This window comes from Colossoma macropomum, unplaced genomic scaffold, assembly GCF_904425465.1.
Source record: "Colossoma macropomum unplaced genomic scaffold, Colossoma_macropomum, whole genome shotgun sequence".
Lineage (NCBI taxonomy): Eukaryota > Metazoa > Chordata > Actinopteri > Characiformes > Serrasalmidae > Colossoma > Colossoma macropomum.
Window position 1 is genome coordinate 15,923,905 of NW_023494788.1, and position 118,877 is coordinate 16,042,781.

The 118,877-nt window shown below is 37.9% G+C and overlaps 3 protein-coding genes across 4 annotated transcripts; 2 read left to right on the forward strand and 1 right to left on the reverse strand.

The window, feature by feature from the left end:
- Positions 1 to 52,266: 52,266 nt before the first annotated feature.
- Positions 52,267 to 60,856, forward strand: guf1 (GUF1 homolog, GTPase). The gene is made up of 17 exons (XM_036567832.1): positions 52,267 to 52,680; positions 53,172 to 53,283; positions 53,386 to 53,534; positions 54,331 to 54,411; positions 54,836 to 54,913; positions 55,008 to 55,091; positions 55,294 to 55,358; positions 55,454 to 55,657; positions 56,148 to 56,287; positions 56,954 to 57,077; positions 57,193 to 57,325; positions 58,226 to 58,369; positions 58,770 to 58,903; positions 59,016 to 59,117; positions 59,234 to 59,353; positions 59,454 to 59,490; positions 60,568 to 60,856. The coding sequence occupies exons 1-17, from the start codon at positions 52,489 to 52,491 to the stop codon at positions 60,694 to 60,696; spliced, it is 2,028 nt and encodes a 675-aa protein (XP_036423725.1). The 5' UTR covers positions 52,267 to 52,488; the 3' UTR covers positions 60,697 to 60,856.
- Positions 60,857 to 62,160: 1,304 nt separating this feature from the next.
- gnpda2 (glucosamine-6-phosphate deaminase 2) lies at positions 62,161 to 71,319 on the reverse strand. Of its 2 annotated transcripts, none has more exons than XM_036568626.1 (7): positions 71,224 to 71,319; positions 68,422 to 68,551; positions 68,012 to 68,113; positions 66,693 to 66,875; positions 65,158 to 65,342; positions 64,629 to 64,803; positions 62,161 to 64,068 (listed from the first exon to the last, which is right to left on the reverse strand). In XM_036568626.1, the coding sequence occupies exons 2-7, from the start codon at positions 68,543 to 68,545 to the stop codon at positions 64,004 to 64,006; spliced, it is 834 nt and encodes a 277-aa protein (XP_036424519.1). In that variant the 5' UTR covers positions 68,546 to 68,551; positions 71,224 to 71,319; the 3' UTR covers positions 62,161 to 64,003. The 2 variants fall into 2 exon arrangements, with proteins under 2 accessions (XP_036424519.1, XP_036424520.1); XM_036568627.1 differs by lacking the exon at positions 71,224 to 71,319 and adding an exon at positions 70,956 to 71,079.
- A 601-nt stretch (positions 71,320 to 71,920) lies between these two features.
- frmpd1b (FERM and PDZ domain containing 1b) lies at positions 71,921 to 117,330 on the forward strand. Its single transcript, XM_036568628.1, has 17 exons — positions 71,921 to 72,103; positions 83,588 to 83,728; positions 91,610 to 91,717; positions 94,712 to 94,875; positions 101,288 to 101,390; positions 103,271 to 103,316; positions 103,521 to 103,625; positions 104,808 to 104,903; positions 105,074 to 105,199; positions 105,649 to 105,768; positions 106,229 to 106,365; positions 106,504 to 106,630; positions 107,870 to 107,962; positions 109,178 to 109,360; positions 109,596 to 109,740; positions 110,517 to 111,539; positions 112,054 to 117,330. Exons 3-17 carry the CDS (start codon positions 91,614 to 91,616, stop codon positions 114,441 to 114,443), a joined length of 4,962 nt encoding a protein of 1,653 aa, XP_036424521.1. The 5' UTR covers positions 71,921 to 72,103; positions 83,588 to 83,728; positions 91,610 to 91,613; the 3' UTR covers positions 114,444 to 117,330.
- The last annotated feature ends 1,547 nt before the right edge of the window (positions 117,331 to 118,877 follow it).

Below are 118,877 nucleotides of genomic sequence, written 5' to 3' on the forward strand. Positions count from 1 at the left end.
TTGTTTTATTTAACTTATAAGTTATTTTTAAGGAAGTATTTATATAATCAGAGCATGCAGTGCTGTCTTGGCTGTGAGAAGAAATGGCACATCTCTCTGAAGTGGCACACATTTAGCATTCTGCACGTGATCTGTTCATTTAAACATTCATTTAATGACACAAACTGATTGGTATTTGTTTATTTTAAAATGTAGTCAAAAACATATTTATTTATTTATTTATTTATTTATTTATCTTCCTATCTATGTCTGGCTTTCTGTCTGCTTACTTATCTGTCTGTCTGTCTTAAATGGTAAGATCTCCTTTTTCCATTTTGCCTAAACCTGGATCACAGTCCAGTTCTCGTATATAAAGCACTGCTTTAAGTTTGGTAGATCAATTTTGACGGTGTACAAGGATCATGCTTTATGGTTATGCAGAAACATGTCTGAGCAATAAAAAGTGACAGAGTGAGGTTGAACTTTGCATTGCTGGTTGCAGCTGCATATGTATGGAATGTAATAATGCTTTCTAAAAGGCTCATTCAGCAGTTTCATTTTCCTGTAGATAGACTTGTAAAATCTGTTCCAATAGAGAAAGCATTCATTTACTTATTTACTAATGTGGACTGGTGTTCTCAAAAAAATGAGAGATGATGGAAGTGTTTTTTTTTTTCTCTCTGGGTTCTTTTTTTGTGCTGAAACTAAGTTTCTGTTCTACTTATCTTTCAGTATTATTATTATCAGTATTATTAAGATATTTTCTTTTGAGGGCTTAAAGGTGCAACAGTTAATTGTACGTTCCTTCAAACACAGACTCGTCAGATCCAGCACAGCTCTTTCTGGTGCCAGTATTCATATCTAATGAATTTGGACAGGTGACTAATTTCAACTCTTCCTTCTTTGCTGCTGGGTTTTACAGTATGTTCTAAATAGTGATATTTACTCTATCATTCCTGTTCCTCTTTCAACAGCTTCTTGCTAAATAAAAGAACAGAATATACTTTGTTACTTGTCTGAATTATTTTGTGTGTATCATGTGTCGAATTAGCACTTTAACAAGTTCTAATGGCTAAAGATGCTACTATAATACTACTACTATGAATAATAATAATAATAATAATAATAATATGTGCAATCAACAAATCAAAATACAGTTCACATTTGGGTGCACTTAATGGTCATGTACTAGTGCTGGTGGCTGTATTCTCACCTGGAACACTAAATATTAGCTATAAAAGGCTGCTTATACAGCAAGATGAAAAATTCCAACCGAAGTCAGACACAGCTTAAGCTTAAACACAAATATTCAAATTTCCCCCCTTATTAGGTTATTGTAATACCATTGATGTGTTTCAGTGAATGAATTCGTATAAACTTCTTAGTGTCTGTCGTAAGATCCTTCTAAGCCTTTTTTTACTAAGTTCCTTAGCTTTCAGAAAGCTGGCCCCTGCTGCAATTTTTTTGCAAAACTCTACACACACTTCTCAGTGCACTGCCACAGTTCTCACTGGGAATTGGGAATTAGTCTCTCATTAGGAATTAGCCTCTCATTAGGAATTAGCCTCTCATTAGTCTTATTTTCATGAACACTGGAGTCAACGAGGTGTGAAATACAGGGGGTTCCTGAGGGGTTCAGGACCTCCCTAATTATCCTCTTGGACCCCATAGATGTCTCAAAATCAAAATTCTGGGTGGTCCCTGAAAATACATTTACTGTAATGTTATGATGTCCGTTACGGAGTAACATACGCTCAAATACAAATACAGGGAAAGGTCATTGTGTCATTGTTTAGCTGCTTCACCCATGAATTGGCAACCTTCTGTCTTTGGTATTCTTACCTAACTAGAGCTGCAGTACTGGTCTGACTCAGGGTGGCACTGTTGCAAATTGGTTTATCTCGTTGGTCCTTCATAGCCTAGTAAAAGTAACTCTGCCTGTGATACTGCTGAAAAACTTTATGCCAGAGCATATTTGTAAATCTGAAAACTTGCCCAATTTCCCAAAAGACTGATGGAAAGAGTGAACTGTTACTCATTTCTCAAACCAAATATAAAAGAGATGTGCAATTAATGTATTAATTACACATCCCAGTTAAGCATTACCAAACTAGAAATGAGCATTTCCAGAAGAAGAATTGTTAAACTAAACATCTTGCTGCCATTGAAGCTAGTACTGGTGAGTTAACAGCCAGTCAGCGCTAGAGTAGCCAGCCAACATGGGACCCCCTGAATACCAGGGGGTAATTTGCACACTGGGAGTCACCGATTAAACCTCAGCATGCTAATGAATTTAACTACATCTCTGAAACAAACACTGAAACAGGAGCAGAAGAGCAGAGAGGGGAAGAGGCAGAGGTCAAGACAAAGAAATATTTCTGATGAAGTAAAAGCCTCCACTGTGTACATGCTTTCAGTTGCTTTGAGTTTTTTTGTGTACACTTCATTGTATCGTTGCATGTTTTTCCGGTTTTTTTTTGTTTTTTTTTACAATATTGCACATTGTACGCACTACAGTAAACAGTATTTGATAAAATGGTGCTTTTTTGAGTAATTCAAATGTATGTAAGATCAAACTTTGTAAAGTAAAATGTAAAATTGCTATTTTTCTGTATTGTATTTGGATAAAGAGTGTCATGTTTTGCAGCAGTTTCTATTTTCATCATTGTTGTGTGTCTATATCTACACAAAAAAAATAATATCTTGTCAAGTGAAATTATCTTAATTATAGTCAAAATATCTAATATTTCTTATTTTGGGATGGTTGTGCACTTAATATAAGATTATTTAGCTTATTTCTAGAAATTTCTACCTGTTGTAAGTAATTTAAGTAAATTACCTAAAATAAATATTGGGTATATTGACTAGATTTAAGATCATTTTACTTGGCAAGATACTATTTTTTGCAGCATATATCTGCTGTGTGTGATTGTGTGGTGTAAGGTGTTAACAGTAGTGTGTATGATGTGTATGACTTTGTTTTAGTTTTGGTAAATGTGTGTAATTTTCTGAGAAATATGTACATTCAATTGCTGCTTGTCCTGGGCGATGCTAGCACACCTACATTTCACCAATGCACATCAGTCAGTTAAAAGACAAATGTAATGAGTTTGTGAATGGAATGTCTTTGGATCTAGCTGTCATGATTCCAAAATAGGACACGTTGTGATCAAATCTGTGTGCATGTGTAAAAACAGTGCAGCAGCGTGGCTACATTCACAGTCTAACATATCAAACGCTCCACCCACAACTTTCAGTATTGTTTCAGCTCTCTCATTAAACATGGTATTTTTAGCCATCCGTACGTATGTTTAAATGCAGACTTTCAAACGAGAACAATGCAAAGCCATTTGCTGCTTGTGAGCTACACAATTCTACCACTACTCCTGGCTGTGATTTCAACCTATATCTTTCTTGCATGTGTAGCTGAGGTGTAGTCATTTTGATGAGGGTGTCTACATCAAGTTTATGAGTTTGCAACACATCTTTGATTGCTCTGTGCAGTGGGTCTTGTCAGCCACTGTAAAAACGTGCATAACTGTTGATACCTTCCCTATACTTTAAAATGCCTTAAGCATTCTCACCGTGATTGCAGAATGTTTTATAAAGCATCAAATATTGCATAGCCTGTACATACTTCACTCAGGCACCATGCTAGCTTGATTTAAAAATGTACATATTGCATGGAGAATTGAGATCTGATCAAGAGTCAAAGGCCAAATGTAAACAGGGCCTGAGACAAACTCTCTGTGGTAGGTCTGCTGGGTGGTTGAGCAGTAATGCTTTATTAAAGCTTTTTTTACAAAGCACTTTTCATACAAGTAGCAGCTCAAAGAGCTTTTATGCTACTGTTAAAAATAAAAGCAATAATTAAAAATTGAAATCCAAAAAAATTAAACATAAATAGAATGATTTATGGTAGATTTCCAATAAAACCTAAAGCTAAAAAATAAAAGCTAAATTGCAAAGATACATTTGCAAATGTTTAAAAGTCTGCCTAACTGAAAAAAGGTATTGAGCTCCTAAACTAATAAAAAGCGGCCACTGTGCTTTCTTTGTAATTTTACAGGGTATTGCAGAAGGCCAGTAACAGTAGATCTCAGATCACAGCATTTATAATGAAACAGTATAACATAAATCACAAAATGCACTTAGAGGGCCAGAAAAATACAAAGACAGACAGGAAACAAAAAATCATTCTCAGAAATAATAAAGCCTTCAGAAACTTCTCTTCAGGTCAAAGAAGTGCAGATTGTTCACCAGTTTCACAATGATCATTTCTAGGTAGTGGTCTTCATAACTATGAGTTCATGATATTTATTTATTTATTCATTCATTCATAAGGATTACTAAGGAGACATGTTTACTCTGTCACTCTTTGCCTCTCATCAAGAAGATCTCAACTGCAGGGAAGTGATGAGTCAAATATGTCAGAGAGATGTGTTCGCTGCTATTTCGCCCACTGATACTTAAACCATATCCTCCCTAATGTAATAATATCATTGACCTCAATTTCCCAAAGTGCACTCTTTTGGCAAAGCGTCAGGTATTTTTGACAACCTGTATGATTTGTTGACAAATGCTCAACATAAACAAATTATGCTGTGACATGCCTTAAGCATGCCAAAGCAACGCAGGACAACACTCTTACAAAAGATGGTTCTTTAAGGGCTCTTTAGTAAAGAAAATGATTCTATATAGAACCATGAACAGTCAAAGAATCCTTAGCATGATGAAAGGGTTCTTTGCACATTCTTTCTGTGGAATGTGCTGTAGATGGTTCTACATAGAAGCTTTTGAAAAGGGTTCTACATAGCACCCAAAAGGGTTCTTCTATCGTTATGATTTCAAGCTTGTTACAATAGAAGAACCCTTTTCAAAATGGTTCTATATAGAACCATCTACAGCACATTCTCCATCAATCTGAAGAACTCTTTCATGATGCAAAGAACACTTTAATCATGCAAAAGGTATATAGAGAACCAGTTTCTTTACTAAAGAACTCTTGAAGAGCCAGTGCAGAATATTAAACCATGTACAGGTAGTTATGCAATAAAAGCAGCAGCCTCTATGAACTTGATGCAGTAATTCCAGTCATGAAGGCTATTTTATTTATCACAGACAGAATCAGAATCGTGTTGTTTGCTGAGTATAAGCAGTTCAAGGACTTTGACCTGTTTGATTTATTTCTGTCAAAATCTCAGGAACTGGAAGTGCTTGTTAAGTTTCAAAATGGATGACTCGGTTCTGAATAAAGCCTTTACTCACTGGTGACTCAGGCTCGATTTTGAGCACAAATCTGGACATGGACCTCTGTCATGCTGCAGTTCTTTGCAAATGTTTGGGCACTAATTGAGTCCTTGCAATGAAAAACAGAATATGTGACATTTTGTGTAAAAATCATATAAGCATGGTATGGCATTGTTTGATGCCCTGTATTTAAAATAAAGAAGTCATTAAAATGTTAAGAATGCATAGTTTGGCTTTTAGATGTAAAATATTGTACAAAATAAAATAGAAAAAAAACTGGCAATCCAAAAAATGTGGAATGTTTAATAAATGGCTTTGCGTTGGAGGGGCTCAAATCACAAATTTCCTATTTTATTAATTTTTAAAACATGACCTCAGCAACAAAACATTTTTAAGTATAATATGCAAATGAGAATGCACAATTAATCAATTTATATTTAATATAAAAAAAATTGTATTGGTAGCATGTGCAAAGGTTTGGACACCCTTTTCAGTTGTAAAATCAAGAATGTGAAAGGATGTGAAAACGCACTTCTGGATCGCAATTGCCATTCACAGAAATGTCATTATAAATGGCACTTAATTGGAGCTATGGAAGTCAATGCAACATCTGGAAGAACTGATCAGAAAGGAACGTCTAGCTGACAAAGGAGTGGTGTGCAGCTTTGCTTGCACAAACATGATCTGCATGGGAAAGTCATGGGAAAGTCATGAGAAGGAAATTTATGTGCTACCTCATCATACATATATAAACACCTGAAGACTGTAAAACAACAATCAGATAAGCAAGAGGCATTTAGGAAACAAGTGCTGTAAACTGATGAAGTGAAAATGGAACTCTTTCACCAAAATCACTAAAGAGATGTTTGGAGAATAAAACGAGCAGCATTTGATGAAAAGAACTACTTGTCAACTGTTAAGCATGGGGGTGGATATGCTATGCATTGGGGTTGTGTAGCAGCTGGTGGCACATGAAACGTTGCACAGGTAAATGGAAGAGTGGATTCCTCTAAATATCAGCAAATTCTGAAAGCAAATGTGACTCAGTCAGTCACGAAAGTGAAGCTGAAAGAGGCTGGTATCTACAACAGGGCAATGATCAAAAACATACCTCAAAAATACATGTGCCAAACATGGTTCTTTGGAGTGATACCACAGGAAAAAAGCACTTTGTCTCCCATTTTTTTCCTGGACATCATTTATCTAAGCCAAGAAACATTCAAGAACCTTCATTTTTGAGAGTGTAGTCTGTTACTACTCAACACTGTTTGAGACTCAAAGTCACGTCTGCTGTTTCTCTCTGCATTGCTTGTCAAGCTCACATGAACTTACTTGCACGTTTTTCTCCAAGACTGGGACAAACTGATTTTATGAGGTCCCGCCCTGCTGTAGTGTTTAGATGGAGGGCAGAGAGGTCCGGATGAGCTCCTGACTATGTTGAGCTGGCTCTTTTGTTGGGCCGGTCCTAGTGAGACTGACACATCTTTGATGGAGTGGTCTGATTAAAGTGGAACCCCAAAAATGGAGTTCTAAAAACGGCAGGGGTGGAAGAGGTCATTATCTGGAGCAAAGTCCACTTCATCATTCAGTGGTGGCAGAAGCAGATGACAGAATATGTGTCCACTTCAGATCCAGTACACACTGTCTCATCTCACTTGGAGGAGACAAAGAGATTGGAGAGGGCATTGGGTTATAGTCATATATCAATATGTGAATATATGATCAATCAGACAAGTGAGCTGATTCATACTAAAATATGAACATGATAACTTTCTGTTCATAAATAAATGGCCATTGACTGATTAAAATATGTTGTTCTAATCATTAAAACAAATGACACAATGGCATGACAATTTAGGCATCCGCTAATTGATTAATTAATTAATTAATTAATTAATTTGTTTGTTTGTTTGTTTTTCTTCCTCATATTGCATATAAAGGGTATACTATTTTAGTTTAGTATTGAAAAATAGAAAAAAAGGAAATAAAAATTAACATTAAACAGTGCACTGAAATCTAAAACTATACTGCCATTACACCCAAGGTGCAAAATACAGGGGGTCCTGGAAACCCCTAATAAACTTCCTGAATGTCTCAAAATCTAAATTCTGGGAGGTCCCTGAAAATAAACTTAGTGTGATGCTGTTTGTTAGAGACAAATAGATGCTCAAACACAAATTCATGGAAAGCTCATTGTTTAGCTGCTTCACCCACTGTTGGTGAGCTTCTGTACTTGGTATTCTTAACTAACGAGAAATACAGCACTAGTCTGCCTCAGGGTGGTGCTGTAGCAAATTGGTTCACCAAGTTGGAGATGAGCATGTATATTAAGTATATTAATTAATAAACACAAAAGTGTCTGAATACTTGTTTCCCATCACTATGTAAAGGATCCACTATAGAATTCTTTACACTTTTAAAATTTTATTTTTTTCATATGTATTGTTGCTGTGCTAATAAAAAAAATACCAAAGTATCTCCAATTAATGTTAAGTGTCCTTGTTGCATTGTTGCCATAAGCTTAAAAAATGTACCCTCAGTTTCTAGGTGAAAACATTGAGGAAACACACCAAGGCTGTATAAACAGCTAGTATTTTGAGAATGATGTCAAGTAAATCCATGAATCCATAATTGTGCTAACAAGTGCTGTTGTCTCTACATAACTTTAGAGACAACAGCACTTGTTAAAACAATGCTCAATAGCATCCAGGCTATGCAGGCCCTCTGTAGTAAATGAGCAGTGGAAAGCTAACAGGAAAAGTTGGAGTATTGTCTCCTGAGCTTATAGAAGCTGGTGAGTGTCATTCTTCAGGGTCATCTAGGTCACTGAAAGCAATTATGCTGCTGAACTGGTGCTACAGATGACCTGCGCTCCAGAGACCGCACAGGAACCTCTGAAGGAACTGTTAGCCTTCAATCAGCTCTGGAATGACTGTAGTTTCCAGTATAGAGATAAATGATACTTGTTGCCTTTCTTGGATGACATTTTTGAAAATGTCAGCGTACTTTGCTATAAGAAATGGTTTCAACCACGTTGTTTACTGAAGTGACATATGCTCTTAAACAGCAGATAATGAACATAGCACTCGGATAATAATTGGACGGAAATGTCTTTGTGCTGTTCGAGAGTGACATTAACGGAGTTGCAATTAGGTTCTTTTGGATAATAAGCATTTTATATAAGCAGATATTGTGCAAGAAGCTATGATTCATCTGTTAAGGGTTGCGTAGGCCTAAGACATCATAAAATAGCATGCTTATCTCCAATGTTAGATTTAATAAATATTGCAAAGGATGAACATGTGGCTTACAGTTACAGAGGAGATCAATTTTTAATCAGGCATCCAATTACCAGGATATTATCATATGCATCAGACTGAGTGGGGTTAGTTGGGCCTATTAGCATGCTAAGTGGACTGTCCTTTCTCGGTGTACACGTAGGGGACACACAGATGGCTGCTTCAGGTGGACTATTTTTAACACTTTTCATCCAGTCTGTGACAAAGCGAGGGCTGCGTTCTCACATTACTGCAAACTCTCCTTCATTACAGCAATGAGTAGGCACAGCAGAGGCTCAGCGTAGGCCTAGCGTTGGTCCGCTCAGGGCTGCAATAAACAGATTGTTGTTTGGAGCATCAGCTGCTGCCTGGAAATGGGGGAGTTTATTTCCATGCGTTTGATGGATGCCAAGCTCTTAAGATGTCAGCAGTATAACAGATTCCCCCGTCTGGCTTCAAAAGCAACTCAAACTTTGCTGCCAGCCAGTTGTCTCTATCTACTGGTTCAAAGGCAATTGTTTGGCATTTGTAGCAGAGATGCATACGCCAAGTAAATGGTTGTTTATGGTTGTTTTTGTTTTTTTGTTTTGTTTTCTATCAGTTTAGATTTGTCACCAAGTGTTTTTGCGCAAAACTATTTTCGGAGTAGGATGAAAATCATCCATGTTTGTTCCTCCGTAATGTTTCTAGCACTTCAATATCCATGTTTTAACCTATTATGCTAGTGCATGTGTACTACCAAGAGCATGCTGCACATTAAAATCCCATTCTACAAGTTAATACATAAGATTACTGCCATTCTACCTACCACACAGCCATGTATCCATTTTAATTTGTTGGTTTAATGGAAAGCTAAGTGAAATGGAAAGTGCGGTACTCCTGCTACTGGCCGCTGCTCTATCGAGCATGATAATTAAATGTAGCTAGATTAATGTGTCACAGTTTACTTGGCTTAAACTCCATGAGAATGAAAGTATGATTAGAGCTGGGCTTTTCTCGGCGGCTCCGCTAAGCTGACAAGCTTCGGCGGCTGATGTTAATTGCTCCAGTCAGTTGATTATTTATTTTTTGCAAGCTTTAGGAAATCTGATGAAAGAAATATGATCATCAAACAAGCAAAAGGATGTTCAGTACCAACCAAGCCATTCATGCCTGAAGGTCAAAGTTTATGTCATTCTGTTTCCTATGATAAGGTCAGTTGAAAATTAGGATTAATGCATCTGCCTATATTAAAAGGCTGTTTCCCTTAATGTTAAGTGAACATCCATCAATGTCAAGTCGTGCCAGACAGACATGTTAATGACTGTCGACAGGCTTGGATCAACTCAGGCTTAGGCAACTGTCAAACTAATTAGCAGAATAGATATTCAAATGCAATTAAAAAAAGTTTTGTTTACAGTCTGTGTGCTTGGAATCAGCAGGTTGCCATCACCAAATTAGATCCACTCTCTGTCTCATGCAAACCTTCTGGGGCAAAATTCTGACTTCACTGTCTTCACTTTAATTAAATTCAGCTGTGTTTCAGCTTCATAACAAATATGCCTTTATATAACTGTACAGAATATCAGACAGCTTATCTGAGCAGCAGGTGGACTAGACAAAAGACAAATATAACAACAAAACCAGACATAGCACATATATACAGTGCTGTGCATGTGCTATATGTGCAAGTTATTTTTTTTCAGGGAATATTTCTAATATAGAAAATACACTTGCGTAATGAATGTTAAAGCGAAAAGAAAAAGGTGAAAAACAGGTGTTTCCAAACCTGAAGTTTTGAAAAATTCCTAACCGACATCAAGAAAATGAGTCTCCTCTCAACCATGCAAGACATGTTGAACTGTCACCATGAGATAAACAGTACTTAAAGCTATCATCTTTGAGAGAGAGGAGAAAATCAAGTTCCGCTGCTGATTAAGATATAAATAATCCACAAGTGTTTCTGTCCATCCTTCCACTTTGAGAAGACAACTCAGCACTATGGATCTGAAAGGATGTGTAGCTGTCTAGAAGCCTTTATCAAGAAAAGGAAATGGATAAAAAAGAAGAAAATTTGCAAATCAAACAAAGAATCAATCTGCTTATTAATATGCAGTTTATGCAACTACTAAACACTAGTTGTTGTTGTTCTGGTTGTTTACTGGTTTTCTAAAATTAGTGTTATGATATATGCAGTAGTTTAGTGTTCTTAAAGTGCTGATGATGACATACAATGAACAACAAACATTGTTATTTTGTCCAACCTTGCTTCTAAATCAAATTTAGCACTGAACAATTTAATAATGTTCTTAATGTGGCATTGATTGCAAATGCATCCAATAAAACTACAAATAATTACAACATTTGATATTCTACTTTTGTTTGAAGTTTGAAATGTGCTACCATTTGGAGCAATATTCTTGCCATTTCACAGTTAACCAACAATTTAAATATTTCTTATTATATCAAAAAGTGTTTCTAACTGCTTTATTGTGTTGTGCTATTTGCTTATTGTATTCTGTTTCTTTTAGTATCTTAACGCTGCAACAACAGCAGCATCCAAATAATAGTCACACTACAATGTACACTGTGTTTGATTACTGTGCTCTCTGCTAAACTCACAGTTAGTCTGGCGGAAGCTGTGGTACACTTGACAATTTCCAATTTAATCGATTATTTGACCTGACCTCCTTAGACTAATTCCATTCAGATAGACAGAACAGGAGGCATTTACATGATTACAGTCTGAGTACATTACGTTTACCAACTTTTGATTTAATATACAGAATGGTGGATGTGGCAACAATTACATTAGCAACGACAGAGCCGCATATAATACCAACTTAAATGTTCAAAATTAGGAACTTGTTTAACTTACTCATCGAAACATGAGAGGTTTGGATCAGAGGGTTTTGATTATAGCAGGAGGAATAATTACTGTATACATTAATCTTTCGCCCCCCCCACCACCACCTTCAATCTCAACACACACACAAATTGATGCATGAGATACAATTTTCCACTCTGGCAGAATCGTTATTCTTGTTTCGGCTCTCCAAATTATTTTCCCCATATTGAGATTTTAATAAAGGCTTGCCATTTCACAGGCAAGAAATAAATATCCAAAATGACAGATAATTTGCATGTAGATTGTCCAAATGAGTCACTTCAAATCTGGTTCGTGATTCAGGGAGGGGAAAAAAGTTGCAGAACGTAATCACGCAGTTCATGAAAAGCGAAACTCGGCCTGCTCCTCATTCGTGATTAGCCGAGAAGAGAAGCGCAGTACTGGGACATCTGCAACACAGGAAGACACTTCACAGAAGCGTAAATCTGTTATACATCAGCCATCAGCCACTGATGCATTTTTCTGTGCGAACAAGCATCTTTCAGAATGCTTCTAATGTTAACAACTTTTAATTGGTTTGCTTTATGATGAAGAGCTGCTGTGAATTATATCTCAGAAACCCAAGCAATGATTTTGTTGTTGTATTTTTATTTTCCCCTTTAAGCTGTTTTTAGGAAGGCCTGGGTAGTTACCTGGTGAGCTGGATCAGGTGTGTTGAGGAGGAGAATAGCTGAAAATGTGTGCGGCAGGGGGTCTGCTGAGCTAGAGTTTGATACCTTATCCTATGCAATTGTTTGCAAAAGTTTGAACATCCCCTGGCAAATGATGTTTTGTTGATTTTCAGAATAATTACACATCCTCTACACAGAACACACTTAAATATAGCATTTTTCTGTTAATGTTAATGCACAGTTGTAACATAACATGTTGGTAAAAAAAATAAAATAATACAATACAAAGTGTGCTATAACTTTGCACAGGCTACATTTAGTATTTCACTATGTAGTTCAGCAAATAAACAATAATTGTGCATTAACATGTCGAGAAGTGTGTTCGGTGTATAACAGGACTTCTCAAACTGGGGGCTATGCAGATTGGGCACTAAGAGTTCCCAGCTGTATCTCAATTTACTACATTGAAGTTTTGTCAGTTTATTAAATCTGCTTAGGCCATTTCTAAAAATGTAGCAATTATTTAAAAATGGTAGATGTATTGAACATTATTAAAATGAAATACACGCCAACCAATCACAAGTCATGTACCACTTACTGTCCACAAAGGAGGCCTTAGACTAAAAAAGTGGGAGTTTTGCTGCTGTTGTAGAGGGTGTGTTAACTTCTTTTCTCCTAGTAAATCAACAAAATATGTAATGTGTCCAGGGCACCCAAACGTTTGCATACAACAGGAATAAAGTAAAATGGGTCGTTACATGAAAATGCTAATAAGTGATGAAAGTCAAGCCTTATGATTACATTTGTAATTGCCATGAGGAATGATGAGTTGGACTGTAAGGATGTGTAGTTTTAGCACAATTTAGTTAGAGGTAAGAAAAAATAGAGTATTTACAGTTTTGCCACAGAGTTTCTGAGGGTTAAGGCTGATTCTGTAAAACGTCAAGGACTGTATAACTAAGTAAGACAGCAGGGATGTATGTACAGGTAGAATATACACCTAAAAGCCTAAGCAAACAAATCCAAGATAGGCAGAATTCCTGAACAAACAGAGAATACAAACATTGGATAACAGGAAGATTCAGTAACGTACACATAGATATGGCAAAGATTTAGAACGTGATGGTAGCATGAATTTATAAAGGTTTATGTTGTAAAGTTGATGCAGACAACTGCTTTGGGTTTATTTGTCTATTTGAAAATTCCTGCAAGCCCTGAACACTGCCTCAGAAAAAAATCTACCAGCTGTCTTTTGAGGAGAGCTACTTGGAATGAACAGTTTCATTAAGTGAAATGGAATTTTTCTTGTGGCCCCAAATTCAAGGAGCGAAAATGTACAGCCAGATTAGACAAGCTAGCTCAACATGTGAGTCATACAAGATCCAGCCCTAAATCATTTCAGCAAACACTTAGTATGAAGGAAATCAATCTTTAAAGTGCTCTTTATGGGGTTGTGGAGACTGACATGCATCTACTTCAACAAATAAACTTTGCCTTTTGAATGGTTCTTTAGGTTCTATTACAGGAAAACTGAACCATTAGAAAAATTTCTATCATGGAAACTTTATAGGAAAACCTTCAGTCTGGGCAGAATGAACTGCTACACACTGTAAATGCAGTTTTTTTTAAAAAAAGAGACCAAACAACTTGAAACAGTTAGTCAGTAGTTTGTATTGCATGTATGCTAGCTACTGGAATAGCTAATCCAGGTAAGCTTTACAGGAATGTGATCTGTAACATAAATCTAAAACTTTAGCTAGACTAGCTGAAAACTTCAGCTATAATTGCATTTGCATTAGCTAGCATTAGCTAGCATAGCTACTACCCAGCCACCATTTCAAATAGTCATGCATCTTGCCTTTAAATACTGCATTTACTGCATGTGACACTCCATTGTGTTTGTCAGAATTAAGGTTTTTCTGTAATGAAAGGCTTTTTCATCCACATTGAACTTGGCACTACTGCGAGCTGTGGGAGAATGGCATTGCAGTAACAACTGCAACTAACTAGCAAGAAGGTTGGAAATCACAGGTTCTTGCTTTAAGATTGGTAGCCCTAATTAAATCAATTTTGATAATGCTTTTGCCATAATTCTCGAGTCCAAGCCAAGTTGCGAGTCATTTAAGGACAAATCTGAATCAGGTCACAAGTCAACATGCGACTTGAGTGTGACAAGAGTTTGAGTCACTGACTCAAGTCCCCATCTCTGAATGAGATTCAATGCATTAAGATGGCCAGTCCGGTCCTAATTAGATCAGTTTTCTTTGTGGTTTGTGTCACGAGTCGAGCCGCGATTAATTTAAGAGCAAGTCTGATACCAATCGCAAGTTAGTCAACATGTGACTTGGGTGCGAATCACGAGTCAGTCTACATGCAAACGTGCAAAAATTGTATCGCATGAGTGAAAATAAATCCCAAGTAGTTTTGGACCATTTCTATTGGTCCGTTTTTCATGAATTGTCCTAATCCAAAGGGCAGCTGGCATTTTCAAATGGCGTAAAAATAAAATTGAGTTATGAGCTTATAATAGTGACATTTTAAATTATTCAAATCCATTACCACAAGCTGTCCCACCATTTTTACACCAAAAAATAATCCAAAACTCTAATATTTCCAACCAGAGACTTTGATATGATGGCATTTGTCCCTAAGTGTCACTGCACCTTTAAGTGAGGCATGCTTGCACCTTAAATAAAGCATATGAAAGTTTACTTTTGTTAAGGGGGTAGGGAACCTTTCAGCACCACACATTTAGTCCCATACATTAATGTTCTTTTACTGACCCTCTGTGAAAGAGTTCCCTCACAGAGACCAGCGGGGATAATGGTTCCACCTGGAGTTATTTTCCTGTTAATAGTTTATAGACAGCGTGACTCCATCACCCTTTTTTCCTATGTTAGAAGCATCCATCTGACCCTGTCTTACACCTTATAGAAGGTTAATGGGCACATTACTCTATTCTGCTGGCAGTAAGTGATATAATCGCTTGGAATCGTGCACTGTGTATAATTCTTCAGCACTGGTATGCGGTGTGCAGTTACAAGGCCGTGCTATGCTATAGAGACTGACACCTCCGCATGTGTGCAGATTGGCTTGCTGTGTTTACCCGGGCAGTATAATGAAAAGAGATCGTGACAGCGAGCGAGAGGTCCGAAATTGGATTGAAATCGCCAGCCACGGTGAGCTGATGGCTCTCAAGTGTAGCCCCATCTAAATTCAGCATCGTTCAAGACTGAATCTGTCCACGGAGCTGTCAACCGGGACAACTCCCCGAGGATGTTTACCACTCAGTCCTGGCCCACAGACCGCCTCGAGAGAATATACACTAGGCAAGTAAACGCAGCCAGACAGGTAAAGGATAAGAGGGCAAAAAACATTTCACATCCCTCTCATTCCTGCATTTCTTCTCACTTATTTTCATAAGAGACACCACATGCCCACACAGTGGCCAGGACAGCAGGAGAACGAGATTATGGCTGCTTCTCTTCGATCGAGACCATCTCCTTAAGAACATGACGTAAGATTTCTGCCAGGACGGCTAATGCTAAAGCATCCCCACTACCATAATTGTATCAAAATAGCTTTTATTCATGCTCCACAAGATGAATTACACACTCACAGAGAAGGATAATCCCTCACTTTGACTGCCGAGCAAAGGCCTCAAAGTCTATTGTTTGGCTTTGAGAGAAACGAGATTTGTTTTTAGTGATTCACAAGGAAACTGTGGCAGCGTGTCTGGAAGAGAAATGCCGGCTGGCTGAGCTTTGATTTGGTCAGTGTGATGGTGCGATAGAAGTCGTCCCATTCTCACAATTTGCCTACAGTGTTAGTGATGTCTTGCAGAGGAGAAGGTGTCAGAGACTATTTGACAGCCTCTCAGGCGTGTAATCCATCAGATTCTGCACTGAAGAGATCCTTCTCTCAGCCCGGCTCTGACAGGAAATTGACTTTTTTTTGCCGTCGACCTCTTTCTCCTCCTTTGTTTCTTTATCTCTTTGAATGCCTTAGTTTGCTCTAGTTTCTCTCTCTCTCTGTCTCTCTCTCTCTCTCTCTCTCTCTCTCTCTCTCTGTCTCTCTCTCATCATTCTCTACCTCTCTCTCTTCATTCTCTGCATCTCTCTCTCTGTCTTTCTCTTTATCGCTCTCTGTCCCATAATTCTCTACTTCTCTCTCTTCATTCTCTGCATTTCTCTCTGCCTCTCTCCTCTCACTCTTTCTCGCTCTGCCTCTCTATCTTCTCATTCTCTACCCATCTCTTTCTCTCCCTCACTCTCTCTTCTTATTCCCTCTCTCCTTCCTCTCTGGCTCTTTATCTCCCTCTCTGTCTTTCTCTTATCATTTTTTACTTCTCTCTCTTCATTCTGTGAATCTATTTTTGATTCTATTTGTGATTCTCTTTTTGCCTCCATAAAAAGTTAAAAAGTTAAAAGTTTTTTTCTTACTCTCCCTCTCTCTCCTGCTCTTCTCAGTCCTCATTTTCTCTTTCTTCCCATTCTCTTTCCCTCCCTCTCTCTCTCTCAATCTTTACCTCTCTTCTCATTCTCTACCACTATCTCTCTCTCCTTCACTCTGTCACTCCTTCCTTTCTTTCTTTCTTTATCTTTTTTCTCCCTCTCTCTCCTTATTGTTTTCATTTTTGTATCTCTCTTTCATATCATTCAGTATTTTATACCTCTCTCTTTATGCCTCTCTCTTCTCTCCTCTCTCTTCTCTTCTCTCTTTCACTCCCCCTCTGAGGAGTCCTCTTCTCAGTCCTCATTTTCTATCTCTTTCTTCTCATTCTCTCTCTCTCTTTCTCTCTCTCTTTGCCTCTCTTCTCATTCTCTACCTCTATCTCTCTCTCCTTCACTCTGTGTTCCATTATACACCTCTTTCTTTCTTTCTTTCTTTCTTTCTTTCTTTCTTTCTTTCTTTCTCTTCCTCTCTTTTCACAGTCTTTATTCTGAATCTCGCTCTCTGCCTCTGTCTTATTTTCTCTCCTATTTTCTTTCTCTCTTTCACTCCTCCTCTTCTCAGTCCTCATTTTCTATCTTTCTTCTCACTCTCTCTCTCTCTCTCTCTCTCTATCTCTCCTTCACTCTGTGTTCCATTATTCACCTCTTTCTTTCTTTCTTTCTCTTCCTCTTTTCAGTCTTTATTCTGAATCTCGCTCTCTGCCTCTTTCTCTCTCCCTCTCTCTTTCTTCTCTGCAATAATGTACACATTAAATGTGTACATTATTTCCACATGAATAAAATATATTACATCAACATAATTATTGCCTAAAACACAAAATTATGATGTTGATGTATATGTTTCATTCATATGGAAAAGATGTATACACTTGAATCAAGTCCATTCAGCGCTTCGCTTTTTCAGTATGTGCAAGCTTGTCTGTGCGTGTATGAGCAAATAACACTGCTAACCACTCTAGGCTTTCACTGGGGCTCCTAAAAGCACCTGGAAATGTCTCCTCGGTGGTATTATTATTTTAATATATTTTTAGTAGTGCAAAATAAATTGCCCCCATCACTCACCCTACTAATTCAGAGCACATCTGTGTGGCGATAATCCATCCTGCACTTGCTCCCCGCTGTGCTATGGGGTGGCTGCAGGACTCTGGTGCACCTATATTACAATCACACAGCTAATTGCACGATTTAGCGTCCCCAAGTACAAATGTGAGTGCAGTAGTCGAGAATGATACGCTGCGTCTGTGTGAGACCTATGGATAGTGGGAGCATTAAAGCTGTAAATAGATCTATTAGTGTTTTCCATTAAAGGCTATACACCCACTACTACCAGTATACTCTTAGAGGCACTAAACGGACTCCATTTATTAGACTCTTTTCATTTGGCAGCTTTGGTATTTCCTTTAGTGCTTCAGTGTGAAAATGAACTCTTTGGGCTAAAAGACAGCTTCAAATAGGATTCCAGAGTGTGACTCAGCACAGTGTTACTGTATTAGCAGTGGAATGCGAATACCTGAGTGACAACTCAACACTGTTATCCTCAATAGACACAGACACAAATGCATTGTTATTTTTTTGTGTATTGTACATGTTCATTAGGTATTTTCCTGTCAGCTCATGCAACATCCAGCTGTGGAAGAGGGAACAAATAGGGAGGTGCCGAATGAGGAACATTGTTGCCTGGAGGTAAGATGGTGTGAGGGCGATTTTCGCTAAAGCTTCACAAAATCCTGCGAAAAGCTGTTACACCACACATCTCTTTATCAGATCGATCCAGCACTACACACTAAGCCTTAAGGCTTCTCAGGGTGGCCTGGGCTTTAGTCTACTGGGCTGTGCAAGCCTGTTTCTCTGTCAGAATGCACACATTATACTTGTTGCTTATTCTGCTTTTTTCTGGTCTCTGTGCATGTACAGTCTAAGACAACCCAAATGTTAAGAAGAGCCATTTTATCCTTTCAACAAAAATCAAACCTCCTTGGGAACCACAACACTTTATGTCCATTTTACCATCTTAGCTGTAAATATGTCTCAGTATATGCTAATGTACTAGTAAGGGCTAAAAAATATAACCTCTGCTTTAAGCTTTAGCTCAGCTATAGCCGCTTTTCTCGCATCTCCGGCAGGAAACTTTTCCGCCAAAGTGGAATAGTTTCTTGTTAAATGTCTCTCAACATTCAATTTTTTACAAGGCTGAAGTCAGCCTCTCATTTACCAGCTTCTTGATTGAATTTTCCCGTTCTACCTTAAATGGCACCTGAGATGCCAGAATGTAACTGCTGTGCCATTTAAGGTGGAACGGGACAATTTGATGGAGAAGCTGTCAGACGAAAAGCTGACTTCAGCGTCACAACTTTTTAGTGTTTGACAGTTTCTCGTTGCAGATTAAACATGTCTGGAAACCAGCTGGAGTGAATATAAATGCAAATAAGTCCATTCCTCTCCAGATTTTCAATATTCATCTTAAAATTTTCTCTAGGCGAGACTGTTGCCATTGCTATAGTGACCAGCAGTCTTTGTGCCAACCTTCAGGGTTAAAGGGTGAATTAGCAGTTATAGCCTATATAAACTCCAGCGTTTAAGACCATTTATTGTTAAAACGGTGTTAGAACGATCAGCAGAGATTTATTTTACCGCAGAGAAGGATTATTTTATTTTTACCTAAAAATTCTAATTCTGCTGTGAAGTCGCAGGGCAGAAAAAGATTTGCATGCGGCTCTGGAGTTGCATGTTGCAGACCCCTGGTCTAAGATAACAATATCAGTAGTCCTGAAGCTGGTACAGTTCATTGACTGTGCTCCTCTAGCTAACACATTAAAAATAAACTACATCAATCTGCTAACATTTCTGCATAGGGTAACATTTTATTAGGATAGTCCACATTAGATGCTTTGTCGACACCTAAGATCAATCACTGAGTAGTAAAAAGTCATTCAGAGTGGTTTGATATGAAATGGTGCATTATAGAGGAACTTACTAATTCAAATTGCTTTACAGTGGTGGTAATAGGAACCAGGGATCACAATGTCTACAACACAAATATAGCCATTTTATTTGTCCAGTGAACCAACACTTCTCTTCTTGGAGATGTTTTTATATGCAGTGTTAATAAAGGTAAAACAGTGATAAATCTACAGATGCAGAAAAGAAGTACATGGGCATAATGTACTAATGAAAGTGTAAAAATCAGAGGTGTGGACTCGAGTTATGAATTTGATGACTTGAGACTCAACAAAAAAACAAAAATCAAAAAACAATTAAAAAGACTTGCAACTCGACTTTGACTTGAACACCAATAACTCAGAATTGAGCTATATAATGCGTAGACTTGAGACCCAAAGTGGAGGAAACATGGGGAGGAGTCTGACTGCAAATAAGACTCTACACAGCTGTTTACTTTTCATGTGAATGGATTCATTTCCTGCACAGCAACGTCATGAAATGTCTGATACTGTGCTTATGCTCGGCTTATTTTATGTTGAAAGACAAGTGAAGCATTGGAGTTAAAGTTCACCTCCATAAACTAGAAACAAGTGAAGCATCGATAAGCCCTCGCTCAGAGCTAGACTCTTAAAGGAGAAACTTACCAGGCAAACTCATCATTTTCCTCATGGTAGCAAAACAAAAGAAACAGAGCTCTCTCTATTTGACTGATGTTAACAGCTTCTGCATTTAAAACAAGCACAACATTCACCATGAAGCTGACTTTTTATTCACCAGCTTCATATTTGAATTTGCTGTTCAACCTTAAATGGGGCAGCAGTTCGGCGCCAGAATGTAACTGCTGCACCATTTAAGGTTGAACAAAAAAATTCTTTTTTTATTAACTTTAACAGTACATTGAAATTTCTTTTCATGTGTAGTTCTGCTGTTCTTTGTGTATACCAGTATGTCTGTCATGGTTATCTGTGTACTTTGAGTTTTGTATGTTACTTAGAAGGGTGAAAAAAAAAATAATAATAATATATAGCCACACTACTAACATGCTGTCATTAAAAGGCTGTATTACTGTTACCACCATTTTTACCACCAATGTTGAAATGGCCTTAACTTAGCTGTACAATACATACTGACTTGTTTAGGACTCCAGACTTGGGACTTGACTCAGGACTCAAATGTCAAGACTTGAGACTTACTTGTTACTTTCAGCTTAGTGACTTGTTCCCACCTCTGGTAAAAATTCACAGCAATGAAAAAAGTGCTCAGTAATAAAGAGTATGAAGTAGAATTCTCTAGAGCATTTTAGAGTATTTTCATTGCAGCCATTGCATTTAAATTAAATTTAACCCCTTAAATGGCCAAGGCACTGCTATAACCTAAGAATAGTTCAGACAGTTTGCATTGGAGTCCCTGTAGTTACTAAATAATAAGTTTTAATGTGTAATAAGGCTGGGGTTTTCACTGACCATAGGTAGATATTGTGATTGTTTTTGTAACAGAACCTTGTATATTACAATGGTAACTTTGTTAACAAGTTGCAAAGCTGAATGAATGTAAACAATTTTAGTTTCTTGTAATTGTGGTTCATTTCAGTTAGTTCATTCAACATTAAATATTTTAACATTGACTTTGTAAAGGCCAGCTGGTGAAATGAAAATATTTTCATTGCTGTGACTATTAGTTGGGTAATAATTGTAACGGTCTACGTTTAAATTGAATTGTGTTAATTACTCAACAGGGAATGAGAGAGGTAAATATATTTAGTGCTGGGGATTGAATCGAATTATTTTTGCTTATATATTTTTAATACTTCCACTATGTAGCAGCCATTGTGCCAGACAATGAGAGCTGCAACTGTGCAAGTCTGAATTGAATTGATTCTCAGCAGAGACTGAGCTGATGATAACTGGGTGGTCATGTGTGTTTGGTGTCTCACATGGCCCGAGAGTGTGAGCAAGTGTGTAATCTCAGACGGATTCCAGTTAAATGCATTGAGCTGCCAGAGACTGATTTCGAATTCATGCTGCCATTTGGAGCCCCCCCCACCTCCATCTGCCCGCATGTGTTTTCCTCTACGCATCACAGAAAGACCCAAAGAGCAGGTGTAAAGCTTTTCCAGTTCATGAGCTTTAGGTCCTCATCCCATCATTGTTCCAGTGCTTTTTCAGCTCAGTCGAACCTAATCAGCTCTGTTTTCACTGGACATCTATGAACTCTCCTGCATCACATTCACCCCCTGCCTTCTGCAGCCTTTGTTAAGTGTGTAATGTTATTTGCAAAGTAGAGCAGCACACCACACCACACACTCCAGATGCTGATGTGTGGTCACCGTATCAATTGTGGCAGGTCAGGTCAATGCAGACGTATGTGCCCTGCAGTGACCACTGTGATTATACTCTAAACCAGACAGGCATTGTTTAGCCCTTCGAAGCTCAGACTTCTCACCTTCTTTTTGCCAAAGTATTCAAACATAATTATTAGAAGTGTAACAATGTAATATATTGTATAATGTCATATTGAACCATAGCATGTTATACTGAATCATGTTGTAATATTGTATCATAGTTAGCTGGTTGGTTTGTGATTAAGATATTAGCTCAGGGCTAAGGCTGGCTTTACATGGGGAAACGTTAATGCAATTTTGGTTGCTTGAAACCTACATTAAACTAAATTGAACTCTCGACTTCATGGAACAAGTTTTTTTTAAAACAGCCAATGAAAACACTGACAACACATCAGGTGATAAGTCGAACGACCCGATTTCAAAAGATTGATTACGCCACTATGCTAAAAGATGGATTTCAAACAGCGTTAGCTCGATGAACGCTTGGAGATATTCCTCTCTAAACTCTTTTCTCTCTTTTTAGTAGCAAGTCTTTCACCTACACACTCAGTTAGCCCTTTTAGTTCATTTTTCTTTGTCAAGTATATTTACAAGCACTACTGCCGTGATAGCTTTCCTGCTTTCTGTTTCAGACATTTTAAACTACAATGACAGCTTGAAAAATTATGCAAACACAATAAAAATGCCAGTAAATATTCAGGTGTAGATAGATTACAGATCACAGATGAGTTTGTAGTGAGAATGGCACAATAGGTCAAACATTACAAGTTGATTTATTTGCTGCATACCAACAGAGTAAGTGAAAACGTCACTGTTTTTCAATTACTTCATGTAACTGTCAAACGTGGCAGGCAATTTATAACATGCAACTAGTTGCATGAACGTTTCACCATGTAAAGCCTTATTAGCTTGTGACTAGCAATTTAGATTTAGCTTTTGTTTTGTTGTTGTTTAGTGTTTCTGTGCTGTAAAGGAAAGACACTGAATGGATCGTGCCAAACTCCACTGTGCCATGAACACTTAAATATTGTACTTTTATAATGTTGAATGCTGTAATAATGGAAAATGGAAATGTTAACATAATTAATGATGGACCTAATGAAAGCGAAAGTTGGTACACACTCATCCAAAAACCGTAACCGAAACCAAAAACTGAAAACATCACATAAATTAAACATAATGAGTTTCATGTGCCATAAAATCCACTGTCTTTGACAACAGAGAACGATTGGTCATCCAAGGCAATAAATTCCATCATTTTTAGTTACACTGTGTTTTTACACAGTCATTTGTGATTTTTTTTCATTAATTTAATAAACTGAGGCATTGGTGTGCTAGCAAGGACTTTCCTTCCTGCATCTGTTCTTTTGCTGTATTCTGTGTTTCCCTCTTGATATTTAGCATGAACAGTGAATATAATTCTCTTGCCTAATGTTCCTTGTAGAAACTGTGAAATAGTTCCGTGAGGCTGACATTTTCACTCTGTTGCTGTTCATGTTGTATGAAAATGTCTGTGCTGACCAGTGCAGGACAATGAAAGGAACAACAGCATTTTAATCTAGTTTTTATTTTATTACCATTAAAATTTGTAAAGTCTTAGATTTTGACACTTTAGCGTAGAATTATTCATTATCATTATTTTCTGTCAAAAATTTTTTGGCCATTCTTTTCTTTTAGCCAAAAAGCCAAGTTTCATTTTCAGTGGCCAAAATTTCAGCACATCCCTAACATTACCATGTTCACAATTTCAGGCACTTCTTAGTTTTGCTGTTTGAAAATGTATTCAACTGAGACACCACCATAGCATATTGAGCCTGAATTATGAATTTTGTGAATCATTAGACTCATAGTAATGACGTATTACATAATTAATAACATAGTTATATGATGGCAAGGTTGAGTGCACAATTCCATCTTTTTTCAATTAAGAAACATAAAGCATGTTTTTTGTTCTGCAAAACAAGACTGCCAAAAAAATTCCTCTTGTACTGATGATCACAAAGACTGCATTGATTGAAATTTTAGAGTCCATAGTTTCTCCACGTTTCAATGAGCTATGAGTGAGAAATAATTCTTATCAAATTACACCATGCTTTTGTCATTGCTGCAGATATCTATGATGTTAAGGGTTAGATGTTTGGAGGCTGTTGAAGCGATGGTGCAGAGCAGCAGATGTCAGGTGTGTTATATGGGGCCCTGTAGGGGATTGTGGCAGCCCTGTGTCCTTTTCCACTTCACACTCCACATCACTGAGCATATTTACCTCTGCTAGAGAGACTTTCACACGCACATAGGCAGGCAGACAGACATGTACATGTGGCTAATAAACATCAGCATAAACACACAAAATGATCTATTACATAAACACATTCGCACACACACTTAGGAATACGACAAATACACAGAAATTGTTGGTTCACCTTTAATTGACAGTGAGCAAAATTCTGAGAAGAAACCTCCTCCCTTAGTTACTGTTGCTATGTCCATCAAATTTTCAGCTTATGCTGTCTGATAGCATTCACCAAGGCTAGCAGTCGGAAGTAGGAAAACATACACGTACAAAGTACCTCTCACAACATTTTATTAATTAAAAATAAACTCCTTACAATATGTACAGTGCATGTTTGACAAAATATGAATGCAGTGCAATTTAGATCAAACTTTTTGAATCAATCATTAATCAAGCCAGGGCAATCCTTGCTCCTGGCTATTGTATTTAGGTAGACACAGTCAAGCTAGCGCTCCCATTGGTTAAGACTTCAGAAGCTGAATTAACCCCAGATGGCATCAGCCAGTTGCGGGTCTCTACAATATACATCGATCAGGCACTGCTGTGTCTGATCCACTCGTACTAGCACAACACACTAACACACCACCACCACGTCAGTGTTACTGCAGTGCTGAGAATGATCCACCACCCAAATAGTACCTGCTCTTTTAGGGTCCATGGGGGTCCTGACTACCGAAGAACAGGGTAAAAGGGGGCTAACAAAGTATGCAGAGAAACAGATGAACTACAGTCTGTATTTGTAGAACTACAAAGTGCACCTATATAGTAAGTGGAGCTGATAAAATGGACAATGAGCATAGAAACAAGGAGGGGGTCATAATGTTATGCCTGATTGGTGTATATCAATATATTTGTTACAAGCTTCGAACATCAGAAGTCTTTCACAAGCTTTAAATGTCAACCAAAAAATGTTCATGTCAATTGGCTAAAATAATACTAAAATCCTGTAAGGATGCTTGCAGAAATTAACATTTATTCCCTCATTTTTCACCAAATTTTCTGGCAAATTTGTCAATATTTTGATCTTACTAGTTTCAACTGACATCAACAGTACAAATGGGAGCTTTGCAAAAGGTCTGTAAGGAATGTCTAATCGCACAACAATTCCATTATTCCAGGATTATTTTGAGTAAAATGAATTCTGAATTACTGATTGATTGCTTGAAAACTGACCAAATCAACAAATCCACCTTCAAGCCGTCATCTGAAAATGTTATTTCTTCAGTGGTAAATGAAATGCAGTTACCAACTTTTAACTAGGAATGTTTGTCCAATTAATCTTGAGCTATTGCACTGTTGATAGTTCATTTTTTAAGAAGAATTAGCCAAATTATTTTAGTTTTAATAATATTTAGCCCAAACGACTTGTGACTTCTCATAGTTCTTTTTTTTTGTGTGAATTTTGAGGAATCTGGAGTCATGAGATCAATCAAAATACACTAGAATCTATACAGTGCTAGCATAAAAAACCTTCTTTATACTGGAATACAGAGCCTCTGGGATAAAAAGGCACTGTGTTATTACTCTCCTAAGTTTCCTTTTCTCTCATGTTTCCTGACCCATTTTTCCTATACTTGAATAGTGCCCCAGATAAGCCCATAAATCCTGCATGCTCATAAATGTTGATTCGTCATTATGGAGCCAAGTTGCTTGTCGAATAATGAATGCATTCATTGTCAGATCATGACCCTTTTCACAATAATCCATTGAAATGTGCCGAGAACTTTTTCAGACCTTTATACACCACAAAATTGGTTCGGTCAAATTTGACAGGAACTGCACATTAGTAATTAGTATCCATTCAGGAGCCAAACAGCAGCATAATAAGGTTGTCTAGTGGTCATGGCACTGGTCTTTCATTGACCACAGATTATCTCATGTCTATTACATACATGAACTGCAGTATATGCTTAAATTTAATTTTTTTTTTCTTCATACAGAAATGAAAGCTGAGGGCAAAAACAGTCTGTAAATAGTTTCCTTGGTAACGGTAGAAAGAGGGGATTTTCTGGCTTGAACAGCTAGAACGGCTAAGCTTCCCATGACGCTACAAAAGCTAATAACAGAAGCGACATGAGCATTTTTTAAAAGCATCCCATCCTCTCATCCTCTTGGCTAAGCAGAGGAGCACCTTCAGCTATGGATCCAACAGCCCTGTGTTAAGGAGAGCTAAGCGAGGTCATTCCTGCCCACGGCCATTAGGCTTTATAATGAGTCACCTGCTGCCAAAGCAGTATCTACCCCCTACAGGCTGACTGATATTGAGCTTCACTGCAATTGTACTTTATCATTAATGGCACATCTGTAATTATTTATTAAGTAATTATCTAAATAGTGCAATACATCTGAGTGAATACCAATTAACTGCACATTTGCAAGCTCTGTTTAAACAACTGTCTTGCTAGGGCATTTGGAGAGCATTCTCATGCATTCACTCGTAAATGTGAAACCATTTTTCAATTTTACGCTTTGTGATAGTTTAACATGAATGTGCATGGTTTTTGGTTGTAACTGCAATCCTGCATGTTTATTTTGGCATCAGTAGTAACATATTACACATGGCATTACATAATCAGTAGACAAAAAGGTAACAATTCCCCTACAGTTACAGAAAACAGACGATAATTAGATTATAGATATGTTACAAAAATAGGACAGGATATATTCAAATCACTCTTACATAGCACTCCTTATGTGTTTTTTTATTTATTTCCTCACTTTGTAAGTAAACTTTGTTTTTCTGACTATCGCCATTACAGTGATACTAAATTTCTGCTTTGCAATGTTATGTTAGGGCAAAGCTAGTGGTGGTGTGCATTCACTTTTCCAAACATTAATTATTAACATTTATAGCAGCTGTGACATAAAATCAAGTATTGATATTTTATATATATATAATATATATATATATATATATATATATATATATATATATATATATATATATATATATATATATATATATATATATATATATAAGACATTTATGTAGTGTAATCTTTATTTTGTATGTTGCAGCTCTACAGTAAATCCCTTAGTAAATACTGCAACTTAAAGCCTGCCTTTACTGAAGTAGCCAGTTTCCTTTCTTTCACTGATGCACACAAAACTTGCTAATTGCTCCCTCTTTGTGGAGAGCTTTAAGCATGAGGCATATGCAGTTTAGCATACTACAAGGTGACCTAGAGAATGATCATTTACACTGAACAAATCTGCATGTTTGAAATTTCCTATTGGGATTTGACCATTTTGCCCACCTTTTTAAAGAACATTAATATATGATTTTTTCCAATCTAACCATGCCTTATTTGGATCAACTCTACAGAATATTTCATTATATTTTCCAATTGATGTGCACATAGCACACAGAAAGAAAAGACAACTAAACAGTGCAGTTTTATTACTGGACTTGTGTTAAAGTTGTCTTGTTGAAATAGTTTTTCTGGTCTTTATTTAATTATATGATTTTAAAAAGACAAATATTACAAAAGAAATCAGATGGTGTCACTTTTAAATAGTAATCCTTTGGATTAGGTATACAATATGTCATAATATATACTGTACAGTCTGTATACCTACTCTGTATGGTTTATTTTTTATATAGATGTATTTATAAATTATATTATATAAGTATTCATAAATATAAATAAACAATACCTATTCCAAACTATATATACATGTATGTACGTGTGTGTGTGTATGCAATAATAGCTGTGCTAGAGGTAGGCTGCTGGTACTGCTCCTAGAGACTAGGTGTTGTCAAAGAGCAGTGTTTTGAAAGCAAATTAGCCACAGACAAAGTGGAAACTACTTAGTTACTGTTGCTAGGAAACATTGCTGCAAACTATTTTTCAAACAGTACGGTCGTGCTGTATTTTTTGGAGCCCAACAGTGTCATTCTTTGGAGGAATAGCATTTGATTATAATACAGGCGTGGGAAGCAGGAGACTCTTAGAAAAGATTTTTACACAGTTGGATGCCGCTGTTTGACAGGAGCTTATTAAAGACCATTTCTCAAGTTGGTGGGCACTCATATTAATAAACTTGTGGCAAACACAAAATGGGCTGACTTATACTGTTGTGTGGCTATAAAAACAGACACGGTATCAGACATTTAAGAAATCAAACGGCATTGGAAAAGAAGACTCTGCATACAAAGTCAATCATTATCAGGCAATAGGCTCAGTATATTTGTGTTGTGTCATTAGGTATCAGTAGTGATAATGGTCAATAGGGTAAAGGGCAGAACTTGGGTTAATATAGTATTATTATGTATTGTATTATGAAAAAACTTAGATGTTTAGATTGAATTATTTAGATGCTTTTCTGTAACACTTTTTAAATAGGTTACAGTATTTAGCTTGAAGAGAACACTTCTTTTGAAGTTTTTTGTTTTTTGCCTATTTGTTAATGCTATTTTTATTGTTCTGTCCTTGTGCAATGTTACGCTATATTTCAGTGCAGTGAAAGTGCCTGAGTGTGTTAAAGTGTGTCTGAGTGCATTTCCTACCGCACTAAATCTACTCATACAGGTCGTTACACCTCCATAGTCATTATCCTTATCATCAAAGCCATGTGTTCCTCTCACTCTCTGTCATATGCATAGGCCTGTCATAGGCAAGGGCATTAAAGAGGAGCATGGCTGCCATGTCTTTGGTCTTAGCATCTGGTGTGGTATGGCACGGGGGCACCATATGGACCCCTATCTGAGTCGGCTTGCCAGCCCAGATGGCCCCCACTCAGTTCTCTGGGTCGAGGAGAAACAGGAGTCGCCATGCCCACTGGCCCTGTCTGTGTCAGAGGAAGGTGTTGTATAAGATGTCTCATCAAATATGGCTGTCATAGCCATTTTGTGTGCTACACTGCACATCTCAGTAAGTGAAAGGATCACATATCAGTAGAACGTTTTCTTTAATGTGAGTACTTGTGATATAAAACAATGTGAGCATGAGATTTTTTAAGAAACATTTTCAATCTTCATTTACAAATTCTCATTAGAACTTTTACCTTATTTGATAAGTATGTTTTTGATTAAATCAGGGCTGTTTTTCACTTGTTTAAGAAGTAATCTCCTCTTATGTTGTTTTATTTCATCAATTTTGAGATACAATACAAAACTAGAAAAAATACAGGGTGTCCCAAAAAAATGACATCATTTGAGATGTTAATATCTGAGTAACTACATGTCCAAGGCAAACTAAATGAAATAGGCTTCATGTTGAACAATACAAGATTTATTAATCAAAATTCGAACAAGAAATTCAGAGGGATGTAGATTTTATAACCGATTTCACAAAGCTTCAAAATGTAATATCTTCCGATACTGGTGGTTGTCCAGATCCCTTTGTCCTGCACAGACAGCCTTCCTCTTGAATTTTTTGTGCCATGTCCAAATGTGCTTTCCAGTTGGTGCATTTTTATTGAATTTTCTTGAAAACGCACACTGCACACTCTTGTTTGACTGTGTTCAAGCATATTCTAACACAGAAAATGCCTTTTCATTTCTAGTGAACGCCATTAAATTCAACCTAAAAAAAAACATTAAAAATTAAACTTGGTTAGTTTTTACACATTTTGTTAAAATTTGAGATCATTTAAAGGGGGAATTAGCTATGTTATTAGACTACGAAATGATGTCAATTTTTTTGGGACGCTGTATATTGAGAAATAGATGTTGATTCTCATATTAAGGGAAAATGACTGTGATAGGCTTCTAAGAGTTGTCACTGGTTTTCTTATATCTATTTCTCATCTAACAGTAGTCAGTGATAGTTACACTGACTGTAAGAGTAACACTGTAACACTTACTAGTCTGTAATAGAGACTATAGTTTCCCTATTTCTCATTTGTTACTCCGATAGACCTCTAACAGTAGTCATCAGTTATCGTTAGTTAAATACTTCTGTCCAATGACAGGCTGGTTTCTTTTCTGTCTTTCTTTGTTTTCATATTCAATATTGTATATTAATTGTAAAATCTTATCCTTTATTCACATCACTCTTGTTATATTATTGTTTTGCTGTCTGATGTTGACCAGAAGAGGGAGGGTTCTTCTTTTTGAGTCTTGGTTCTCTCAAGGTTTTTTCCTCTTGCTCCTAGGGAGTTTTTTCTTGCCATTGTTGCCCGTGACTCACTCATCAGGGGCTTGGACCCAGAGTTTCTGTAAAGCTATGTAGAGCTTTTTCTGTAAAGTGTTGTAAAAAGCATCATATGAATAATCTTGATTTAGCTTTACATTTGTATAACAACAATATAGCAATACAGTCGTACCAAGAAACTTGAATGAGAGAAACATTTATATTGATTCCCTGTATCTTGATATTGTGGATGGAAACAGCATCTTCAGAATCATATAATACACAACATTATATAAAATTAATAAATTAAATTAAATGCAATTAATGAATAAAATTACTACACAAAATAAATATTTACATTTCTTCTTACTAGTTTTCTGATATTTAAGGTGATGTGAAATTTATTACTACTTATTTCAGGAAAGCTTACAAAGTAAATTTTATCTACCTCATAGACCGATCGCTTTGCTTAATATAAACCATGACATCTCATTTTCAGTATGTTTCTTCTAGTTTTTGTGAATGGCTTTTTTGCAGTGTGAACGATGCTGGCAAATAAAATGTCACTGCTGGTTTTTAGAGCTGTATGTGAAAATATAAAACATAATCCAAGGGCCTTTACTATGTTATCTTTCAGCTACTGTAAAACCTTTTTGCTGAAAAAATACCCCCCTTTGATTTGTTGGGACATTTTTCCACTTCTTTCTACATCATGTCATGAAAGGGTACAAAAGCACTCCTTGGTAAACTTGGTATTTAAAAAATAGCCTGTCATCATCCTGACAGGCAGGGTAGTTGCCATGCCAACAAGAGCACTCAAGCAGTTTCATCTCCATATTGGAAGGCATCAGATCTGAAAGAAATGCACAAGGGTCACACTACGAAGACCCCAAACTGACAGCTTTACACCAACCAATATAATCAATGTTTGGATTATTTGATATTTGATTATGCTGGATTTGCTTTGGCTATTTGGACAGTTTATTAGATTGTCAGCTATAGTATTTTGTTGATGTAAGCAATCATCCAGTACACTGCTATTTTTACTGAAGTCTGAAAAATAAGCACTCACAACCAACTGGCAATATCTGCTCTAGTATGAACTACATTTGTATCCAGTGAATGTGCTTTCTCAAAAATATGATGGTGAATTGATGGTGTTGCAGTAAGATTATGCACTCTATTCATTAATAAGTGCTCTTCTTTAAGCACTTGTAGCAGTTATGGCAGTCTGTTTCAGCTGTTTCAGGTTAAAAGCCAACATACGCTGCCTGTCAAAAGCGAGAAACATTGCCTTCTTTTGCAATTATATCACTGTCACTTCATAGATTTAGAAGAATTCCACCAATTTTATCAAGATTTCTGTGACATTGCAAGGTTAAGATGTAAACAACGTCATTCAGAGAAATGCTCTGTTCTAGAGAAACTCACAGAGTCCGAATTATTCATGGTGGTTGTCGTAGGAACCAGGTGTCTGCAGCATTTAAAACCTCCAAAACAGTGGTCATCAATAGGGGCGTAGCCACAGGATGCCATCTTCCCATGAAGCACACCCACATTCCTGGCCACCCCTGTTAAACAAAGTAAGATAGCCAGCTATCATCAAGAAACCAGTCACCAGAGAAAAGTTCTGCTACTTTGCATGAACAATTTTAGAGTGAAAATCTGCTCTCAGGACAGTTACCAATCAGTTATGATTTGACAATGCACTCAATAATCAGTGTATATTGCAGGTTAGTGAATGCAGCACAAACTTTACCCTTAACTTTATTTTTGTTCAATTTGCATAAGGAAGCAACAGACATTGGCTTTCTACATTAGGAAAACATTTAAAAGTTACATAAAACTCTGCTTCAGTGTATTACGGTATATATTGTTACATATTGTGATCTACATGGATTACGGTAACATTACTGTAACTGAAGATTTCAACAATATTTAGCACAGAGTCAAAATAGAATAGGGACAAAATGCATGTAATATTTTTCACATGACCTAATGGAAAACGGGATAACATCACTCTCAGTTGTCCAGAGTAAATGTGTATTTTAAAATGTGGTAAAAATGTTAATAATGCTATTAATTTGTTAATTTTCATAGAATTAAGACCACACTAATAATTTGTCCAGTACACTTCAACAGTGATTTACGTTATATTGAGTAGGCTATATAACATAAGCTGATGTAACTGTCAAACATTTGCAACTACTAACATTTACGATTGCAGAGTAACATCTATAGTTTATCATGTACTGTTTACAGCTAAGTAATTGTCCAATGATGCAAGCTAGAGTGCTGTGAATAAGTTCCTGCTAATGCCACAGTGGATTAACTTCTTACCCTGCCAAAAATCTTATTATCTCTCAATGTTACTGCATACCAGCAGTTTGCCGCCTCCATAAAATTGCTGGGTCTATACTGGCCACCCTGTTGAAAATCTTCTGGCCATCCCCCTGGTCACCAACCCTCCTCCTGGAGATCTGTTTCTCCTCCACCCAAATGTAGCACATCTCAATCAGCTAATTAAGGACTTCTGAAAGTATTGGGTTGATTAAGGTGGAGTTAAAGTAAATGTCCAGGAGCGGGGATGGTGACCACTGCTCTAAATGCTACCTCAAAGAAAGCTTTGGCGTAAAATGGTTAATAAGTTACCTGATGCTTGAGACATTGTTTCACAACAGTTTTTGAATTGAAACATATATATTTTAAAATCCATTTGTGGATAACATACAACATCTGACATATAAAACCGCAGAAGAGATGTTCACTGGTTATTTCAGATTGTAAATGAAATGGCTGTATTTGTGCTGTAGACATCACAACCCCTGGTTCCTATCACCACCACTGTAAAAAGTAAGTCTGAGTAAGCTTTTCTACAATGAACCATTTGACACCAAAGCACTCTGAAGGACTTCTGGGTTTGGGCATTATTCCCAAGGCAGCACTATCACAAATACGTACATGTACGATAGTGACAATGATCCTCAAAAGAAACCTAATTAGTCTCTAATATATTACATTATGGCAAACTGACAAAGATAACATGCTTATTTGTATTAAAAAGGTGAAAAGATAAGTGTCCTCAAACATCTGACAATCAGTCTACTTCTCCTCTCCAGGGTAAAGATGAAGATGCAGTTTGTGCTATAAGTTCTGGCTGCGTTTGTCTTTTGTCTGAGTGCAGCGGACAGGTGAGCTGTGAGGAGTGCGAGAGGATAGTAGTGCTGCTGGGTCGTCCAGCTGAACAGCTCTGAGCGGAAGGCGTGCGGAGCAGCAGGGAGCAGCTGGTTGCAGCATGGTTGAGGGATTCCTGTCTCTCTAGCTTTAGAGCCGTCAGTCACACCCACAGAACATGGCAGAAGGACTCCCTTGAGCGACAGTCCAAAAAGGGAAAAAGCAGAGGATGAGCACACACACACACACACACGTACATGCACAGATGCACCTGTACACACACAGGAACAGCACACGCACACTTTTCAGGGTTCTCAGGATCATTCAGTCCTCTGACAGCTAATAAGGATTCAATAAAACTTAATGAGATTTAATGCACATAATACAGGCATAGCCCACTGGAACCTGTCATCCCTCTGTATAATAGATGAGGCTTTCATTGCCATCATATCTCATAAATGAAGCCTTGAGGCCTCACTCTTAAACATAAAGGTTCTTAAATGGTTCTTGATTTAGACAGTTCTAGGAAAAAAAACTTTCACTGGTATAAAGCCTTTACATAAAAAATATATAATTCACAGAATTGGTTCTCAAACTTTTTGCACCCAGTGACTCCATCCAGTATAAAATCCACACTGAAAAGAATTTCTTCAATTTTTGCAATAATGATCCATCCAGCCAGTATAATATTTTAATTGCATTTTACAATTGTTGAAATCTGGGAATTCCAGCAGATTATACTGTATCAAATTCCAACAGATTATACTGTATCATACATCTTACTGTGTGGCTACTGTAATATTATTAAACATACAGTATCATCAGCTTTACTATGAAACTAGGCACCTAATTAACTATTCTGAAGCAGCAAAGTACCATATTCAACTTTTGATTGTTTATCATATATGTTGTTATATAACAGAACTTTCACTGTTTTTTTTTCTTTTTCTTCGTTTTTTTCTGATTACCATTGTAGCAACAATGCTAATTTTAGTTAGCTATGAGATTCAGTCTATAAAAGATTTGCAGCATCAGGTTAGCACCAAGCTAACGGTGGTGTACATTCACTTTTCAACACTGAGTTTAAACAGAACTAAGCAGCTCTAACGTAAGACTTTTGGAACTTGTAAGATATGCATGTAATATATTTTTACTTTGTGTATTGCATATATATATATATATATGCCAATTAAAATACAGTTTTGTACTGCATGTAAAAATATAGCATAATATGTCATTATTGTAAACATTCAGCACATAAACCCTTACAGATTTATTTGAGGAACACAGTTTTGCTCAAATTTTGGCTAATATATCCAAAATGTGTGTCTTTCTGCTTGCAGGAGTCTACTGTGTAGCCCTGAACACTTCCTCTGAGATTCCAGTCAAAAATTATATTCCTCACACATATGTTTGAAAAATTCATTCGGTTTTCTGATTTAACTCTATTTAGCTTTGCAACTGGATGCTCAGCCTTGTTCGCTAGCACCTTTAAACAGATGACACATTTTGATCCACTGTCAGTCTTCTCAGTAAAACCAAACTCAGTGTTGTTGTCATTGTACCTTTGAAACATAGTTAATTTGGCTCTAGAGTCCTTGTTCCTCTCACTAAATGAGGAGGTCTGACTACTTGACTGTTTCAAACATTTGTCAAACATGGTCACTTTCTAATTAGAATAAGCATCTGACAGCATTATTGAGTGATGAGTAGTGACTTTGTGGCATGTTTCATATCATGTTTCCATTTGCTCATGTCAAAGTTTATACTAGTTCAGAAAAAACTGAGTGATAATAGGGCCTTTGTTTAAAAGTACACTGTAGTGAAGGTAATTCTCCAGCACTATCATTGTCATTGTAATAAAATAAAATGTCCCCTGGCTGCACATCACAGACCCCACTTTGAGAACCAGTGCCTTAACAAACTATTCATTGAAAGGAACCAAAAATCGTTCTACTATTGTAGGGGTCATCAACTGGTTTCATCAGGATGCAAACCCAGCAAAGCAGTTCAGCAGACTAAACAGAGCAAATCCTGTAGCAAAGGCAATTAATGTATGCAAAAAATGTATGTATTTCAGCGGCACACACGAACATAACCCACTCTGGCTTTTGTAGCTTTCCTGTGTTGCATTTTATCCAATCAAATGCGTTTATGTAAGCAATTTAGCCAAAGCCAGCTCATCAACACTAAGACTGCGGAGCTAGATATGAGGTCAGAAAGTGAATAATTTCACATTGTTACAAATTTTAATTACTATTTATTTGCTCTTTCTGGTCTGAGTAGTAAAACGACATGGTTAAGTATGGCTTAGTAAAAAAGGAAAGCCAATGACAAAAACAGAGCCCAAAAACTAAGAACAGAAAACTCTGCATTGTTCTCTCCATTTTAAGTTCAAAACAGATGAGCCTCACATCAAAGAACATCAGAGTTTGTGGTGCCCATCAAAAGTGGAAATGCAGCAAGACAAATCAATCTCTTTAAATTAACTTACTGACAAAATTCAGTTCTGGAGATGAGTATGACAAACCCAAGGCTCAGCATTAAAGATCAACCAGAGTGGTCATCCATCTCTGACAGTACATGCGTGTGAAATGCTTATGAAGAATAGCGTATATTATTGTTAATTTCTATTTGTAACTTATTCAACATTTAGTTAAAGTCTTTAAAAAGTTTTTTCTTTACTTTTAAATTTTAAGATCTAAGAGTTCTTTCAAAAAGATTTTCTGCTGTTTGTTTATTTATTTATTTATTTATTTATTTCAGTAGTGGCCATACAATTGCCCATTAGATTATAAAAGTATGTTCAAAAAAATAAAGCATTTCAGCAAACTACATTTGATGTGTTTTACTTTATTAGTTGGCTGGACTAATTATTAATGGTCAAACATTTTATATGTAACTGTTGTTGCCATTTTTCTTTATCCACAGCTGGGTAAACAAGCAATTTGATGTAACAAAAGATTCCTCAAAGGTTCTTTAGTAAAAGGAATGGTTCTATTTAGAACCCTGAGTTCTATATAGAACTGAAATGGTTCTTCAGATTGATGGAGAATGTGTTGTATATGAAAATTGTTTTTGAAAATGGTTCTATATAGCACCAAAAAGGATTCTTCCATTATTATGATGTCAAGCTCGTAAGAATAGAAGAACCCTTTTTGATGCTATATATAACCCTTTTCAAAAAGGTTCTATGTAGAACAATATATAACGCATTCTCCATCAATCTGAAGAATGATTTCATGATGCAAAGAACCCTTTAAATGTAAATAGTTATGTGAGTGTTAAAGGTTTTAAACAGAACCATTCCCGTTTACTAAAGAACCTTTGAGAACCCTTGAGAACCATTTTTTAAGAATGCATGGCATCATTCCAAAGAACCCTTTTGGACACTCTTAAGAAAGTGCTCTTTTACATGTGTACATTTCATGAAAAATACACCAGTAAAATTGTGCAAAATATCCTGGAAATTGTACATTAATATATATTAAACCTTTTTCCATTTCAGAGATATGAGGTTTTATTATGCAAACAGCAATAATATGAAATATAGCTGATGTGGCAAGCTAAACTGCACACCAACTGTTACTGGGAGAGCCCATGTCCAGTGTGATTATCAGAGATATGGAAACAAACCCACATGCACACACACACAGAAATACACACACACCCAATAAACTAACTGGGGCAGAAGCACGATTGGTATTGCCCTCACCTGTCAGCGGTGTCTGGAATTGGCTAGATTAGTTCATGGTCTGGTTGGCAGGAATCAAATAGAGCCAGGGTGTTCCTCTCAGGAAAGCAAAGCAGAGGAAATGGACATTTAAGCTGTAACCTCCAAGCTTGCATCCATAACTAATAACCATGAATTATGTCCGTTGGAGCCCAATAGACCACAAACGTTGCAAAAGAATAGCATAAATGAAGCAGATTTATTTTTAGAAGATCAATAATTTACTTTCTTTGTTATGATCATGACTTTATGGTTATGAATTTGCTATTTTGTAGAGTTGTAAAAGCTTTTAGAGGTTCGTAATGATAACTGCATTGCCTTTTGCTTGGTTTACGTTATCTATTCATATCAATTCAGATTTCAGGGAGATCAGCTCACTGAAAAGAACCAAGTACCAAGCCTGCAGCTTCACTTCATAATAGCATCAGATATCATCTCCAATCTTCTCTCACCCCAGTTCTCTTGCATTGTAGATGAGTGACAATATGTTCTTCATACAATTAATCCCTCTATCTGACATTTATGCTTGACTTTATTTATGCTTAATGTTTACCATGTAATTATGCTTGATTAGCATTGAGTCTTTGAAGGTAAGCCAAGCACCGACACAGCCATGCCTGTATGAGTATCTCATTTTTATGCATTCCCATGTTTTTCCTGTGTATATAAGGAGCCACAATCTATTTTTGTCTCCAACATAAACATCCCAAGATGTCCTATTTACTGAGCCATTTCAATCGCTCTTCATACACCCAATCAGAGCATTTATTCCACCAAGAGACTGTTTTGGCTTTTAATGTGTTTCCAAATAGCACAGGATAAAAATAGCCTCACTGAACATAAAAGAGAAGCATGCATCATGAATTCTTCATGCGTTGCATGTGTTACGTTAGTGTTCCAAGTTTAGCAGAGATGGGTGGTAACGAGTTACATTTACTGTTACATGTACTCACGTAAAATTTTGACGAATTCATAGTTCGCTGAATATTTTCAAATTTTTCAACCACTCATACTTTTACTCAAGTATGTTTGTGAGAAAATGAATCTACTTTTTTATGTCCACTTCAGTCATGAACAAATGAGTTACATCATCATCATCATCATCATTTTTATTTCTCATGGTCAAGGATGTGTTAGAATCATAGAACATTAACACAATAAACAGGAACAACAAAGGACATGACAGTAAGATGCATATACGTTCAATGACAGTATACATTTACTTCCAATAACAAGAGAAACAGGGAAAATAAATCAGTCTTTGGAAGAAAGAGGCATCGCAAATAGACTCGAGAGAGAACTCAATAACACATTAGTTATAGCGTCCGTGTTGCTTTATGATTAATCCTCTGACTTTTGAGATTCATAATTTTATCTTACACCAAAAGTACATTAAAAAGAGAGAAGAACTGCACTGCACAAACAGAACTGGATGTACTAAGAAGTTCCACAGCAATCCTATTATCACTTAATACTTAAATGTGCATTAGTTGAAAATGAGTTGAACATGATAATTAGTGTTTTAGCAATGTCATAAGTACAAATGTTTTATGTGCTTAAGAAACGCTGTTTGGAGAACTTCAGGGCGGAGCAGAGGGCTTGTCTGTGTTTACACTGACCTCTTGTCAATCATTTTATAAGACCCGTCCCCATACAACATTACTGCTCCCCATCTCTGATGTTCAGCTAAGAAAACATGGTGCAACCTAAATCCGATGTAATGAAAATATTTGAAGCTGACGAAAGATTCTCTCAGGGTCACCCATTTAGGCATATATTTCCTCATACGTGAAATACATTTCATACATATTGTTTCTTTTCAAAATACACTACAGTACACTAAGCAAAAATAATTTTCAAATGTATTTCATAAATACACGTATATATACTTATATTTCTTTTCCATTTAGGTCAACTTCTCACATGTAAAACTGTAAATGTTAAAAGATGTTTAAAAAAGTCTCTATAGAAATATTTATACTGCAGTGCTATAGTTACTTTTTCACAATTAGTCTAACAACCTGTTATTTTAGTCAACATTTAGTAGGTGTTAAAGATAACATGGCCAATGTACAAGGTACTTGCTGTCTTCTGACTCAGTGATGTGTCTTACTACTGTTTATAATTTTACTTTGCTTACATCACTGTCACTCATGTCACTACAAAACACAAGTGCCTCTGACATGATTGAGAAGTCTAAAGTACCTTAATGTGGCTAGGCTAACCATTTTCCCCTCGCTTTTGAAAGACCATGGCAGTTTGTTTAATAAAAATAAAGTTTAGAAATGTACTCTTCTATCTACTTTCTTAGTGCTCCTGAAATTGTTTTACATACTAAAACAAGAATCAACATTAGAAGTGATCTTCAAAGATGGAATAATTACATGCTGGTAAATGTAGGTGATGAAGTTGGATGCAGAATTAGCAATGTTCCTCCTGGACACGTATGCAAATATGATTTGCATGTGAAATGTTTGAATGCTAAATTAAGTAGATAAATGTTTATCACTTAAAGAGTTTGGTAACGTTCTGGATGAACAATGTTTACAGTGCTGTATGTAATACTACTCTGTAGTTGACATTGACTGTATGTCAATGTCAAAATTGGGTTGGTTCAACATTAAACTATCTAAAAATAAATTTCTTTCATTAAACTATCAATAAAGTTTTAGCAGCTTCTAACATTTGGCACAATAACATTGAATATACTGTAGCACCCCGCTATGGCCATACACAGCAGTAATGACAGAAGGCACTTGGGGAGTACCATGTGTGCAGTAGGAGAGACTTGAGTTATTGTTAGCTTGATGATGTGCATGTTGTTTGTGCTACTCTGTGCTGTGGGGTAGTTAGTGCAGTGTTAGTGCCTACCATCAGGTGAAAGTGTGTGGCTAGAAGTGACCAGCCTGTTTCAGCAGTACTGGGCAGTGGATCTTCTTTGCTGCCTGTACAATAAAAGAGCAATCGCTTAAAATGCTGGAAGCTGATGCCACAATGGTGTCAGAATTGAGATAGTGCCTCTATCACCCCCAAGCAGACTGGAGAGGAACAGTTCTTCAACAAACACAAGGCAAACGGCAGAGAAGAAGACCCAAGGAACACTGTGCTTTAAATGCAAATGCTCTTTTATGGAATAGGTAGCAAGGGAGAACCGCCGTTCACCGTTAACTGATATGACCAGGAAGCAGGCAAGTCACAACAGCCACACACTGTCAATCCATGGAAGAGACACAGACAACTTATCGTCCCCACAGCCTGACACAATAACACACAAACAACACAAAAACACACTTTAGACTAACAGCAACAACTATTTACAAGATTTAAGTCTCTACTACTGCAAAAGCGGCACTCTCTATGAGCCTGTGTGCATGGCCATTCTGCATGGCCACTCTGTGTGGACATGCCTCCCGTGTGAGCTGGGGAGTTTTGTTGTTTGTTTTAGGCCAGTTGGCTTTTTTATGATCCTTGCTATAGATAAAGCAGGATGGATTTAATCTAAGAGCTGAAAAATGGTTGAGATATTATTGATGTTCTGTTTTTCTTGAACACATGTTTTGTAGTAGTATTGATTGAGGGTGCAAATGTGATTACAAACCAACATTAGATTAGAACTTTGATTAAATTAATATCATGCTTTAATGGTTTAATGTTCATTTAACATAGATTCAATGACTGCGATCTGGGTGTCGATTTTATGGGCTGATGGGCAGGAATGGGAGGCAGATCCAAAGAGTAAAAAAATGCCCAGTGTTGTTGTAGCTTCTCCTGTTTAACTACTAGGTTCATGTATCTTTAGTTTTGACTCATGTACCTTTAAGTAGTCTTTTGACCTGCTACGTTATCACAGCAATTCTACTGAAATTGTTTTATAGAAAAATACTTTTACTTGACCATATGGGTTTAGGTTACTCTTCCCACCCCTGCTGTTTAGAATGAATTGCCTGATTGGCTCCTCCTGCTTGATCTTACCTGCTATAAATAGAACAATCCCAGAACTGTAGGTCAACATCTGCCAGGCATAAGACTGTTCTCAGATCAGAGAAATGTCCCTGCACTGCAGGAGCCTGCCATGTCAAATGAGACTTAGCTCTTTATTTGCCCAGCATGGAACAGTGGGGTCTAGCTGAGCATCATCTGTTGCTAAAATAGATCTAAAAAAAAAAGGAAGAAGAAAAAAAAGCACATTTTACCAGAGATATGTCAAGAAGAAAAAGCATGAGGGTCTTGTTTTTTCCCCCTTGAATGTCAAGGTGGATAATCAGTTAGAAAATGGAAAATGCTGGTTGGTAATCAGAGAACATTGGTAATGTTGGCCAGTATACTTGATTGTATTACAGCACAAGCCTTGCAATAGCACTTTTGGCAGAGAGAGACAGAGAGAGAGATGCTTTCACTTATGCATGCTTGTGCTCATTTGTGGCCATGCTTGGCTGCACTGTGTGTTTGTGTGTGCATCCCCAGGAACTACTCTTTACTGGAGGACCACTTTGCAACCCATTACTGTCGTACACTGCAGAATGGAGAATGCTGGTAAGATAATTGGGAGTAAAAGCAGCACATGCTGCTTTTTTTCCAAAGAAGACAAGAACATTTAACTGATCGAATTAAAGACAAGGCCCATTCTGTCTTTTCTGGAGAGATGAAGAACCACAAAACCAGAGAGAGACAGGGAATTTTTTATTTAGCACTTTTTTTTTATGTCAGCAAAGAGAATGACTATTTGCAAACCGATATTCAGATCCTCACCCATGTCATCCTTGGAGAGAAGCTGAGCTTCAGACGCCCCATCAACATCTCTATATCAAAAAAGGGAAAAGGGATCTTTTTTTAGATGTGAATACACAGCAACAGCGGGCCTATAAGATGCTGGTTTAGTGTTGTCTCTGAGAATAGCTTTGTTCATATTTAAATATTCAGTTGCTTGGTGCCACTAAAGGACTGCACATTTTTGCAATCACAGAACTCTTCCGTCAGTAAATAATCGATTGCCGGTGTCTTCTGCTTTATTCACGAACTGTCTTGAGAACACGCTGTGGGTTTCACATATGTCTCTGAGGAACCTATATCTCTGTTCTATATTTCTAATGCTTTCTCTCCACCCACGTGATTCTTTCACTCATTGTTCATGTGCACTTCAAAGATTGACACAAGGGATCTGGGAGCATTGAGGTTTTCAGCAGTACATTAACTGGAGCTATGAACCCACTCTTCCTCTTTACTCCAGATGTGTCTATGTGAAAATGAGTCTGGTGGAGGTCCAAAAAGTAGATCCATTAAGTGGGGGAGGTGCCAGGATGAAGTAAAACAGAAAGGAAAGACTGAGGTAAATAATGCTTTTTTAAAAAGGGTCCATATCCTACATTTTTCTTGTCTTTTATTTTTTCACTTAAGGTCCACTTATAAGATTTGCATGGCTTTGTGTACCAATTATATACAATTAATTTTTAATTAATTTTCATGACCATTTTCCATCCTCTCTTTATTCCCTAGAATTAAACAGGCTGTTTTTGTTACTGTGCCTTTAAGACTGCTGAAGGATAAAGGAGTTCTGTTCTGGTTGGTTGCACTGTTTTGTGCCTCATTCAAAAAGCTCAGAACTTCAACATGAATGGGTGGAGCTAAACAGCTGTAGGCTGAATAGTTGAGTATGTGTAAATGAGCTCATTCTTGTGACATAACAGAAACACTGAATTCAAACAGATTGTTTTTGCAGTTAAGTTTCATTATATAGACTATGAACTGGGGAGTGAATGAAATGTTTTGAAACTTTAACAATGTTTGCGTATTACTTCAAACTCTTTTATTTTAAAAAAGCAAAGGAGATTCAGTTTTCATATCCAAAACATATGTGCGTCATTGTGTACCAAGTGTATTTAAGTGAAAATCAAATAGTAATTTGTTGTCAGAGACATATTAAATGTATTTAATATATTCAAATATATGCACATACGTGTAGAATGATGGTGTCAAATTTTAATATGTTCATATACACAGACTGTCCACCTCCTTGTATCTACACTCTTGGTCCATTTTATCAGGTCCATTTACCACACAGGTGCATTTCTACAATTAACCAACACCAATCAACAAGGTTTACTTTTACCAGCTCAACAAACGCTAACACACCACTAACCAATGTTACTGCAGTGCTGAGAATGATCCACCACCCAAAAAATACCTGCTCTGTGCTGGTCCTGTGGAGGTCCTGACCATTGAAGAACAGGATAAAATGGAGCTAACAAATCACGTAGAGAAACAGATGGACTACAGTCTGTAATTGTAAAACTAAAAAATGCACCTGTATTTTAAATGGAGTTGATGAAATGGACAATGAGTGCATTTAAATGCACTTAATAATCTGATAACTGCAGAAATCCGATTATGATCTGATTATTGAGTGCACACACTCAATAAGTGTAGATATATTTTCTATGCATTTGAGTGTGCAAAAGCTTTGGGCACCTGAGAAAATCATATTTGAAAAGTGTGAACACTGTGTGTAAACATTAAATTAGTAAACACTAGTTTTAGAATAAATACAATTACTATTAATACAGTAAGTAGTGATTTTATGTATGTCAGTGTGTTTATTTAACCATTTCGAAAATCTTCAGTGCTGCCCAGTATTATCTTGTAATCGATGTGATGGGTGGGGACTGTCCAGGAGAGATCTGAGAGATCAAAACTGTTCTACAAACGTAAGTTACAAGACATCAAAAGGACAGGTGCCATTTTCAATTTTGGTGTATTTTCTTTCATCTAAAAATTGGCTTTACAATGTTCAGATATGACAGGGACATATTGTTGGAATTGTGGGAATGTAGGAATTTAATCTGCAAGTAAAAATCACTTTGTCAATGTAGAACATAATATAGATGTTCTCAAGGAAGAGCAGATTTATAGGATATAATTAGCTGACTGAACAATCAAAAAGAAGTTTGCATCATGAAGCCTTCAGGCGTCATTCATTTTTTTCCGACTTCTGACTGTTTACAATGATCTGGCTGATTGGCTCCTCCTGTCTGATCTTACCTGCTATAATTAGAACAATCCTAGGTATTAGACTGATCTCAGATCAGAGAAGAGTTCCAGCACTTAAAGAATGTTAAAATAACAGCTTAAAATATAGTAGCTGTAAACATGAGGTAATCTCCACAAAAAGTGAGGTTTAGAGCACTGGGTGAATGCCTTTTATTTCAAGCCAACCTATTTAGATCCCTTTACACCAGGGTTCCCATCAAATGGGACGTGTTTTATAGTATCTATTTGCTGACAATTCAGGCCCCAGGCAGCAACAAAAACACCTTTGGAACTTTTCTTCCTCTTTCATTTTGGGCTTTTCTTCAAATTACCCAGCAGCATGAGTGGCCCAGCACAAACAGACCCTATAATAAAGCTGTGACGGAAAAGTGTGTCCCTGTTCTAGTTTCACACAGAGCCTGCCTGAGATGTCTCAGAGACGGATTCTGCACTCTGCCACATGAAGCTCTAAATGGCACGCTGATTATTACACCTCTTCTGATTCGCTCCCCAAGCTCCAATCATCTGCGCTGATGTGCCTGGCACGACTCGTCCCTTTTCCATCACTCAGAGTTGAAGAGCCGCAAAGGGCTTTTCATGCTGGAACCCCAGTTTAGTGCTTACTGTACCTCTGTGCACCTCTGCTGCTGAAGCTGGGCAGGAGTCATCGCTGTTGGCCTTCAGCACTTTGGCCTTAAAGGAGCCATGTGTATTTTTATGTGCCAAAAACAGTCATAATTTACTTTTGCATGACCATTTTCCAACCTCTCCTTTTCCTGTAAATGTAAACAGACTGTTTTTGTTACTGTGTCTTTCAGCTTAATACCTGTAAATGACCTCTGTTCTGTATGGCTGTCTTGTATTTTTATTCAGTTTAACTGAAAAAGCTGTCTGTGCTGAGACACTCCTTATAACTTCAATTAAATGGGCAGGGCTAAAGTGATGTAGGCTGAATAAGTGGATTTAAACTGATGTGCCAAAAGTAGAACTATAGGAACTAGTATCGTGTAGGACCCCCTCAAGTCTGGCTAAGTGTAGCAACTCGATGTGGCATCGTTTCCACAAGTGGACGGAAGACGTCTGGAGGGATGTTTAGCCATGCCGTCTGGAAAGCCACCCACAGCGTCTTGGTATTTGTAGGTGCAGAATCTCGGGTGCAGAACCTCTGCACCACATCCTATAAATATTCAATTGGGCTCATGTCGTGCGAACGTGTAGGCCACACCATTCGGCGGAACGCAAGAATGCTCCTCAAACCACTTCTGGACAGCTTGGGCCAGATGGCATGGCGCATTATCCTGCTGAAATATCTCATCATTGTTGGGGTACATGAAGTCCATGAAATGCTGCAAATGGTCACCAAGCAGTAAAATGTAGCGGTCACTGGTCAATGACGTGTTTAGGTGGATCAGTGGACCCAACTCATACCAGAGAACACACCCCACACCACTATAGAACCACCACCAGCCTGCACAGTGCCTTATTCAAAACTGGCTTCATGGGGTCTGCGCACAAACCCTACCATCTGCCCGAAACAATTGGTACCGTGACTCAGCAGACCATGCCACATGTTGCGAGTCCTCTAAAGTCCTGTTAGCAACCTCATGAGCCCAGATGAGGTACTGTCTCTGGTGTTGTGGTGTTAACACTCTGGTGGGTGTTCTGGTCCCATATCCCATGAAAGCTAAAGAACACTGCACTGACCTGCGAGATACTCATGTGGGGCCTCCTGCATAGAATGTGGAAGTGATTTCTGCCAGAGTTGCTTGTCTGTTTGCATAGACAGTTCTAGCCAGATGCCACCGGTCACGATCATTAAGCACCCATTGGCAGTCACTATGCTGTCCACTGTGGGTGGTAATGCATTCTATGACGTATTCCCGGTACATACACAACACTGTGGATCGAGGAATGTTAAATGTCCGCACAACTTCGGACATGGAATGTCTCATCCGTCTGGCGCCCACTATCATGCTTGTTCAAACTCCGATAATTCACATCACCTTGCCATGAGCACTCTGGCCAGTGTTGAACCTCACTCTCAAGATGACACCTCACAACTTACACAGGGGTGGGCATTCCCAAGCCGTCCCCTGAGGTAACACCACTTTATAATCAATTTACATACTGCTAACCCGTGACTTTTGGCATGTCAGAGTATATAAATTTGTCAATATGGGCTGCTTTTGCTTAGTTTCTGTATATGGACTATATGTACTGGGGAGACAATGGTGCATTCTGATATGTTAATAATATTTATTTAATACATTTCTCTATTATTAAAACTATTATGATATGAGACATTTCTTTTCATCTGTCAATCTAGAGATTGTGAAATTACTCATCAAGCGGTCTTACTGTCTATTCCACACCATATCCTGTGATTGAAACCGTCAGACCAGATTTAATAACATCCAAGTGTGCGGCTGATGGTGATTCATTTGAGAATTCAATCTGGTCTGTCAGCTGAAGTCTGATGTATGTATCTGATGCTGCATCTCTTCTTCCAAACCTGCCTCTGCAAGACTTTCTGATCTCTCAGAGAAATTAAAGAGGATGCTGAGCTAAATGTGAGTGGCACCATCACTCTGAGAAATTTGTGTAGGGCCAGGCTGGTGCCAGCTTCCAATAAGAACAGCTGAGGAACACAGTTATAATGAGAAAAGCAATGCAGAAGCAATGGAAGCCTCATTTTATTATGCTAATAATTATGAGATTTAAAATTCAGCACTGTGGACATGCAATGAAAGTCCTGCTTCTATAGTTGCAGGTAAACAATTAAAAGAAAAAAAACACCATATTATGTGATGTGAGAAAGTATTAAATGGATGTAAAAAATTGTTAGAATTCTAAATAAACCTTTTTTTCACAGTAGCCATAAAATGCCATCTGTCTTTCTGCACTACGCATTTCACCTTTATATATATGAATATCTTGCTTTTTTTATTGCGTCACACAATTTTTTGTAATAAAGAAAGCCGCAGTTATGCTGTCCATTGTGTGTAGCTGCACTGTCTGCTGGCTGTCTTTGTAGTAATATATGAATTGATTTCACACCAGGGGCTTCTCAATCCTCCCCTTTTACCCCTCACTGACAACGACAATGACAATTCCCAGCACACTGAAAAATAAAAATTGAGCTGCAAACTTAGAAAACACTTTCATCAAAATGACTACCCCAGCACTACATTTTACGTGCTGCAAATACAGAAAACACAAAAGAAATGTTTCTTGTCAGTCACAAAAGAAATGTTTCTGGGAGACACTCAAAGAGGATGGAGCTATTTGGAATTATAAATATTATTCAGCATAAACATTCACCGGCAAAAGTAAGTTAACATTCATTTGAACAGATAACTAATATCATGGTAATTTAATGGGAATTTTGAATAGCAATACCAAATATGACTGATAACTACTGTAGTTTAGCTATGACATATTAAATAGCTAGCTAGCCAGCCAAGCTAACTATGAACTTACTGGAATGTGAGACTCTGTGGTCTTATTAACTTCTGTCAGTGATTTTTCATCATGGATATTCAATCCCATTTCAGAGTGTTACAGAAACATTTTCACTGTGTTGTGGTTCACTTCCATTGTTTTGTGACTGGCTTTGCAGTGTTTCTGAACTTTTTCTTGTATTTGCAGTGCATTTGTGAAATGTAGCTCAGGTCTAGTCATTTTGATGAAAGTTGTTTTCACTGTAGTTTATTTTTCATTGTATTGTGTATTGAGCCTTATACTCATTGCTCGTTAGCAGCTCAAAACAATATTTCACAATATTTCACACACAGAGTTCCAACAGCATCCTAGTTAATCTGATAACAGAGTTACAGAAAAATAATTTTATATTTTCTAACAGATTATATTAATTAAAATTATGTGAGTTAATTTTCGTTCTGGCAGAATGGCCACTAGAGAGCCTGCAGAGCGAGAGGTTAAAGAATAATTCCATACACCAACCCGGTATACTATCATATGACAAAAGAAATAATATGACAATGAGATTCCTGGAAAACTGTCAAATTACTTAATTTATAAGTTTGATAAGATTTTCAATTCTGAGGTCAATATTTCATTTGCTTTAATTCTACAGAGCTCTAATTATATGTTTGGCTTAAAAATTTCTCGAACAGATCATATTCAATGCACCAAAAATAACAACCCTTATGATTTACAAGCGACTTCAGAAAAATCCCAACTATTCGATGGTAGTTATATACATAGCATAAACCCCATAAACCTCTCCTCCTACTTTACTGATAGGATGTACCCAAATGTTGAGTTTTGACAGCGGTTTCAGTGGTTTTCAAAAGAGACCCTTGAAGGAGACAGAGGGGGGGTCATAGATACGTTTTTTAATTTCAGTGCACTGTTTTGAATTTTTTTCTTTTGATATTGACAAAATTACTACACTCTCACAATCAATACCAAGACTATTATTACCATCTTGGGACAACCGTCATCCAATAAAGACAAAGGGTTTTCTGCCTCTTTGCTTTATAGCTGTCCCAGGAAATTGAAGAAGAACAAAAGACACACACACACACACACACATACACACACAGGAAGAGAAAACAGAAAGAATATTTGCAAACCAACACTCAAATAATTTCACTATTTAGCTTATTTGGTGTATTCAGTTAAGTTTGAAACTAAAAAAAGGAATATAAAAACCATCACCAAGCCTGGTAAACATATAAAATGTATAAATATGTGGGAAGCAGGGCCTTTTAATGATCAACACCTTTTAGAGTGCCTCACAGAATCTAGCAGAATTAGTAACACATAGACTTATACACACACAGACACAAAGCCTTCCATTATCTATGGAAATAACTACATCACTCCATAATGTGAAGTAAATATAGGCTCCGAGTATCCTTTGTGCATCCTCTGTGTGAATTATAGTAGAGTGACACACCTACACTCCAGAGGGAAACTGATAGCCATTCATTGCCTTTGAGAGGTTTTACAAGTGTACATACCACCCGACAGTCACCAAGCATCAAAGCAGGAGAGAGATATTGCATTTGATTTCTTATCTAGGCAATTTTCAGTGGGACCTACTTAGTAGGCCTATGAGTGGGCTGCCATGTTGCCATGGTAATGATGTTCTCTCCTCTGCTCTTCTGCTGAAAGATTTGTGTGTAGAGTGACACCATGTGGAGAAGAAGGGCATGGAAAACCAAAAGCCAATTAAAAGCAGACCTAGGGTCACACTTAAAAAAGATGGTTCTTCAAAGGTTCTTTTGTAAAGAAAATGGTTCTATATAGAATCATCAACAATCAGAGATCTCTTTGCTTGATTAATGGGTTCTTTGCATCGTAAAAGGGTTCTTTAGATCGAAAGAGATGCTGTAGATGGTTCTATATAGAATCTTTTTGAAAAGGGTTCTTCTATTGCAACAAGCTTGGCATTGTTACAGTAGAGGAACCCTTTTTGAAGCTATATAGAACCCTTTTCAATGTAAAGAACTCTTTAATGAAGCAAAGAACCCTTTAATCAGGCAAAGTGTTTTTTGATTGTTCATAGTTCTATATAGAACCCTTTTCTTTGCTAAAGAACCCTTGAAGAACCATATTTTTAAGAGTGCAGGCTTAGCATTGCAAGAATGAGCCTAACTCCTGGTGTTTATGTTCAAACACCTGCTATGTCATCTTTGGCTGGATTCCTCAAAATGTCTGCAGGTTCTATTGTTACCAGTAATAAGCAGGCTGACTATTTTGCCTGAAACCCCAATATTGACTTCACTCATGCATTCATTTTTCCCTTTTTGAACTGTTTTAGGAAACCACTGACTGTAAAAAGTGTGATGTTCATATATCCCTTGCTTTGGGATTGATCTGGGGAAAAATGCTGGAAAATATGGGAAATGGGTTCAAACAAAGTTTAATAAAATATGATATTAGTCTGTAAAACACAGAAATATATAACATTGCTGTGGGAATACATGTGCTATGAATACAATGTGGAAGTCAGCTCAACTCCACATATTCCTTTGATCCAACTCACAAAGGATTATCAGGTGTGCTGGTGTGGAGAAGAGTTGGAACTGTGCATGGCAGCAGGTCTCTATGACTGGAGGTGGACTCCCTATCTATAATGGAGTAAAGTACTGTGTGGACAACATAGACAAAACATAACTTACGTAAGTTATGTAAGAGACAAAGAGAAGCCAGGTTAATTGAGGTACATCAATAAGTTAACTTACTTTAAATATTTTACTTTCATTTGTCAACTTAATAAACAGCTTGTATGTGTACTTGAGCCATTGTATGATAACTAATAATACACACACACACACACACACACACACACACACACACACATACACACACACACACACACACACACACACACACACACACACACACACACACACACACTGTGACTGCACTACCCACTGTGCCACCGTGCCTCGCTAATAAAATAATAGATTTTATATAACTAACTAACAGTTCATAGTGGATAATCATTACCAGCTGTCTTTAATGAATTGACTAAGCTGGGCGGTTAGGTATGTGGCTAAATAACAGGTCATAGCTGTAGTTATAATCATATTAGGAATCCTCACTGGACTATGTCTGCAGTGCTTCTGAAGTTGCTCAATGTGCTTTTTGTATTTGCATGATGCCAATGAATTTACAGTGCATTCATGAAATGTAGCACCTGTGTTGTCATGTTGATGGCCATGATTTCTGCATTTGCATTGTGTCTATGTATTTGAGGTTTGTTTAACGTGCACACGTTGATTTTCTTTTAAGTGAAGTTGAAAGATTTAGATTTTTCATGAGTTTAATTTTTAATAAAAAAAATGCATTTTAGAGCAGGAAGTGAGACTGCATCCCTGTTCCTCATGGCCACATGGTAAGCAGTTAGATTTCATTTTTTTAAGTAAATATGTCCCAAAGTTTGAAAATCAGTACATAATCTTAAGAATTGTCACGACTGAAACACATATTTTCAAAGCTGTGTTTGCTTATTATAAATCAGATAACATTTTTCAGTTCTGCTCAAAATTAGTTAAAATTGTCATCACTGAAACAGCCACTACCAAAACATTTGGCACAGGTTCAGTAGTGTTATGATTGTTTTGGTAGAATGTTTATTCAATCATTTGTTTTAATAAAATTAACATAATGAAGGTATGGAGTCACCCAAAAGCACAGGAAATATTTCTATGGATTTTGGACAATAATAATTTAGTAATTTATATATTGTCACTATCAAAAGACAAAAAACTAAATTTTTGTTTTTCTATGTCAGCTGAGCTGAGCAGCTGCCCCTTAAATTGTGTGAGAATTTTATGGTAAATGGACCAATAGAAATGCTCCAAAATTGCTTAGAATAAAATCTCTTCGCATTAACTTACATTAAAAATAAGGAACTTTTCCCCTTTTTCCTTTAAAGCTGCCATTTTGGAAAAACTTTTTTTTTAAGAATTAGAACTGAAGAGTGGGAATGAGGTCACTAGGTATTTGTAACTTAGCAGCTGCAGTACTTAATCATGTACATTGTATCTGCATTTTACTGAATAATGGTTTTCAATTAATATAGAAAACACTAATGAGAACAGTGCAAAGCAAATAAGATATAAATTTAATTTATAATTAAATCCCACTAATAAACGCACCAGAAGGTTAGCACAACTCTTTTGGCCTATACACTACTCCACAAGGCATGCAGTTCCTTCAAAAAGCTCACTGACCTTTGCTTTCTGTGCATTTATCCCATGACTTTCAAATACATTAAATACGTGTTTAGGGTTCTTACAGAATAAAGTAGTTGTGCGCTGAACTCATGAACTAAATACATTCTTTAGAAATTAATTTCTCATTAATTTAACATTAAAATGTGGAAACAAGCAAACCATAGAGATTCAGCAGCTTTAGAATGTGTCTGTGGCCCTTGTTTACATTTTCCCCGAAACCACGGATCAAAAATGAAGATTCCCAAATTTGTAAGGCAGCCATGTTTGACTTCTCACTGCTGTGATTTGATCTTTTTTCCACCATAAATCTTAACACTGCACAGTTTAGAGCACGGACTGCAGTTTTTAGCCCCGTGTAATGAGCAGTAAAAGTGTTTAATGTGTAAATGTTACTGTTGCCGTTTCGCAGCGAGGCTCTCTAAGGTCACATTCACGGCCATTTCACATTCCGTTACAGTAGGGGGCGCTGATGTATTTTTCTGCCGGTTTTAAAAGACGAAGGAGACGAGTGACTTTTCATCTAGACATGGCGACTCCCTATAACACATGAATTAAAACATGATCGAGCTGTGAATGTCTGTATATGGAAGGTCTGTGAACCCGTGTTATTGAGGATTAGAGATGGCTCATTTTATTTCTCTATTCTGAACACGAATATTGTGTTGTCGACCCAAACAGGGGAGCTAAACAGGTCTAGATCTAACTTATTAGACTAAGTTGAGTTTAGCCGCTTGCTATGCAGCTGTTATTGAGACCGGTGGTCAGTGTCTTTTCGCTCGCTGGCCGCTCTCCTCATCTTAAGATCTGTAGAATAAAGCGGAGAACTCAGGGGTCCACACAGCCCTTCACTCTGATCAGACACAGATGGATGAAAACGGGCTGTCTGTCCACTGACTGTGCGAGACAGTACAGCTCAACCGCTCAGAAGGTAAATAATGTTCTCAGTAAAGGAAAATAATCACTAAATTATATATGATGCATAATTAAATGATTCTGCCTAATGTTTCCTGAGCAGTAAGTTAGACGTACCTCCCTGCTGGGGGAAAAAAAAACCTGACCAACCTGAATGGGTGCTGGGTGACCAGCATCCAAAACACATGTGCAGGTTTTGCTGGTGAACGGCAAGTTAACTTCTACTGCTGGTTGACCAGCATACCAGAATCCAAAACACAACATGTGCTGGTTTTGCTGGTGACCAGCCATGCTGATCTATGCTGGTTTTTGTACCAGGGCTGTTATTAACCATAACAGGGCGTAAGCTAGCTAGATAGAAAACAACAGGGCTATGAAATAATATTCAATAAAATATCCTGAAATAATGAAAAATAACGCTGTTAATACAGATAAAGTGTAATAAATATGTAGTAAAATCATCTGAGATCACAAAGCACTTATTTTTGATGATTTTCTTTCTTTCAGCAACAGATTGACATGTCAGAATTTCCTGTGGACAGAATAAGAAATTTCAGCATCATCGCTCATATTGACCATGGAAAAAGCACGCTGGCTGACAGACTGTTGGAGATGACAGGTGTTTTATGTCCCCAATCTTTCTTAGCCACTGTACAATCCTAGTCTGAAGGTCTGTGTGGTTAACTTTGCATTATGATCCTTTGCCCTTTATTTTATGCAGGTGCCATTGCAAAGACTGAGCGTAATAAGCAGGTGTTGGATAAGCTCCAGGTGGAGAGAGAGAGAGGAATCACTGTAAAGGCCCAGACTGCCTCTCTGTTCTATCAGCATGAAGGACAGACTTACTTACTCAACCTCATCGACACACCGGTCAGCAGAGGAGGGGGGAAAAAATCACTGTTCGCGTTAATCGTATAGTTAAAGGGAAATTTGCATAGATTTTTTAAACAATTCTGCATAATTAAATCAGTAAGATGTAAACAAAATCATTGAAAGATGTAAACAAAGTCCAGCACAAACCAGCTCTCTGATGTGAAGTGCGATCAAAAGAAACTTGCGGAGTTAAAATTTTTCAAATTGTTGTGGCGATAGGAACCAGACGTCTGCAGCATTTATTTCCTCTAAAGCTAGCTCATAGAAAGTTATCAGATGAAATGGCTACAAATCTATTGCCTGATGTCCTGATTACATTGTTTTACGATTGTTTTTTGCTCTTCCCAGATTTACCACTATTTCACCATCATATTTACAAATAAACACTCAGCAGACACGCGTAGGTTCACTGGTTGTTCTGGATAGTACAAAAATGGCTATATTTGCTTTGTAGACATCACAACCTCTGGTTCCTAATACCACTATTATGAAGCAAATACGTGTTTGATACTCTGATTGACTTTGTTGACATCTCAGTGATTGAATGATGCAGTTATGAAAAATCAGTGTAATTTCCCTTTAAAATTGTAAATAGTATAGTTTAAATTAAAATGAATGAATGACTGTTTTCCCTTATTGTTAACTGTCAAAATCAGAGCAAATAATAAAACACTTATATTAGTTTTGTGTATTTGTCAAGTATTTATGCTTTTAAGCTTAAAAATGTTTCAGATCTGCATGAACCCTGCTTAAAGTCTTCAACCCTGAGGTCTTCTGTTTTTTCTGTGTTTAGGGTCATGTTGACTTCAGCTATGAGGTGTCACGCTCCATATCGGCCTGCCAGGGAGTTCTGCTCATAGTTGATGCAAATCAGGTAGAACTGTTTTTCAACCCATCAAAGGAATACTTCAAATACCTAAAAATGTGAATGTTGGTAATAATAAATAAAGGCTGCAAAAATAGAGACATCTTATGATTGATTGATGCTAAGTTGCTAACAGATCCTGACTTGCTTTATTCACCATTAGCCTTGTTAGCATTTTCAAGTGAAATTTTCATTTTAAGAGAATTAACAACACCGGCCTGAAAAGCATTCTTTCAGTGCTAGAAGCTGCTTATGGGCATTTTTATACATATTTTATACAATCTTATAACACAATATTTCTTACAAACAATATAGATATAACACTAATATACATGCTGAATCACACTAAAAATGTGAAAATAAATGCAGTAGAATATTTGCATTACTTTGTGCATTGTGACTTGTGTTATATGTTTATCTGTAACCCTTAAAGGGAATACAAGCACAAACTGTGGCCAACTTCTACTTGGCTTTTGAAGCTCAGCTCACCATCATACCTGTTATAAATAAGGTAAGCACATAAATTCAAATTAAAAACTTAAAATAATTTATTCTTCAATAGACAGTTCAGGTTACATAAACAAATTCTTTGACTTTGCTATCAGATTGATTTGAAAAATGCAGATCCTGACAGAGTGGAGAAGCAAATTGAAAAGATCTTTGATATTCCAAAGGAGGAGTGTATCAGGGTGAGTACGAGTTGAAGTGAAAAATGTTGTTTTACTATATGAAATACAATGCACTTAGTTTATTTACAACACATCTGTACAGGTGTGTTGCTAGCATTGGCACTGTGGCATCAGTTGTAATGCCAAGGCATTGTAAATGATATACTCAACAAACTTGTGTAGTTACTGTTTAGTTATGACTTTTGGAAATCTTTGTCTTTAGATTTCGGCAAAACTCGGAACAAATGTGGATCAAGTTCTTCAAGAGGTGGTGAAGAGGATACCTCCGTGAGTTTACACCTGATGTTTTTGGAGCCTCTTTTTATGAATGTGCTCTACGTAGTCTCTAATATCTCTCTGTGTTTTTGGAATTGACTGTTTAGTCCCACGGCCAAAGTTGAAGAACCATTTAAAGCTCTGGTCTTTGACTCCACTTTCGACCACTATAGAGGAGTGGTAGCCAATATCGCCGTATTTGGAGGACAGGTCTCTAAGGGAGACAGAATCGTCTCAGCACACATGGGAAAGACGTATGAGGTCAATGAACTGGGAATCCTGAGACCAGATGAACACCCCACAGAGAGACTGTAAGAAGCCCTGCTACATCTGCAGCAGTGGTCACTAACCCTGGCCCTGGAGATCTACCTGCCTGCAGAGTCTAGTTCCAACCACAGCCAACCACAGCTGCTCCAGCTAATTAACTTCTTCAGAAGTCCTTGATTGTCTCAGAATCAGGACTGTTAGGTGAGGAGGCAGCAGGTTGGAATTAAACTCTGTGGGGAAAATAGAACTTCAGGAGGAGGGTTGATGACCCCTGATGTATGGCTTAGTTTAGGCAAACCTAATACTAATGTGTTAGTTATATTTTGGAGTATAAAAATATTTTAGTCAGTTGAACCAGTCTTTCTGTTTGATTAATGTGAGAATCTGGGGAGGAAATTAAAGTGGTAGTTTGCAAGATTCAAGGTTTTTGTCAGAAAAATCCCTATTCTTCATAAATAAATATGATATACCTGTACAGAAATTACCATAAAGTTCGAACTTTCTTTGTGCCCTAACTCTGAGTTTTGATCTCAGCTACGCGGGACAGGTGGGCTATGTGATAGCCGGAATGAAGGAGGTGAAGGAAGCTCAGATTGGAGACACCCTGTATCTCCATAAGCAGCCAGTAGAGGCGCTGCCGGGCTTCAAACCTGCTAAATCCATGGTGTTTGCAGGTATATTTACTTGAAATACAACAGATTATGTTGTCTTTTTCTGGATTATTGAATTACATACAATTGTATGCAAAAGTTTTGGCACCCTGGTCAAATTACATGTTTTATTGATTTTCTAAGTGAAAATAAGTTAACACATCCTCTACAGAGAACACATTTCTGCATGTTTTAATGCACAAGTACTATTTATTTGCTGAATTTAACATATTGGGGGAAAAATAAAACACAAAATGTGGCCTGTGCGAAAGTTACATTTTATATTTTATGTTTTATTTTTTTAAATATGTTAAACTCTAAAAAGAAATTGTACACTAAAATCCCATATTGGCCAGGGGTGTTAAAACCTTAAGTGTTTTAATACCTTTGCATACAACTGTAGCATTCTCCATACATACTCATGGAATTACATAGAGTAAGTGCTCCATCAATTCTAAGTGACTTGAAAATTTGTTGTTTTCTTTCTCTTGATGAGGCCTGCCTTGTCAGTGATAATGTGATTAGAGTTTTGTGTTATAAATGCAAACTATGACAAATTATGGTGTCTTTTAGTGCCTACACAAAATGACTAAACATCTTCAAAAAAGCAGCCACATCCAGTGCGTCATGAAGTACTAGAGGACCAAGCCACTGTTCCAAATGAATGGCAGTAAATTTGTCATGTTGTAGGTATCTATCCAATGGATCAGTCAGAGTACACAACACTGCGTAGTGCCGTGGAGAAGCTGACTCTGAATGACTCCAGTGTGACTGTGCAGAGAGACAGCAGCCTGGCCCTGGGGGCTGGGTGGAGGTCAGAATCAAATGCATGTAGTCACACCACCCCTACTGATGTTACAGCAGATCTGTTTATCTGTGACATGATCATATTCTCACACAGATGCTTATTCTCTTTCACATTTACTTAGATTGGGATTTCTGGGTTTATTGCATATGGAGGTGTTTAACCAGCGTTTGGAGCAGGAGTATAACGCCTCTGTTATAGTAACAGCTCCAACAGTGCCATACAAAGCTGTTCTGTCCTCCCCCAAACTCATAAAGGTATGATTTGTACTCTTTTATACTCTTTTAAACCTCAAAAGCTGAAAGCTGTTAGGTTTTCATTTTGATATACTGTTGATGTGTGTATGTAATTACATATTTAATCCATAATCACACAGCTAGCTACATTTACAGTAATTTACGTTCTGTATTGACAGCTTTGGATCTGTGCTTTTTTCTATTTGTTTATGTTAAATGACAAAAAAATGTATGTAAAGTATAATTTTTTTTTCACAAAACAATTGAAAGTTTAGAATCCGAATGCCAGCAAAATTTTGCAGCTTGTTTGAATGAGCTATAAGTCAGTAATGTAAGATAATTAATATTAAATTGCACCAATAAATTGCTTTTAATATCTCCAGTAATAAGAGCAACTTCTAATGGTTAATGTCCTTTAAATGTTATTCATACTGAAATACATAACAGAAGATACAACCTCTTAAATAGGGGTGGGCAGCATGGCAAAAATGTCATATCACAATATTTAAGACGTTTTCATGGTACACTGTAAGTATCACAGTGTTTTGACACACAGACCCAATGTACCTGTAGTGTCACATTAAAAAAACAGCCTTCCAAAACTCTGAGTACAATGATTTTAGTCCAACATTTCACATACTGTTCTGCGCTAAAACCAATTAAACAGGACTATTTATGCTCTTTTCTAGTGAAAAAGTTGTTCAGTGTTTTTTGTATGGGCGATATCCAGGATATGCTCAGAAAAGCATTGTCAAGATAATGAAATTTATCTCGATAACAATAAAACATTGTCATATTGCCAACCTCATAAGGGGAATGTTTTGGGTATAGTATCTACAAACATATGTCAGAATATTTTGAGGATGGCAGGACATACAGATTCTCTGTTTGAGCCACTGATCATGTTACTGTGCTGTGCAGGAGTATGGGGAGGAGGTGGTGACCATTGTAAACCCAGCCCAATTCCCAGACAAGTCTCAGGTGGTGGAATACCTGGAGCCAATGGTGACGGGAACTATTATCACCCCTGACGATTTCACCGGAAAGATCATGAGCCTCTGTCTGGTGAGATTTTAAAACTCTTTGAAAATTCTCTTTTATACTTTTGTAAACTTTAATGCCTTCCTTAGCAATTCAAAGCTGTCTTGTCCTCCACCAAACTCATAAAGATATAATTTGTATTTGTTCTTTTATACTCTTTATACCAACAGTTTAATTGTTGAGCAAAATAGGACAAAGAACCGTGACACTTTGTAGGTAACGATGATTCTTTTTCCATAAGAAGAAGAGTCTGTAGTTTGTCTTCTGCTGAAGTTGTGTTCAAATCGATACTCATTCTATTGAGTGATTATCCTCTGACTCCAGTGCCTCTCTTCTAATTGCTTTTAAATTCAGGACTAATTTGCCTCTGACAAAGAGTAGTGAACTTTCAGCTACCATAACACAATTTAATGCTTCTGTTCAGAGCCGCAGAGCCATTCAGAAGAACATGGTTTACATTGATGACCATCGAGTGATGATGAAGTATCTGTTCCCTCTAAATGAGATTGTGGTGGATTTTTATGACCAACTTAAATCCATGTCCTCAGGATATGCGAGGTAATATTACTGATAAGCTTTGGTACAGTTTTTCAGTAAGTCTTCTGAGAATTGAACCATCACTTAAGTCTGATTCAGCATTTTGACACTATAGTGCAATTTTCTTCTTCAGCTTTGACTATGAGGATGCTGGCTATGAACCAGCTGAACTCATTAAGATTGATTTCCTGCTGAATGGGAAACCAGTGGAAGAGCTCACCACTATTGTTCACAAGTAAGTTTAGCAAGATGCAAATGCATGACTGGTGATCTGAGTAACCAACATCCAGTTGCACTTGGCAGCACTTTATATGGTTTCATGAGAGTCTTTTGCTGTGTTGCTGCTCCCAGAGACCGAGCATATAGCATGGGGAAAGCCATGTGTGAGAGGCTGAAGGACTCCATTCCTAGACAGATGTTTGAAATTGCTGTGCAAGCAGCTATTGGGAGCAAAGTCATCGCCAGAGAAACGTGAGTATTATTGCCCATGTCTTAACATGGGCTGTATTTAAATGCTTATTGTCCTAAAGTTTGGTTTGAAGTATTTATTTATTTCTGTGTCTTTCCTCAGGATCAAAGCATACAGAAAGAATGTTCTTGCAAAATGTGTAAGTGTCTTTCTGTTACTTGTTTATCATACTTTTGTTTCCAATTTTATTGATATACAATACTGTGCAAAAGACCACTTTTTTGTTTATTTAATTTCCAATCAAAGTGGACTTTCGGTATAAGTTATGCACTTTTTATTTAACATATTACACAGAACACTCCAAAAATAAAAATGATATCTAGTTTTTCAGTATTTCCTGTTTACATTCTTTTCTGAGAGTTTGAGAAGCTGATTAAATTTTCTGCTTCTCACAATTCAAGTAATGCCAGTTACAGGTTTAGAGTCACTGGTGCATAAAACTTAACAGCTACAGCTACACATAGCGTTGAGTTGTCTTCTCATGGTGAAAGGATGGACAGAAAGACCTGTGGATTTTTTTGTATCTTAAGCTAAAGTAGAGTTTTATTTTCTCCTCTCTCTTAAAGATGAAAGCTTTACTGTTTATTTGATGGTGACAGTTTTGGTGGTCTGCCACGTCTTGCATGGTTGTTAGGAGTCACATTTTCTCTATCTTTTAATAATTTTTTGCACTCCAATTTTGAAAACTCCTGTTTTTTCACTTGTTTTCTTTTGACTTTCCTCTTCCCTAGACAAGGAATTATCGGTTGTTATATCTAATGTCCTCAGAAACATATCCTTTAGCCATTTTAGATGCACAAGAGAAAGAAATCTGTGAGGCAGCTAATGCATGTTTGGATAGTTGCCTGTGTGAATGTTAGTGTCTCTTTGAAGGGGAACTTCAGAGACTCCCTTGGGAACAGCTTTTGTTGGGAGGGCACAGCTGTAACTGGTTTTAAGATTTAAAAGATGGACGGGTTAAAGTGGCAGTAGAGTGCACAAAAGTAGAGAGTGGACAAATTAAATAAAGATGGGTATGATATACTTAGAGTTGGAGGCTTTAGTGTAATTTTCTTTTAAATTCATGTTTTCTGCTTTTTATTTTGATGCTGAAAAATGAACTTGTATTTATGTTTTCATTGTTTTGGCTGCGAAATACAAGGGCCATCTCTGACTTTTACACAGTACTATACTTATTTGACTGTTGTATAGTTATTTATTCTGCTGTTTCCAACAGTATGGAGGAGATATCACTCGAAAAATGAAACTGTTGAAGAAGCAAGCTGAGGGCAAGAAGAAAATGAGGCGCATCGGCAATGTGGAGGTCCCAAAAGATGCTTTCATTAACGTACTGAAAAGGAAGTAGAAGTTACATTGCATCGAGTTTTAACAGAGCCTGCTAATATATTTATCTCTTAGCTGTGGAAATGAGTGATGGACACCTTGAAATATGAATTATGTGTTTGTTTTAAAACGCTGCTACTGACTTGTATAATTAAGAATAGACTTAAATTATGTAACGACTATTTGAGGAGTATTTTACTACATCATGTTTCCAGTGGTTTTCCCTGCTCCTAACACACGATCCAACCAGTCAGTTCATTAGCACATTACAGAAGGAAAACACCAATGTGCACAGGATAGCATTTCAGGTTGACCAGGGTTGGGGATCAGTGTATTAAATAATTGGGTAACACTTTCTTTTACAGTCCCTCACTGTCTACATGTAGACTGGGTAAGTATCAACTCCAAAGCACTAGGTAGTTATTATGGGTTAAAATGGTTACTGGGTGCTTAACATTTACTTTTCTGCTTAAACGTGTGACATTTGACTTTGTTTGTGCTTCCCACCCTGTTACTACAAATAATTATCTAATACACAGAGACCTCACTATGTCCATTTTCAGCTTAATAGCTACTTACACAACAAATGCAAGTGAAATCATCTTAATCAGTCATCAATATCAAATATTTGTCATAATGAGATTGTTGTGAAAATAGAATAAGATTTAACTTATATTTACTTACTTTATTTCATTTTATCTAGTGCAGTTGTCTTATTCTATCTAATTTTTTCTTGTTTTAAGTGATCTTTATTACAGTTGTATGTAATAGGTTTGAACAGCCCCAGTCAAATTATGTTTGGCTGATTTTCTAAGTGAAAATAACAAGTTATCACATCTTTTACAGGGAACACACTCAAATATGGCATTTTTGTGCTAATTGTACTGTACAATTTCAGTTTATTTTCTGAGTTTAAAATATTGAACATGAAATATAAAATGTGCCATATATATAAATTTAAATAAAATAATTTAAATTATATTTAAATTAAATATAATTCTTAAAGCAGATGTGCAGTTATGTTATCTGTAGAGGATGTGTCAACATTTTCACTATTACCAAAACATACATTGACAATGGGTACCCAAACTTTTGCATATGATTGCATTTGCCAGTAGAATAAGATAATTGCTTAGATGTTTTCACTTGCCAAGGTGTTTTTTTTTTTTTGGTAGTGTATGCACTTTTGTGTAATTTAGTTAGACTGACTGCTTAATGCTATTATTTTACTCAACATAGTTACACAGTACTTTGGGGTTTGTATCTCAAACTTACCCATTTAATACAAAGAACCTGGTTGGTGTTTCCCTGTAATATAAATTTAACTGTCTTGGAACGTACTTTACACCATATTCTTTTAAAGTTAATACCTAGAACTTGGAGGACTGTAAAGGAAAGCATACAGTGATTGTACATAACTCCAGTACTTGACAATATGACCATTTAAACAAACAAATAATTCATTTATTTCATTAAGACAAAAGCATCTCAACCAAAAAAAGTTTATTTATTATCCCTACAACCATGTAAAATAAGATATGAAAGGCAGATTTGGCGTAAGTGCAAATCTGGTAGCATTTTTATGTTGAGTAAAGAGGTGAATGGAAAAATTTTTAATAAACAGAAAAGAAATCATGTTAATATCCCTGTTGACATCCATATTCACAGGTACTTTTTCATCAGATTACTCAAAATACTGAAGTACCAAAGAAATACAATCAGACTTTTAGAAGTAACTACATAATTAAGCTTTAACATTCCAAGCATTAACATGTTTAAACATGAAAGCAAAAGAGTGAAATTAAAATGTGCTGGCTGCCATGACCTCTTATAACAGTAAAACAGCAGAGAACAGCACAGAAAAAATAACTAATACACAAATTTGGAAACGTATACAGAACATGCTCATGTTAATGAGGCTCAGTTCTGTTTAATCAATGGCACTAAAGTTTAAAGTGTTTATTTTCCGGAACAGAAGACCAATGTCACTCAGCAACTATCATATAACAGATTCTTTCTGATCCCAACAAAGTGTCCCAGATAAGAAGTTTCAGAAATAGGAGAAAGACAAAGCAGTTAATACTGGTCCCAAATAAACACGCAAGTCACTCAAGTTTACCATAAATTGGTCTCTAACACTGAACGCTAACTCCTTTTAGTGTTGAATTCAAGGGGCAATCCAGAGCAGTGCTTTCCAATTCCATCACTGGAGTGTTCTGGACACTTTTAATAGAGGGAATACAGGGCTACCTCATGAATTTCATGGGTACAATGACAGTACGGTCACCAGTAATGAGCTCTCTACCATGAAGTAAAAAAACTCTCCGAAGGAACTTTTTTTTTTGTGGTACATGGCTGAAACAACCACCACTATGCTACAGTTCTGGATGGAGTGAGCTAAATCATCTTAGTTAAGAGTTTTTCCTCATTCTTGCATACCTGATTCATCATTTAAAGGCCTTATTAATTAGCTAATGGGTTGAATCAGAGGAGTGTAAGAGCAGTAGAATGCAAGATTACTCCAGGACTAGGACTAGGAAACAGTATTCTGGAAGAATCTGGAGGAATTGAGACCGATCACTGAAGACTAAACGTGAGTAGTTTTACTTTCCAGCAAGTAATGTTACAGTAACCACATGTAAAGGCTCTGAGATCCAGTCCATAACAAAATCCTAAAAGGCTGGAGTGCTGCAGGATATATACATTTCCAGTTTTGAAAGAACAAAAAAGGAGTCAACAGTGTAAAGCACCTCTTGTAACCCAAGACAGACATCATGCAAAGCTAAATTTTATGCTGAACTGGATTATTAGGAGTAACAAATGTCATGACTTTTTTGTTTTACAAGTAACACGTTCCAGTCATGTCAAAAGACAGTACAAAATAAATGGCACGTTAATTGAAAAATGAAATGGGCATTGGAGTTGACCAGAGTGAATTCAAAATTGTTTCATACAAGAGTTAAACCTTAGTAACAATCAAATGCCAAAACTGATTTCCCTTAAACTGAACTTTCCATAAAACTCAGACCACATTATTGTTTTTCTTCATAAGACTGGCCTACCCTATTGTTTCAAGTTGGCAGAGAAGAAACGTGCTTTTCTGGAGTGCATTAGGAAACCACTGCAGATCAAGCATAAGGATAAGTCCACAGTTCAAATGCAAAGACATCTACATAGATCAGTGGGACATGCTATTCTCACTGTTTTTTTCAGCCACCTTTGTTACATTCGGAGGTTGCTGCGGTCTCTGAAACCATTTTCTTCTATTGTAAACTGGTGCAAATATTTTGTTTCGCTCCCTTAAGACATAAAATTGCATGTCCCAATCCTTAATCCTTATAGTTCTTCATGCTGTGCATGGGCTCCACCAGTTGATTGTGAACATGCATTAGCCCTGTAATAAAGAACACATGATTAAATGATTAAAAATCAGTGGCAGCAAGGAATTATTAATATAATCAGGAATTGGGGATTGTTATTTGAACACCGTGCTTATACTGAGCATGTTCACTGCTGGTAATTATTCTAAAACGTTTTATGTCTATATTAAAACCTAACCTGCTGTAAGGAAATAAAAGCATTAAGGTACAAGGGTGATTATTAAGAAGTTCAGCTATCAAGATGGAAAAAAATGTTGTGGAACCAGGAAATAGTTGTAAGCTGCATTAAGGGAAAAGAAGTAGAACTATTAAGATGCAACAAATACTGTGGAATCAAGAAGTAGTAAATAAATACTGCATTGTGTTTACTGAGAGAGAAAGTAAAGCGTTCCATTACATCATCGACAGCTACAATGCTGGTTTTAGTCATATGAGCTCACAGAGCACGGACAAACTGCTCAACAACGATGTCTTTGAAAAGGCAGACAACAAACTTTATGTAAATAGGCTGTTAGGCAGAATTCAGCCTCAGTCTACTCTGTACATGACCTAAAATGCAAGTGTGCTCACATACCTTTGAAATACTTCACCGTCTTGACCCTGAGCTCGAGTGTTGCATCCTCATCACAGACGAAGATGGTGCGAGGATGCTGCTGGAAGGCAGATACTGTCCACATGTGGTTCACCCCCTCCTCTATGGCCTTATACAGGGCGAAGGCTTTGTGCGCACCAGTGATCAGGATCATAACCTGCAAGTGCAACACAGGTCACAGAATTCTTTACACTACAGCTGTGATGCTCTTAGAACCAGGCAGGTAATATGAGGCAGGTAACGTGTTGATTGCGGCAATCAGGTGATATTTGGTATGCAGAATAAAGATAAACAGCGATTCATGCGCTAGTGAACGGTTACTGCATTTGTCAATGTATGTAGTGTATCAGCTGGACAGTGACTGGACAGAGAATGATACACTTATGACCATAATATGGCTCTGATCCTGTAGAACCAGTGTCTAGCATGGTCTGATTATTTTCCTGCTCAGACACACCTGACCTGACTCATCTGTTAATCACTTAGTTCAGCAGGTGTGAGTGGCTTTTACCTCTCTAGCATCCATAACCGTCCCCACACCAACAGTGAGAGTCATGGTGGGGACTTTAGACAGGTCATTCCCAAAGAAACGAGCATTGGCTACTATAGTGTCCTTAGCCAGAGTCTTCACTCGCGTCCTCGACACCAAACTTGAACCAGGCTCATTAAAGGCAATGTGGCCGTCTGGCCCAATACCTGCCAAAATAAGAGGAGAGAGTGATGAAAATATATTCTAGTTATTACCATGAATTCAAACTGTGTGCATCCTATTAAACTTGAACAAACAGTGCATAATACTTCCGCATAGGGTTAATTACACACTTCTTTAGACCAGATGTGCTTCCAGACTGCTGGTTGTACTGGGGAACACCAAATTAAGGGGGCACAGCCCAGTCTCTTTGAACAATTTGGGGAAAACAACTAATTGCAATTTTTCTGACAAATATTGTGACTGCAATTTAAATTACAATTATTTTCTATAAATTAAAATTCAGACTTGTTTCTTTTGGCCAAGAAAATCTTAGTGCACCTGACTGCCAGTCAGTTGTGGTTGTGTTGTCACCTACACAGCATGTGGATGTTTGGTTGCATCTGATTGGTTCAACACATCTACAGGCAGTTTTTAGTTACTAGGTCAAATTTCCCCACTTAAAACTTAAGACAACATTGTTGACAATGTAGGCTCAAATTAAAATTGCAGCTCTTGAGATTTGAAAACAGCACCCAATTCAAATATGAAAAGAGAACTTTCAACTGTTTTCACTGAATACTTAACCAGGAAAAGTTAATCAGCCTCAATTAAAAGCTCTTTTTGTGCCAAAGTACTGCGGTGAATAGTGTGGCAGTCTTATTTGCTTTGAGCAAGTGTCTTTGTCTCCAAAGAATTCTCACTGTGCTGTGTTGCTTTCATTTTAAAAATTTCACACACATGCATGTGAACACATTTGAGACAAAAATTGTGTGATTTTGTTTTTGCACCAGCAGTTGGATAACATAAGCTTGCAAAATGAGTCCTTTGTCCTTTTGAAAATTAAATACAATATTATTGGTGTATTGAATTCAACTAGACTACATCAGTTGCTAACAAATAGTGCCTTTGATTTAGTGTTCTGATATGCATTTTTGGTAGGCTATTCCCTAGCATTGCTCTGGCTGCTCCATGGCTGGCTTGCTGATAAACATAGCTATAAAAGCATTTCTGTATCTATGCTGTGAAAGCCACCTACCTCCATATTAAGAATGGCTGCTATAACGCCTGACTATGGAAAGAGTTCAAAGTAAGACACAGGCACACGGCGGAAATGTTTCAGTGTGTAGTGAATTGTAAGGTCATAACGTTTGTGTTGTGTAGTTTCGGTCAACAATCCAGGTTAAAACTGTAAACTTTACAGCTTAGGATATTTTCCCCCAGTGATTATAGTGCAGATCAACAAAATTTTACTGGGGCATGTGCTGATTTAGACCACACCTGCACCTTACTCATCTGTGTATTAGTGCCATGTTCTTTTAAAGGCTCATGCTGCAAGCCAAAAATCCTCATCACACCTCCTACAAACAGCTCAATGCCCCCGGCTGCTGTTATTTTCTGTTCAAAGGCATCACACTCCGCCTGCAAGTCAGTTGCATTGCCATCCAAGATGTGGGTGTTCTGAGGTTCTATATCGATGTGCTTGAAGAAGTTGTTCCACATGTATGAATGGTAACTCTCCGGATGATCTCTTGGCAGACCTAGAGAGATACATACATTTATTAGGAAAACAGCAATAAGCAAATATAAATGTTTCATGCTTCAAGCCTTCCCTTGCTCCATTCATTTCATGGTAAGGAGTGATGTGAATAAAGCTAAACTATAGCTTTATATAGATAGCGAGGGGTGATCTATATAAAGCTATGCTACAGCAGTATACTGTGAGAGGCCTGCCATTTAACAAAATCTTCTCAATAGATAATGCATATATTATTAATACTATATAATTAAAGTGCCTTCAATTGATCCTAAAATGCAGAAACATGCTATATAACTACAGATAAACATTTGTCATCAGTATTATAACCACCCAATCAAGTTTGGCATTTCTAAATGTGCATTTTAGCAGAATAAGCTCTTTTTGATATGGTGTATGTGTATGTGGAGCTGCAGGCTTAGTGAATCACTATTCTTATTAGCACAAAAGTCTAACATAAGCTTAGCAAGAAGGCCTAAGCAGCTTTACACACAACTCACTGAAGACTCTAAGCGAGTGAAACTGAGACAGAATCTTTCTGATTATTAAATTTATAGTGGGAGCTACTTTGTCTCATCTGTTTATTCTGTAAGACAGAGACTGGGCGGCAAAGGGCTGTTTACTATTTGTATGATCATGCTTATTCATAGATCATTACATTATTAGTAAATGTTAAGGTTTAGTGATGCTCCTATGCCAATTTAGTAGTTTTTGGGCATAACAATAATACCTAAAAATATTTGACAATTTATTATTGAACACAGATTATTTCTGTGTTTAAATTTAGAACTTTAGAGTAAAGTACAAAACTACTAAACTAATATTTTTTTTTTCCATTTTAAAACAGTTAAAATGTAACTACGACTTAGGGGTACAACAGTACGTGACGCTAACTGTAGTTACCATTAAACTAAGAATGCATCAAGAGATCCAGCTGTACTGCTGATAAACTGAAATTACTCATGTGATTTAGTACTGTCCTCCAAAAAATGCTATCAGTGCACCTAGTAAGTCTTATTTATGACATGTAGACTTGCTGACATGCAGTGTTATTCTGCAATACCAGACAATTACATCAGCTACGTGTTTAGCACTCTCTCACTGAATAACAGTCTGTACTAATAAGACTCACCGACTCACCAACATACTCATCCATGTTAAAGGTCTTCACATATTTAAAGGACAGATCTCCACTCTTGTGATACTCAATCAGCTTCCTATAGCAGCCCAGTGGAGTGCTTCCTGAAACATTACATTGAAAACAACACTCAAAGACCAGTAAAACAGTGAAAATTTCATGATCCAACATTCTCAAATAGTGATATTTTACTGATGGCATCAAGCCCTGAAATAAAATACAGTAAAAACACTCTAAAGCACTCTCCTCAGAATATCTGCTTGTAAAGTGGACAGAACAGATGCAGTTCAAGCATGTCACAGAGCGAATTATATGCAGACCTCTCTCTGTTTCATAAGGAGAATAAATCCACATATACATCACCAAGAATGAGGATAAAATTTTCTTCCATCATTATGCACTTTTTGCTTACCAGTTGGCAGGCCTAGAGTGAAGTATCTGTCTGCGCTGGGCTTGAACTGGATAATTCGGTTACGGATGTATTTGGCAGCCCACTCGCTGGCCAGATCATAGTCATCAAGAATTACAAGTCTCATGATTGCCTTTAAAAAAAAATAAATAAATAAAAAAAGTTAAGATAAGCACAATCAATAATGCATCAATGCCCACTGGGCAGTCAGTATGATTAAATCATGAACATTGTTAACAAGACTGAGAGTAGATAAAACAAATACAAAGAAGCAAAGAATGACTAAATACGCTGCTGAAAAAATCTTTTTAATGAAAAATTAAATGTACTCGTATGCTTCTATTTTTTCCTCTGTACGTCTGAACTCCACAGATTATACAGTAACACATTGCAGTAAAAGACTAATCATGTATCAGAAAAGAGTGGAAACATACTTGCTAGGTGATGGAGGACGTGTAATAGATAAGTGTGCCATTACATAAAGGTGATTTACCTGAAAACAGACTTGCCTATTGAATTTAGGAAAAACAATGGATGTTAGAGAGGGGTTCCAGGTTCTGTCATGGACAAGCCACGATTCATAACATGGTCTATAAATGCTGCCTGAATGTACTGTAATTGGAAAATTCTTGAATGTCATCCAGTATGTTTCTCCCTCTCCTCATAAATGCTTGTTTCCAGCCGCCAGTTTGTCATAATCTAGGACAATGGTCCCCATAAACACTTTGTTTCAGGAGAAAAAGGGAACGGCTGTCCCTCAATATTTAATGTGAAATCCTTTTTCTTTTTTTGCTTTTACAGAGGTGAGTATGCAGCCCATTGTATTGAAATTTTCATAGTATCACTGACAACTTCCAAGAAAAAAAAAATAGATCCAATGATATGACACACATGGTCTCAAGAGAGTGTGCCATTGTCATAGGGGTGGGCATATAACACGTTATTGTTATTGTAAATTATGCCACAATAAACTTTTCTGAGTATATTGTGAGTATTTCAAACACTCAACAGCTGTATCTATTATAAAAATGACAGATTTTCTGTAGTAATTTATTTGGCAAACATCAAAAAATGTACTTTTAAATCTTTTTTTATGTGCAGTTTTTTTCCAACTTGTCCATGAACCCCAGAAAAATCTAATATCGAGATCCACATAGTGTATCTAAAAATACCTTGAAGTTTAAGATGCTATACTTTCGCCTTTTCACCCACCCGTACATAGACATACTACTTAAATAACCTGACAGTTACCTGTGTTTTGTGTCTTTTTGGCTGTTTATTTAGTGTTTGAGAGAATTTACTCACTTTATCACAAACTGTATTGTTTGCTTTGGTGATGTGTTTAATGTTGTGTGTGAGTTTAAGAGTTTCGCACAGAAAATATGAGATTCTGACCAGCAAGATTCTGACTAGTATCAGGTGTTACCTGTTTGAAAATATGACTTTTGCTCTGAATTTGACAAAAGTGTTCAAGTAAATGAGAAAAAACAGTAACAGCATGTTAATATTAATTAACAACATATTTTTCCAACAAGAAGTGTAAATATGTTAAATACACATATTGCCAAACGCCTGAATTAGAAAAAAGAAACTTTGCACTGATAAGAGCAAGATGTGTCAACAACCGATGCTAAAGCAATACAAAACAATAGGCTAAAAAATAGCAAGGAATTATTAACACATCTATAACCTCAGTCTTTACTAATGCCATTTCTTTCTAATGACACTTAAAGCAATGTGTTTTGTTAAGTCTTCATTTCCACACCCTGCCTTCATGACATGTTACACGTTGCTAACATGCTGCTCTTTTCTGTACTTAAAAAATGATCAAGCATTAAATGCTGGTTTAGATGATTCTATTTGTTCAAAGATGGCTTAACAAAACACTATTTTTTATTTCCACCTATTTGGACATGAAAAGCACTCATGGCATTATGTCCTTAGTCCCTAATTGTTTTCAAACTATGGAAGCCCACTCCCACTGGGTGAACAAAAAAAGACTTTTTATTATTATAATGACTAAGTATTTTGAAGTAATCACTTATCCTTCACAAATAACTATCATTTCTTAATTTACTGGAATTCAATATCTTATTTTTTGACATGTAGTCACAATTCTGCTGAAAAAAAAATAAAATAAACTGGTCTAAACTGATCTGTGCTGGTTTAGTACTGAATTTGCTGGTCACCCAGCATGATCATGCTGGTTGACCAGCACACCAGCATCCAACACACAACAGGCTGGTCTATGCTGGGTTTTCTAGCAGGGAGTGAAAATAAGTTATTCTGACTAGGCAGTGCAAAATTTAGAAAACACAAACAATTGTTTAGCGATACTAAGTCAAAATCACGAGAATATAAAACATAACTTCGATATATCAAGTCAAACGTTTGAAATGCTGCTTCTGGAAAAATGGAAGGAGGAAAAACTGGGCCACTTCTTCTACTCTACTCGGCGGAAATACACTTCCATTTGGAACAGAGCCTCAACTGTGAAAACAAGCTATACGAGTTATGTTTTCAATTAATAACTTTACCTGTAATGCGACAGACGAACTGAACCAATAAATCTATAGCCTTTAAAATAAGATGTGCACAGAGTGCTGACTGACTAGATGAAGTTTCCCCTCCTGAAGTTTAGCTCTCCAACAGAGCCAGGTTAAGGTTAACTAACGCTAGTAAAGGATAGCGCCTCCAGCAGCGCTCAGCGCCTGACTGCATACACGCTTCGACTGTATAATATCAGGAGATTCAGCACAGTAATTCGCTAAAGCTGCGGTGGGTGTAAAAGACCACTTTACTCACCGTGAAAAACTACAGTAGCCTCGTATGTGAGCGACTGAATGGAGCTCTGCTTGTTTTTTTTTTTGTTTTTTTTTGTAAACAGTGATCATATGATAGCTTTCTGGTCATATGTTCTGACGTCACGAATCTCGATCTGTCATTGTATGGTGGCCGAAGAGGTTCAAACATTCTGAGCCCACATCTGCGATACGCGTTTGCTCAAAAAATGTAGGTTAATTATAGTCAGTGATTGTAAAATTGATATTTGCGACATCAGCCATTAAATACTGACATCCCAACAGCTGTAAATGTGAACACATTTATTATACAAATAGTTTTGGTCTGCACAGTGAAGTGCAGAAGCCTGTGGAAATAAGGCGTTTGTTTGGCTTTTGTTCTGTATTGCTTTTCTCATTTTATTTTAGTATAAAAGGCTGTGATCTCTCTCACGCCATTTTATTTGGAGTCTTTTTCAGCGCATGCTACCCAGGCTGACCTTGCAACGCGAACCCTGGGGCGAGAGAGAGAGAGAGAGAGAGAGAACACAATGATGTGCGATGGAGAGAGAGAGAGAAGGCAGGCAGAAGGGAAGGGAAGGGAAGGGAAGGGAAGGGGAGGGAAGGGGAGGGGAGGGGAGGGGAGGGGAGGGAAGGGGAGGGGAGGGGAGGGGAGGGGAGGGGAGGGGAGGGGGTGGGGTGGCCTAGCCAGACCTCGCAGGATTAAGTCCTTCTGCTGACAGCATCCAGCCCAAACCCGCCCTTCCACACGCTCGCACGCCGTGCTCCATCCCTGTCCCACGCTCGGATTCAGCCCAAATCTGACACTTCGCGCCGCCTGGACACCTCCGATCCACTCACACACACCCCCCAGAGCCGGTGGTGGTCCCACCTACAGCCACGAGGTGAGTGCAGGTCTCGCTTCTGTGAATGTGTACTGCTTGCTTAACGCTATCTTTTATGTAAATAGCACCGAGGCCCATGCATGGCGATGCACCTTGCACACAGCGAGGGCTTTTGCCTGCGTTTGATGTGGCTGTGATTCAGCCGCTTGCTTTAGCCTACAGGCTACAACTGCAGGAGCTGCACACACGCGTGTCCCCTTTTAACAGGAGCGCAAGAGAAAGATGCCAATCGGATTAAGATTACTGAAGAAAATTAAATAACAAAAGACTGACTTTTTTGTCTTCTTTTAGAGCCTAATTAAAAAACCACTTAAGTACAAAAAATCAGTTTTTATGGGGGAGCATCTAAAGCAGATTGATCTCTCTGAATTTAACGTTATTTATTTATCGCAGACCAAATAAATGGGTCAGACAATACAGAAAACAAAACCCTTCATACTGACAGTGTGAATGGGACATAGCTGAAGTTACGTTCTTCGTGAATGAATTAAACGATCTTAAACCACTGACAGATTCACCCAGTCGGTCGTTTGCCTTCATGAGAAATGATGGGCTTGCTCATTGTTTGGCTGGTAGATGCTGCTCATGTGGAGAAGCCCCCTCACGCCGGTGGAAAACTACACTGGGGCTTTTGTGTGAGGGAGGGCGAACACGCGCTGAGACGAAACGGCACCGTGTGCTCGGATAAAAAGAAAGAAATAGCGCTGAAGTGGCGATTCGTCTATACCATGTGAGAATGTCTGCTAGACGAAGAGCCAAAACAAAGCGCTTTAGAGAAAGTGCTGCTGTTCTTCTCTGAGGTGTGGCTCAGCAGACCCAGTAGACCCTCACTCACTTTCTCAGCGGGGCTTGAGCTGCATGCTTAATGAACGGGCTGCTGTGTTCTGGACTCAGGCACAGTCAGACTGTAGCAGTGAGCTTAGTAAAGCCAGTGAAGGTGTGGTGATACACACGAGTTCAGGTTCGATATGATGTTGATTCTCAGGTCAATATTCGGTTTGATTTTTTTCTGATGTTTTATGAGCTACAAATGTCTCGATTCTGCAGAGCTTATATACTGAACAGATTTGTTTGATAGACATTTTCACTGGCTGGGTCCTAAAACTGCTAACGTTTATAAGCCTTCAAAAAAAGTCTAGTCAGACGTCAGATGAGAGACCCTCGAAAGAGACAGATGGATGTATTGATGATGTGGTGTAATTAGTTTACTGAAACCTGATATATGGAAGTATATGGATTGCAAATATATGACAAATAATAGCAGTTATGGATTTCCCATATGTGCAACTTATTAGTCACATAGGGTGATGTATGAGACATATATGCCTGCTCATTTGAAACTGGCTATTTTCAGATATGGTATACATATTTCAGTCATATATCAACATATATAAACCAATATGTTTATGTTTAACAATATATTATAGAAAGCAATATTCATATATGGATGGCATGTATTCAAGGCTTTGGTGTATTTCATTTTCTTGCTTTAAAAAGTCTGTCAGTGTTTGTATCAGGCATATTATCTATGCAACGGACATAGACAGACAGTATATATGCCTGACCGTTTATGATATACGTGCATATATGGCCATATCAGATTTCCGTATGAGCTTTGACACACTGTGTTTTGAACATTGATTTTTCAAGTTCAAATCGTTAGATATGTTTTTCTTCGTATTTGTAAATTCATGAAAATAAAAGAGCATAAAACGCATTTTGTTGTGACACATCATTTGACTAAGCTATGAAAATGGTAATAACCTCTAACTTCTGACTTGGTTCTATGAAACCTTTAGAGGGCAGCAGTGAGTAATGTTTGTTTATTTGAGCTCGAGCTGTGTTGTCGTCAGTTGGAAGCTACTAAGTAGGGCTGTTTGAGTCCAGAAATTTTGGAGTCGATTCTGATTCCAAGAGTCAGTTTCACTTAAGAATCTCAGTTCCAAAATAACAAGACATAAGGACATCTGGCTAAAAAAAGGACAATATTGATTACATTTGACCGTAGCAGGGACATTTTGGAGAGCTAACGCTAGCTAAATTAACCTTCCTGACTTCACCTGATTCTCCTCAGTCAGCTCTTTCAGGTGAGTGGATGTTCTGGCACTGGCAGAGTTGTTTATTTGTAAGTCTATTTTTCACATTTTTCTTTGTTTTCTACTTTGTCTAAAGTAAAATACAGACTGTTGTGTGAACTGTGGGAGGCTGTGTTTTTCATGCAATCTGTCTAGACAAAGACAGGCTACTTCTCTGGTGCATAAACATTAAGACAAGGACGTGAGTGCACCTGTACTAGTGGGCTAACAGACAATATATACACACAATAAAGACAAACAATTAATGGACAGTACAATAAATAGAGAATGAACTGGTGCATAGACAGTGTGTATGTATGTGCAGCATTCTCAAAGATCTTTTTGGTATAATTGGAGAAGTAGGAAGTGGCCAGGCTACCAATGGACTCTGCCTGAATGTCTGGAATTGAGGAATCTATTTTTCTGGATTTGTCACATTGTCTTAAGAAATGTACAATTCAACAACTAATCTTAATTATTTATATGGTAATTAATCATCTGCTAAAAAGTCATGATCGTGACAAGCAGAAGTGCGTGATCAACTAAGAGAAGAAGGCCATTTGTCACTGTGATACAAATGCAAATAATTGTCAGTGGCTCAACCCTGTTCGAGTGAGAGGTGTGTGTATTTTGTGTGTGTGCGTTACTTTGTATGTAGAAGTGCTGTGTAACCATTAATGTGCAACACTGCTGTGTGTATGTGTGTTGCTTCAGGGTCTGTGTCATGATTCACTGATGAATGAGGAACATGTGATGAATCTGGCTGTTGCTCTCAATGTGAGGGAATATCCAGGCAGTTACTTGCACATCAGGAAATACTGGCAGCTCTGCTGTCCCATAGTCCGTATCTCTTTCTCTCTCTCTCTCTCTCTCATGCACACACTCACACACGTGTGTAGACATATGGGACCAGACATTTGAGACTGTGTGGAGAATTGATTGGCCATTTCTGCACACACTGTCAAACTGCAGCTGCTTCCTCAGACACAAGCAAGCCCACCTTTCTAAATAATATTCTGACTTTCAGAACAAGACCTGATGGCAAATCCTGACCCAATGTATCATGCTGTCTACTTAATCAGCTCATCAATCCCTCCATCAACCAGTTACTGTTAATTGAATCGCTAATTGGAGTGACTCTGTGTGAAAGTGTGTACTTTATGAATAGACCGAAAGGTCATGGAAGTCTGTCCAGCTGTCTTTACACAAACACGCACTCTCGCAAATGCCTCACTGCATCTTCAAAGCCTCTCCACTTGCCCATTTATCAGACAAAGGGCATAAACAGAGAACCTGCACTTGTGCACTATTAATCACCAAATGGTGGTGAGATTAAAAGCGTGCGGGGGCCCAAAAGTCCTTGGTCACCGTTGCTGTTGGAATTGAATTGAAAGGCACGCAGGAGGCTCTGTCTTTATTATGCTAATGGAATGCTTTGACAGACGGGACCGTATGAGAACGGATAGATTTAATTAATGTAACGGAGGAAATGCAGAATCATTAGCCATGCCAACTAAAAACCACTGCACAGCAAAATAAGAAACGAAGAAGAGAAATTCTGGGGAGCCATTAACAGAATTTGTGTTAGATGTTGCATTTTTAAGCAGTTTGACCTAGTTATGGTTCAGCTGTATGAACAGCATGTAATTTTGATCTGCACCACTTTCTTGGTGTTTCCAGTGTCAGTGCTGCCAGTCTCAGTTTAACCATATCAAACCACAAGCCTGGAAAGCAACATGACTCCAAGATTTTCTTGTTCTTTTTGATTTTTGGGATGCTTAATTTGAAGATAACTGCTTGGTCTCCCATTAGGTTGTGAAATAACCGCTACATATCAACAGGGAGTTGGACATATCTGTTGCCACATAGGGTTTTCTCACACGCACAAACACACATACATATTTTCTTTTCTTTACATATTTTAAAAGGCTTCTTTATTTGCTAATTTTTTAATATTTTGGAATTTTCAAAAAGGCTGTGCATGGTTTGTTATTCTTCAGTACAATCCATTTTTGTTTGGCCTTTTTTAAAAACTCAATTACTCAATTAATCTCCATAAATCGGTAGATTAGCCGATTACTGTTGATTTACCATCGATTAGGGCTACGACAGCTAATTGTAGATCACATGATTAAGAAGGAAATCCGAATATTGGAGACTGCGCTACAGGTTTGGGCACAAAAAAATCAAAAACCATGAAAACACTGCACTGTAAAGTCACGTAAAAAGACTGTTTCCTGTATGATATGTAAAATCAAGAGCAGTGGGCATGACATCACGGTGGTCAGATGTGAGCATGTAAGACAATAAGTAACACTGCTTACACGGCATAAACTCAGCATGACGAGACACTAAACTCTTAATCGATACTAAAACTGTAGTCAAAAGTGAAAAATACTGCATCAGTGCTGTTCAGCTCATTCGGTTTTGGTTCAGCAAATAGAATAAGCAGCACTGGCTGGGATGAACTGCATTTTGAAACTTTATCTAAACTGCTCAGCTAAACAACATGGTTATCAGGACTGCTTGTACCCTAATGCACATAGACCAGCTCGAGTGGGTTTTTTTTTTTTACTCCAGCTTTTAGCCTCCAGTCCACACAAACGCAGAGCTTTTTTTTAAACTCTGATTTCAGAATTTGAACGTGGGCTGATAAAAATGTTTCTGTTTATGGTCATTGTCGTTTTGCGTGTGATGAGCTGCTTTAGGTCTCCGTATCTGACATGGCTGACTGGACTGTTAATGTGTAATCTGTATTATCAGATTTCATTACACAATGATATTAAATGCACGGAAGCAGTTTAATATATTTTTGCTTTATTATTGGAGGAGAAATGTAACATATTCGTGGTGCACCTTTCAGAAACAGTTTTCAGGAGCAATGCAGAAAATCTATTTCTGTGCCTTTGATAAAAGCCCTATGAATAAGAAGACAGGGCAGCTGCTGATTGCAAGGCTAATTTGATATTAATCATATTAATCATATTAGTCATAATGGGCCAACTACTCCAGTATGAAAGTTGTCATTTTTTGCAGCCCTGTTGTCGCTTATAATCAATAGTGAAGGTCCTGTTTGGATGTGCTGTTCTCACAGTGTCCCTTATCTTTCCTCCCTCTCCCACAGCAGGGTGAAAGGTATCTTTTAGCCTTAGTCTCTATGGGGTCTGGTGAGGGTTAATTGGCGTTGGCCTGCTCTCACCCCTCCCTGTTTCTGTGCTGTTTAGCACCGTCTGCTCCAGCTTGGCTAGGTCCTACGCTGACATACAGCGGTTTCAATTGGATTTGAATGCACAGAGCACTGACCAACTGCCAGAGCTTACAGCTTACAGAGCCAGTTCCAAGAGCGAGACAAAGGCATAGACGGAGAGAGATGGAGACAACAAGAGTGAGACAGTGAAATGGAGAAGGGGGAGCAGGGGGAGGGTGGAAACAGTGTGGCAGTGTGACAGAGGAAAAGGGGAGAGAGAGAGAGAGAGAGAGAGGAGAAGTGGGAATGAATGAATGTGGGAGTCCAGATGGCCATTGCATTTATTTCTTGTGTTAACCATTAAGGGTGAGTCAATATGACTGTATTGTGATAATGTACAGTTTCCTGAGTAAGTCATGACTGGTGTCCGGACTTGTAGAACATTAAATAACTGAACTAAAGACAGATTTGGATCAGTTATACACCACCTGTAAACAACAACAACCAGTGTACAGTAACTGCATAAATTGCATTACAACAAGTGACTGATTGGTTGTCAGCCTATTATACTGTTATGTTATTTAATGTAATTATTTTTGTTTGTTCCTGTCTTTTAAATAGTTTATTTTTGCAAATGATGAACTAAAAAATGATCATGCTCACTTTGTCATTGCCTTTTTTAAAATGTGGAGGTGCATTTTGTCCATTCCAGCTTCTTTGCAAACTTCAGAAAACCTAGACATAGTGATACGTTGTGTTTAAAACCACCCTTCATTGCCCTACTGTATTTGGTAAAAACAAATGACTAATACACAGAATTTAACTGCTTTAGAGTTTCGTTTTTTCGTTTTTTTGTTTTGTTTTATTTTAAAGAGTAGCTAAGTATGTCTGTACCTGTGCTTGATTTCTAACATGGTCTGGGAAGTCAGATTCTCAGAAAACACTGCTGCAGTTAATGTGAGTTTTTGTTTGTCTCTGGAAATTTACAGCACATTGATAACCGTTTGCATTGGCCCAGCACAGGAAGAATCACAAACACAGCGGCCATGGTCCGGCATCGATTCCACTCTTCTGTCGGATTAAAGACAGGGTGACTCATCCCTCTTATAGACGCAGATTGCTATTGATTGTCATCAAAGTCACGTTTGTGTCTAAACTGTCCAGCGATTATGCAGACACTTATGTCCATTGATTTACCATGGTTACACCATGGTTGCTAACCCACTTATTAGCTGGAACAAGCTAGCGACATAATGGTTAAAGGCTCTGAACTAAAACTTTGGGGATTGCTGGTGTGAATTAGAACTGTACAATATATTGTTTGTTAATCATTATCGCAATATTGACTTTTGCAATAGTGATATTGCAGAAGACCGTAATATGGAAGTAAGCGTTTAAACCAATTACAAATCACAGTCCCAGGTGTGTCTCTGGCGTGTTTTGTTGAATCAGCAAATTCATGTAATCCATTAAAAGCAAACTGTTTAGGTCAAAACAATGCAGATCAGTCTTTAAAGGAATAATTTAGTGTTTGTAGCTGACCAGCCAAGACATGTTTGATGACTGAAGTTTGCTTCATTAATGTTGCACTGAAGCTATGAGGCTAGTGTAACAGAACCCAAGAAGCTTTTGGGTGATGTAAAGTCTAGGGCAAAACTAAAGAAGCAAATGTTTGATGTTTTGGCTTATCAGCTACATTTTGGCAGAACACTGTAAATTTTGAATTACTGTAGAGACTTATGTGAAGGATATAATTTATTAGACCTGGCTGGAGCTAGCTACAAACCCCATTTCTGGAAAAGTTGGGACATTGTAGAATGCAATAAGTTGTGAAATGCAATAAAAATGCAAAAAAGAGGAATCTGTGATTTTCCTTTAATTCTCCTGAACCTTTATTTAACTGACAAACGTACAAAGAAATGACCTTTAATGTTTTGGCTGGCCAACTTGATTTTATTTGAATTTGATGCCTGAAACACACTCAAAAACTTGGGATGGGGCAAAATCAGAGTAAAACGTTTATATAATATTCAAGTTATACTGTTTTGAAACATTCCACAGGAAACAGTGAACTGGTAACAGGTAAAGGCATCATGTTTGGGTATTAAAGGAGCATTCACCAAAGGCTCAGTCTGGGTCGTGGCTAATTACTTTGTGCCAAATGTCGTGAGAGAATCATCAAAGAGTTAAAAAAAGAACATCTCAACATGAGATTGCAAAGAATTTAGGTCTTTCACCATCTACCATACATAATTTTGTAAAAATGTTCAGGGAATCCAGAGAAGTCCAGAGAAACCACTGTTGAATATGCATGTCCTTTAAGCCCTCAGAAGGCATTACATTAGAAACTGTCATGCTACTGTGTTAAATATAGCCACATGGGCCTGGGAGTATTTTGAAAAACCGTTGTCACTTAACATAGTCTGCCACTGCATCCAGAACTGCAACTTGAAACTCTGTTATGCAAGGAGAAAGCCGTACATCAGTACTATGCAGAAACACTGCCGAGTTCTCTGGGCCCAAGCTCAACTCTGATGGTCCGAAAGACAGTGTTCTGTGGTCAGATGAGTCTATGTATCAGCTTATTTTTGGAAGAAAATGGACATTGACTTCTCCGTGCCAAAGACGAAAGGGACAGTCCAGACTTTTGTCATCGAAAAGCCAACATCTGTCATGGTATGGGGTGCATCAGTGCCCACAGCATGGGTGACCTGCATATCTGTGACATATGCTGCCATCAGCACAACATCTTTTCCTGGAATGTCCATGGTTATTTCAGCAAGACAATGCCAGGCCTCATTCTGCATGTGCTACGACAGACACCTAGTGCGTGTGCATAACTGGGCTGCTTGCAGTCCAGATCTGTCGTCAATTGAAAATGTATTGCGTACCATAAACAGGAGAATCAGACAGCGATGACCCCAGACTGTTGAGCACCTGAAGTCTTGTATTAAGCAAAAATGGCAATAATTCCACTTGGAAATCTGCAATAGTTAGTATGCTCAGTTCCCAAATAATCAAAAAGTGTATTTAAAGGAAAGGTGATATAACACAGTTTTTTTAATGTGTTGAGGGCATCAAATTCTAAATTTGTTTATATTTACAAAGTATATTTAAGTTGGTCAGTGAAAACATTGGAAATCTTTTCTTTGGACTTTTGTCAGTTAAATAAAGTTCATGAGAATTAACAAATCACAGATTTTTGCTTTTACTGCATTTTACGAAATGTCACAGCTTTTCCAGAAATGAGGTTTGTGCGTCTGTCTTCATGGAAACAAACAAGTAGACACACCATGTCAAAATTATTAAATGAATTATTAAACAAATGTAGAGAGAACATAGATTTATCTGCTACTGCTCCTTTACCAGCACAGTTACAGTGACGTGGTATATATAGTGCCTCAAATGACACTGCTTGACCTCCTTATTATTATTATTATTATTATTAGTAGTAGTAGTAGTAGTAGTAGTATGATCGAAACATAGTGAATTGACAGAACGTTGCTGGTAAAAGTTAAGCTTCCAGCAGACACTACAGGCAAGGCATTAATGCCACTTAGTACATAAAGTACATTTTAAAATGCTGTATCATCAGAGACAAATGCTATGAAGCCGATGGTGGTCCAGCAAAACTAAGTCTGTCTAGTCTTGTTGATTCACCTATGAATTTTTAATATATTGCAACTATATTGTATCTTTATCATCATAGTATCATTTTAATCAATCCATATCAAGCGCTCTAGTGTGAATCACAGGTGGTATATCAAGGTTTACTGACTTAGTAGTTGTTCTGTGTCTCTTCACATCCGCAATGCTTATAAAAACACTGCCAGAGCCTCAACTGTATTTTTAGAAAGCACAGCTGTTTAACAGAACTGGGGACAGAGTACAGCAGTATGAGATCAGTGAGCCTTCCTTTTTGTTTGTTTGTTTTTTCTTTGCCATTGACCAGTTGCTGATGAATGTGCTGTTGCACAGAGCTTTTGCTGTATTGCGGACGTCGCCTACTGTACTCTGCACCGCTCAGCTCTTTCTCGTACTCATTCCTCTCCTTAGCTCTGTTTTTCACACCTTCCCCACCCATCCTGCCCTCTTCTGACACCTTTCTTACCCTGTTTGCCCAGGACTCATGCTGCTTCCACTGTTTTCTCTCTCTTTCATTCCTTTTTTTCTTTTTTTATAAAGCTGTACTATAAGGCACGTCTTACCTTTTTTTTCTTGCCTCAGCTTTCCTTTCGATCTTTACTAAATGCTTTATTTGCTCTTTTTCTGTCAATGCTATGATTATTTCATCCTCTTTCCATTTCTAATACTTCTCCATAGCTCTCTACAGCCAACCTGTAAGCTGTCTCCTTTTTAGGTTATAAATCTCTGACTTCACAATAATTTGATTTTTAATTTTATTATGACTCTTTTGGAAAATAGCCAGTGCACCACGAAAACCTGAATTACACCACAATTCAGTTCAGAATCATTTAATATAGGCAGTAAAAACAACACCACAAGCATTATTTTTATGTTTAAAAGTAGACACAGTTGTCACCATTATTACACTTCTCCCTCTCTCATGCTGTTTGGCTCTCCGGGTTTTACAGTTGAAGGATGGGACGGCAATTCAGTGGTGCAATTCAGTGGCTGCCATAACGGAATTCATTATTCATTCGCCCTGCAGTCTGCACGAGAGTTACAGTTAGCCTAGATTAAAAGGAGGGGAGGGACTCCAGAGGAGGCTTCATAAGAGAGAGAGAGAGACCGAGAGAGCAGGCCCTGTGAGCTCTGGGATTGGACTTGGAGTTCAAAAATGCCCAAAAATGAGGTCCATGAGGAGAACACAAACACAAGGAAAGTAGAACCAGGTCCCTAAGGAGGAAAGATCGCAAGACTTCTGGACCAGTGAGGGATTTTACTGCAGGAGATAAATATATTGCTGCTAGTCTGTTATTCCAAAACTAACTTTTTTTGCTTATTACTATTTATCATTATTTTATTATTATTTTTATGCCATTTGAAAATGGCTATTGACCTATTCATTGTGTGAATGTTTAAAGGGTCACTCTGGCCAAAATGAATGAATGCTTCATCTGTTCTAAGCATGCTTATTTTCATATTACAGCAGTGCTATAGTAGTCTATAAAGCGATATTTCCTGGTTTAAAGACTAGAAAAACATGATGTATCTTGAAGGTAGAAAGACTACAAGTGCTTTGCAGTGAGTAGATGGGGGTGGGCTGTTTGGATGTTTTGTTGCTATCTGGCTAATTCTTCAGCTGAATTATTCCTTTAACAAAGAAAAATAATTGACGATCAATTGAGGTTGCGCTATATCACGAATGCTAGCCAGTACCACATGTATTTATTAGCCTCTAGGTAAGTGGCTAGCCATCAGGAACATCATGATGGTGTGTAATGTATTTGCATAATGCATGCTGGGAATTGTAGGGAGAGAACATTGACGGATGAAAACACACACACACACACACACACACACACACACACATACACATCTACTAAGCTGCTTATCCTTCTGGGTCGCGGGGGGATCCCAGCAGTCATTGGGTGGATAGGCTCGCAGGGCAGACAGACAGACTTGATGAAAACACAAAAAACAAAACTTGTGAATTCTTTCAAACCAATGAAGCTGAGGAGTGCAATGCTGCACAAAAATAATACAATATAACATAACATCATTAAATGCAAGTTTTAGGCCAGAATGCCTCTTTAATGACGAATGTAGCAATAGAAATGGTCCAGATTTGCTTGGAATTAATCATCATTGCATCAACATACATTAAAGTTAAGATTTTTTGCTTCTCCTTTAAAGTTCCCATTTCTGAGATATGAGGTCTTCTTGTTATTGTTGACAGCAACGATTTTCTGGTTAACATTTTGTAGAAGAAGTACAACCTTCAGAAAGAGCTCCATGCAGTAGATCATAGGACACGAAAGGGCCTGAAGGAGGAGACGCACATCTAGGTCACAGGGTGGAAACATTACTATTGATGTGCAAAGTGTTAAAAGAATGTTGCGTGTCTACACTCCTAGTGGCACCTTTTCGAGGAATGGTTAGAGCCATCACTACAGGACTTTTGAAACCCTGACCCAAAAAAATGACCACCTGTTACATCATTCTTTTCAGCACAGCTTGAGAACATGCTTTTTTGATGCACTGTACTTTCCAACCACACATACTTTTGTTTAAGATTTTTCATCCTCTGCCTTGCAGATCTCAAATCTTTTTGGTCCTGATGGTTGTAAAGGCCCTCCTCCGCTACCCCCCAGCCAATGCATGCAGGAAGGATGTGAGAGCCAGTCAGATTGAGGAATTTCTGTGTTTTGAAGTTTTTAAGGCACAAATCACTCCCAGGTAAGTGTAACTGTGTGCGTTTATAAGTGTAGCAGTCGGCAGCTGAGCAGTGAAGGCTAGAATTATTGACCTACCTTTAGAAATATGAATAAGAAAGACACTCTAATATAAACCTTGTAGATGATCAGAGATGTTGAATGTTTCTTTGTTTGGGGCCTACTTGTACTTTTTATTATAAAATATTTAGTCAGAATACACAAAACCATGTAGTTTCACAGTTTTTTTTATGTTTGATGTAAAAACTATAGTATATACCATCACTGTTGGGGAAGAAACTTCTCTATTTTTGTTGTTTTTCTACATAATTTGAAAATACCAGCTGCTTTTTACATTGTATTAAAATTTCATGATGACGGAAAAAAAATATTATACAAAATTTCTTTGAACATAATCTTGTAGCATTAATTTACATTAAACATTTTTCCTTCTCCTGAAAAGTTACCATTTTGGAGACAAGGATTTGCTCAGACAATGGCAATACTCATTATTTCTTTTTATTTATTTGTATTTAAGGGGTGGCAGTGATTCCAGAGTCCACTCAAGTTCAACAGGTTACGGATATACTTTAGACAGTACATTGCAAAAAGCCACTTTTCTGCAGATGCTGCAGTTGCGGATGTTCTTCTGATCTCTTTATTTGGAAGCTGCTGTGAGGTGAACTCTGCAGAGTCAGACCTTCAGGGAGGCCAAGCCACCACATTCAGTTTACAAACTGAAAGTCCTTTTTTTTTCCAGTTGTCAGAAATTGAATTGATGGAGAGTAAAGCGAGATATTGTGCCAATACAGTCAGCCTACTCTAACGAAGATGCACTTCTGTGCCATTTAGGTCAGCTACAAACTGCTTCATGCCATATAGGTCAGCTGAAATCTGCACCAAACCATTCAGTCTACCAAGCAAGTGATCATTCATCTATATGTGATTCGTAAGAAAACATACACAGCAAACTCTGAATTGAGATTCCAACCAGTCCACTGATACACAGTCAAAAACATGTCAAAAAGTGCATATAGGTTGAGAAATGCTCTGCCAGTATGAAGATGCTGTCTGTGCTAAGGTAGATGCAGTGCCAGATGATGCTGAGTTCTCAGGGGAGAGAGCTATGCAGCTATGCAGTATGGCTTAGCAGGTATAGAGTTTCTGGCGGTTGCAGTAAGAGACGGAAAATAGAAACAAAATGTGACACTGGTGCATTTAAAGTGATTTGAGGATAGCATTAAATAATAAAAGGAACGACTTAATATTATAAGGTCAGGCATTCTGTCTGCTATTACAATAATGCTGTGAAACAATTGTTTCATGTTTTAATCATATTTTAATTTATTTAGTAATATGGAGGTGGTAATATTAGGGAATTAGGGGTGGGAATCTCCAGGCACCTCACAGTTAGATTTAGATTCATGATGCTAAGATGCAATTATTAAATGGTTCACACTGCATTTCAGTGTATCTTGATTTTTGATTATTATTATGATTTTGCTCCTATTTTATCATTAATAAGTAGAGGTAACTAGGAAATCCAACACAAAGAAAAAATAATGGTTTTTCTGATGGTTTTAGCCTAGTCAGAGTCCAGATTTAAACCCTATAGAGAATATTTAGTCTCACACTAAACACAAACTAACTTGGCAGTGTTTTTCAGCTGTTTGATGCCATCAATGCTGAGTGTAAAAATATTGACTTTTATTGATTCTTTCTTTTTGATATTGATTCTTTCTGTAAAATATATATACACCCATCAGCCATAACATTAATTGCAATTATTTCTGCACTCATTGTCCATTCCATCAGCTCTGCTTACCTTATAGGTGTACTTTGTAGTTCTACAATTGCAGGCTGTAATCCATCTATTACTCTGCATATCTTGTTAGCCCCCTATTACCACCACAGCGCAGGTGTTATTTGAGTGGTGAATCATTTTCAGCACGGCAGTGACACTGACATGGTGGTGTTAGTATGTGATACACTGGCATGAGTGGATCAGACACAGCAGTGCTGCTGGAGTTTCCACTCACTGTGCACTCTATTAGAAACTCCTACCTTGTCAGTCCACCTTGTAGATGTAAAGTCAGAGACAATAGCTCATCTGCTGCTGCTCAGTTTGTGTTGGTCATCCTCTTGTCTTTCATCAGTGGTCACAGGACGCTGCCCACAGGACACTGTTGGCTGGATATTTTTGTTTGGTGGACTATTCTCAGTACAACTGTGACACGGAGGTGTTTAAAAACTCAGGTAGCACTGCTGTGTCTGATCCACTCGTACTAGCACAACACACACAAACACATCACTGCCACATCAGTGTTACTGCAGTGCTCAGAATGATCCATCACCCAAATAATACCTGCTCTGTGATGGTCCTGTAGAGGTCCTGACCATTGAAGAACAGGGTAAAAGGGGGCTAACAAAGTATACAGAGAAACAGATGGACTACAGTCTGTAATTGCAGAAATACAACGTGCACTTATATGGTAAGTGAAGCTGATAAAATGGACAATGAATTTAATTTTATGTTGATGTTGACAACTCCACCAAGAATCCTTGTATATCTGATACTTGCCAAACAAATTCTGGTTGATTCTGGGCTTTTATTATGAAAAATGAACTAAATTGTGACCAATTGGTGACTGAACGGTGAATTTGTGCAAACATATTCACCAATATTTAGTGAGATACTGTATTTTTTTCCTTCATGTCAGACTGTGCCAAAGTATCCTACTTTAAAATATCTTCCGGTGCACAGAAGTTTATTTAGCAGTAGGAGAAACGCAGGGCTCATGTAAAGATCTGATTATAACGTTTTGTGAAGTGATTCAGAATCTTTCAAAAGAGAATTAGACTTTTATTTTTCACCCCCCTAATTAACATAGACTGGATTAGAATGCTCTACAGTACAGTGTTTCAATACAGTACAGTTTCTATACTATAACATACAGCAACCATTCTGTTTTCTCAAAACCCTGTAATGGTAGCATTTTGCAAAAAATATATATTTCACTGTTCTCGTAGGACTTACTATGATCAAAATGCTTCCTAACTAAGAAGAATCATTTGACATACTTCAGATGTGCTATAAATTTTTACTCATATAAATATATAAGCAGAATATCTCACTGTTGTGTTGTGTTGTGTTGTGTTGTTTTTTAAATAAAGCATATCACTATAATTGCTCTGTAATCAGTTAAAGTTTTAGCATAATACTTTGGGATTTGGGGATACTCAATGATTGCTAAAAACACAGATAGAGATTGCTAGTGCTTTCTGGTGAAGTTAGTTATGTGAGTGGTTTGCTGAGTGTATTGCAGTGATTGCACACAGCAATGGAAAAGCTACAGAAGGACTGCGTGGAGCAGTAATAGAGTAATTTATTATTAGAGTGGATAACTTCACTGCTATTGAGACGCTTGAAGTTTGGGACAATGACTGTAGCAGCAGTGGGTGTAATAGAGTTTAGCTGTGATTGTAATGGATCAGAGGGCTCTATTGGTGAGGCTGCTGAGTGTGGGTGTGTGTCTGTCTGTCATGACTGCAGCAGAAGAAGAGAAAGCTCATGTATTAATGGATGAAGCATTTGGAGCCCTTCCTTTGAAATGTCACCTCAGACAACTTAATGAGTCCACAAGGACACTGGGGGTCTCAGCTGACTCAGCAAGATGCACACGAACACACACACTTACACGCATTCACACGTACCTACACGTGTACGCTCAGACAGGTCGTCAGAGATGTGGCACGCATTCAAAGATGTAGATATGTGCTACAGTTCAAAAGTGTTTGGTTACTAAACGGCAAATATATATATATATATATATATGTATGTATGTATGTATGTATGTATGTATATATGACATGAAAATGTGAGAGCATTTTTGTGAAGTTTTTTTGTTTTGTTTTTATTATCATTATTATCATTATTGTGATAAATATTTTGACTTCAGTGAATAATAATTCAAAAATATCTTTAAAAAACAACATTTGAAAAAAAATGAAAAAGAAAATTTAACATTATTTTCACAAGTTGAAATTTAGGGGTTAGTGTTTGGGGCAGACACCTCCCAGTAGAAAGTTCCCTTTAAATGATGATTTTGATTTAGCTTATTGTTTAATAGTTTGTTTGTTTATTTATTTATTTATTTATTTATTTACAGTTTGAACTAATTTGATGGAATGGTCTAAACAAGGGAGGATGGCTTTTTACACTGTAAGGAGCAAAATCACACTCTATCTGTCTCTCTCTCACACACACTCTCACACACAAACAAACACTGCCAAAGATGTGGATTCCTTCATTATGAAGTAGGATAGCAATCAGCAAGTGAGTGACAGCAGCTGCCTGTCTCAGATCCGCTCTATCCGGATCAGTCTGGATCAGCATGGGTGACGAAGTGGCGTCCTGTGGACTCTCTCAGGGAGTGCAGTTTAATCCTCTAATACTCACCCCCACACCCCCCCCACACACACACATACTCATCATACTCCATTTAATGGGTCTGAACTCAACCTAAGGTGTGTGTGTGTGTGTGTGTGTGTGTGCAATACAAAGATGTCTCTAATATGCGCTGAGGAAAAGGGTTTGTAAGGCTGTCTCTATGTGTGCAATCATGTGTTCATCTATATTGTGTGTTTTTCTTGCACTGACTGCTTCAGAGATGTGCTGTAGTGTGAATAAAGTGCTTCAGCAGCAGCAGAATTGAAGAGGGATTTGAGCGAAACTGCTGCTACTGTTTAAGGTTTTGTGCTCTGATTACAGACTGGATTAATCAAGTTTATCATACGTGCAGCAAAAGCTACAAGTGTTAGCTGGATAATCCCTGTAGACGTTTAGCAGGTCATTCAAAGTCCTCAAGGTTTCTGTTCTCTTTTCCTGCAATAATACAGGAATCATCAACATCAACAGCAATAATAAAAATAAAGGTGATGTTGATGATGATGATGATGATGATGATTACTATAAAATTAAACAATACGTACTTTGCAAAGGTCAGAGACCACCCATCATTCTTTAATGCCCAGTCAAAATGAGCCATTAAGTATTAAGTTATTCATTTTCAGGAGATATTTATGGGAATATTCGATATTAGATAATAAACTTGTGTACGGAAGAGGAAAACCAAAAGAAAAAAAGTTCCCAAAAAAGGAGTTCAAAAAATGTGATAAGTGATAGAGAAAATGGGACTAACAGCTGCGCAAGACCTGATAGACCACCAAAACTGTCACCATCATATAACCAGTACTCAAGCCCCACTCTTGCTTTAGATCTGAAAAAATCCACAGGTGTTTCTGTCCATCCTTCCGCTGTGAGAAGACAACTCAACACTATGGGTCTGAAACATGTAGCTGTCAACAAGCCCTTACTGAGAAAAGAATAGACAAAAAAAAAAAGTTTGCAAATCAAGCAAAGAAGCTGTTGGTGTTTTCAGAACAATGGACTGATCATCTCAAAGCCAAGACCTCAAACTAATTGAATGCAATCAACTTCTGGGACTAAACTTTAGAGGTGTGGAAAAATATCTCTGCAGATTTCTTTGAAAAACTAAATGCAAGTATTCTGAAAAGAATGAAAGCTGTAATAAAGGCAAAGTGTGGACACACTAAATACTGAAAAATGTTATAGCATATTTCGTAGTTCTGTGTCATTTTCTGTTAAATATGATTTCTGCTTTTTTCTTGATGCTGAAAAATTAATAACTTGTAGTTAGTGTCTGTTCAGACTTGAAATTAAATAAATAAAATGGGGTCTCTGACTTTTGCAATAACAACAGCAACAAAGATAAATCAAAAATAATCAAGGACAATCTACAGGAGTCAAATGGAGAACGGAAGTTTTGAGAAAATGTTTTAAGGTGGGCTTTGAAGGTGGGACTATGGAGAGTTCTGTACTTCAGGATGCTAGAAGATCTACCCTGAGAAAACCTGTAATGTAGGAGACTTTGTACATTCTTCTGAACAAACTGTTCAGACTGACACTTGAAAATGATGAAGCTGGATGCTGATGTCAGCTGCCATGACACTGACCAAACACGAAAGGAAGGAAGCTGTGTGGGTTTTTTTGAATAACCATGAATGAGCTCTTTCTTTCTGCTTTCCCTGCTGCTCTCTCTCTCGCTCCCTCTCTCCTTCTGTCTCTGTTTGCTTGAGGAGTTCTGGACAGGGCTGTTTGTTTTCCTTTATACTCATATACTCACTCTCTTTCTTTCATACTTCTCTCTTTCTCATACCTTCTTTTTTCTCATTTTCTCTCTTTCTTTCTTACCTCTCTTTCTCCTACTTTTCTTTTTCTCTTTTTCTTTCATACTTCTCTTTCTCACTTGGTCTCTCTCTTCCGTACTTCCCTCTTCTTCTTTGTTCTTTGAACTTCTTTGTTCTTCCTTCTCTTTTTCTCTCTGTCTTTCCTGTTTCTCTTTTTTCTCAATCTTTCATACCACCTTTCTCATAGCGCTCTCTCTCTCTCACTCTCTCTCTCTCTCTTTCCTTCTCTCTGTCCTGTTTCTCTCTTTTTTCTCAATCTTTCATACCACCTTTCTCATACCTCTCTCTCTCTCTCTCTCTCTCTCTCTCTCTCTCTCTCTCTCTCTCTCTCTCTCTCTCTCTCTCTCTGTGATTGAGTGCAGGTCTATAGATGGGGTGCAGTCTTATCGATCAGTTAGTTTCACTAGGACGTCCATTCATCATATTTAATCAGATCGATTGTTGCTCTACACCTTAAGCAGTGTCCACCCTGACCTGAGTACACAGGGCAAGGGTTAAAGAGGTACACACACACACATACACACACACACACATACACTTACAATGATAGTGGCTGTGTAGCTGCGGTTTGCAAGAGTGCTGAGCACATTTATCAGTGATGCGATTGAGGCTGTAACAGCCCCCCTGTGTCTCTACTCACTGCTGAGAATGTCTTATCACAGCACTGTGTGTGTGTGTGTGTGTGAGAGAGAGAGAGAGAGAGAGAGAGAGTGAGAGAGAGAGTGTGTGCGTGTGGCCTGTGTGTCCATTCTTACTGCTAAGACACCATTGACAACAATGCATGTGTAGGAAAATGTGTAAGTGTGTGTGTGTGTGTTTGTCACCTTAGGGTTGAATAGAAATATATGTGTGTGTGTGTGTGTGTCAGTCAGTACCCATGGTTGTGCATATATGTGTGTGTTCTTTTTCCTTGTAGTGCTGTATGTGTCTGTTCATGTCTGCAGTGATGTGTGTCGTCCTCTAAATGTCAGGTCTTGTCTCATCTCGTGACTGTGCCATTGCTATTTACATATATCAAGCCTTATATATGAGAGAGAGGAGGAGTTCTATATGTAATTGTAAGGGGGTGAATATTTTTCATCTTGTATATGATGTATTATGATATGTATTTTCTGTGACTATGCTGTCTAGTTTTGAGCTAATCCCTGAAGATGACTCTAGAAATGTACCAATATGACATCTGATATTTTTTACAGTATTGTACAAAAGATGAAAAAATATATATACTGTATTTTAACAGTTATTAATTGAGTTTAACTAAAGTGCTTATTTGCTCTGATGAACATTAATATAAGAAATGGAAATTAGAAATACAGATAACATTAATACAGTAAGTTGTGATGTATATGTTCATTTAACCATTTTCAGACCTCTCCTCAGGGCAGTCCTGTATTAACTGTATTTATTATTCGGTACCTGGATAGGCTTAGTTAAGCTTTCACTAAATCAAATCAGGTGTGCTGCTCATAGAATTTAACAAATCTGTGCAATGGCTGCAATGGCACTGTGGAGAAATCTGGACAGATCTTAGAATACTAAGATTAGAATACTAAGATTAGAGCGGTTTTGAGTTACAGTTTATTGTACAGCATACATTTCTCATCATCTCTCTCTCTCTCTGTCTCTCATTTTCTAGTTAGATGGAGGAGAGAGAAAGGAGCAGGAGTCGCTCCCCGCGTAGGGTCCGTCGAGTGGAGCAGGTTGTGGGGAGATGGCTGCGGCGCTCACGAGACTCCCTCAGCAGGTAGAATTCACACACGCATACACACAAACACACAGACACTTTGTTTCTGTGAATTGTGGGGACATTACATAGACGTCTATTAATTTCCTGGAGACTTACTCAAACCTTAACCAGAACTACTACCAGCCTAACCCTAATGCTAACCTTACTCTAATCTTAAAACATGTCTTCACCTTAATATTTCATGATTTACATTGAAAGGTCCCCACAGTGTGGCATTAGCCTGCTACACACATACACACAAACTGTTCTAGTAATTTCAGATAGTCTTGGATATTTAAACAGACAGTTTTCCAATCCAACATTTTCTTTAACCCTTTAAACCTGCCTGTAGTTCAGTTCCTCACAATCACTATATCACTAACACTTTAGCACATTACTACCTTACACATTAGATTTATAGTAGGTACTGAATAATAAGTCTTAAAGTTAGTAACTGAATACAAGCCTGAATGTTAAGGGGATTGAGTTTACAGACTAATCAGCCCTTTCGCTCATATCTTTTTCATTACATTTCACTCCACATTCATTTACACGTGCACGTTTCTTTATAAGTACAAGCACAGAAAGAAGGAAAATAAATCTGGCATGAACAGTTGACCCTGCTGTGTAAACAGAGCTGTAGAGTCCTGCTAAATTTATCTTTGCTTCTGTTTGCTGTTCTGTAGTACAAGGTGCTAATAATTTGTCAAATCTGTCTGCAACTATATATATTGTATTAGTTTTGTTTATGTTTGCAAATCAGTGGCGTTTATCATTCACTCTTAGGCAGTCACACAGCTTGCTGTATGCTCTGTGCTGGGTTCAGTGGGTTCTAGTGTGCAGTGACCCCCCTGCTGACAGAGCTGCATTCTGTGAAATGTGCATACACTACCTTACGTCATATGTCACACCTTTAGGGGCAAACACACTTGTTCGGTGGCTGGTCATTCACCTTATTGTTATATAATAACTCAGATAAGCCCACATGACCATAGTAAGTCCATGACCAGCACATTTTAATGTAGTCAAGAAGTGGGAATGGTGCGAGCTCATAATGAAAAGTGCATTGTACAAGATAATAGTAAAGCATTGTGCAAACTGTGTGCCTACATCAGCACACACTTGCCTCAAGCTGCACTGACTTGTGGGTGAAGAAATGGACAAAAGTTTTGACAAAATTCAGAAAATGACTGCTTCTTCTGTTTCACTGGGTCATTCTACCACTGTAGTAACAAATGGGGTATGAATATTAATAAATAAATCAATCAGCGTCTGTTATATTCAACATCCGCAAAGTTGTAACACCAATGACCATAACAAAGCTATTGAAATCTGAGCTTTTCTAAAATGTAGTCCACGGCTACCCCTGTACTTTCAAAGTCACATTGTATGTAGAAAATGACAGGTATTGCATTTGTGTTGTTATTTTATTGCAGTTTGAAAATCACTTAATGTTTCATGAGTAACACCACTGACCTGGTCTTTCTGCGGCACGTGAAGCTGTCAGCATTTTAGCCAAATTTATCAGATACAAAAAGAAATTTTTACTAACCATGGTCCTCCTAGAGTTGGGCCCTATCCCATGTCACCCCTTGCCCCTACCTCTTAGTCCTTAGCCCTCTGTTTTGCGCGTTCACGTCTAGTGTCCCACTTTTTGTTGAGATAGAGGGGTAGGGCGAAGTGTTAGGGCTACACGGCCCTCCAAACAGAGTTTTTTCAGAGGCTCACTCCAAACGGAGTGTTATGAAAAAAAAAAAAAGAAAAACCGGCAAGATGGCTGCGCGAGCGACCAAAGAAACCCACAAATGTATGTATTTTCTCCGTTAAAAAATTACGAGAACCACTGTATTATCTTAGTTTACTGTCGTTTCAATGTATTATGGTCGTTTTCTTCGTAAAAAGCATTAAAATATCGCTAATAGCATGCTAATGTCTCGGTAGCTAGCTAGCTAACGCTAACTTTCCCGTTCCACCTGCTGACTTCAGCTTCGTATCACCAAAGAATTAGAGGTGGGCGATAATAAATAATTGTCTTATACTCCCTCTTTGAAAGCATATGATGCCCTAAATGTAACTGAAACCCAGCAGCGAGGTTGCTGAACTTTTCCCTTCTCTGCTATCACTGAAGACTGGCAGTGTCGTCTAGTAGCCTGTTAATGAAGCAATGTTTGTTCATTCATTCATTCATTCATTCATTCATTTATTTATTTATTTGAGGGTTGTCCCATTTCTTATGGCAAGATTTCAACCACTACCCTTTGTAACTCAGTTCCAAGGGGTTAGGGTGACACTCGAAAACAAGGGGTAGGGGTAAGAAGAAGAAATGGGATTGGGCCTTAGTCTTTCTTCTTTTGAGGTTAGTAGCTTAAAAAAGCTTCCTGTTTTTTGATGACATTTTATGTTTCTGTAACACTACTAACTTCATTTTAATACATTTTTACTATATAAACTGAAAAACAAGCCACATAAAAATAATACTTAAATGTAAAGTCTGTTGTGAAATCCTGTTTTTCATGTATAATCATATAAAATAAAATAAAATAAAATAAAATAAAAAAAAGAATTACCATTGTTTCTGTTAGTTAATCTACATATATAGCATTCAAATAGAAATACACAGATGTCAACTTTTGTGGTTTATTCTTATTTTGAGCTCATTTTCATTGCTTCAGAGTTGTGGGACACCGTTAGACACCGCAGTGGCAGAACGACCTAATTAGGCATCTATCTATCTACTTTTGTTCAGTTTTATAGCTAATTGTATGACACACAGTATCAAAAATCACATAAACAAGTCTGTTTGATTTTACCTGACCACTTGACACGCTTTAAGACAAGAGATGATGATTTAGGTATACAGTCTGCTTAATGCTAATTTTCACACATAACCTTCCATTACTTGCAGTCTGGATTAGCCTTGCAGCTGTTTAGTGACCAAGACAAATGCCTTAGTGCTTTATAGGCCTGTGTTTGTGTGAGTGCTGCACTCTGTACATCTGTTCTGTTTTAAAGGGAGCGTATTTTGGGGGACAGGAAGTCGAGTCGCTCAGAGGACAGTGGTCAGCAGCATTTTCCAGTGAAGGAGACGGTGGAGGTGATCAGAGATGCTGTGCTGGACTCACATGGCTTCACCCTCTCCACACAGCTCCCCCTGCTGGTCAGGGATGTCACTCCAGGTACGAACCAAACTCTCAAGTTCAACAAACCCCTGTTGGTTGTGAGCACATATGCAGACGTCTTTCTTCCATGTTCAAAATTATGACTGGGTATTGCCATTGCTATTAGCTCCTTCTACAATAGTAAATATGTCACAATATTGTAGAGGTGTGACAATCCACATATTTTCAGCTTAGTGTGATTCTAAGATCAAGATTCAATTAAAATTTGGTAATGTGTTAAAAATACCTTGATCCAGCAGAGCTCTAATTACAGTGGTGTCCAAAAGTCGGAGACCTTGTTCTTCAGTGGAAGGAAAATCTGATATATCAGTGTGTGTGTGTGTGTGTGTGTGTGTATTTTAACTTGAAATAAACAACAGCAAGTTTTAGAATCTTAAAATATTTCAGACAAAGTAGTCATGACAATTAAAATAAAGAATAAATATTCAGATTTGTGCACTATTCCTAGGCCTCTCTATTTAAGCTGAAGCAAAATTGTGAAACTACTACAGACTTGATATTTTATATTTTAGCCTGATTATTTATTTATTTATTTATTTATTTGTAGTGCATGTTCAGACAACTCTCAGGTGGATTTTGCACAAACCTGTGGAGTCCATGCCAGCCTGAGTACATGGTGTAGCTAAAGCAAAAGCATCAAAAAAGTAATTTTGAAATTCATGTAAACATTCACTCAGATTGTTATGCTGATGCTATAATTTATAATGAAAAACACTGTATTAAATTAGAATGAAATGCAAAATAGAAACATTTTCACCAATGATCTCAGACTTTTGGACCCTGTATATATTACACTGTATATACTACACAGATGGGTTTGGCTGAGAAAAATGCAAATTGTATTAAAAACAAAATACTGCAAAGTAGCATGTCCTCGTGCAAAATAGTGATATTAGCACACAGTGTAACTGAGCTATGAACAATACCTAAATAGATGGGATACACCCAGATGTGAAGTTTTGATCAATGACTGTGGTTTTCACAAAAAAAACTAATGGAGCAAATTGAGTGAAGTAACACATACGGAGACTGAGGAGCATATCAGCAAGTTTTCAAGTTAACTTTTTTTGCAGTACCATATTGTAGAGTTGCACCAATCATGAATTTTTTTTTGGCCAATTCCTATTTTTTTTACAACCAAAGGCAGTTTTGGCTGATTTTTATTTGTTTTCTTTTCATTTTTTAATATCTGAAGCTCTAAGGGTCAAGTGAATATGTAAAATAACGCTGCAAAAAGCAAAATTTTGTAGTGCCATTTCATTTTTATGGTTCAAAAGCTACAATACATACAACACACAACACAATACAAAATTTGTGGATCCTAATGAAAAAGCTATAGAAGAAACCTTTAGTAGCCACTGCTGTCTGTAGGCGTTAAGTAAGTACTTCACCCCCCAGCCAACAGTGTCCCATGACCACTGGTGAAGGTCTAGAAGATGAATATATTCATGTTCTGGTACATGTAAGCCCTGCGTTCACACCATGAAAATAAATTTATTGAATAATTAAAAGAGAAATTTGCATTCTGATGAATTTAATTTTATCCACTCATATAGCTAAAACAAAGTGCACTGTTTTTTAAATGAAAAAAAATATTTTTAAGGTCAAATTTTCACAAATAATGCAATTATTTACAATTAATTATTTGAATTATTTAACAGCCTTAGAACACACAGATGAATAAATAAATGTTCATGGAAGGTATTGATGCAAAATCATTAGTAATAGAGTCTTGATTCAACAATTAATTGTAGTATTAGCACCAATCTAAACAATAGGTTCAACACTTATAAGTTCCTATCCTGCTGTCTCACCTTCACATAGACAGCACACCAAATGCTCCGTTTCACTGGATAATACGTATGTATCTATCATAAATTCCTGTGCCTCTCTGTGTGAAGCAGCCGGCTGTGCCACATCAAATCAGGTTCACCCCTTTCATTAGCAGGGTTACAGAGAGAGGAATGAAAGAGCGAGGGAAATAGAGCCTCTTTTTACTTACTGCTGTGACTCACTCTGCGTGTGAGAGAGAAACAGAAACACTGAAATTGGGAGCGTGTAATTCTCTTTTGCCCATGCGCGTTTTGTGTGTGTGTGTGTGTGTGTGTGTGTGTGTGTGTTGCCTGTCAAGTCCAGAACCAAAAGGATCTCAGTGGGCAGAGACAGAGCCACCTGCTCCTCTTTCATTTATTTAATTCTTTTAGATGCAGGTGCACTCACGCAATGCTGTGCATGCACACGCACTTTCCTGATTTCCTCCACTGCTGCATATTTGTCCTATTCAGTGCTTTTAGATCTTTAAACAAAATATAGTTTTATATTAAACAAAGAGCCTTATCAAAACAAAAATAAATGATCATTTCATTTTATGAGAACGATACTAATTGTCCTTTAGGCTGAGGCTGTTTCTGATCAGGGGTGGGGGTGTGATGACATGACACTTAACTAAACACCAAATTTGGTTTAAATGGCTTATATCATACCAAAACATACAATTCAGTCCTCCATCTGTACAGTCCATGTGTGAAAACTAAGCTGCAAAAACAGCTTTCTGAATTCATTGTTTCTGTGATGTCATGAAAACCAACACATTTACATACATACGCTTATTCAGCATACAGCAGTTCAGCCCCACCGATTTGCGCTGAAGTTATGAGGAGCGTTTCAGCCTGGACTGCTTTTGGAATAAGACACAGTGCAGAGCAGCCAATCAGAACAGAGCCCATTTACATATGTCAGTCTTAAAGGCAAATAACAAAATAGCCTGTTTATTTCTGAGGGGTAAAGAGAGGTTAGAAAATAGTTGTGTTAAAAAGTATTATTATTGTTTTTGGTACATAAAACCAAAATGGACCTAAATGGGCCTTAGGGGGTAAAATATATGAAAAGATATTGGCCTTTTAAATTGGTTTTGCAACCCTAACATTGCAAAAAGCTCATAATAAATAGGTTCAGTCTTACAGCCAAATGCTTATGCCTAATAAACCATTTTAAGTTGTATTTTCAAACACAAATGGCAACAAACTCATAAGTAGGCAGTTGGCATACTGTAAACTCACAAACGTGAAAAATCTAGCAACAAGATGCTAAAATATTTTAACGCAGAACAAAGTGTCATGGCTACATGGCTCTGCAGCTGGGTTTACTGTTGAGCATCAACGACATTTCGGCTTTCTGGCACAGAAGGTTGTTCATCTTCTTGATCAAGATATTTAAAACAGTGCTAAACAATCCTGCACAGCAGTACTAAATCTATTCGTGCAGGGTGTAGGGAGGTAGGCTTGCACAACTTATGCAAGAGTTGGAAAGCCTTTATTGCTCTGAGAGTAATTCAGTGCCTGTGTCCTCCGTCAAATGGCTGCCTCTGGTACTCACTTGAAATGCAATCAGATCGTTGCTTTCCCAGCATTCTGTATTTTCTTTGAGTATTTCAGTGTTTTAAATAGGCAGAAATAGGCACAACAGTATGTATTAATAAGCATATTTAGACACTATATTAAATTATTAATAAACACTTGAAAGGAAGAAGCTACAGAGCATAGCAAAGGCCCTAAACATCTTTGTAATGATATACAAGTGGAAAGTTCATGGAACCACAACTAATTATGCCTGGACAAGTGCACCACACAATTTCACAACAAGGTCTCAGACTAATGATAAGGAAGGAAGGAGAGAAGCCAGCACTCACTTGAAATTTTTTTTTTTTGGACGAACTGAGAGCAACAGTTACACTGAGAATAATAAGCAATGAACTTCACCACAATCATATCCGTTCCACGCTAAGCACAGTGAAGCTTGTCTACAATCATTTAGAAAAATCATAAGTCTTTTGTGACAATGTACTCTGGTCAGGGAAACCTAAAGTAGAATTCTTTAGTAGAGCAATAATTAGCTCATCATATTTGGAGAAGGAAGGGTTGCACATATAATCCCAAGAACATCATGCCCACAGTGATGTATGGTGGTGGGAGCATCATGTTATGGGGCTGCTCTTCTGCATTACATGTAATCAAAGGAAACCTGAAGCAGAGAATACTGGAGGACAATTTAATCTCATCTACCCAAAAAAAAATCTGTGGCGAAATAGTGTGTCTCAACTAGACAGTGACCCCAAACACACAGCCCACATAGCTCAAGAATGGTTTCTAAACCGTAGATGTCTCTGAGATGCATTTGCCAATAGGTTTTGCAACAAAGTACTAATGTTATAAATCTACTAATGTTATAAATCTTGTTTAAAAAATGAAGATGAAAAAATGTTTTTTGTTTATGCTTATAAAAACATACTTTTTTTTATTCATAATCCTAAGTACAAAGTCAAAAGATGTGTAAATTTGAAGAGGAAGTGTGATAGATATCAAAATAAAAAGTGTAAATATTTCTTTCTCCTCTGTATGTTCCTTCAGTTAAACAAGCTTTCACACTCCCTTGCACACACACGCTTTCTCACTGTCAGAGAAGCAGTGTGCTGACTTCTCTCTTTCTGCAGCAGAAACAGCTGATAAGAGCCCAGAGGGAGAACCTTACTGCCCTGCAGCCTGATAATTACAGGCTACTGCCAGAGAGAGAGAGGGAGAGAGAGGGAGAAAGAGAGAGAGAGAGAAATAGACTAAAGCAGAGATGGGGGGAAAAAGGGGGAGAAAGAGTAGAGAAGAGAGAGGGAGGATTGTGTGTGCTTGTTGCCATGTTAAAAAGGGGAGGAGAGAAAGAGAGCGAGAGAGAGTGTGTAATCTGGCAGAGAAAGGAGGTTGGCCTTGGCAGGGCAAAAAGACATCAGGGATGGAGGGAATGTTGTGAGGGCAGGAGGGCAGACTGTGCATGTGCATGTGTGTGTATGAGAGAGAGGAAGCGTGAGTGGCTACTCTTCTGGCCTGAGGACAAATTTGTCTAAAAGACTGCCCAGTACAGAGAGGACAGCAAGTCTGCAGGATTCTGTCCATTCTCTCAGCATGTGAACTAAAAAACAAATGTTACTTTGTTACATTACATGATTTCCAATATTCACATATTGTCACTGTCCAAAAAAAACCCTCTAAATAAAAAGCTCTATTTTTATTTTCCTCTATCATTTGAACACAGCAGTTATCAACATTGTGTACAAATTTCATGATGTAAGACGCAACAGAAATACACCAAAATTACTTGGAATAAAATCTCTGTATATTAACTTGCATTAAAAGCAACAAACATTTTGCCTCCTCCTGAAAAGTCACTATTTTGGAGATACCTTTTATTTGGACAGTGATGATATTCTTCAGCACCATACAATGGTAATGTAGCATTCTTAGACTGTGATTGAAAAAGCATCTGATTATACGCTCACCAATCACTTTATTAGCAACACTACATTAATACTGAGCAGGGCCTCTGTTTGCTCTCAAACCAGCCTCTATTCTTTGTGTCATAGATTCCACAAGATGCTGGAAACATTCCTTTGAGATTATGCTTCAAGTTGACATGATTGCATCTTGATTTTTCAGATGCATTTTCATGTGGCGAATATCTAGTTCTGCCACATCCCAAAGGTACTCCATTGGATTCAGTTATGGTGACTGAGAAGGCCACTGAAGAACACTGAACTCATTGTCATGTTCATGAAACCAGTTTGAGATAACTTTTTCTTTGTGACATGGTGCGTTATCATGCTGGATGTAGCCATTAGAAGATGGGTAAATTATGGCCTTGAAGGGATTCACTGGTCAGCAACAGTACTCAAGGCTGTGGCATTCATGCGATGATTGATTGATTGATTGATATTAACAGGCCTAAAGTGTGCCAGGAGAACATTCCCCACACCTGCAAGGCAAACTCTGACCCTACCATCTGTGCGCCTTAGCAGAAATCGAGATTCATCCGACCAGGCTACATTTTTCCAGTGTCCACCTGTCCAGTTTTGGTGAGCCTGTGCCCACTGCAGCCTCAGCTTTCTGTTCTTGGCTGACAGGAGTGGAACTCAAAATGGTCTTCTGCTGTTGTAGCCCATCCACCTCAAGGTTTGATGTGTTGTTTTCTGCTGACCACAGTTGTACAGAGTGGTTATCTGAGTTACCGTAGCCTTTCTGTCAGCTCCAGCCAGTGTGGCCACTCTCCGTCAACCTCTATCATAAACAAGGCATTTCTATCCACAGAACTGCCACTCACTGGATTTTTTTTCTTTATTGCACTATTTTGTGTAAAAGTCCCAAGAAATGAGCAGTTACATAAATACTCAAACCAGCTCATCATGATTGGCTGATTAGATAATTGCACGAATTAATAGGTTTACAGGTATTCCTAATGAAGTGTTCAGTGAGTGTATCAACTGTTTATTGACTGTCTTCCTGTAGTGACAACCGAAACTTAACCATCCAGTCAGTACATATGCTCACTTTTGTGTGTGTGTGTGTGTGTGTGTGTGTGTGTTTTGCAGGAGGACCAGCCGATGGTCGTCTCTTACCTGGTGACCAAGTGCTGAAAGTGAATAACAAAGCCATAGATGATCTGTCTCCGGAACATGTTGAGAACATGATCAGGTGAAATTTCTTTTTCTGCCTGTCCGTTTTTCTTTTACCAGCACATCCATTTGTGATGTACAGAGAAGCACCTGCAAGCATGCTAGCATTCTACAGGCATGCTAGTGCATCATTAGTGGGGCATCCAAAAACCATGGGTAGTGGGTTGGCAGTAGAGCATCCATGTGGTACAAATAGCAATATAAAGAACATAAAAGGTGAGAAATCTACAGTACCTCTGTACAGCAGTGGTCCTTGTTGTGTTTTCCAAGTGAGCCACACATTCAAGAGTGAATCAACAGGAGAGCCACATTCACAGCAAATCATTTCTACCAATTTAGGAAATCTGTCTGCTAATGTATCTTCCCACAACATACAGTGAATCCCTAAAATGCCAATACAAAGTAATGCATTCAGTGCATTCCTTCTGTGTTAATCGATCTGGCCTTTTGTACTGGGTGCAGAGCAAGTAGTGCCTCAGCATGCACAACTTAGATTTGCCGTTTGCCATTACATGTTCAAAATAGTAGGTTTAGTGGAGCATGATGATTGGTTGTTGTTTGATTGATTGAACTGACCCCCTAATACTGGGTCTGGTGTACTGCATACCATTTGAAACACTACAAGATGTACTACTTAAGGGAGATATGCACTCTATGCTTTTTGATACAATAATGGTATTTAAAGATGAAAATCACAATTCATGAGATAATTCTTTAAGCATGGGATCAGTTTTGTGGTGTTAAGAGGGCTTAATGTGCCTAGAAAGCATCAGAAATTTTAGACTATAGTCTTGGAATGCACAAGGTGCATCTAAAAATCAGTGGGAGTACAGCACTGTATGGGGCACAACTCATACCACCTACAAAAAGATGGTAATGGTAGCAACATTGAGAAAAGTGAAAGGCAAATCATTACCTCATAAATCCATTTTGTGGTGTTGTTTTTTTTTTTCTTCACACCATTATAAAAAACACCAGCTGCCCTTTATCTTGTGTGAATGTTTCATGATGAATGGACCAATAGAAATGAATTCAAATTACTTTGACTATTCTTGTTGCATTAATGTGCATTAAGGTTACAGATGTTTTCCTTTCCCTGTAAAGGCACCACTTCTGAGGTTTTGTTATGACAATGATGAAATGTGGCAAGACACACACACACACACACACACACACACACACACACACTGTAGTTCTATACAGAGGGGTGATGAGTGCATTTAGATCTGTGGAAAGGACATCAGTACAATAGTAAAGGGTTGGAAATATTGGTTAAAAGTGAAGAAATAGAAGCGCAGAGGAACAGCTATTTCTCAAGTGACTGAGTGTGTCAATGCAGGACGTGATGAGACTGTGGAAGCAGGAACAGTCCTTCCACAACTAAATAGAGGGGGACATTATAACAGGATTTCAGTGCTGAATCCCCTCATTAGAAATATAAATGCACATTTCAGTGTTCAGTGGTGTAAAAACATTGGCACTGGTCTACAGAGATGTGAAAAAAGTGATACAGTCCAATTGATACAGAAAAAAATGATAGTCTTATTACAATTAGAATAATTAACTTTGTTTGCATAGATGCTGTCAATTCATGTGCAAATACTCCATTAAAAGCAGTCAAACTGAACTGAAACGTAAGGTGGTGCTGATGGATTATTCAAGACAAATGCAATTATTTCATTGCATTGTAGGGTTTTCTTCAGAGAATCTTTATCAAAATGTCTGACATGTGGCACATGTAAACATGAATACTATCACATAGTCTTCCAGGATTTTTATTGCCATCATCATGTACACTGTGACATGCAGTAAAGACTGCTGGTGTTGCAGCGAGCTTTAGTCAGAGGTCAGAGATCACTGAGTAACATGTTCCCATAACCTCATATGCCTTGCCCCCAGGGAGTGCCAGGATTCTGTTACCATGACGATCCTCAGAAATATGCTGGTGAGTACATGCCTCATCATTTGCAGCTGTGCATCTAATAGAATGTGCTCTCAGACAGTAGATCATTCAACATGTCTCATGTTTCTGTGTTGCCTTTATTTATTCAGTGTGTTCGTATTGAGTGTGTGTGTGTGTGTGTGTGTGTGTGTGTGTGTGTGTGTGTGTGTGTGTACACATTTGTTAATGAATGTTTGATTTTCTCAGAACCCCAAGTCCTCGTTCATGAGTGCAGAAAAGAGAGCTCGCCTGAGAAGAAATCCGGTTAAAGTGCGCTTTGCTGAGGAGGTGGTCGTCAATGGACACACTCAGGTTCTGCCACACACAATGAATTCTAAACCACATCACTCCCCGGAATGTTATGTGTTCATAAGATGCACAAGCATGCATCAGATTTTTCATTATGTAGGTGCATAGAACTTTTTTTAAAATACATTGTTTCTGGTTCTAACAGCCAGCATGACTGAGCCACATTTGAATTCTGTCCAAGCTATTGCTGCTCAGGGAATACTAAATTGCTTGGTAAAATAATTTATAATTATTTATTATGTATTTTGTCATTGCTTCACAAGCCTGACAACACCCCTTAACCATAGTAAAATCCCTTGCTCATCATCTTAAGTGGCTTATTGCTTTATTAAAACACAAAGAATGCAGGAAATAATGTTCTGTAAAATCGCCACTGTAGCACCACTTGGTCCATTTTTCGCTGCATCTTCTGAATTATGAGATCATAATGAATTGAAATACCAACATTGCTACATGCAGGCTAACACACCTGAACATTGAATTGTCATCATAAAGCTGGCAACCTTGCCAAAAATTCCCTCTGCCAACCAAACTTAGATAAGTGTGGTAGTTAAATAACTGTATCCTATGGTTTGAGCAGCTGAATGCAGCATAATTTTAGTGCGCAGAAGCTTTCTGGCAGCATAGATGTAGCAATAACATTTCGACCTCTTAACATCCTGATTTTTCAGAGGATCAAAAAACATTTGAGAGAAAAAAATGTACACAAGACAAAACATACTGGCTTTGGAACTTTTTTTATTACCAAGGGGTGTGATTTTTCAAAACTTTCAGAAATGCCCTTTGATTTTTCCATTGAGAAAAATGAAGTTCCTTTTTTTGGCAGCGTAATTTTGTGCATACAAAATGATGCACAACCTCAGAGGTCTATTTACAAATTGCAAGCGGACTGAGAAAATGTTGGCAGGTCTCTGTTTAGTGTGGGTTAATAAAATTGCACTTTTGCCTAGTCATTTGCTCTGACCATTCACACGTCCTCCAGTGAGACAAAAGCAGCTATGAATAAGTTAAATAATGTTATAATTGTCTTACAATAGTCTAACATGTTGACTAGATCAGTGGTTCTTAAAGCAGTTCCCAGGGACCCCCCCAGATGTCTTGGGGTCCCTGGGGAACGCTTTAAGAACCACTAGGCTAGATTTAGGATGATGTCACTTGCCACTCATGCCTGTTGTGTGTCCACAGGGAAACTCTCTTCTCTTCCTGCCCAATGTGCTGAAGGTCTACCTGGAGAACGGGCAGACCAAAGCCTTCAAATTTGATAAGACCACCACCGTCAAGGTTCGATCTCAGCAGTTCTGCCCCTATTACTTATTCCTCTGCAACCCAATTATTTTTTATCATTTATTACTAGGAGATTTTACATTACTGCAGAAAGAAATAATATGGAAATTATGTTAGATGAAAAATTGTCTGTTCTCCCTCTTTGTTGTGTGTGTGTTTGTGTGTAGGACATAGTGCTGACTCTGAAAGAGAAGCTGTCGATTCACTCTATTGAGCATTTCTCGCTGGTGCTAGAACAGCAATATAGCATCACCAAACTCCTATTACTGCACGAAGATGAGCTTATACAGAAGGTAACACTCAATATCTCTATCTGTCTATGCACATACAACTCTATTACAGCTTTTTTTATCCTTGCGCACACTTGCACAGTTACTTTGCTGTAATCACTGATCGAAGAGCACCACGTTAGTGAGTTAAGCACAGGGTTAAAGGAATAGTTTGAAGAAAAATGACATGGTAAACAATTTCCCCATAGATGATCAGCCAAAACCTGTATGGTGTCTCAAGTTTGCTTTTTAAAATTTTCACTAGAGCTATGAGGCAATGTTTATAACAAGTGTATCTCAAAAAGACTTGCTTTTTTGCTTTTTTACTCTGTATGACAGTTATCTATATAAATGAACAAATGTGTGCTGCATAGCAATAAATGGTAGTAGATAAATGGATGGTCCATTTTTCAACGAATTATCACAAAGTACTTTTAATTGGGGAGTCTCTAATAAGTGTGCTTCTCCCTCAGGTGGTGCAGAAGAAGGACTCTCATGATTACAGATGTCTGTTCCGAGTGTGTTTCATCCCTAGGGACCCTGTGGATCTGCTACATGATGACCCAGTCGCCTTTGAATACCTCTTCCATCAGGTGCGTGTATGAAACTGTGTGGAGAGATATTACTCTTAATAAGTGTTAATAAGTTAAGTTGGCACAGTGATATATTGTAACACACACACACACTCTTGAATATGCATGAATGTGTGCTGCCTGTCATAAGTTTGCCTTGAAATTTTCAGTGATATTTGACTAATAGTCAGAGAAATGCCTACAAAGATTTTGTTACCTTTAAACAACCATTTATTGATATTTTACGTATCTCTTTTAGTGCTCAAAGCATCTTAGACATAATTTATGTGCAGATTTTTAAAAGGTATTCAAATACCCTAGATTTCATTTAAACATTGTGCAGCAACCTTGTGATATGTTTTTGCAGGTTATTGCAATTACAAATAAAACAGCTCCCAAGTTTTTGATGGGCATCGCAAGTGTGTGAAGAACAGGGGATAGTGTGATGTGATTTGAGATTTAACTCTGTGTGTGTGTGTAGAGTGTAGGTGATGTGCTGCAGGAGCGCTTTGCAGTAGAGATGAAGTGTAACACTGCTTTAAGGCTAGCAGCGCTGCATATGCATGAAAGAATGGCCAGCTGTGGGCAAACTACCAGAACATCTGTCAAAAGCATCACGTGAGTCATCTCACACACACACACACACACACACACACATACGCAAACAAATCATTAAAATCCCTTAAATTAAATTAAATTAAATATTATTTGACTAATAAAAAATGTGCATTTATGTATTTATGTCTTTATTTTCAGTAAGGAATTTGGCTTGGAGAGCTTTATTTCGCCTACATTACTGAGGAACATGAGAGAGAAAGACCTGAGAAAGGCCCTCACAGGTCACATGAAGAAGATCCAATCACTGCTGGAGCCTCGCCAGAAAGTATGTGTTTGTGTGTTGTGTATATGTAGTTATTTATTTGTTTATTTATGTAGCTTTTTTATAAGTGAAGAAAGCAAATAGGATAATAAAATGTCCAGCACTGAAAAGGAACAAAATGGCTTTCAGATGAACTATTTGACCTTGTTTTGAGAGAGCAGATGTTTCATAATAGAAAAATAAAAGAACGATTTTAGAACATCTGCAGTTTGCTTCTCTTAATGGCATTTGTCTTTTAAAAATGTGACATTGCGTCTCAGTTGTTATTTTTACAGTTGTTTCCTCTGGACATCCACTTTGTAATTCTTTGGCGATCCATTATCAGATGAATTTGGGGTATTAATTGCAGACGAACATAGTTCAAGAATACTCTTGTGTTATTTCCTTGATATAAAATCAGCAAATAGAAATCATAAAAATACTTTTTCTGTATACAGTTGATTGCAAAAGTTTAGGCACCCCTGGTCAAATTGTCAAACGTTTTCTTGTATTTCTGAGTGAAAATAAGTGCACAGTTTAATTCTGTTTACTTGCTTTATTTAACATATTAGGAAAAAATAAAACATAAAATGTGGCCTTTATATTTTATGCCCCCCCCCTCCAAAAAAAGGTTAAAATTAGCAAAACAAAAAAAAAGGAAATTGTGCACTAATTTTGCACAATTTGTTAAAAAAAAATGTGAATGTTGGATCAGTGTTAGTGTCTTTTATATTAATTAGAAACAGAGTTGTAAAATTCTGGTAAAAACACTTTTCCTTTTTTGTAACTTTGCAAAATATAAACTATGAACCAAACATAAACCAAATGTATAAAATTGGCCTGTTGATTAATCAGAAAAAAAGTATAAAGCAAAGTCATTGTTTAGGTTTGTAAAAAAATAAAAATAAAAAAATGAAAGAGCAAAAAGTGTAGGCGTTCCTGGTGCAGCCAAAGGCCGAAGCTGACCCTGGAGCACCCCATTGTGTGCTAGCCATGGCCCTCAGTGGGACTGGGTACAGCACACATAGTAGTAATTAATTTCAGTAATATAATACATAGTTCTGTAGAAAACCTCCATAACTAAGAAATAGACCAGTGTGTGTGTGTGTGTGTGTGTGTGTGTGTGTGTGAGCGTGTTTATATCTCTGTGTTATGGTACAGAAAACTTTTAATCGACTCTTTACATCATTCATTCTTACTATCTCACCCTTTTCCTGCCCCCTTCTGACCCCTCCCCCATCTCTTTCTCTTTCTCTCTCTCAGGTAATCTCTGTATCTCAGGCCAGGTTGGCTTATTTAACTCAGATGGCAGAGCTGATTTCATACAGTGGAAGAAGCTACAACGCCACCATGCTGGTGAGTGCGCCTTCTCCATCTGCTATTTTCCACTCAAAGAATAAACAAAATCTGCTGGCTTCAGCCTCTGATAATCTTAACCTCTCTGCTACCCTTCACGATTAAAGCATGTACTGTTTATTCCTTTTGTGACAAATCCCCTGACTGTGTATATGAGGGACAAGGACTGTCTAAATTATTTTAACCCTTCTTTTGAGAATCTGGTATAACACCATGTTTTACTTAGAGAAAATTCCATCGCTGTCACATCAAGACCTTTTTCAGTATTTAATACCATTTGAAAATGTTAGTTGCCCTTATATGTATATTAACATGCATCAAAGCCAAGAAAATCTTTTGTTTCTCCTATACAGTTATCATTTCAGACCAGCACTCACTGATCACTTTATTAGGTACACCTACCTTGTATATTCACTCATTGTCCTTTTTAGCAGGTCAGCTTACCATATATGTGCTTTTTGTAGTTCAACAATTACAGACTGTAGCCCATGTGTTTCTCTGCATCATTATTTAGCCCACATTACCATGTTCTTCAATAGTCAGGACCCCTACAGGGCTATCACAGAGGAGGTATTATTTGGGTGGTGGATCATTCTCAGTACTGCAGAGACACTGATGTGATGGTGGCGTTTTATTGAGTGTTGTGTTGGTACATGTATATCAGACACAGCAGTGTTGCTGGAGTTTTTAAACACTGTGTCCACTTATTGTCCACTCTACCTTGCTGGTCCACCTTGTAGATGTAAAGCAAGAGAAAGTAGCTGATCTGTTGTTGCACAGTTTGTGTTAGTCATCCTCTAGTTCTTCATCAGTGGTCAGTTCCTGTTCACAGGGCACTGTTGGCTGGATAATTTTGGTTGGTGAATTATTTTCAAATTAATAATATTAATAATAAATATTTTCAAATATTCTCAGTAAAGTGTTTCCAAAAAACTACAATAAACTGCTGTGTGACCCACTCAGTTCAGCACATACACACCATGTCAGTGTCGCTGCTGTGCTGATAATGATCCACCACCCAGTTAATACCTGCTCAGTAATGGACTGCAATCTGTAATTGTAGGAATACAAAATAGACCTGTATAGTAAGTGGACCTGATAAAATGGACGCGTGCAAATACAAGGTAGGTGTACCTAATTAAATGACCAGTGAGTGTATTGTGAACAAAGCTAATGATGAGTGTGTGAGTGTGCATATTTGTGCATATGTCTCAGCTGCAGGACCGGGAGTCATTGGTGAGTTTGTTGGTGGGAGCCCGGTATGGTGTCAGTCAGATCCTAAACCACAAGCTCAACATGATCTCCACCATCATAGACTTCCATTACATCACCCGCGTAGAGGTGCTCTCAGAGTCTGACAGAGTCAGCATGCTAAAGATCTACCTGCATGACATCCAGGTGAGTATACACACAGCTTGTTTCTTTACATACCAAAACAAACAAGAGCTAAAATTTAGAATATGTATACACACGCTTATATAACCACAGGCATGTGGGATTATCAATGTTTCTAATTCAGAAATTTAAAGGAATGCATCACAGCCACCATAGGCAGCCATTCATGTATCCTTTCAGGACACTTTTACATACATGTAGAGATGTTACACCTGTTTTTTTGTCTCTCTCTGTGCAGCCCCTGGCCTTACTAATGGATTCAGTAGCTGCTAAGGACTTGGCCTGTCTGCTGGCTGGCTACTGCAAATTGTTGGTGGACCCCAATATGAATGTGTTCCGCTGGGGTCCTCGCCCTAAAATACGCCGAATACCTTTGGACGAAGGTAAAGGATAAAGCAGTGATTTCTATAACATACTCTTTTTCTCAAGGGAGCTATATGCTACATTTGTATTTTTTTCCACTTTTATGATGTTTATGATTATGTTTATACAATTTTTTTATATGACCATTTTTCAACCTCTTTTTATCCCTTAGAATTAAACAGGCTGTTTTGTTACTGTGCCCTTGAGACTGATGTATTTAAATGACCTCTGTTCTGATTGGGTGCCCAGTGTTGTGCCTCATTTAAAAAGTAGTCCAGGCTGAAACACTCCTTATAACTTCAGCATGAATGGGCGGGACTAATCTACTATAGCCTCAATAGGCAGATGTATGGAAATGTGTTGGTTTTAGGGTCATCACAGAACAGCAAAATCAAAACAGGCAGTTTTTGCAGTTTAGTTTCCATATAAGGACTGTATGGACTGGGGAGTGAATGGTTTGTTTTAAACTGTTTTTCATGTTGTATTGTTTAAATATGTATAAGTAAGCATTTCACATGTACCTCTTAAATGATAATATAATAATGTATAATGCCATATTAAGCCTACTTGTCCTTTTTTAAACCTTAAACAGTGTCTGTATACTACATCAAACCTTCTATTTAAAAATAAATTGCGAAATTCAGTTTTCTATAATTGGGGCCTTTTAAGCTTTAACATCCTTTTGCTGTATTCATTAAAGGAATTTTAGTCTTAGATGCCTCACAGGTCACTGCGTTTTCACATGCCCTGTTTTATTTTTGTATGTTATTGATGCTTTAATTAATATGTACCCTAGGCTATGGTTTCCGCTGTGGCAGTGATTCAGAGGAGAGCTCAGAGGAAGATTACTCCATGGACAACCTCCTGGACACGCAACACTCCGAAGACACGGCATCAACTTACACAAACGATGGGAGAGAAGATGAGAAGGTTGAAGAGATTAAGCAAGAGGCCAGCTCAGAGACAGTAAGAGTGTATGTGACCCATGCAGAAGAAGAAGATAAAGCAGTAGAAGGTGGTCTAGACGGGATAAGTACAAGTGGTTCTGTTGAAGATGAGGACTATGCAGCAAGAGTAGATGCACTTCTGGAGACGGGGTGGTACACTGATCCAAGGGTTAATAGCAGCTTCTCTAGTCTGTCCAGTAACTCCCTCAATGCGCTGGAGGAGAGTAGCAGGACATCCACTACAGGGCCTGGTCATGTGGACAGTTTTCTGGAGGAGATGCCCAAATCAGATCAGGCTACTGGGACTAGTCTGGATGTGCACCATCCATACCTACTAGAGGTGCCTGAACAACAAAATCAGGAGGAGGATTTACAAAGCCCAATGCGACCTTCCGACCTTCCCTACTGTAGGCATCCAGGCTTGCTCTCCCAAATGGCTGACTACCTCCCCAGCCCACCCGAAGCCAGCGATGATGCACTTAGTGATGAGGATGAGGAGGTTAGAGATGAAAATGGAAATGATAGACTCATTCTAGGCATGTCTGCAGACTTAGAAGCTGTTTTGGCATCAGGTAGTAGCAACAGCATAAAAGCTACTGACGTCAATGTTCAGGCACTCTTAACGAGAATCCGTAGCCATCCAGCATGTAAGCTAGAATGGAAAAACCCTGGCCGTATGCATAGGGAGGGACTAAAATCAAAGGGACCATTGGCCAGAGTAAAACCACCACCTCCTCCTCCACCTCCAAGAACAGTGTCTGTAAGGGTCCCTGAAACATCAAAGGACTCCAGAGACAGTGCTACAGAATCAGAAGATGAATTTTTTGATGCCCAGGATCGTCTTACACCACCTATCTTGGAACATGCTGCAGGTTAGTGAGCTTTTGTAGTATGTTTGGACATTTATGTTTATGACAAAATCATTTCTTTTATGACAGAAAAGTTTTGGATGCTCCTCTTTAGCACATCTCAGAGGTTTTCAGTGGGATTTAGGTCAAGGGACTGGGATAGCCGTATAAAAAGCTTGATTCTGTAGTCACTGAAGCATTTGATTAAGTGTTTGTTGCCAGAAAACTATATTTTAGCCTCATTTAACCGTAGAGCCAGTTCCAGTTGCGTCTTTGTCAAACTGTAGTTTTGGAGACTTGGTGATACAAAAATGCTGCCATGTTTTGCATATCTCAAACGGTGATTCTTGGAGAAATTTTTGCCTCTCTAACTATTCTTTCTAACCATGGAGGGGGGAATAAACACCCCTTTAACAAGGGTGCCAATAATTATGGAGCTGACTTTATTGTAGTAATTGTAATTATCTATTTATTACTACATTTTGTTATATCTTTCATAGTTCTTATTTTCTCAAGTTTCTTTCTTAATCTCTTGCAGAGAAAGACACAAATGTGAGTAGCAAGGAGCATGGTCTGGGAGTGAATGATATCAAGATCAGTGTGGAGGAGACAGCAGCACATGGAGACATGCCGAACAGGGAGGACAAACAACACAATGCTTTACCCAGTAGAAACAACCTAAATACAAATCCTTCCCTCCTTAATCATATTAATCCTGAGACAACTGTTCTTGATAACCAAGAGCTGGAGGTTCATCAGCCTTCACTGACTCTGCTCTCTCAACGAACGCTGCTTGAGTCTAAGCCTGTTGTGGATAATCACATCTCAGAGCAGGGCCAACAGTGTAACGGAGACATTCCTGGCCGCAAAGCTCACCTGTCCTCTGAGCTTTTAGAGATGGAGCCAGACACTATGGAGTTTAAGCCTGTTTCTACAGCTGGACCACCACTATCTTCCCCCTTAATCAAGGCAGTGCGGCAAGCTAAATCTCAGCCACCAACCCCAGTGGATCCTGTACTTTTGAATGGATCCAAGCAGCAAAATCCAGTTTCCAATCATGCCCCAGTCTGTTGTCAACATATTAAAACTCTTGATACCCAAAGAGTCACAATGCCAACAAAGACTCCAGAGGATATGAAAGATAAAACAGAAAACCAATCACTGCCTTTTCCCCAAACCAAGACAGAAGAGAATAAGTTGTCATCTGTTTCTGCCAAACCTCCAGTACCTCCAAAACCCACATCTATTGTTTCTCAACAAACACCAGTTTCAAATATCGCACCTGCTCTAAAAACAGAAGGCAAAAACCAAGTACCTCCAAATGGGCTGTCCTTGCACCCCTGGTCCCAGCGTAACGGGGCCATCCCAGCCCCTATTCTAAGTAAGGGTGTTTCTCTGAGCCATGAGAATCTTAGAAGTGAGATAAAGACTGAGAACACGACTGTCAAGGGGACCAGTGCATCAACTACTCCAACCCCTACTTCCACCCCAGCTCCATCCCCATCTGTGGCCATCAGAGGGTCAATAAGCATGGATCCCAAAGATCCATTTGGGATCGGGATGAGCTTCCCTAACAGGACTTCTTCTGGACGCCTGTCTGCTTCAGCACTACGAGGGAAGATCCAAGACATGCCTTGGTATCTTACCCGATCCCAGGAAATTTTGGGTACAATAGCACTCAGCGGAGATAAATCAGCAGACGCTAAAGCATCAAAGGATGGAGGTGAGTGCAAAGAACCTAAGAAGGAATCACCAAAAGCTACTTCAGTACCTTCTTTGAATGACTGGAAAGAGAAAGACGCTGAAGTTGTTGTTGTGAAACTCAAAGACGGGCCGCAAGAAGCGACCTCACTTGTAAAAGAGACCAGTGGGAATACTCCATTGTCCGATCATTCAGAATGGCAGAATAGGTTGCAGGACTCTGTTGAATTCTTGTCGCACTTGGGAACATGCAATTCTGAACAACCCCAGTCTCAAAACAACAATGGTAAAAAGGATACTCTGGAAAGGCCCTCTCCTCCATCAAGCACCGGCACAACCCATCGAGATGCATGCGGCTGCCATACCGTTTATGCCAACTGTTTCAGCGGGGATGCAGAGGATGTATGTGGCTTTGATGATGACCTGACAGTGTACGAGTTCTCCCGTCAGAAACGGAGCATCAAGCCTCCCCAGACTTCCACTGCTCCTTCCTCCCTCTGCGCCTCTTCACCAAACATCCTCTCCCTGCTCAGAGATTCACCTCATCCCCTCTCGACCTCCTCAGAACTCAGTCCCCTCCTTACCCCGCCCCGGCCACTCGAACCTCGACCCCTGGGCCACGGCCCATTGGAGAATCCACTGCGGGACCTCCAGGGAAGACGGTACCTAACAGGCCCAAAAGGTACAGGGCTTAAAGGGGGCTATGTTTCTCTGCACAGAGACATAGACGAGCTTCTGCTGGTGCTTAAGAATGGAGAGACTGCAATAAATCCTCCATGCCACAAGGGGCACTGTGAAAAGGGCATGAACGGGCACTCCTTTTCAGAAACAGAGCGCTGCCTGGTGCAGGCTGAGGCACGGAGGCTGGCGTCAGGATGCCAGCGTGCAACACGTGTCGGCTGGGCCCCGGACGATGCCCTCCTCTCTCTAGGCAACAGCTTCGGAGCTCTGGTGCATCTGTCAGCAGCTTGCCTCCGAGTTTCCTGCTCAGACTGTGGAGGTTGCCATGGCGATATTGATGGAGCCGAGGCCCTGAGGAAGCTTCAAGAAATTGTGTGTCTGTACAAGGAGTTTGTGACGGCTGTGGAAACAGCACAAGAGGCGGAGGGCGTCAGGCTGTTGGCCAGACAGTGCACGGTTCTAATCTCCACAGTCTTTTCTCTTACACAGCTCTTCAGAACGCATACGCCAGACACAGACAATAGACACTTACCCTTGAACTTCTGAACTTTGGCGTGCTAAAACTGAACAGAGATTCAAAAACTCTTTGCATTTAAAGACTATGAATGTGTGCTGGCACACATGAAATGAACGTAAGTGCCGTAAACCACAGACAAATATACACACTACACACTAACAAGCAAATAAGTCTACCCAAAAGTTGAACTTCGATCCTCTAAAAGTGTTGGTCTTGCCAAGTCTCCTTATGAACTTACATGGGTTATGCATTTATTGATATATACAGTAGCTATTTTCTAACAATTCCTTATTTCTTCAAGTATGTACAGTATGTATTTGAGGACCTATTTATTTTTACATACTATGTGTGTGCACCGTGGATTCTAACCTATATCTATGTTTTTTGTTTTGGTCTATGTAAATTCCTACCTCTCTGTCCAGTAACCATGGAAACCTGAAAGAAAAGGACAGTATTAGGATGTCCCGTTTGTTTTTATTTTTATTTTGTTGTGCTGCTCTTCAGTGGTTTAGGCATGGTACTTGATTTAGAAGGACAAAGCAAAGCCGACTCTCCTCTTACCCTTCCTTCTGACCATATGTACGAATAATAGATGCTAGGAGAGATAAAGAAAACACTCGGTAACTTTTTGTGCGAAAGATGGACAAAAAATGGAATATGACAGTTGCTTGGTGGCAATAGAAATGTGATGGTTTAGAATTTTATATCTCTATGTCGGTGTGAACATTTGATGTTAGTTTTTATATTAGCCAGTTAGTTGACTGTTAATGGTAGCGATCCGTTTTATCCAAAGACATTACAGCACAAAAGAGGTGCTTTTTTTCATAATGAAGTCATCACCATTCACGTGTAACACTCTGACTAATTGAATAACACTAGTTTAACTACGGTATTTTCACTTGTGTTTATTTTATTACTATGCAAGTGTCACCGCTGAAGTTTTCCACATATCATTCTTTCCTATGTTGAGTATTTTATATATCCGATCAAAACTGTTTGAAACTGTTCTTGATCACTAATACTAATTTAGTTTTGATAAGAGGGCTTCCCGAAGAAACCTAAGCCTTATTCTTGATCTGGAAGGGTTTTTAAAAACTATCCTGGATCGAGGTCAAATTTCAGTAATTATGCAATTGAAACATGGATCCCAGTTTGCCTTCTGCTGATTAGAGGCAAAAAAAATGTTGCCAAGGATGTTCTTTTACTTCTGCTACCACATTGATAGTGTTCGACAGCCCCAAATTCAATCAGTACTTTATATTTGGTTGTATGAAGTCTGTTAACATTCATGGTATTAGAAGTCTGGCATCTTGAGAGCAGATGGTCATTGGGAGCATTCAGCATTTCAGCACTTCAGGTTGATATTGGACTTAAAGTGCTGTGCACAAGTAGGAGGCCACCCTTCGTTTATTTAATTTCCAGTTAAAATGGAAGTCAAAAGTTATTCATTTTAGGAGCTATATCTGAGAAGATTAGGTATAAGATAATCCAATATAATGAAGGGGGAAGTCAAAGGAAAATAACACAGGAATTTCCAAAACTTTAAAAGTTATTAAAAAGCATCAAGAAAATGAGACTCCTAACAACAATGCAAGATTTGGTAGACCACCAAAACTGTCACCAACTGTCAACATGAGACAAATAGTCCTTAAAGCTTTCATCTCTGAGAGGGGAGAAAATCAAGCTTCACTTTTGATTCAGATCTGAAAAAATCCACAGGTCTTTCTGTCCATCCTTCCACTGTGAGAAGACAACACTGTGGGTTCAAAAGGATGTGTAGCTGTCAAGAAGCCCTTACTGAAAAGGAAATAGAAAAAAAAAATCTGTAAACTAAACAAAGTAACTTCTGGTGTTCTCAGAACAATGAACTGACCACCTGAGAGTCCAGACCTCAACATCACTGAATGTGTTTGGGATTTATTGCATCATAAGAAGCATAAAATACAAGCAACTCCTAAGACTGAACTTTGGAGGTGTGGAAAAATATCCCTGCAGATTTCTTTAAAAAACAAAAAAGCAAGTCTCCAGAAAAAATGGAAGCTGTAATAGAGGCAAAGTGTGAACACTGAAAACTTCATTATTGATATTATATTTAGTTGCTTAGGCTGCTTTTTTTTCCTGACAACAAAAAATGAGTAATTTGTACTTAATGGACCTTTTGAGCTGAAACTGACTAAAGGAAGGGTGGTCTCTGATGTGCACAGTACTGCATATTGGGCAATGCTTGAGATTTGGATCTGTGTTAGAGGGCCTGCTTCTAGATCAGTGCAAAGAGGCCCTTGAGAGCTCTGAATGATGATGACCAGATAATGTGGCCTGCTCTTTAAGGCTCATTGATCTAGTATGACATGAACCATTTTCAGCACTTAACTGAGTTCACTACATTAGAGAAGAGCTTCCAGATGGCGACAGTACTGTCTCACACACACAGCCAAGACAGCATATCTAATAATCAAGTCAGATGTCGCAAAGTTGTGTTTGAGGCAACAGGTCATGAGAACAGAATGAAGAGATCGTGAAGAAGCAAGTTTTCTTATACATACTCAATCCTGAATTTGTGGTCAAGTGATCTGTTGATGTTTTATAATTTTGTAGCACGTCAGCACAAGTTACGACACTAATCTCTACACTGTCAGAGAAGTCTTTTATCCAACTACCTGAATGAGGACGAGCTTAAATGTCCTGTAGCTGTGGGTGATTCTTGGAATGAGATGCGTTATCTTAATTGTAGCAAATGAAGAGGAAATAAAAATGTGAATAGGTATAGCTTCTATTCAGAGTGCACAAAAAGCCAGAGTAGATTTGAAAAGTGAGAAATTGACTGAAATGTAAAGTAAGAAAAAAAATGAAGGGACAATCCTGTCATTTTGCATTCCTTCTACTATATCAACGATTAAAGGATGAATTTGAATGGAACCTGTTGTTGAACTGTTGTGTTTTTCCCAGCTTTAAACAAACATGCTTAAAAGCTTCTGGCCCACTGTTCAGTTCATCTCATCTGCTCTCCAGTGTTGCAGTATTCCTGTTTGTTCACATATTCAGGGACCCTTAAAATGACTTGTGCGCAAATTGGTTTTCATATCAACATAATAAATCATCACTCACATTTGTGTGCAAGCATATCTGCAGCGGGAGATTACAGACTAAGACTGGGATTAGATGCTGTTAAATTCCTTTGCAATTCAGACCAAGCAAGTGATTAGATTAAGGTGGATCTGTCTGTCTGCTAGCAGTCATATCCGGTCTCATCTGCTGTATTTCAGCAGCGAAAGGAAGGGTGAGCTTTAGGGCTCAGGTTTTCTTTGTAAAACTCCACTGTGGAACTACTGCAATTAAATATAGTGCAAATGATTTGGCAGAAAAACTGCTGTTCTTAAAACAGGCATTAAATACAGTTGTATGCAAAAGCTTATAGGCAAATTTCAATGTGCAATTTCTATTCATTTTTTATTTATTTGCTAAGTTTAACATATTTGGAAAAAAATAATAAAACACAAAATATAAAATGTACCATAACGTTTGCACAGGCCACATGTTATGTTTTTTTTTTTCCAATATATTAATTTCACAGAATAAACAGTAATTGTGCATTAAAATGTGCAGTGTTCCCTGTAAAGGATGTGCTCTTGTTTTAATTTAGAAAATCAACAAAATGTAATCTGACTTGATCTGAATTTGATTAAAAAATTGGGTTAAGCTTTGCCCTTCCTTCATTGTCCAGCCAGGTAAGTCATAAACAAGGAAATCCTTTTAGCAATAAACTAATAATAGAGTGACTAATCGTTTTCTCTGCAGCCTATGCTGGAAGACTAGCATTGCGCATTTAGTGCAGGAGTGGAGAACTGAGGGCCAGAGCCTGGGGCACAGTTTGGGGATTTCCTTGCTCTAGCACACCAACCAAACCTGGTAATTAACTGATGAGTTGAATCAGGTGTGCTTGAGCAGGAACATCACCAAATTGTGCAAGAATCCATCCTTTCAGGACTGGAGTTTCCCAGACATGATTAATGCCTTGGGCATGGCTTCATTTTTGCTGTACATACACAGTAAACACAAGCTACTGCGAATGTTTCTGGGGAACCGGAGAAACCAGAATTCCAGGTGTACACAAACACAGCATAGGGGCCAATAAAAAATAAACGAACAGATGCCAGAATATAGTAGAAGAAGTAATCCTGATAAAGCTTATATCCTGTGAGCAGCAGTTCATATTTTTATACACGGCTATTTATGTCTCCCACTGTATTTTCCACTGATGTCCTCCTTCTGCTGGCTACTGTACGCACTCTGGTGAAGCTGAAGGACTCCACAGAGGCACGACTTCAAGCTCGCAAGGCATTCAAGCTCAATAATTGAGCCCATTATGTCAGCAGAGGTTAGGCAGAGGGAGTTTAAAAGCGTGTCACTAGAGCCAAGGAGCTGTGTGGGAGAGAGTGGGAATGGATGCCTAAGTAGGTGTTCAG

Excerpts from the sequence above, each read along its gene's own strand:
- frmpd1b (XM_036568628.1), top strand. The coding sequence starts at position 91,614 with ATGGAGGAGAGAGAAAGGAGCAGGAGTCGCTCCCCGCGTAGGGTCCGT. Across the intron at positions 104,904-105,073 it reads ATAAGACCACCACCGTCAAG|GACATAGTGCTGACTCTGAA; the intron begins GTTCGATCTCAG and ends GTTTGTGTGTAG. Across the intron at positions 106,366-106,503 it reads ACATCTGTCAAAAGCATCAC|TAAGGAATTTGGCTTGGAGA; the intron begins GTGAGTCATCTC and ends CTTTATTTTCAG.
- gnpda2 (XM_036568626.1), bottom strand. The coding sequence starts at position 68,545 with ATGAGACTTGTAATTCTTGATGACTATGATCTGGCCAGCGAGTGGGCT. Across the intron at positions 68,114-68,421 it reads CACTCTAGGCCTGCCAACTG|GAAGCACTCCACTGGGCTGC; the intron begins GTAAGCAAAAAG and ends GTAATGTTTCAG. Across the intron at positions 64,804-65,157 it reads CGGTTATGGATGCTAGAGAG|GTTATGATCCTGATCACTGG; the intron begins GTAAAAGCCACT and ends TTGCACTTGCAG.
- guf1 (XM_036567832.1), top strand. The coding sequence starts at position 52,489 with ATGCAGCTGTTATTGAGACCGGTGGTCAGTGTCTTTTCGCTCGCTGGC. Across the intron at positions 59,118-59,233 it reads CTCACCACTATTGTTCACAA|AGACCGAGCATATAGCATGG; the intron begins GTAAGTTTAGCA and ends TGCTGCTCCCAG. Across the intron at positions 59,354-59,453 it reads AAAGTCATCGCCAGAGAAAC|GATCAAAGCATACAGAAAGA; the intron begins GTGAGTATTATT and ends GTCTTTCCTCAG.